We start from the raw sequence: 119,686 nt of genomic DNA, 5'->3' as shown, positions 1-119,686 counted from the left end.
CAAACCCGAATAAATTATATATATACATAATTTATTTTTATTTATTTATATAATATATAAAATATTTATTTTTTTTTTCTTAGATATTCATCCAATGGTATGGATTTTTAAAATCCACCGGATTCGGGTCCGGGTCCGGGTTCAAGTTTTAATTTGGTTTTCGGATTCGGGTTCGGATTTTTGAAAATCCGACCCAAACCCGACCCGTTGACATCCCTAATAGAGATGCAAACGGATCAAGGTTGGTGGAGCTCCACGGACCCGGTCCATTCCAAATAGGACGATAAGTGGGAAAAAAAATATAGAAAAATATAATTCATTCCGAAGCTATCCCAATCCACCAAGTAAATAAAGCAGGAGACAGAATTCACTAAAAATTCACTCCTGCCCTGATCTGTCCCGAATGGAGCAGTAAATGGGGATGAAAAAAAAGATTAAAATTTACCTGCTCCGAATTCATCCCAATCCGACAAAAAATGGAGTGGAAGATGGAAAACCCTCCCGCCCCCCGGATCCGCCTTGTTTGCATCCTTACTTGGGAACAAATGCTTTGTTCCGGAGGATAGGAGACGCAAAAATAAAAAAATAAATACTCCGAATTCGTCCCGATCCGACAAAAAATGGAGCGGAAGATGGAAAACCCTCCCGCCCCCCGGATCCGCCTTGTTTGCATCCCTACTTGGGAACAAATGCTTTGTTCCGGAGGATAGGAGACGAAAAAATAAAAAAATAAATAAATACATAACTTATATAGTTATGAATTATTTTGAATCGACTTTATTCAAATTTTCAAAATTTTAATTCTACTATCAAACCTCTTAACTTGTTTGATTTGTGTTAGACAATGATGATTTAACTTTAAAATTTATACAAATTCTTATTTTAATAAATTTATATTACGAGAATTGCACTGAATATACTAATATATTTGTAAAATAAATAATGTATTTAAATTTTGGAGTCAAAATATTATTGACGGACCCAAATCAAATAAATTAAAAGATTGGATAGTAAAATCAATTTTTTAAAAAATTAGATAACTAAATCAAAATGACACATAGTCCACATAAGTATTGTACGTCTTTAACAAAAAAAATAAAAAATATATAAAGCGTACCAGAACAATAGATTATTTTTTATTTGCTTACGTAATCATTAAAAATTTTGATTTTAGTATGCAATCTTTCAATCTGTTTGATTTTTTTTTTTATTTAACAGCTATTAGAATAACTAAATCAAAATGGCACATAGTCCACATAAGTTTTGTACGTTTTTACCCAAAAAATTAAAAAATATATAAAGCATACCAAAACAATGGATCATTTTTTATTTGCTTACGGAATCATTAAAAAATTTGATTTTAGTATGCAATCTTTCAATATGTTTGATTTTTTTTTTATTTAACAGCTATTAGAATACATAATTTAATATAATTATTTATATTTTAATAAATTTATCATTGGAAAAATTATATAAAATACACTAATTAAAACCTGTACAGAAAAATGATGCGTTTAAATTTTAAAGTTAAAGAGTCATTAACTAGTTCAAATTAAATAAATTGAGAGGTTGATAGTAAAATTAAATTTTGGAAGGTTAAATAGTCATATCAAAGTAGGTGATATGTGGGGTAAGTTTTATACTGTTTTATCAAAAAAAAAAAACTAAATTACAAAAAACTTCCTTATGATTTAGCACATGCCTCAATTATCCTTTGCATTTAAAAATTTATTAATTACTCTCGCACTTGCCACTATTTCCAATAGGTCCAAAATTTTAGAATAATTATTGAATTCATCTATAAAATTTTATAAACATAAATTATTTTACAACCCTATTTAGTTAACTAAATTTTGGACATATCGTTAATTAAAAAAGTGATGTTGCATTTTACCTGTTATCGCATCATCAATTATAATACTGCTACATTGTTTTCACATTCATGGCACATTGACATTTAGTAGGCTAAATTACGTTATAGAACTTGATTGTAATAATTTAAAAAATACGAGTTAGAAATTATAATAAATTAAATTGAGTTGTATGACTTGATTGCATTTAAATTTGTATTTTGAAAATTTATGTTTGAATATAACATATTAAAATACCTGTTATTGGGTTCAGATTTTTGGGTTCAGTTTCAAATTTGGGGTTTTTTTTTCTCGAGTTTGATTTTTGTTGTGGATTTGCAAAACTAATAGGGATGTTACTGGGTATGAATATTCGAAATTTTATCCGAACTCGAATTCGAATGGGGTGAATTTACCCAATGTGAAATGGATTTGGTTTTGGATACAGATATAAAAAATAAAAACCCAACGGATTTGGATTTGAGTATGGATTTTGTCTGTACCCGATCTGAACCCGAACCCGACCTAAACTCGAATTAATTTTGCATTATATATATATATATATATAGAGAGAGAGAGAGAGAGAGAGAGAGAGAGAGAGAGAGAGAGAGTTAGGTTGGCATACTATCAGTAGCACGGATGCCTCCATGCTACCAAGTTGTGTTCAATGATATGGCTTTCAAATCGACGATCGGCTCCGTTAGACTTGATCTACACTATTGAAAGTATTTGGAAACTAAATTTTATAATTTTTCGACATCATTTGGCTAGTGATCAAAAGGTCTCAAAAATGATAATTTTAATGGCCGATGTGATGCATTTGTGAATTTAACAGTGTAAAACAATCCAAATTTCATGAAATTTTTATAGAAAATTCTTTTCACTATTTAGAGTGAGATCAGTACCTTTGATCTTAAATTCAAGTCTTTTATCATCATTTTTTACGAGATTTTTATTTTCAGTCGTTCATTTTTAGACTACTCGTTTTAATGTAATATGTTTTGATATATGGTAAAGAGAAATAATCACTTCGAGTTCGGATTTTCAGGTTCAGTTTTGAACTTTTGTCGGATTCGAATTTGGATAAGGATTTTTAATCCGTTGAATTCGAGTTTTCAAATTTCGAATGTAGCCGGGTTTAGATTCGGGTTTTTAAAATCTACCCCGAATCTGACCCATTGACATCCCTAAAAACTAATGACTTCGGATTCGGGTTCACATTTCGATTTCGATAGTTGGGTTCGGATTCCATATTTAAAAATTCATCATGAATCTGACCTGTTGATGTCTCTAAAAAAATCTTGTAACTCAGCTCTTTCTATGCATGCACTAGTTCTAACCACTTGACAAGTTAGGACAAATTACCACCACATTTACCTAATCCCATAAATGGAAAAGGTTCATTGTGATTTGCCAGTTAGCTTATTGCTTCCACCCTTTCCTTTTCCATCTCCCTTTTCCATGCTGGTGGCTCTATCCTTGATAATGATAGGAGGAGTAATCACCAAATTTCCATTTTAGTTTGAGCTCTTGTGAAAAGATTATGTATAGAGAGAATAATTATCTACTAGTGTTGTGCCCGCGCTTTGTGACAGGTAGTAAATATTTCAGAAAAATTGAGATATATAAGCTAGATTATCATGCTTTCGAAAGTACAAAAGTTTTGGTATTTTTAAGTCGTTTTTGATGACCAGATATATGATTCAGCGATCGGCTTCGTTAAGCATGATTTATGCTATTAGAATCATTTAGAGACCAATTTTTATAATTTGTTTTACTTTATTTGCCTAGTAAATAAGAAATTTCGAAATGAATGGTTGAAATTTTTTTATAAAACATAATAATGGAAGACTTAAATTTCAAATCGACAATTAAAATAGTTACCATTGAACTTACAAACATTTTAGGATAATTACTTACCATCAAGAGCGAATATTTAGGTACAATTGAACTTACAAACATTTTAATATATAATGAAGGTAAGAAAAATTTTCTATTAAAATTTCAAATCGACAATAAAATCTTGATGGTAAGGATCGCAATAATTAATTTTAGGAAAAACTTCAAAAACCCCCCATGTAGTTTCATAGTTTCTCCTTTTGCCCCTCTGTGGTTTAAAATGTATCAATTTGGCCCCCCGTGGTTTCTTTTTTCTCTTTTTCTTATCAATTTCATTATTTTTTTTCTTAAATCAGTGATAAAGTTAATTTAAAGGGTACTAAAGTGAATATTTGATAAATCTAGATGGGTATCTGAAGTTTTTTGTATATAATTTAATGAAATATTAACGAAAAAACTATCGAAAAGATAAAAACGAAACCACAATGGGGCAATTTGATACATTTTAAACCACAGGGGGGTGAAGTGAAAATCTACGAAACCACAGGGGGGTTTTTGAAGTTTTTCCTTAATTTTATATTATGTAATATATATGTATAAATATTTGATGTTGTATTTTAATTTGTATTTTAAAAATTAGGTTTAATGTAATATGTTTTCATATGTGATAAAGAGAAATAATTATTTCGGGTTGGGATTCTTATTGAATCGGATGTCTCATTATTAAAAAATAATTTGAAAATATGGAGACATCTGTGTTTTCGATAACACAAAAGATGCAGTTAATATACATAATTCTTAAAAAGTTTATATTGAAAATATCGTAACCCAATATATTAAAAAAAATCCTATGAAATAGCCTTATATACATTACAAAAAAAATTTCTTAATTATCTTTTAAACTTTTATTATTTATAAAGTTAAATTATTGTAGTAACTTTATAAAAATTTAGTCAACTTAATAATTTAAGTAGCTATTATATAAATTAATTTTTTAACTAAAAATTAAAGTTGGAGGACTTAGTTTTAAATTGCCGAATAGGTGAGGATGTCTTTACCTTTTTAAAAATGAATGGAAAAATACATGCACTTGGTATATATTAACACTCTATACATGACAGCTTATATCATGTGACTAATATTTTAGTTAATATAAAAACTTAATTAAAAATATCTAATTTATAAAGCTAATAATTTAATGTTTAATAAATTAGATTTTAAAAGTTTTATTAAAAGATTTTAAGTATGCGGTATACGCTGATATATGCACTTCATGTAGATAATGCTTAATAGGGTATACTCATAATTTCAAAAAAGAGTGGAGAAATTTTTGTTTATACATAATGTATACTAATAATGCTTCATGCACTGCATAATAAATAAGATTATTGATAAATATTTAATAATAATTAGTACTATAAAATATTATATATAATATAATATTTCTAATTACATCTAATTAAACGATCCTTTACTCTCGGTATAGTTTTTAGTAGGAGATTGGATGATCTTCTGACCTCGATGTCGAGCCAAACACACCGGTGTCACCAATTTTCTCAACATCGCCAATTCGACCTCTAAGATCTAGATTCCGTCGTTAAAAAAAAAATGTATAAAACTTATTTGAACTATAAATCGTTTTGATTTAGCTGTATGATCTTTTAAAAATTTAATTTTAGTGCCTAATCTTTCAATTTGTTTGACATAAGTAATTTAATGATTGTTTGGATACAAAATAAGCTAATTGCTTATTTTAGTAAATGTATAATGGGTCCGGCTATGGTGCTTGTAAAAGCACCAAGCACTTGGTGCTTGTAAATTTTTTACCGTTAGATCTACGCCTTTGATCATTTTCACCCGTTAGATTATACTATTCAATCAATCACCCACTCAACTCTAGAGAGCCCACATCATCCTAACCACACATTTCTTAATCCAAGGGCTAACCGCACATCTCTTAATCCGAGGGTCGAAAACTTACAAGCACCAATGACTTGGTACTTTTAAAAGCATAGGAGCTCAATTCAATGTATAATTATGCAAATTGCATAAAATATATTAATGAAATCCATAAAAATGTTTGCTTATTTTTAAAAACTCGAACCCGAACCCGACTCCAAACCCGAAATTCAAATCCGAACCCGAATACGTCGGATTTTAAAAATACTTATCCAAACTCGACCCAACCAAACATTCAAAACCCGAACTTGAGACCAACCCCGAAACAATAATTTCTCTTTTCGATATTTCAAAATATATTAAATTACATCTAAAATTTTAAAATATAGATTCAAATATAATATTACATATATATATATATATATCTATATATATATATATATAGAGAGAGAGAGAGAGAGAGAGAGCGCTAGGCTAGTATACTATCGGCAGCACGGAGATCTCCGTGCTACAAAGTTGTTTTCAATGATGCAGCTTCCAAATCGACGATCCGCTCCGTTAGACTTGATCTACACTATTGAAAGTATTTGGAAACTAAATTTTATAAATTTTCGGTATCATTTACCTATCAAACGAGTAGTCTAAAATGAACGGCTGAAAATGATTGCTATCTTCTCTAAATAAAAAAAAAAATTTATAAAATTTATTAGATTTGGTTGTTTCTTTACACGTTAATTCAAAACGTATCACATTTATCATTAAAATTATCAATTTTGAGACAGTTTGATCACTAGCCAAATGATGTCGAAAAATTATAAAATTTAGTTCCCAAATAGTTTTAATAATGTAAATCAAGTCTAACGGAGCCTATCCTCGATTTGGAAGTCGCATTATTGAAATAACTGGTAACAGGAGGTCTCCGTGCTATCGATATATATCAGCCTAACTATATATATATTATTATATATACTCTCTCTCTCTCTCTCTCTCTCTCTCTCTCTCTCTCTCTCTCTCTATATATATATATATATATATATATATATATATATATATATATATATATAATGTCAAATATATTTGGGTTCGAGTCGTATTCCGGTCGGATTCGGGTCGGGAACAATCAAAATTCATATTCGAATCCAAATCTATCGAATTTTTATTTTTGATATCTATATCCGAAATTAGATCGATTTAGTATTAGATAAATTCATTATGTACTTCAGATTCAAATAAAATTTTGAATACGACCCTAAACTCTAATTCACGTACACCACCTTTTGCGTGCGTTCGCGGTAAAATGCGGGGTGAGAATATCACATCATCAGGCATGCTTTGCACGTGAGTACGCAAAATTTTCGCTGTTATTTAATGTTTTATAAAAATATGTAAGGAGCCCCCCCAACTATAGAATATTGTGAAATAGACATCTCAACTTTTGTTTTTTATTATTATTATTAATATGATTTGAGTGAATCAAAGCAGAGATTTTATTGTTATTAAGTAAATAAAATTTTAACATTCACTGTTCAGTAAAAATTATATCTTACTAGCTAAAATAATTCAACTAAAAATTCAAAATTTAATTAATAAAAAAAATTAAAGTTGAGGGAATTTTTCAAAATGGTGTATAATACATTTTTTTTTTTTTGCCTATTAAATAGATAAAAATATATGACCGCCACCCCAACTATAGGCCATTTTAAATAGCGTCGCCGATTTTAACTCTTATTTTAAAAAGATTGAGTCCTCCGTAATTTTTAATTTTTAGAATCAAATTATCCTAACTAATGAAAATTTTGTAAAAATATGTAATTCTATTAGCCATTAACAATAAATAAATTATTCTAGATTTTATATGCTAAAAGATAATATAAATTAGGAAAAACTTTAAAAAACCCCGTAGAAACTTCAAAAAACCCCCTATAGTTTCGCATTTTTTCACTTTAGTACCATATGGTTTAAAGTGTAACAATTTGCTGCCCTAAGATTTCATTTTTACCTCGGATAAACCCGTCTTGTTCGGGTTCGGATTCGGATAATATTTCGGATATCCATACCCATTGACATCCCTAGTACGAGTCGAGTTCAGATGCAAATCGGGTATTAGTCAAAATTCATATTCGAATTCATATCCGTCAGATTCTTATTTTTGATATTCATTGTCACGCCCCGGATGTCTCGTTTCCCGGGCACGCCGACAAATCCGCCGTATACAAAGGAATTTCCCCTGTATACGATGCGTCAAAGTACTTGTAGAAATACAATACTACAAACAGTAGTATAGAGCTGCCCAAAAATAAGCTAAATATCTGAGTTTCATATACATAGCTAGAATCCAAAATACAAAGCTACTCGCACTGGCGAGTTAAACAACTATGTACATAAACTCCAAAACAAAACTACCTGCAGTAGGGGAAAGCCTCTAGCTCTGACTGTCGGGTAGGGCTCTAGCTCGCAACGCCCTTGCCTCGATCCTGATCGGCAGAAGATACAGCAGCCGGCACATGTGGCTCTGCAAAACATAAGTAACAACTGGGCGTGAGAACTACTGTAAAAACAAGTAGTCCTCAGTGGGTACCGCCCAAAACGACATCGGTCACCCACTAAGTCTACAGAAGGGAGCAAGAATAAAAGGAAAAGCAGGAAGTACACTCTACCGCTATCAACCACTACACTATCATACTCTACACTAACCAACTATAGAAAATGTCAAATCGGACCCAATCCAAATCGGGACTGTAAGCATACCCGTCCCCGGGATTGTGAATACACCCGTCCCTGCCCCGTTGCGACTATCGGGCTCTATCCACTCTAACTGGTCCGTGGAGAGTAAGTCCAACTGGCATGAGCGACACCAACGCGAAAGCACAAAGCTTGACTCCGGAGTGGCACTCGTGGGCGCTACCCAACCGAGTATGCAGCGTATCTCTGTCGAGCTCAAACAGGCTCTGAAAAGCCAAAGTCAAGAAACCGACTCTAAGCTGTTCTAACAACCAACAGGTAACGTGCCCTCGGCACAATCTGACGCCAAAAAGGCGATACGAGTCCACCATCAACTCTGACGGCACCCAACAGTCCGAAATAACCTGAATGACCCGGTAAAAATCCACTCGGCGAACCAGCACGAGTGTATATATATACTAAACTACCTGGAGTACTCGTCTCGAAGAAACTGCGACAGTACAATTTTCTAACGGCTCCTAGAGCTAAATCAGGTAGTTAAAACTGGTGACAGGTTCAAATCGCAGGTTTTCTCCTAATTCAATTTCCAAGTCCAACATGTATAATCTATTTAATTTATAAAAAACATGCTCCAAAATTCAGATTTCACAATCTACATATAGTCCATGAATTTGAGCTAAAAATTAATTACCGAAATCAAGATCTATACATGTCGACCAATAAGAACTTAGGAGTAAAGCCGATGTAACCCACCTCAAAAGCTAAATCCAGGCAGCGAACGAAGCCTCGAACCAGGACAACCTCTGCTGGATCAACTGGGGACCTCCAAGTCCGGTGGACGAGCTAACGCCAAGCTAAACAATTAAGGATCCTCGATTCAGTCCAGAAATTCACAGCAGCTGAGTAGGAACGGGATTCGACCGAGCTAACCTTCACCAAATCTGGCAAGTGGGGGCTTCGTGGATTCTTCTTGAAGTCCCGAATCCAACGAACCAAGCCTCGTCGCGATCTGACGTTCCTACGCCGAGAACGAGCTGAAATACGAACAGTCGACGGCGGATTTCAGCAAAACAGCTACTAACCGAGTAGAAATAGTAATACTTGCCCAAAATCCAGGAAAGACGCCGAATCACCCACCTCGACAGCGTCGAACCTCGGCGCGACGTCAAGAACAGTGAAGACGCTCCCTCGCCCGGCCTCCTCGCAAAGCTCCGGCAGCAAGCGCGCTCGAACGGCTCGCGGCGCGACGTCGGCGACGGAATCCCCAACCGGACTCTCCACCAACACCTAGAGAGAGAGAGGAGAAGAAGAAGATGGAGAAGAGCAGGAAGTACTCTCTCTCACTCTCTCTCTCTGCTCGGACACTTAAAAGGAGAGGGGAGGTGAGGGAGATACAAACGAGGTGAGATTTTACCGTTTTAGCCCTTTACCTACTCCCTTGTACCGGTACACGGGCTCCTGTACCGGTACAAGAGCCAACCCGAGAGCAGCTAAATCTGTGCGCGTAGCTTGTACCGGTACAGAAAACCCTTGTACCGGTACAGCAAGCATTCCCCGCGCTGGTTGTACCGGTACAGCATTACTGCTTGTACCGGTACAGGCAAGCAGGAAAATCTGCTTTTTCGCAGATTCCTTCGCTGAATGCTGCCCTCGCGTCGCACGGAGTCCGTTTTGCGTCTATTTGACGCCAACCGGATTCAGACTTGTCCGACACTCTCCAGAGCTGTCGACAAGCCCCACAGCCCAAACACCAGGGATCTCACATTCATATTTGAATCCATATCCATTTAACATTAGATATATCCGCTTTATTCGAATTCGGATTCGAATAAAATTTCGAGCATTGTATCTGTCCGCATCCTAGCAACATATCACTTCCCACCTCCCAACTTTTGGGTGAAATAATTAGTCCTTGGTTCACAGCGATCTAAGTCGAGGGATCTTCATGCAAATTTTCCTACTCCTTAAATATTTGCGAAACACCCCCCCTTTTCTCCTCTCTCTCTTCTCTCTTCTCCTCTCTTCTTCTTCTTCCTCTTCCTCCTCCCCCTCCTCGTCCCCGCGCACGTTAGGCCCCTCCCCACGGCGCACGTTAGCCCCGTCAATCCCCCCTCTCCCGCCTACCTCCTCCTCCTCCTCCTCCTCCTCCTCTTCCCCCCTCTCCCCCGTTCCCCGATTCCCCAGCGCGCGCCGCGTCGACCCGAAACCCTAATCCGGGGTCGCTGGAACCCTAGATAAGGGTAGAATCGGATCGAGACCCGATCCTCTCCCCGCGGAGGGAGATGAGGTATCGCCGCTACAGGGTACTAGAACAGCTGTACGGCGCCACGGAGAGAATCCCCGAAGCGGAGGCATGTAAAGAGGCCCTCTCTCCTTTCCCTCTCCTCCCCTTAAGATTACCTGCTCCGATCGATTCGTTGCTGCAGTGATTAGATTCGTCTTAGTTTGCAATTTGGTCGATTTTGTGGTTTCTTGTTTTTGTAGCTGGATTTGGTTAATTAATATGGGCAATTAGGGTTCATTTGAGCGATTTGCGTGCTAACAGTTCGCTTCTTTATGCGTCTTGTGCTGCGGTTATTGCTCGTTTAGGGTTTCTGGATCGAACTTCTTGTTGCATTGTGAGAAATGGTTTACTTTGGACCGATTTGTGATTAGCACATCTGCGATTAACGATCCTATTCTTTTGTGGGTGTCGTGTAATACTGATTAGGTTGATTTGCTGGTTCTTGAAATAACTGCAGGATATGATTCTGTAATGCAACAAACTAGGGTTTGCTTGAGCTATTAGATTGTAAAGTGATTACAATTTTTTTTGAGTTTCTTGAAGATTAAATTTCTCCATACAAGTCTTTAATAGCTATAACTGATGCGAATTTTAACTTGCTTTATAGATAACACCAGTTCTTCAAGGGGTTTATCGCATCCAAGGACCTGTTGACGAGTGCGATGATGAACTTCAGAGTGTGAATTTGGTAAGAGAGATTCTTATGAGACAGTAATCGATTTGACATCAAACCTTGCTGTATCCGTGAGCGAAATGTCTGTATTTTTCTATTATCCATGTCATCTAATTAATTTACTTTCCTCTCACTTGCATTTGTTTTGTTGATTTAGTTGAGAGTCACAAATGCTAAGACTTCATTTGCCATGTATAAAATGTGCAGCATAATAACAACTCTTTTACCGCACATCCATGTATATGTACAAAGCTACTATTCTGTTTTGGGTGAATACAAAACCTTAAAGTGCGTGAACGTTAATTGGAACCTTAGACAGGTTATTTTTGACTTTTGTGTACTCATCTTCAATAGGGCAATTTTTCAGTTGACGAAAGACCTGAATCCAGTGCATGCAACGTGTGCTCTGCTCCTTGTTCATCGTGTTTGCACACAAACCAATCATTGCCTTTCATGGAATCGAAGATGGAATGTGATCCTTCCGGAAGCACTTCTGGGAGGAAAGAAGGGGATAGCTGCTCTTCCAATGGTGCCAGTGAGGCTGTTGATAAAAGCAAAGCATGTGATGACAACCGATACGCATGTGCCGAAACAAGTAATCTGTTAAGTTCAACTTCAAGTCGGGACTTTTCCCCAGAAAATACCGGTATGAAAGCAGCATCTAAAGAGCCAGTTCCGTGTGACCCTGAGAGATCCACAAAGAATGAGGGATCATCAATGGCCGGAGAAGTGGAAGCAATCATTGTTGGCGGGCAAAATTGCACAGCTTCTCCGATGAATGAAGTTAATGAAGCAGATAACAAAAATCCAAGTTTGGTTTCTTTGGAAACTTCTGATGCTTGCTTGGGGACCGAAAATGCCAAGGACAATAATGTGCCATCAGATGAAGTTAACAAGCGCAGCTTCTCAAATGAGCAATGTGAAAAGAACCCCAATTTGGCGGAGGATTCTAAGATGGAGGTGTTGGATGTGCGACAGAAGACAACCTCAGAGAGTGAAAACTCTGAAGAAATTGAGGATGATGTAAGTTCTTGTCCTTGCGCTTGAAAGATTTTTAACACTATGGGTTAAATTATTATTTTAATTATATTTCAGTCATACCAGCTGCTTTTCTTACAACTAGTTCTTGTTTGAGCGTAGCTTTTAGAACAACTTCTGCAACCCTAAAAGCAGAGGCTTTTAGAAAGCAGGTCTTCTGCTGACAAGTACCTGTGTAGCTTGTGCGTCCTTTTTCATCTCGAACCACCTTTAGTAGTGTTGGCAACAAGAGAAGTCTAGAGCTTTTGTTGTAGCAATAAACTGAAATGAGATTCTGACCCCAAGAGAAGAAGCTGCTTCAATTTAGAGTTTCTGATTTTGTTGGAAGCTGTTGGGGGCATTTCAATATATGTATTCTTCTTATAGCACTGCTCAAACTTACACTTTACAGCAGTGTCAGAGAGACCTCAAAAAGTCTTGGTAGAAGCTAACGTGAACTTTGGAACTTTAAAATCACAAGCTCCAATTTGAAGTTTTTGCTTCTGCTGTGGCAATAGGCTGCTGTGTGATTTGAATGTAAATGCTGCCATTGCTTCTTTCAACAGTTCTAATCAAATAACACTTTTACAGAAGCTTTAGGTGGCCTAAACACATTCTTACTATGTTTGATTACTCTGTAATATTGGCTTAATCTGCTTTAATTTTTCTTTCATGTCTCAACAGGTTAAAGTATGTGACATTTGCGGGGATGCAGGTCAGGAAGAGCTACTTGCTTTTTGCAGTAGATGTACTGATGGTGCAGAGCACATGTAAGCTTCCTCTGTTTAAGCTTGTTCGTTCTTCTGATAGTTTATAATGCCATTATCTTTTTAATACATGATTAATTTTTTGCTTTAAATTAGTTACTGTATGCGGGTAATGTTGGATGAAGTTCCAGAAGGCGATTGGTTATGTGAAGAATGCCAACTTAAGGAGGAAGCTGAAAAACAAAATTTAGACTCAGAAGCACCTTCCTTTGGTGCAAAAGATGAGGAAATTGAGAGCACCGTTGACCCAAAAATTTTGCTTAATGAAACAAAGGAAACCAATCCAGATTCAAAAGGATCAAGCGAAGTGCTTCAAAGTGCTGATATTTCCACTAAAAGGAATGAAGAGAACATAGAGGTTCCTTCACTGAGTAGGCAAAGTAGTCCTAGGAAGGGAACCGGATCATTTAATGACAGTTCATTAAGTAACTTGGATGCGGAAAAAGCAAAGCAAGAGAGCGCACAGCATCTTGGTCGAGCACTAACATCTTCAGCTTCTAATTTACCCAGAATTCAACCACCACTAGCACGAGGTATTTTCCTTGCCTTGAAATTCTTATTCTGATCGCGGTAGTAATTTGCAATTAATCATGATGCTATCCTTAGAATCAGAAAAATAAATTATTTTGATTTGGTTTGCCACAGGATCTCTATCGAAGTCGATCTCTTTCAACAACTCAAAAGTAGCAAAGGTCAAGCAGCTAATCGATGATGTTCCTCCTAAGCAAAAGAATGCCAAAGAGGCCGCTTCCAATAGCACAAGAAAAGAGGGTCTCAACAAAACAATCACCAAGTCCTCATCATTTAAAACGACAAACAGTGAGTCACTGAATAAAACGAAGCCCCTCAATCCGTTGTGGGCTGAGGTGAGAAGTGTGAAGGAGGTAAAAGAAAGAATATTAACGAGCATGAAAAGTACTTCTTTACAGCAACCCTCTGCAATTCCTTCTCCTAGGGCTGGTTCGAGCGCTCCTCCCCCAAAGGCAGATTCTGAGATTGTTCAGCATGATACAAAAGGAAACAATATACCTAAGTCAAGTAATATTGGCAACAGTCGAGGGTCAGACAATGCAAACACTATAGGTAATCAACCCTTCTCCATTATTTTTTCTTAACAGTGTTAACTTTTCATTTACATACTGTGCCTGGCAATTGTCAAAAAAACGTACTTATCACTCTGTGCTTTTATCAGGAAGCAATGAAATGCACAAATCAAATTTATTAAAAGCTTCTGGAGTTGCATTATCAAATGGTTTATCCAAACCTTCAGATCAAAAAACTGGCCAGCTCGTCTCTAAGGACAAATTTTTTACTTCTGGGCCTATTGATAAACCTTTGGGTTCTAATCGTGCATCACGGTGTCAAAAGTGTAATGAAGCTGGCCACACCACTCAATTTTGCGCAGTTGACAAGCTCCGTATGTCCGCCCTAAAGCCTCTGGCTGACCGTACTCTATCCCTAAAGGAGAGGAGTGGCAAAGGAATTAAAACGAAAGATCTAGTGGAAGTGGCAAGTTTGAAACCTAGAACTCAGGTCACTATGAGATCACCGGAACGAAATGCGAAAGTTTCAACATTGAATTTAGATCAGAATTTTGAATCTACTAGGAACTTGGTTGAGTTGAAAGAGAAGTTGGAAGTCTTGTCGAATCAAGCTTCTGTACTTACCAACCAATTAAGAGCTTCAGTAATTCCAGAGCTTGACTACATATGGCAGTATGTTATGTTTCCTTCTCTGCTGTGATTGATTGTCTGATGTTATAATTTTGAGGCTTTTACATCTAATACCCCTGCAAAATTATCTATTTTACATTCGTTTCCCTGCCAAATCTGAATCTTTCTTTGTGCCCTTCAATTTTTTTTTTTTTTTTTTTTTTTATCCTACATGTAAACCTCATACATAGAAGGATGGATGCCCCTCTTTAAAAAGCTTTTTCTAATACCGAGCAAACTTCCCAAGTGAACTGGCTTATTCCCCAACTTAGTATAAGTGTATTTTCACTGAGAAACCATACTTTGGATGCCCATATGGCCATATATGTAAATTCAGATTTTACTGTGGTATGTGAATGATGATTTTATTGGGGTATACATGTGAAGCCGCTTCCATTTAAGATGTCTTGTTTTGTAATTCATACTTGTTCTATTTCAGTGGGGATTTTGAGCTTCTGAGAATAGCAAGGCCTCCTGAGCTTTGTGATGGTATTCAAGCTCATGCATCATCCTGTGCGTCACTGAAAGTGCTTGAAGCAGTGACACATTTTAAGTCCAAAATCCAGCTGGAAGAAGTTCCTCGTCGAAGTTCATGGCCCCCACAATTTCAAGAAAATGGTCCTAGAGAAGATAACATCGCTCTTTTTTTCTTCGCAAAAGATATTGAAAGGTTTAATTTGTCCATCATTTTGTTTTTTTTTTTTCTTTCTTTATATATATATAGAGAGAGAGAGAGCTAGGCTGGTATACTATCGGAAGCACAGAGGTCTCCGTGCTACCAAATTGTTTTCAATGATGCAGCTTTCAAATCGACGATCGGCTCCGTTAGACTTGATCTACACTATTGAAAATATTTAGAAATTAAATTTTATAATTTTTCGACATCATTTACCTATCAAACAAGTAGTCTAAAAATGAACGGCTGAAAATAAAAATCTCATAAAAAATGATGATAAAAGACTTGAATTTAAGATCAGAGATACTAATCTTACTTTAAATAGTGAAAAGAATTTTTTATAAAAATTTCATCAGATTTGGATTGTTTTACACCGTTAAATTCACAAACGCATCACATCTACTATTAAAATTGTCAATTTTGAGTCCTTTTGATCACTAGCCAAATGATGTCGAAAAATTATGAAATTTAGTTTCCAAATACTTTTAATAGTGTAGATCAAGTTTAACAGAGCCAATCGTCGATTTGGAAGCCGCATCATTGAAAACAACTTGGTAGCACGGAGGTCTCCATGCTACCGATAGTATACCAGCCTAGCTCATATATATATATATATATATATATATATATATATATATATATAGTAGGGCTACTATACTCTTATGAGTATAGAGCTTTTTGCATTCACAAGTCATTTTCGATGATGGAGCTTTCAAATTGACGATCCATGCCCTTTAAATATGATTTAGAGCATTTGAAATACTTAGAAATCGAATTCATAATTTTTGAATTTACAATAAAGTCCATCAAATGGGTATAAAATTAACGGTCAAAATCGAGCAATGCCTTAAAAATTAGGATAGATTTTAAATTCAAGATTGAAATTATTGATCTTGATTTATATAGTGAATAGAATTTTCTATTAAAAATTCAATCAATTCCGATTCTTCTATACCGTTAACGTTGGAATCGCTCCATGCCGGCCGTTAAAAATGTCAATTTTGAGGCTCTTTGATCGTAAGTTATATGATGTCAAAAAATTGTGAAATTCGGTTTCTAGAATGTTTAAATGTTTAAAATTATGTTTAACGGCATGGATCGTCGATTTGTAAGTTCTATCATTGCAAACAACTTGTGAGTACGTAGACGATCGTATTCATAATAGTATAGTAGCCGGACTCTCTCTCTCTTTCTCTCTCTCTCTCTCTCTATATATATATATGCTTTCAGTCCTTTCCCCTGACTAGCTTTTCCGTATATTTGCAGTTATGAAAGGAACTATAGCAAGCTTGTCGATAGTATGGTTAATAACGACTTTTCCCTCAAAGGGAGAATCGATACAGTTGAGCTTCTTATATATCCTTCCACTCTGTTGCCTGAAAACTCTCAAAGTAAGTAACAATCTTCTTTTAATGCATTTCTAGGAGCACGAATTTATTCTGATGTAATCAATGCTTTAAGATCCCTGGCAATCTAATGCTATCTAAAGTAGCTTTCATGTAATTTCACATTAACTGATTTTGTGTAATTGGAGATTAAGGATTTATTTTAGAAAGTAAACATCATCTCAGGAGGCCATAACTCAAAAGCCAGCAAAAAAAGATAGCCTGAAGGGTATTTAGTGTTACACAAATTGCAGCGTAATACAAACTTCCTATTCGGGTGGTTGACCAGAATAAATATAATTGGGTTGTCGTTCATCAACAATGAATGCTAACCTGTCAAAATGGAAGGTAATTGGTGCCCATATAGTAAATATAATTAGTCCCAAGTCAGAAATATTTTCCCGGTGTCTTATTGAGGTAGCAACTAGTAAGTGGTTAGCTGCTTAATGCCGGTAAATATGAGGTTCAGTCACTTGTATGGCTGACACTTGAGAGGCCTTTAAACTAAATATCACCGATTGCCTGGTCAATTGGCTTGAGGACTGAAAGGGATAAACAGGAACAAAAAACAAAGGAGAACAAAAATAAAAGAAGAAAGCTGACTCCATTACTTGATGTCCCTCATCGAAATCTGCACAAGCATTTTATTTATGGATGCTTGATTTTACCTTTTTTTTACTTATTTTTCCAGGGTGGAACAAACTATCTTTCCTCTGGGGTGTATTTCGAAGTCGGAGGGAAAACTGCTTACAGGAGAGGCCGGATTTGCGGCTAAAGCCATGTGAATCCAACTTGAACAAGGATCTCATGGATATTGATCTAGTTTCTGCCTCTATTTCTTCTTCTGGTGTTCCCACATCCCAAGACTTGAATAATTGCGAAAAAATACATGCCGCAGTAGATATTGCAAACATCCCTTTTTCAGAAATAGTGCATAGGATCTGTCATCAGAAAAGCACTTCTCCTCAGGCTGCTGTTGATAATAAGGAAGTAAGGAGGACTAATGATAAGTCAGAAGAAGAGCAGGTTTCATTTTCATTTCCTGAAAGTGGCTTGTCAAAGAACACAAGTGAGCATCCCAATATTCTTGTCTCTAATCCTGCAACAAACACTCAGATTAACCCTGATAGGCTATCAGGAGTGAAGTACGATTCCTGGCAGGTAATATTTCTTTTATTTATTTTCTTTAAACAATTTATTGCTTCTTGAAACGATTGCATTATAGTTGATGCACATCTTATGTTTATTCAACTGGTATCAATTATTCCAATCAATGTGTCGGAGACAATATGACACAAGTATTTGATGGAAGTATCAAATTGCGTGGGCTTTTGTCTGAAAATGACTCTTCCAGGGAGTTCCCAGAGAGAGTTGCGTACAACATTATATTTCTATTTGCTTATTGATGTTGTTGCGGTTTTAGGTTCATGTGCACCGTTAAGACTTTACACACAACCAATTTTTTGCAGAACAACATCAGCTATAATTCAGATGGGGAAAATGATATAGGAAATGCACTTCATGTTCATGGTGATGCGCAGATGGATTCTAAAGATAGAAAGCTGGCAAATTACAAAGTTCCCTCGATATCACATCTTGGAGAAGGTAGTTATGTCTTTTTTTAGTTTGGGCTTAAGACTTTGGCTTTGTTTGGATATGATTTTCTTTTATCTTTTCATTTTTCTGTTTCACTCAAATCCTATGCGCAATTGAATGCACTGGTAAATAGGATTCTCTATTCATGCTATTGTTTAATTTGCTTGCAAACTAAAGCTTTTACAAAACATTGAAAGAAACTAAAAAAAGGCAAACCTAACTAGTTTTTGTTGCCAAAAGAATCACGTACATATGCGAATAATCCGCCATCTACCAGTACATTAAGTGGCATCGAGGAAGAGAAAAAAGCAAAGGAATAACATAATTATAACAAAACGAGGCCTTAGCATTATTTCATACTTCATGGGTTTCTGCTTATCATTGTCCAACTTGCTTAAGATACAGGTTGTGCAAACATAACTGAGGACAAAATTGGACAGGAGAGTTTGAAGAGGAGCCAGGTTTTTTCGGATGACCACCTTGAAGATCCAATGGATATAGATCTTCCAAGTGGCGGCCTAAGGGCCCTCAGGAAGCGCAACTCAAGCTCCTTGGAAATTTTCTCACATTCACCATGTGCTGATTTAAAAAACAATGGTAAACTAATGCATTGGGAAGAGGACGCCAACTTTGTATCTCCTGAGGGCCAAAGAGAGCACAAGAAGGTGAAACTCGATCTTAACCCTAACCCTGGAGGAGATATCCTTGATGGTAAATTCTCATCAAAGGTGCACCCATTGTCATCATCGTTGGTGGATAATAATAATATCGATAGTGAAAGAATACCCGAGAGTTCAACGAGTGCTGGAAGGTACTTCTTTCCGGTAGATTTAGATTTAGGTCCTTCAAGGACCGCAAAGCAGGAACCGATCGACATCCTTTCTTCTTCAGATGATGAAGAGGCGCGAGAAGAGCGTGATGCCCCAGATCTTGAGCTAGCTTTGTGGGACGCAAAGAAATCGCCCAAAAAGGATACCTCGTCCTTTTCTTTTAAACTTGCTGAGAAGAGAAAACAAGATAGGCCGCCCTCTCTTGCGGCGGAGGACGGGAACGACACCACGGCTTCTCTTTCTCTCTCTCTTGGTTTCCCTGTCTCAGAGAAGGCACAAGCTGCTAATAATAAAGCCACAGCTAAAAGCGAAAATCTCTTGCCTGATAAAGCTGTAGTTGGCTCCTCTTTCTTTCTGTTTAATGGCTTGCGAGATACCTGACGAAGACTGATATATAGATTGCCTCATTTATCTGATGGTCGGAGAGAATCAATGGCCACGGGAGATGGTGCTGCTCACCAGACATAAATTTATACAAACTTTCTTTCACTCTTTCAACTTTCTTTGTCCACTTACTGTTCTCAGAGTTCAGAGGTGCCACATTTTTGTACATTACAAGAACACTCGCACCAGTTTAACACAGTGGAGTCATCGGTGGGTACATTTTCTGTAAGTCATTATATCATGCATCCAAATGTTCATCATGCATTATATTATACTCGCTGCGTGCTAATTGCTTATATTGTCTCGTTATAGGTTCGATTGAGCTAAAACTGATTCGCTTTGAGTAGATACCAAGAAGCCTATTCCTTGACTCGGGATATCTTCTCGTGATCGAAAGTGATTATTTAACTTCCATAGCTGATGGGCTGCATGAATTCGATTGACAGTTCTTGTATTTGATATCAGCTTTTCTGAGAAGCTACTTTTTCAATGGCCCGTGCCCCACAACAGGAATCATCTAGCTAAAGAGTCTCTCTGGGGAAATAATCCGGGAAGCTGTTTGCACCATTTTTTGTCGTGCAGATTGAGTTGCTGCGTGTAACATTTGGCAATCTCATGTCGAATTCTAAGGGCATGTAATCTGGCGGATGTCTTTCAAGTTGCACAGAAATATGCGATGAAAGGTGCTGCCTGTTTTGCGGGATTTCTCGGTCTCTGCTACTCCAAATGTTGATTCTCTCTTGACATTCTCCCCATGTAATCCATCCTGTTGTAGATATAGAGGAAACACTTATGTAAAGACCGATTCCAAGTAGAATATATTGCTCTACTGCGAATGAGGTCTCCGTATGTTACTACCTACATCGGCGACTGGAGGGGCGGCTTCACGCTAACAAATCTGTGCCAAGAAAATGTGTTGGGTGTCTGTACTTTTGTACAAATTATCGCAATGTATGTGCATGGATACTGAGCTCTGCGAGGCCCTGTATCCGTCTCATCTTTAAGATTAGGCACCGCCTCTTGGAGATATGTTTAGTTTCTTCTTAAGCTTTTGTACATTAATATGATAATATGATTTACGAGCAGATGCAATTTTCTACCTGATTCCTTTAGGATTTTTTTTTTTTTTTCTTGGATTGATTTTTTTACCTTTTCCTTCTCTTTTGTTGCAGTAGTATATGTATCATCTTTTCAGTCGTAGTGCAATTTGTTCCCATGGGAATGATAAGAGTTAATTTTAATATAACTCGATCAAAAAACTTTTGACAATTAAAACCGAACTGATTCACCAATTTAAGGTTGAGCTGGCAGCTTGAATGATTCTTCTACAAACAGAAAAAGGAAAAGAAAAGAACTTTTCCAAATTGGGAAACTCCATTGAGGGATTATAACATGAGAGAGAGAGAGAGAGAGAGAGAGAGAGAGAGAGAGAGAGAGAGAGCAGCAGATCACGGTGATACAGAGAGCCGAGACAAGACATTTACAAATCTAAAAGGAGAAATGGCTTCTGCAGCTCTCTACATGCTCGTCTCCACCTCGGAGTCCACCTCTACGGGATCCTTCGCCGCCGTGCTGTTTCCCCCCCTCAAGCGAGAGGAGACGTTGTCGATGGCGGAATTCAGCTGCCGTATCTTCTCGTTCAGCGTCTGACGAGTCTTCTATTTTCAGAGTCAAACAAAAAGAGAGGAAAATGAAAAATGAAACGGAACATTACGAAAGCCTTAACTTGTAATAATATGATCGGAGTAACAAATGTGATTACGGTGGTTTCTTTAGGACGCAGTACCTCGAGACCCTCGTCGTAGTAGTAGATGGGCCTCTTGGCTCTCCGGAACCCATTATCGTCTTCACTCAACAACGATCTCCGAATCTTAAAAAAGAAAAAAGGAAAGTGGATGAGTAAAGGTAGAATTCTCAAAAAAAAAAAAAAAAAAAAGTGAACTGTTTTCCGATATGTCTTTCGCATAATGTTGTACAGAAAAATGTTGACCAGATATAAGAATAAGAATTATCTGTTATTCTTGAATGGAGTACAAACAGACCGAACGATAGCTCTGTAGAAGGAAAAATAATGACCTGTGGGGCGAAGACGTAAGCTAACGTTCCGAAGATCGCTCCTCCTAAGACGAAGCCAGCGAGGAAATCACCACCTCCGCCTCTGGAACCATCTCTGCATATAAATAAGCATTAGACGTCCAGAAAGTCAAGAAGCGCACAAGATGGATAATAAGTGCTATCTGATTAAGGCGCCGAAAAAGTGCCATTATCTTTAGAAAATGCAATATATCGGAGAATATTACTCAAAAAAAGATCTGATGCAAGGGTACCACAGAATCCGATGACGACCTATTGGTCTAATTATTAATACTAATAGATTCATGGCATGCATATCTGACCAAACAGACGTTAAATTGTGTCGCCTAATGGCTTGGAACTAAATCTCACTGCCAATAATAATTAACATTGAAGAGAGAAAGAAATAAATCTTATCCAGCAATAAGGCAAGCATCAAGAAATGTTAAATATTATAATCTTAGAATTGGAAATGACCAAATCTGAATGTGGTAAAGATTAGTCTAGACAAGTTATCAACAGCATCATAACTTAGAGAAGCAATATCTGTAGTCTATACCATTATAAAAAATCAGCATAATCATGATTTAAAAAAGAAATAGAAGAAACGACTCTGTTTACGGCATCCAAGCAAAGAGAAACTAATAAGCAAGCAATCATTAAGAAAAGTAACTTCAATCATGTGTCACTTAGCTATACTGATAACTGAACCATATTGATAACTGAATCTTTACTTGTTTCTTCTTCTTCTTTTTTTTCCCCAAAGAGGTCACAAAATTCTCCTAGTACTTCAAGTACAAAGAGTACTTGAAATAAAAAAAAACTTAAGAAAAGTGTAGCCAGTTGATTGATACATCATGTTAACTTTAAATGGACCGTAAAGAGTAGAGAACTCCGAGCCGTTCTTTTCAGTATATAAGAACATGTGCTGAAAAAGGGACACAATGATTCCATAGAATCAAATAATAGTTAGCAATCAGACAGACTAACAAGTCTCTGCATGCGCGTGAGCCTGTCGTTACATATACTCATATAGTACTACAACTGGGAAAAGAACGAAGACTCGGTTTAAGATGGAAATGGCTTCAAACTAACAATTTAGTAAGGGGGCGTTTGGATTGCTGTAATTGTAGTTGGTTGAAAATCAAGCTTGGTGTTCGGTTGAAAATCAAGTTTGGTGAGAGTAAAATTATCGGTCTTGCCATCAACTAGCATAATGCCGGAGAGATCCCCTGTTTATTTATGGACTAGGTTTTGGATCTTTTTACGAAAGATGACATCGAGCCATTTCTAAGAAAATTTGTTTTTGAGAATTTAAGCCCACGGCTTCCTACGAGATCTTCACAGTGCCTTCGTGATGGATGACAAGACAAATATTTTTACTCTTAATAAATTTGATTTACAGCCAAATGACAACTTCATCAATTCAAATATCCCCTAACCAGAAGTAGGACTTCATAAGCAAGAGATCTAACAAGAAATGTTGTGCCCCTACCTGTACTCAGCACAGACGGACAAGTTTCGACGGCCATCCATCTGCTTTGACTTCTGGCGAATGGCTAATTGAGATGGAAATGCACCTGATTCTTTAGTCTTGCCTGGATGAACATTGTAGTTCTTAGAACGAGCTCCGCCTAAACCAAAAAAAGGAGGATGCAAGTGCCATAGTTAGAGATTTGAATTTTGCAGTTCCAACTTTTCTGCAACAGTTGCTATCTTAGTCAGAACGAGAAAAAAGAAACAACGAAAGAGGCGGTCATCTGAATCCCTTCATACAGAAAATCAAATAGCAATTTAGCCTTTCAAGAAAAGGAATAGGTAAGTTATTCAGCTCAGCCAAAAATGTTATATTGGTTTACTGTTCTATTCCATAATCAAATTTGGAAGTTCGTAATACTTTCTCTTTGAGTTCGTTTTCCCTAATGGTGTATGAAGCTTCTTAACATTGTAACTATAAATTGAGGAAATCACAACTTCAAGTTAAAAGTTTCCATCATGCCAAATCAATGCATAATCCGAACCCTGCGATACTGATAACAAAAGTAAATAATGCACACAGGTTTATAAGTAGGGATTCTGTTAAATCCCAATGTCACTCCCATTTTTTCTAATGGCAAATTACCCAAGTCGTAATTAATTAAAAGTTCAGAAGAAAATATCAAAATGTCAAGAGTTCACACATCCATTTCAGAATGGGCTGTAGTTGATGTAAGCCTGTAAGTCTTCAGCTACGATCTATGCAAGAAACTCCGAAGTCTTTAAACTAGATAGCAGCTATGATACGGAAGAAAAATTGACAGATCAACAAAACAGTTATGATGCCTTTTCTTTTGGGAATGTAATATATCATAGCATAACCACACTCAAGTAGACACTGTCTCAACACCGTGCCACTATGACATAGTTCAAGCCTCTTACCTCCACAACCTACTTCAGGGTTCTTTTAAGCTGATTTTTTACATGATACTCTTCGTAGAATGATATCCCCATATTTCTAAAATTCCACAAACAGAGTACTGCTTTCGAAACCAACCAGCACTTTTGATATCAGAACATAAACATATAATTAGCTACAGACTACTTGAATTTTCCCTTTGACAATTTAGTTGGTCGAAGGACAAGAAATCAGCAATAGATTTAAATTGAGAATGTCAAAGCCAACATCGAACTCGTAAGTTCACAATTTTTGGATCAATAAGAGGAAGAAGAAACCTGGCGAAGTGTAATCCACAAGGATTCGAGCCCTAGATTAGAAAATAAATCATGAAAAGAGAGTATTGCGAGCTCATCGGTGAGAAAGGGAGCAGTCGAGGAAGAAGCAATCGAGAAATGACTACAGATGAATACTGATTTATCTACCGTCGTACACATGCAATCGGATTGATAGATTCCACAATCAATCGATCCATGCATCAAATCAGGTTCAAAAAACCGTACAAAGACATCAATCCGATCCTTACATCAAGAAGAAGATGAAGATGAACCCTAGAGAGGCGGAATCCGCACGGATTCGAGTCTCCAAACCCTAAACTTCGAACTGAACCATACAAAGAAGGAGAATCGGGAGCTCACCAGAGAGGAACAGGGCGGCCGAGGAAGCAGCAATCAAGAAATGACTACTACTCATCATCTAACGCTACATGCATACAATCGGATTGAGAAATTCCACAACCAACTCACCTCCATACATAAATCAGATCCAAAAAACGCACAAAAACACATGAATCCGATCCTTGCATCAAGAAGAAGAGGGAGGAAACTCCTAACTAGGCGGAATCCGCACCGTTCCAAGCCCCGAAACCCTAAATTTCGAACTGAATCGTACAAACAGGGGGGATCGAGAGCTCACCGGGGACGAAGAGGGTGGCTGAGCACGCCGCGATCGCCATTTCTCGGAGCCGCGAAACGCAGAGAGAGAGAGAGAGAGAGAGAGAGAGAGAGAGGAGGGGGTGAAGAGTGAGACGTGGTAGATTATCTCGCCATTAAATAGGTCTTCGGTGAGACGAATTTACCCCTGAAGTTGGGGTAATTAACGGCGGTTACTTGTTGATTGGAGGGTAATTAGGGGTAAATCATAGGGGTGAAATTGGTATTTGGAGGCGGCGATGAATCCCGAGGGAGGTAGCTTCGGTTTATCCGTTTGGTGCGGTCTATGGGATGGTACTGCGTGAACCGAGTCCACCACATCATCTGCACAAAAACCAATAAACTTGCAACACGTCATTATTAAAAACAAAAAAAAACTTCAAATACAACTTCACACTTTCTTACTTTAGTACATGTGGTCTAAAATGTATCAATTTAGTATCTTATGGTTTTATTTTTATTTTTTAATTATAGATTTCACTAATTTTTTTTATTAAATTAGTGACAAAATTAAAACTAAATTATACTAGAGTGAATATTCGATAAACCTATGAGCGGTATATGAAGTTTTTTTGTATATAATTTATCAAAATATTAATGAAAAAGCTGACGAGAAGATAAAAATAAAACAAAATGACACTGACTTGGTACATTTTAAATCAGAATGTATTAAAGTGAGAAAGTGCAAAACCACAGGGGTGGTATTTAAAATTTACTTTTTTTTTTATTTTTACTCCCCAACTTTTAAAAAAATCTATAATTTTGTCCCCCTTAAAATTCTAAAAATATATTCAGGATGGTAAGGTGTTAATGGAAAAGACAAAATCATCAAATTATCCTTATTTTTTTATAAAAATAAAATTATTTTTAAATATTTTTTTATTATTTTGAAAGATATTTTCGGTATAAATTATAAAAAATGACAGAATAATAATAAAATCCTAACTGAGGGGGCAAAATATAATAAATTAAAATATTGAGGGGTAAACTATAAGTTTTGAAAGTTTGGAAAGAAAAGTAAAAAAATTAAGTATTTATAAACAAAATTTCTATAATTTAATTTTTTTTTTACAATTTTTATTATAATTTGCAGTATTTTGAATGACATGGACTTAATTGAAATAAAAATTAAGATTATCAATCTAACCGTAAGCTAAAGAAAAAACAGTTCGTGACCAAAATGAAAAATCAAAAACAGATAGGAACTACTCGTGCAATCATCGCTTCTATTTTTAATTGTTGTTAATTTTTAATCTTTAGTTTTTATTTTTATTAAATTTATACAGTTAAAAATACCGCTAAATCTAATATAAATTGTGAAATAGCAAAATTTGTTATTTACTTGATGTAGCAAATATTAGTTGACGTTCATTTAATATGACAATTTGTGAAGTGTTAAACTATATTTTTTTAATGAGACTTAGAGGGGGGCCAAAATGCAGAAAAATTTTATATAAATATTTATTTTTTTTCATTTTCCCTTTCCAGTGTTAAAAAATTTATATTTTACTTATTTGAAACTTCAAATTAATAGATCTAGCCCCCTTTTTTTTGTCATTATTCGGTTATTTTTTATAATTTATACTAAAAAATATTTCTAAAAATAATAAAAATGTATTATTTTTTTATAGAACAAATAAGAATAATTTAGTTATTTTGCCTTCTTCATTAATGTGGTAATTTTTTAAAAATATTTCTAAAATATTAAGAGAACAAAATATAGTTTTTTAAAATAAAAGGTGAAATTGAAAAAGTTGGTATTTACAGAAAATTTTCAATATTTTATTATTTGGCTAAAAAAAAAATTTCATCATAGAATAAGTATTTTTTTGAAAAAAGGTTATCCTCAAAATTCATGAAAAAAAAAGTAATGTTTTATTTTTCAATTTTTTTCCCAAAAAAAAAGAGCTGCTTTTCATCCTTATTGTTTTTAAAAAAACAGTTTTTTGCGCTTTTTAGAAAAAAAGGATAAACTTCAAATACCAACCACCGGTTTCGCACTTTCTCGTTTTAGTATTCTGTAGTTTGAAATATATCAAGTTAGTGTCATGTGGTTTTATTTTTATCTTTTCGTCAGCTTTTTCGTTAATATTTCGTTAAATTATACACAAAAAACTTCAAATACACTATCTAGATTTATCGAATATTCACTTCAATACCCTTTAGTTTTAACATTGTCACTAATTTAACGAAAAAAATTAGTGGAATCAATAATAAAAAGATAAAAATGAAACTATAAGACACTACATTGATGTACTTTAAACCACAGGGTACTAAAGTGAGAAAGTGTGAAACCACGTGGATGGTATTTGAAATTTGTCTTTTTTTAATCAACAGGCATTTATTTATATATATTTTTACACTAAAGTACAAGAACTAAGTCAGAATTTGGTGATAGTACAAGGACTATATGTACATTTTGCCTTCGAAAGTCCAAACAAATGCTGCTGAGCAGTTACACTCGGCACGTTATTCCGCGGTCGCCGGCGATTCTGCGGGCGCACTTACAGGGAATCTCGACCGTCCACTGTCAAGGGATGATGAATGTACGGTGGATCCGTTGGGTCCGTATGCGGGACAATCCGGAGGATCGCACTGTCTCCACGTCCTCTCATGCCACGTGCCTCGTCGCGGTGTCCGCTGTTTTTGAAACGCGCTCTACAGCGACGGCCCTTTTGGTAAATTCAAACTGTACCCCGATGTATTCTCCTTCATACACGTAAGGCGATGGAATGGTGCTTGCGCTTACAATTTGGGGTACGTTTTTGGTACGCGTACCCCACCTTTTTTGAAAAATCGTATAAAGTGCGATTTTTGGGGGCAAAATTTGTTGTTTAGTGCTTGTGCTATGCCCTTATTGTGATTTGGTCCTTTTATATTTGAATCTCTAAATTCTCTAAGTATTTTATTCTAATTTATAACCATTGAAAGGGTTATTTCGAAAAGGGAACATAGAGGTAACTAGGGGTCCTCATATTTTTCCGGAGTCCCCCTAGTTTTCTCGTCTCTCATTGTCACCCTCTTCGTTTTCACCCACCTGGAGAGCAGAGTAGCATAGGGACTGAAATGAGCTTCGAAATAGTACAGGGGCTATCCAAACAATTTATTTTATTTTATTTTATTTTTATTTTATTTTAGCATCGTCCCTCTCATTTTCGCCCCTACAATCCGAACACCACCATCACCGCCTTTTCCGTTTTCGTCGCCTCGCAGATCCGCGTCTCCTCCTCTCTCTCTCTCTCTCTCTCTCTCTCTCTCGCGCCCCAAACCCTAGAAACCCTTCTCCTTCTCCGTTCGCGAGCGCGGATCCACCCCCTTTTCCCCCTCCCTCTCGTCCAATCCTTCGTTCTCGGGCTCGCGGGAGCTAGGGTTTCCTCCGCAGGGGCCTCGCGCGCCCGCACGCCCGCGCGCGATGGCGACGAGGCGTAGTAGGGTGCTGGAGAACTGGGAGCGGCTCGTGCGGGCGACGCTGCAGCGGGAGCAGCTCCGCAGCGCCGGCCAGGGCCTCGCCGGCGCCGGAGCCGGTGGCGCTGGGCTCGCCAGCGCCGTCCCTCCGTCTCTCGTCAAGACCACCAATATCGAGCAGATCCTTCAAGCCGCCGACGACATCGCTGATGAGGACCCCAATGTCGCCAGAATCCGTGAGTTCTTCGTTCTTCTGAAGCTAATTTTGTTAATTTTGATGTGGATTATCATCCTGATCTTGTGTTGATTCGGGTTTGTCCTATTTCACATCGGCTTATTTCTTGTACTTGGTTATTCACTTATGGTTTTGATATGTAGTATGTGAGCAAGCATATACGATGGCACAAAATCTGGACCCACACAGTGAGGGTAGAGGTGTTCTACAGTTCAAAACTGGTCTAATGTCTGTAATCAAGGTATGACATGCTTCTTATGGAAGTTTACTTCAACTTTTGTTAAATTATTTGTTTTCCGACTTTTACTGTTAATCTCCTTTTTGGAACTAGATTTATCTTCCCATTTCTCATATTAACGGTGAATATATATTTCGCAGCAAAAACTTGCGAAAAAAGATGGAGCTGTAATTGATCGTCAGCGTGATATTGAGAGATTGTGGAACTTCTACTTAACCTATAAGAGGCGTCATCGGATTGATGAATTGCAACGGGAGCAGCAGAGATGGAGGGAGTCAGGAACTTTTAGTACAAATCTTGGAGAGTATGTATTACTATAACATGATATCAGCCAGATTCAATTACCTTTTGTTCTTACTTGATGTAGAAAGTATACAAAAACTTACTTTAATATTTAGCACTGGTGTATGTTATTTCATCTTCTGCTCTAACATAAGGGATTTTTCTGCTGTTTTTCCAACTAAAGCTATTCTTTCTTGCATTTTTTTTTTTTCACTCTGAATTGCTTTTTTGATGTCCCACTTCATGCTGGTTACTCGACGACTTTGTTGATAAGTGCTCTCACGGTACAGTGACTTCTATACAGACTCTTGCCTTGCCGTGCTGTGTGTCTGTGCTCATATTCTGGCTAAAGGTAGAGGACGGGACCAGTCCTCCCCCCCCCCCCCCCATCAGGCGTCACTAGCATTCATCACCAGTGTTTTTATCGGATTTTTCTCCCCTCCTATCGAGCTTCGCTAGCATTCATCACTCAAATTTTCAATTTTAGTGGTTCGCTCGCCAGTTGTGATTGCTTATGTCTTTAATTAGATCCTTTTGGGAGTAGATTGGTGAAAAGAAGGTGAGGGAAAAAGAAACATCAAAAGTCTCACCAGTTTTGGTATAGCATCATTTAGCTGTACTTCCTTAATCGTTGGAATTATTGATAGCACCTCTAGCATGTGCAATTCCCTTCGTAAAACCAAGCTTTGGACCACTTTGTAAATAGTGTTGCTGTGTCGCTGGCGCCTTAAGGACATGAAATAAGGATCCATAGTTCTATTATGTATAAAGTTGAGCTACATCTTCTTATGCCTCTGCATAGTCTTCAAAAATCAGGTGCAATTATCTCTTTAAGATTGTGGCAATGTGGCTCTGTCCTTTTCTGCTATCTAGTGCTCTTAGGCCTGCATGCCTATTTGGTTTGTGATTTCCTTGTTTTTGTGATAAGCGCCTTCTATTGAACTAGCTTTGTTAAGCCCATCTTTTATGGATAGAGTGCACAAATTAACCAAAACATGCAGGTTTTCTGCTTGCTTAGAATATGGATATCCTAGTGAAAATAGGAGAAACCACTAGAAAGGACAATCTTCATGGCTATGATATTAAGTGAATCCCTCATTCTCATTGGCAGCCTGTCTTAAGAAATGAAATATAACTGAAACCATAGTCAAAATAGTATATTTTTTGTTCTCTTGGTGTAAACTAGTCTTATGACTATTTCGCATGCCCTGATTCTGAGTGAAATGAGTTTTAAAATTATACCCAGAGGTGAAGTTTGCTTACATAGCTGGAGTTGGCCTTAGTAGAGTTTGCATAAGGTGGCTACTACATTTGTAATATTGCTATATTCTAATATTCTTGATTTTAGGCAATACTGTCTGATGTTTAAACAAAAGACAATTAACCAGTTAGCAATGCCACTTGGGATTTTTGGGGAAGAATTTCCAGTTGTTCCTATCGTAAAGCATTTTTTTTAATGAAGTGATTGCTCTCTAGGCGATTTTGGTGTAGTGAAATTATATGTGCAAAATTGTTACCATTGCACAAAGCATTGCCCTATGTATATATTCCATAGTTACCTTTGTTCTCTTCCTTGCACTATTTCATTATTGTTGTTGTTGACTCACCTAATTTGTGTGTTTTTAATTCTGAAATAGGATGGAATCGAGAATGATAGAAATGAAAAAGGTTTTTGCCACTTTACGGGCCTTACTTGATGTTCTAGAGGTTCTTGTTGGAGATTCAGCTACGGATGAACTGAGTAGACAAATTATGGAGGAGGTAACCTTTGTGATAACAAATCTTCTCACTGAATATTTTGTACTTGTTATCTTCGCATTTATAAGCACAAGGGATTTTTCCAATCTAGATATGGTGTGATGTTTTCTTCAAGTATTCATTTTTCAACTTTCACTAGAATTATTAGGATTCAGCAATTTACCCACTTTCTTTGATCTGATGTAAGATTTGAGTCCTCTGTGCAACGTGCACATTCTTGATGCGGTCTTATGTATTGAACTTGATATTCTTTCTTCTTCTTCTTCTTCTTGTTTTCTAACAGGTAAAGAGGATTAAAATATCTGATGGGACCTTGAGAGGAGAACTAACGCCTTACAATATCATACCTCTTGATGCACCTTCTGTAACCAATGTTGTTGGTTTCTTTCCAGAAGTAAGTTTGCTTCTCACTAACTGACCTATTGTTGAAGTACAGTACTTCAACATCTATTAGCATTAGGGATGCAACTTATGGACCTTTGAGATATGGAGTAATTGATATTTTGGGCTCCGGTTACCCGGTATTTATTCACTGTCTTAGGAAAAGGAGAACTTGCTGAATGAACAACTCTGATATTAAGTAAGATACTAATTTGACTGATTGTGCCAGTGCTAAAACTAGCTTTGCGACCCTAACCATAGAACTGATATATTATCTCTGTTGCTTTTTCTTTTTTCGTTGAAGACACTGAGTTTCATTTGATTATCCTGAGATTACCTTTCTCAAGCTGACCAATTTATTTTATTTTCCTTATATGTTTGCACTTTGCACAAATGGTTGCTTCATACAAATAATTTTTTTGACATAACTAATGTAGGTGATGCAAGCGTGGAAACTTTGTGCTTCTCTTTAATTGAAGGCTGTTGTTTCTTTTGTTGGAAATGATGCATATGGATGCAACCGTGTAGTTTGTAGTTTGAACATCGAAAAGTTATGAAACTCAGATAACTTAAATTTACTATCTACCATTCCAAGATGAGAACCAATCATTGCCGAAGTCATGCAATAATGTTTAGCAAGAAAAATCCCCCGAAAGTTTCAACATTTCAGAAATAAAACTGTGAAAACATTCCACCAGTAGACAAACTCGTGACTTCTCTATCGTTCACTGTTTCAGAACCAAAGCAACGCGAAGAAGCTGCCTAAATTAATGGCCAATTATTTCCTAGATTCGGTTTTCTATGTTGGATAGTTTTAGGACTTAATCGTGTTCTTTAGTTTAGGCAAATTTGTGTAGAATGAAATGTACTATTTAGTATTTAACAGTGGTGTTACTTGTAAAAGAGAATTGCTGATTTACATTCAATTCTTGTGGGGAATAAATTCTTTGGTTTGTCACATGCACATAGGATTACTGTATACGACCACGGAAGTAGTCTAGTGGTGGAAAAGGGGACTTGTAGACAGATCAAAACAGGTGTTGCTGATTACTTCATAGAGCCTCCTTCTAGAAGAGCAAATAGATCCAAATATGAACATAATCCCATTAAATCACTTCTAACTTGAGTAGTTCTCTTAGAAGAGTTGTAATTAAATCCTATATCCGTTATATACTGTATTCTGTTAGTCCATTAAATCATCAGTTAGATTTTCTGCGGCTGTATTATGTGTTGAATGTTGGTGGCTTGGGTTCCTTTTAGAAATGATCTTTTCTATGCCGTTGTGTAGCACAGTTGGTGTGGACATGCCCCTACTCGAATTTTATGCCAACATTGCCTTGCACCTTTGCCTTGTTTGGAGTCTGTTGGAACGTTTTTCTTTTAAATCCTTTTCCTCACTCGTATTTCATATCATTCTTAAATAACATTCTCTACTCTCCTTTGCTTCTGTACATAAAGCACCCCTTTTGTGATTTTCCTGCGGGAACTTTGAAATTCTATCAATTTCATATTTTAGGTGTATGTGAGTGTTTGACTAAACCGCCATGATTAGATGAAAAAATATTGTTTAATCGTGAAAAATACCTCTGTTCATTTCATAATAATTGTGTTTAATTGTGATTCATCAGGTAAGAGCTGCGATATCTGCAATTGGTTATACCGCAGACCTTCCTCGACTTCCTGCTAATTCCGGAGCTCCACAATTGAGAAAATTGGATATGTTTGACCTTCTGGAGTTTGTTTTTGGCTTCCAGGTTTATACTTGCTTAACTGCCGGTGCTTTGTTTGTTCTTTTGTAATTTTTATTGAGGAAAGCTCTTATTGATCAATTTACGTCAAATAATTCATGTTGTATTTATCATTTGCTGTCTAATCTAGTGTAAGTTGTAAAAGAAAGGTGGGCCTTTTAATAATATGTAACAGAGAACAGAAGCATGAAGCCAAAGAGATGAAAGTAAGCAATGTCAACTTGTCATATTTTTGCTATGGAATAATGGCCTGTCGGGCTCAGCTTATACTTCTGCATGAGGGCTAACTGGGTGACGCCATTAAGCAGAACTGAACACCTAATTGCTTTTTGACTATATTATGCTAGGAGCTTCGTTCTTAATCTTCAAATAGAAGCTCAAAGTGAGATCTTTTCCTTTTGGTCTTGGCTTCAAGCTAGCACTCTATGATTTTTGTTGACCAAGATCCCAGTTTTGGCTTCAGCTGAGCTGAACACGTGACAAAGAAAATATTGTTAGGACTATCTGTACTTTCATTCTTATTATTGTGCTATTTGTCTTTTATCTGCTGGAGGTGGGCTTCTTTTTCTTTTTTCTCTCTATCTCTACCCATCTCTAGCCAAAATCCACTAACACAGGCATATTCTAGCCAAAATCCACTAACACAGGCATATTCTTATGAAGATCTACCTGCTTGAAATTTTTAGACGTGAGTTGGTTTATTTACTCCTGTTCTAACTTGAACTAGTTCATATGCGTGCATACAAGACTGAAGCTTTGATATACATAATTGTGTATACTATCTTAGTTTTCCTTTTCGAAATTTAGGTCGGGTCTATGAACATTGTCTGTGTTAACTGCAACAGTAGACTGACATTGATGCTTTGGTCAACTCAACTCAATATGCCTCTATTCTGGTGCGAATAGGCTCTAATATAAAATGTGATAAAGGAATAGAGTAGGATCTATATATCCATTTTTCTAGGTGTATCCTCTTTTTGCTACTTTTATGTTTAGTAGATTATATGCAGTAATTAAAACGAATGTAAAATATGATTTCTCTGAGATCCTTTGTGTTGCTTTCGATGAGGTTTGCTTATAAATGTTCATTTTAATTTCTATTTTCCTTTTCCTTCAAAATACTCATGTTTTGTTTCTATCCAGGAAGATAATGTTCGGAATCAGCGTGAAAATGTTGTAATGACCATAGCGAATGCTCAGGCTAGGCTTGGCTTACTTGATGGAGTGGAGCCGGTTAGTTATTCTGTCAATTGATCTAACAAACTTGCCTTTTGGATTTTCTCTCATGCACCAGCTCATGCATGTCCAGTTGTATGCTGAGTGGGAGTAGAATATGTTATTGTTTTTTTTCTTTTTGAAATTTTTTTGAACCCTCAATGTTAATGGGTTCTTTGTCTTTATCTTGACAGGAGAAAGGCTAGTTAGTCCTTCCATTTGTAGCCCGTTAGTCGGATATATATCTAAGCTCTCTATATATAGCTACCTGTCCATGCTTCTGCTATCATCTTACAATCTACATCCTAGTGGATGTACTGCATGACCTTTGGGTTATTCTTTGGTTCAATTTTGTTTTCAGTAGACGGAACGGAATCAATACTGTATATTATTGATGTTAGCAAGTTAATTATGACAGTAGCTATGGTTTTTGCTAGTTATTTGCAAGCTTAGGGTCCGCTATTATGGAAAACTAGATTTGTACCCATGTGATGTACGCGCTTGTTTGTAATGATTTAATTATGCTATTTTACATGCAATTAAAGAAAATTAAGAGATTATTTCATTATTGATTCAAAGGTAGAAATATAGAAAATAATAAATACTCAAGATATTATGGAGCTGAAAAAAGATAATTGCACAAAAAGAAAACAAAAAGAGAGTTATTTTTTGGAGGAGAATCGTAAAAAGAACAGGAGAAATTTACCTTCATAGCCAAAGAAAACTGTCCTTTTTCCTATGTTAAAAATGTCCTTTTTGGCAATTTGTATAACGATATTCGAAATCTGTCCAGAGTTCATATATTTGTAACTGAAATCTAGTCTATGTAGCGATAGAATACTAAAGTCATTTGATCCAAATAAATTTATCTTATTTAAATCACACTTTTATCTTATTCAGTATATCTTTATAATTTTATTTACTCTCATTTAATTTAGAGTTGGACTGGTTCAACATTTAATTTTTTTTAAGGAGGTTTCCTGTAAGATGATGATGTGGCTTCGCAAAATTGCTCGATATTCTTCAGTTTTATATATTATTATTATTATTATTATTATTATTATAATATTGATATAGTGATATTGATTGATATATTGATATTGATATTGATATTGATACATTGATTCAATTTATTATGGATTGATGTCCCTTGCAATAGAGTTAGTCTTGTGAGGAGGTATGATAACTAGAGATTGATAAGAGAAAAGTTGGTCCACATAATATTTTTTGGCTTTGGCAGAAAACTGGGAGTTTGATCTTTTTATAGAGGAGAAACATAACAATAGATCAGGAGAATATCAGAGCCTGGTTTACTTGCACTCACTTGATATCTGGCATTTTGTCAATTTAATTGTTCTTCTGGTCAAGCTTCATTTGGAAAGTCATGGAAGCTTCATTATTGAAGTCATGCAAGGATGATCCCATATGACTAACCTTTCTTGCAAAGCCAACCAAGTATAATAACCCGGTGAATCATTTGGCATCATATTGATATACAATCAGATATTGGCCGTGAAGTTATTGATAGGACAATCTGAAGGCAGTGCATTTTTTTTTTTCCTGGATGCTGTTTTTTTAATTGTTTTGTTGAATGCAGAAAATCGATGAGAAGGCTGTAGCTGAAGTCTTTGACAAAGTACTTGACAACTATAAAAGATGGTGCAAATATCTAGGCATTCGTGTTGTATGGAACAGGTAATTGATTTTGTCTTTTTTGAATTATTAAGTCTTTCTTAGATTTTACTATTATGACATTTGTGAAGCTTCAATGCAGCACAGCAGCACTTAATAAAAGCAGGAAACTCATATTTCTCTCTCTCTACTTTCTAATTTGGGGTGAGGCTGCTAATGTTCGCTTTCTTCCTGAGTGCATTTGCTACATATTTCATCACGTGAGTTTTTTAAATCACTTTAAGCAATTTTGCATTATCATCTAGATACATATTTAGTTTCCTATGTAGTAACATTATTTTTACATACGCAAATGTATGTATATACAAACATATACATTGATCTTCCATCCTATTCATTGAACTTACTGAAGGTACATTTCACAGATGGCAAAGGAATTGGATGCAATATTGGATTCATCTGAAGCCAGTCCAGCTAACAGCTGTACTAGTAGTAATGGTTCTGTATCATATCTGAAGGAAATTATTTCTCCTATTTATAAGACTATGGCAGCGGTAGGTACAATTATTAGTCGTACTGTATGACTTTTAGTTTCTTGAATTCATCATCTGAATATGTTTGGGAAATTCTCTGTTGATTAATTGAAATGCTAAACGATATCTAATGCGACTTAAAATTATTATAATGTGCTGAAGGAATTAGAGCTAATTGTAAGTTTTCAAATTAGAGGAAAGATATATTTCAATATTTGAATTGGATTTTTGTTTTTACCTCAACTGTAATGCTTCTTTGTATAAGTTGTAACACAATGATATCTTTTGCATTGCTTACTCTGGCAATGTGCTGCTCTCTTGAATAAAAAAAAAATGTTTACCCTTTTGTTGTGATATGAAGTTTGTTCTTCTGACTTGTTTCATCTTGTTGCATTCATTATTGATTAATCTGCCTGATTTTAATTTTCAGGAAGCTGCTAACAATAATAATGGCCAAGCTGCTCACTCTGCCTGGCGGAATTATGATGATTTTAACGAATACTTCTGGTTTTTTCCATTTCTTTTGGTGCTGAATCTTCTTTTTCAGTGCTTCAGAACCATAAGCTTACTTATTTTGTGCTGTGTAATTTCAGGTCACCTTCTTGCTTCCAGCTGAAATGGCCGCCTCAGAAGGATTCCCTGTTTCTGCGTGAGCCAAAAGGGAGGATTAGGGTAAATCGGAAACCTACTTAGGGTGTCAAAATTTTATTTGAAGTATCAAACAAGTTACGTAATATGTTGTTTTAAATGCCCAAAACCACCAGCATAGGAACATTACAAGCCAGGCCTGTTTGGGAATATGGCTATAACATACAATCCATAGCACTAACTATGCTTTTCAAAGAAAAAAAAAAGAATTGCTCACTAGCTTGCCCAGTCTTCTTCCAATGTTCTAAAAAAGTAGTATGCGGTATGTGTGTGGCTCACTCACTGCATAATGCGTACGTGGCATACCATCGCCTCTGCGGGCCCATATGTGTTTTAGTTATTACAGTATTAAATTATATGTAACCATAATAAACTTATTAGTATGCCTTTTGAAAGTAGGAATAAATAGATGGATTATTATAAATTGACTATAATTGTATGAGAAATAATAATTTCTCCATAAAACTGTCTCCTACAATCTTTTATGTTTATCCGCCAAGTCAACGTTTTTGAAAATCTAGCAATGCCCTCTCTGAACCCAATAACCAGTTACAAGTTCTAAATTCAATTCGTAGAAAAAACAGCATATTTGACACTCGTCGCATATATAGGCAGACTCATTTTTCTTGCAGATAGGGGTTGTGTGCATAAATATGTGGCCTCATTTTCCTGCATTTGTGGGCTGTCTGCATAATGAGCTGCATATACAGTAAGCAGTAGGATTGCGCATCTGGTTCACTTATGTGGCCAGATATGAGGCCGCTTAGACCGATTTGTAGAACACTTTGTCCTTCTTTCTTGTCCTATGGACAGCTTACGATTTCTTACTGTTTTGTGTAGTCTATCTCAGCCCCCTTTTTTTGTTTCTTTGTCACCTGTTGTTTCATAATTCTTTCCGGTGGCGTACGCTTATCAAAGGTACCATTGGCTTTCAGGATAGGGATAATATGTAAATATAAGTTAAAATATTTCTCTATAGGCACCCCATGGTGCGCGCATAAGCTAGCTACTATCATGCTTTTTAAACAGTCATATGTAAATTTACGTTTTATGCCTACGATTACTTACTAAAGTGCTTAAATGTCAGGTATATAAGGTTGATTATATGTAATTGATTGTTTTTGTACATAGAATATTATTGTTAAATAAGTTTTTTGAAATTTTGGCATGTATATGGCCATGATGTCCTATAATATATATAAGCAGGTTATCAGAAGTTTTTTGTAGTATTTATTGTTTTTGATTCTTCTAATGTTTTCTTGTAAGCTATCACTTTTTTTTGGGGGTCTAATTTATTACATATTGTTTTATCTTGTACGAACTGCATATGCACCTGCCGACTGTCTGTTTTCAGACTATTTTCTCTTTATGTGTTGCTCTGCTGCTAATTGTATGGGCAAAACCCTTGGTTAATTCATTCTCCCTGGTTTAATGAGCGCTGTTGATAGGGTTTCCTGTGTTCGTTCAGAAGTCTAGTATAGCTTCTTCTGCTGATTACCCCTATTTATATCATTATATTCGTACCCTATTGTCAGATTTAGGTCAGAATTCAAAATATCTCCAGACCAAATAAAAGCTGCGAGTATAAGTTGCTTGTATGCTTGCTTGTGCACGGAGTTGTGAACAATATTTTATTTTACCATGAAATGGAATGGCTGATTCCATGATTTTTTGTCTTTTTTTTAATGAGGTATAACTGGCTATTTTATCTATTACGGAATCTACCATCGATCAATTCCCTTTTCATTTGGGAGTATTGAAAATAGCCATCATTCTAATCTGAGTTTCATCTTATTTCCTCAAAAACACATGTCAGAGTCGGGGGCATCCCAATCGGATTGAATGGGATGACAGTTTCACAATTCAAATCTGTAAAACGAAAATTTTGATAATTTCACACATCACAGTATGTTAGGCTTACTAATTCCTTAAGGCAGCGTTTGGTTAGGGGATAGGGATAGGGATAGGCCCTTATCCCCCCTTTATACCCAAACGCTAATTTTTTACCCGAGAATAGTAGTTCTCGGTTATCCCCACCAACACCTCCATTTTCTATATAAAACTACCTAATATTTTTCTTATCCCCGGGAACAACCCAATTTTCATCCAAACGCTATTTTTCTTATCCCCATACTTGTACCTATCCCTGTAATAGCTAGTTCTTGCTTATATCCGAACCAAACGGTACCTTAAGGGATTTGTCTAAAAGATTTGCGATATAACTCGGCAAACTCATTTGCGTGCTCGTGTAGACTAAGGAATCTTTCTGACCAACTATTTCTTTTATCCTGATCAATTTTGGGCAAGGACAACTGGACAAGGAAAAGTACAAAATGTGATGTGGTATGGAAGCTTTTTGAGAAAAACAGTGTGTGTGGTAAAATTAAATGAGGAACCGTGTGTTGATGAGGCCTGTCTTTCATTAATTCAAATTTTTGTCCTTCTCCATTAATTCTTGTGAGTTTCTTTGATGTTCTTCTTGTCTTACAGAAGAGTCATTGAAAGAGACCTTGTTATCTAGTAAGTATCAATGTGAGTCTCAGGGCTACCTATATTTGCCGTGGTTTGGAATGACACCAAAGTTTAGAACAATGGCATAAAGTTAATGATTGGTTGTTGTATTTGTTGCATTTTCATATGTGATGTGTCATATCTGATTATTGTAAGTATTTAGGAAAGCGGTTGTTAATTATGCATCCTACTCTGAGGAATTTTTCCTATCTGTCAAAGAATTTGTTTGTGTGTGTGTAATATATGTCTCTACTCTGTTATTCCATAGGGACCAGTTTTTATGCTTTGTTTTGCTAACTTGTTTTCTCATTGTGATATTCAGACATCAAAATGCAGCTTTGTTGAGCACCGAACATATTTGCATTTGTACCGGAGTTTTCACCGGTTGTGGATTTTTCTACTTCTCATGTTCCAGGCCAGTTGCTGTAGTTTACTGATTTCGTCTTAGTGAATTTTGCTTGGTCAAATTGTGATTTTATGTGGCCTGTTTGCTTGGTTATGCAGGGGTTGACAATTGTAGCTTTTCACAATGGAAAGATCAACTTGAATACCTTCAAAATCATACTTTGCACTGCGCCAGCCTTTTTTATTCTGAACTTTATAGAGAGTATGTCGCTTTATGCTAAACTAGTATTTTGATCTCTCTTATTTTGAGATCTATATGCGGATCTAGCTAACATACTGCTAGGGTTGCTTGTTCACTTTGACTTTGCTTCGTTAATATTTGGGCTATTGATTCTCGTATAGGCTGCTTGGATGTTCTGCTTTTGTATGGTGCTTATAGGATGACCAGACGTTTTGCAATCTCTAGGCTGTTTATTAGGCTTTTTTGGTTCGGATTGGCTTCGGCAGCCATGACTTATCTGTACTTGTGAGTATGTAATGTTGTGGTAACCATATATATTTATTTGTGTAATTTATGCGCTGAATCACATTATTCTTGTTAAATCTGAGGCAGGAAGGTTTTGGATGAAAGAAAGCAATCAGATTCATTTTATTTTCGGATATACATTCTTGTTCTCGGTGTCTATGCGGCTATTCGCGTGACATTTGCACTAATAGTGAAGATTCCAGCTTGCCATACTGTTTCAGATATTACGGATCCATGGTCCTTCTTTCAGTTTTTCAAGTGGATATATCAAGTAAGCATTTTTACTGTTATACCATAATTATGGTTTATTTACATATTCTTGGTTTACTCTCTTGTTTGCTTAATTTCTTCACCCCCCTCACCCCCCCTCAAATTAGGAGCGGTATTTTGTTGGGCGTGGCCTTTTTGAGAAGACAAGTGATTATGCCAGGTTTATAACTTTCTTTTTGTTCATTCTATTAGACTTGTATTTGCATGATCAGACCTGATGTTTTCTCTATAACTAGTAATTTATTTATGCCATGAAACATGGAGACATAGTTGTTGCCCACCTTCTTTATCTGCCATCTCTGGCACATGATAACTCACTTATGCTGTCTACCATAATAACACTTTTGTAGGTCTGAAAGTACTGTACTAAAACATAGTAGAATTTGTGACATTAAGTGAATCCGGAATACAATCATTTCACAACTGTATCTAGAACTGACTTTTGGCACATGCATTTTAAGAATCTTAGAGCACCCATTTTTCTACCTAAATTGAGTGTCTTGTCCCAAGACATGCCAAAAATGGGGCTCGTACATCACCACCTGGATGTTAATAATTGAGCTGGTGGTGAGTTCCTTTCAAATAATCTAGGCAAGCAGGGGGATTGCCATTTAAATTGTTAGTTTGCTGACTAGTGGAGTTATGTTGTTTATTTCCTGTTGGCAAAGCTGAAATGGTCATAGTTATTGATGTGGCAAGCAGTTTAAACTCAAGGGCTGTTGATTTTAGTTATACTTTTATTTTTTCTGGGTATGCAACTTGGAATCCATTGTTTGCTTTTTCAGTGATTAAAAAAGCGCGCCTTAGGCGCGCGCCTAGATGCCTAGGCGCTAGGCTCAATGGCCAGCGCCTAGGCAGCCCCTAGGCGGGCGCCATTGCCTAGGCGCGCGCCTAGGGCAAGGCGCAAGGCGCAAGAAAGGCGCGCCTAATATATGTTTGATCCTACCGGGTTTGGATCTAAAAATATATGCTTTAATGGGTTTGGATCCTATATTTATTGGTCTAATGGGTTTAAAACATGTAAAATAAACCCAAAACCAATCTAATCTAAAGTTCTAAACCCTAAACTTGTATCCGCTCCATCTCTCTCTCGCCGAGTCCGCCCCCTCTCCTCTCGCTGAGTCCGTTCCCTCTCTCTCTCTCCCTCTCTCCGCTCGGACCGATTGTGTCTCCTGCTCGTCCATCACCTCCGGTTGCCTCTGGCTATCCCTCTCTGCTTCTTCAACTCAACTTGCCTCTCCCTCTATATTAAGGCGCGCTTTTTTAATCACTGCTTTCACATGATCATGATGCTTTTTTAATGATTTTTGGCTTGAAACTTTAAACTTTTATGCATATTACTTTTTATGATCTTGTGCTTATAATTATATGATTTTCACATCAAAATTTCCTATATGTTTGTGAATACCTTTATGTTGGCCTTTATTTGGAGATAAAAAAGGTAATTTGTTCTTTACTTTTATCTATGTTATTTTCTTTTTCAAAATTATCATATATGTTGTTTGGCTTGTTTTCTTTTCTTAATTTTTTTCCTTTTGGAAACGTGATTATTTGGGTAATTATAGAATATTTATTGTGATAATATGATTTTATAGAGTATATTTAATGCTACTTAATAATTGTTAGAAAGTATAGTAAGACACTTCTTGGTTATTTACTTATTTCAAAATTCTATGAAAGTGTGCGCTTGACCTCTCTCGGGCGCGCGCCTGCGCCTTGCGCCTAGTCTCCAACAGCCCTTTGCGCCTAGGCTCCAACAGCCCTTTGCGCCTAGATGCGCCTTGGGCTTTTTTAAATACTGTGCTTTTTCTGCTACATGTATTTATTGTAAAGCTGTGGCAGACACAACTTGTTTTGTGTAATTGGACAAGGTGTGCTGAGTTGCTCGTGATCTACATTTTCTTTTATGACTGGTACCAACACTAACAACAGGAGCATGATCCATGACCTATAATTATAACTACAAGAGGTTGTGTTGCAGATGTGATTCTTAAAAAACCTAAATATATTATAGTGATCATCGTCATGAGCATTCTTGCAGCTATAATATTATAATGATAGTGACATATGGACTGGTGATTCTTCTCTATGTGCATTCACCGGCCCTTTTCAAGAGCTTACATGTTTTTCTTATGGGCGTGCAGATATGTCATATTTTGGTTGGTGATATTAGCCTGCAAGTTTACTTTTGCTTACTTCCTCCAGGTGACTATGTTTTCCCTTTTATTCAGATTTTCTGTTGCTGGCAAACTGTTATTCAGTTTTTTCCAAAAGTTTTGCTAGTTATTTCCTGTTCTTCATGTTCAATATCTTAACTTTGTAGCTTATTATATTTGTTATTGATTTTCGTCCTTGCAGATTAAGCCATTAGTTGGGCCAACAAATATAATTGTTGAACTTCATGATTTGCAGTACTCCTGGCATGATCTTGTGTCGAAGGGTCAGTAGACATTTATGGTGCTAAGTTTATCTTGTAGTTATTGTTTTTCCTATCTACAATTAATTTGAAATAACTGAATGTGATTATCATGTCTCAACAAAAAACAATTGTAGGCAATAAATAACTTTAGGGCTTTTTTTGCATTTAGACCCCTGGCAAATTTTTATTTTAAAAATAGCCCTGTCAAAATTTAATTTGCAAAAATGGCCCTGGGCCTGCCACGCAGGTGCCACGTCAGTGCCACGCGGGCAGGGCCGGGCTCATGTGTTAAGTTGAACACGGTGAACCATTCACCGTGTTCAAACACGGTGAATGGTTCACCGTGTTTAGTACGTATTTTTTATATATTGAAAAGAGGAATAAGGAATAGGGATGTCAATAGGTATGGATATCCGAAATATTATCCGAATTCAAACCCGAATAAATTATATATATATATATATACATAATTTATTTTTGTTTATTTATACAATATATAAAATATTTAATAATTTTTATTCCTTAGATCTTCATCCAACCCAGCGGGTTTTAAAAATCTATACTGTTGGATGAAGATCTAAGTAATAAAAATTATTAAATATTTTATATATTGTATAAATAAACAAAAATAAATTACGTATATATATATAATTTATTCGGGTTTGGATTCGGATAATATTTCGGATATCCATATCTATTGACATCCCTACTCCTTATTCCACTTTTCAATACACAAAAAGTACGTACTAAACACGGTGAACCATTCACCGTGTTTAGACACGGTGAATGATTCACTGTGTTCAACTTAATACCCTGGCCCCAGCCCTGCCCGCGTGGCGCTGACGTGGCGCCTGCGTGGCAGGGACAGGGCCATTTTTGCAATTTTAATTTTGATAGGGCTATTTTTAAAATAAAAATTGCTCAGGGGGCTATATGCAAAAAAAGCCCATAACTTTAACATTTACTTGGTTCTTGAATTGTGATTCAAAGTTTGTGTTTGACTCATTGGAAGGAAAGTAAACTCAGGTGCTGCTAAAACAGACACGTGAGAATTTCCCCTGTTTATACATACTTGTTGTCTCTAAGTTTTTAAAAATACAGTCCCCCTCCTGCTGCTTCTCCTGCCATGTAACAATATGGGGTGCCACTAACCTGTTGGCTGTTGCAGTAAGTGGCCTGGATGATAGTGAGACTTGAGTATTTTTCCCTGTTTTAAACTTCTCCTTGAGAAGAGAATGGTAACTTTCTTGAGCTGAGAGGTTGGATTTTTTATTTTTTTTAGATTGATCTGTAGATCTTAGCGCCGTAAATATTCTTTGGCCAGACATGTTAGAATGAACTTGAGGGAGTGGTGGTTTGGCGTTTATTATATGCTTGGAGACTCGGAGTCCTGAGATCCTGAATAGGCATTCTAAGTATGGATTAATTCATCTAGCAGATGTTATCGTGTCGTTTTTGTTGTCGTGTAGGAGGAAATTAATGGCACTGAACTTCATTACTCCAGTGCAATTTGCACGCACAATAATTGTTTTCCGCAAGGGCCAATCCTTTTTGCAGGACATCTTACCAGTATCATGAAATTATTGGCTTGCTATCCCCTTGGTTTGAAGATTGAGTCCTGTCGTGCCTTTAAACCATATGAATCATCGATGGGGATGCATGGCTGAAGACAAATCAATCTGCAATCAAATGCAGACATTTTTCTGTTCTCTTTCAAATATGTACCACTAAGCATCTCATGCAGTACCAGGGCATGCTATAACATCCATATCTTTGATGGATTGGGAGAGTTGAGGGGGTGCATGGTTTGAAAATTGGAGTGGCCGTTATCATGGTGCTGGCACAGGAATTTTGTCAGCTACTGGGTTCAAAGTTGGAAGGCTTGAACTGTCATCTATTTTGCTCAAGTCTCAATCTTCGCCCGCTACTGCTTGCTTATAGAAATGCATCACAATGCGGCTGTTATTAGAGCCCATGTCGTCATCATGATCCTTGTAATAGCCTCCTGTTATTTCTTTATCAAATTCAACCAACTCAATCCAATGCAGCCTTTATTCCTTGTGGAACTTTAGAATATATCAAAGCCTCTGAACTAACCAATGGATATTTTTATTTCGTCCTCTCCACATTCACCATTTCCTGCCATGATGTAGTATTTGCAGTTCTACTGGAGCTTCGTCCTCTACATATTTGGCATTTCCTACCATCATGTACTATTTGCACTTCCACAGGACTCTGTTCCCCTTAACCATCTATTCTTGTTGTGCCTATTCTTTGAATTGATGCTATGTTGACATCCATGTGTGCCACCGGCAGTAAAACAACTACCAATTCCATAAGAAAATCAATTTAGTAAATATTTTATTTATTTTTCTCAACTTTCTTAATTCTTACATGTTTTTATATTTTATCTATCGTTAGATTTAAGGATTAATGTGCCGTGACACGGGGTTGTGCTGCAAACTTGCTGACATGGTAAGGCACGGTGCGTGCTGTGTAGTGTCGTGCCTTGCCGGTAACAAAAAAAAAAAACTGTCTGCCGATACATAATGGCATAAAATATTTATTTCTCTAGCATCTATATGTTTTAATTGCTTATTATATTTCTATATCAAATCTTTTGAACTTTATTGAGATAATTACTTACTAATTTCAAAGAAAAAAAGGGTTTTGATTCGTGCCTTCGGCACGGGGGTCATATCATTCCGATATTTGATTGGCACGGAACGATACGGTGGGTACGTCCCGTGTTGATGGGTACTTAAACCTTAGATTATAATTCACATCATATTTACATCAAATTGTGCATGGAGGTGAAATTGGAGTGCCTTTGCCCCCGATTTATACAGAACGTCTGATTATATTGTCCAATATCTGATTGGAGAAATAAGTACCTGTGAATAATAGAATTGTTTAAGTGGGAGTATAGGAATAGATAAGACTGCTTTCAATCCTCTAGTTGCTCGTTCAGAACAATGGGAATCTTTTGATTATTTGGTGGTAATGCAGAGAGAACCACAAGGATTTGTTGATTGACACGGGCATGGCTTTTCCATCAACCTTGGATTTATGATGAACAGATTGTGGAGGCATGGGTGATTGTTGCTAACATGAGGCCAGACCTAAGACTGAAAATTTTAATGTGTATTCAAGCCCCGGCCTGATCCAAATGGACTCAGTGAGGCTGAGTTGGGCCTGCACCAGATTTAGGTATCAAAATCCCAAGTGGGCTGAGTCAACCAAAGAAGCCAAAAAAGCCAGTTCCGGACTAGATTTTCATGGGCGTCAATATCAGAGACCTGGTGCAGTCCTATGAATTGGGCTGAGCCTTGATCCGGCTAGTCATAAACTGGGCCCTGCAGGCTGGGTGGGTTGGGTTAGGTTTGCTCAGGTCTATGTATTGGTTGGTCTCGACCATGAACTTGATTTCATGCATATTACCCCTCATGTTAGGTCTGCTTGTCGTGAAGATCTTTATGCACATTTTTGAAACTGATTTCAGGCTCCTTGAGTCTATTCTGAGTGATAAAGCACCCAGAAAATATATATATATAATACTATATATACTATATATATATATATATATTCTTTATTTTTTTTTTTTTGTTTTATTTCCTTTGAAGAACTGTTGCTGCAAAATCTTATTTAAGTGCAGAACTGTCATACTGCATGGCACCAAAGCTCTTAAATTTTGAAAAATAGATGTGTTTTCTCTGCTTGCTAAGTCATTTGTACATTTAACTGTTGCTTGCTTATTTGGATTGAATTATAGTTTTAAAGCTTTTTACCCTAAACTTTTTTTTTTTTTTTTCAGTATTCGATCTCACCGTTTTTAATATATTTTTTCTTTTCATATTCACATATTTATTGCATGCTTTGCCTTCTATATTTTGGCTTACTTTAAATTGTACATAACTTAACTGTATCATGTGTTTAATGTTTTTATTGTCAGCCTCTTATAATTCTTGTCTTAGGTGGCTTGTATTTTACTCAAAACACATTTTATGCTCAGAACTTTATTTTGTTAGTGAAAACAGTGTTTATTCCCTCTGTTTTTAATATATTTTTTCTTCTGATATTTATATAACTAAATGCATGTTTTGGCTGTCTATATATAGCTTTTAAATTGTATGTACCTCATATTTGCTGTTGTTGATTTACTTATTACCTGCTGTCATCCATTAATTATACAATCTGATATAGAATAGAGTAACTTTTATTAGTCCGTAACTTTTCAGATAATTTTAGAGAAGTCCACAACTTTTGTCTATTCATATAAGCCCCGAGTCTTGACTTGTTCTTTCAAAAATGTCCCTGTTGAATATCTTCCAGCAAAATTTAATTGTATCCTGTTACAACTTCTGATTTTTATCCACTTAGTAAAGTTTTATCCTTTAAATTTGAGATGCATATAAATTTTAAGAATAGAATGTTGTTTGAGGATGGATAAGACTGTAATAAATGAATGTGCATGTGATGTTACAATAATAAATTTACAAAATTAGAGACAAAAAGTTAAGAATGTTAATGAAATATTCTTTTATTTCTCTGAAAGATGCTGCGCAGGGATTTCTTTGAAAGAAATAATCAAAACTTAGGGATATACGAATAGATAGAAAAGTTGGGGCTTTTAAAATGTGGCAATTGCTTATATACCTCTGCAAAGTTCCAAACTTCCTTATTTACCCCCCTATAAAAAAACACCCTTTTAATGTTCCAAGTTCTTTCAAATATGCCCTTAAAGTTAAATGCCCTTAAAGTTAAATTCTGTTAGCGAATTGTTAGAAACAACCGTTATCTTTGTGAAATTACTATTTTACCCTTTCAAATATATCATTCTACTGTCACCAACTTTTTTTATTTGCCCTTAAGTTAGGGTAACAAAAGTATTTTGACTTTTTGACCTTTCAACTGTCGCCAGCTTTTCTTATTTGCCCTTAGTTAGGGGCAAAAGAGGTATTTTCCCTTCTTTTTAACCCTGGTAGAAATTTAACCCTAGTTTAATCCGAAATGGATTAACGGATACTAACAGTAGGGTTATTTTTAAATAACAGAGAAATACACGAGGGGTATATTTGAAACAAAAAAAAGTTGGTGTATACAAGATATTTCAAAAGCTTTGAGAGGTATATAGGTAATTATCAATTTTAAAATTACCTTAAAAAATTTAGGTATTTAATGAGAATTGCTCTGTAAAATATCCTGGTTGTGCTATTTTCAAGTCTGGTAAGCTCTTATGTGCGCTTTGGAAACTTTCTTTTATCTTAGAATTTCATGGCACTATAATTTCCGTGTTTGCCCCTTCATTCTTGAAATGCATGTTCCCTAGATCTGCCTATGAGCATTTGTCTTTGTTCCTTTGATGATTGTGAGATTGTGAGACATTCGAAGGATGTTCGGGTTCTATTGTGATTGCATTTGACCTTAGTGCTTTGTACTGAATACAGAAATATACAACCTGCTCGTTTTTGTTCATTTTTCTCCTCTAGCACATTGTGATTTTTAACACTTGGATTGGTTATCGGCAATTATTGTGCTATGCTATTAGCACTGGTTTTTTGCAAAAAAAGCCAGATACTAACTAATTTTTCTTTTATTTTCTTTAGGCAACAAAAATGCTTTGACTATTCTTAGTTTATGGGCGCCAGTCTTGGCTGTGAGTCCTCTCTAGTAGTTATACTCCTCAGGAGCTTATTAAGAGTTTATCTTTCGTCAAATATCTTTTTTTACCAGTGTTTATTGCCTTCTTAGATTTACCTTATGGATATCCTCATTTGGTACACTCTTTTATCTGCTATTGTTGGTGGCTGGATGGGTGCAAGAGCTCGCCTTGGGGAGGTAATTATTTTTTATTTAGAGTATTTTTAGTGGGTGATTATAACGGAGCATTTCCTTTATTCCTCTGTGCTCTTTGCTGTGCTGATTTATGGCAGATAAGATCGCTTGAAATGCTTCATAGACGTTTTGAGACCTTTCCAGAAGCTTTTACGAAGAATCTTGTATCTCCTCGAGCAAGCGGGTAATTCACTCTAATTATCTTTTTGCCGCATGAAGGGTTGAAGATGGGTGAGATATTAACCATGAGATGCAACTACTATATCTGAGTGTAACCAGATATTTGTGTTTGCTTGAATATGGAGTTTGAATGGTTTGGGTATATTACACCAATTGTCCCTCTAATCCAAGGTTTTAAGTGCACGTCGGCACGGGTCATATCCACCGTGCCGTACCGTGCCAACAAGATACCGGCCCGATACAGACCCCGTGCTGATGGCATAGCTCAAAACACTCAAATTTTTAAATTAGTAAGTAATTTCCTCAATAAAGTTCAAAAGATGTGATAAAAAGATATAATAAATAGTTAGAATATTTTGTTGCTAAAAAAATAAATATTTCATACTATTATATGTCGGTACACAAGAATTTTTTTGACCGGCACGCATCGGCACGGCTCGGCGCGCACCGTGCCAGCAAGTTTCCGGCACGACCCCGTGCCACGGCACTTAAATCCTTGCTCTAATCAATTGCTCATGTTTCACTCTGTTCCCCAAAGCTAGTTTTGTAGCATTAAGGGACTCGAAACTTTTAAAACCTTGGAATCTTGGTCCAATAGTTTGCTTTCATAGCCTGGAGACACGGAAATCTAACATCGTATGCAAAATAATTGTTTCCCAAGCGTTTTAGTTACTGTTTTTAAAAACAATAATGCACAATTACCATACTAACTAAGATTTATGAAGACCTTCGAAGGATTTAGTCTTGGAAATCGAGGAGATTTTTGATGCCCATGAATAACTAAAGACATTCGGATTATCGGCTTGGGATGCCATGTCAGATGACCATATGTCAAGGCAACAGAAGCGGATGGCTGGACAATTATCATAACATTTTAAAAGTCTAAGTCTCCTAATGCAGCGAATCAAAGTTCAGGGACTAGAATGAAGCTCAAGTAATTGTTTAGTGGCTAACTGTGAAGATTAGCCGAATAGGACCCATATAATAGTTTTAAAATGAAATACAGTTTAACAGCGGTTACCTTTCTATTTTCTAAGTCACATTTATTTGTTATGTGGATTGCTTTTGTGATACTGTAATTTTAGTAATGATGGATCTATTTTGATTTCAGTGAGCAATATGGTATAAATAATGCCCTATTCATATCTATGCTGATTTGAGGCTAACGCTTTAGACTTTCTTACTAGTTACCTGAATAATATCCTTTTCCATATTTAGTGTTCACCTTGGTGAATGGCTTCTATTATAGTTATCTCTTGAGGGTGAAAACCAGTATGATAGTATCTGACCATATTCGTATCTGATTCTGAACTTTGTTATATAAATATTCTTTTGATGCTGTAACATTAGTAATGATGGGATCTATTTCTGGAAATGAGCGATACAGTATATCTAATGCCCCATCCATGTCTATGGTAATTCAAAGCAAATGGTTCTGACATTCTTACTAGCTACCCAAATAATATCGTCGTCAGTAATCACTGTCTACTGCGGAGAATGGCTTTCCATTATAAGTATCTCCTAGGGGTGAAAACCAGTGTGATAATATCTGGCCATATTCTGATCTGAATCTAGTTGGAATCGGATTTGGTTGGTGAAGTAGTCTATTCAATGTGGATTGAGTAATGGATTCAGTCAGCAACTCTCTGTCTCTCTCTCTTTTTCTTTTGAATCTGTATTAGAATTTGGATTTGCTCAATAAAACTTGAATATAGACTCGAGTATCCACTATATGTACATTTTCAGATCCAGATGCATATACGGATATCAAGCATACATAGACACATAATATACATACAGTTGATATATGCATGCACTCTCTCTCTCTCTCTCTCTCTCTCTCTCTCTCTCTCGTGGTTCATTTGTGTGTGTCGTGCAACTTTCTTTCTCTTCACACATGCCAGATTTGTGTCTGCCCTGATTTCTGAACGGTATATGTCTGTGGTTCGATTTGAATTCATATTCAACTGAAGATCTCTGCATATTCATGTCCGTGTTATTCAAATATGGTTGCAAAATTTGGCATCTGGTTAATATCCACATCTGGATTCGTATCCACATGTAAAATATGGATAGAAATATTATACTTCCCAGCATCCAATCCACATTCAACAGTTCAACTGTTTTCACACCCATGCACCATTATGATTTCATGTTTCACCTCATGTTGCATTTTTACGCTATTTTGAATTACTAATTGATTTTATTATCTTATTGCAGGATTCCGTTGAGCAGACAAGTACCTCAGGTTAATAATATTTGATACTTGACATATTATTACTGTAGTTTCCTCCTTTCCTTTTTAGTTCTCCTGTCAACATATAGTAGTGTTAGTTTACATTTCGTGTAATGCTTTCGCTGGAGCTATGCTGTTCTCTTGTTTTTTTTTTTAATTTTTAGTAGTGGCTTCTTACTCTTCGTTTGAAGTTCTGTTAGTATTGGAGTTCCCTACCTTATTTCATGTTCATGTTTAGAATTCTTATCTTTGGAACTAATAATTAATCTTGTTTAGAAGATGACTTTGAGTCTTCAAACTGCCGAGTTTGCTCAAGCATTACATATCACGGACACTTCTATAAGCCTCACGTATCCGTGTCGGACACGTGCATGTCCGTGTCGGACACGTGCGTGTCCGATGTGGACACTCCTTGTACGCACGTTCAATGACGATCCAAAGCGCATACAACTAAAAAAAAATGTATATACATATTTTTATTATACTTTTTCTATGCATATATAATGTAAGATGATAAATATTTTAGCTTTTTGATGAATGCGTACAATTTATTTTGACAATATAAATAAATTATGTATGGTGGAGAATTTCTTTTCTTAAAATATATGAACTATCAATGAAAATTTTACTTACTTCCATTCGTATGAAAAATATAACAATATTTTACCAAAATTAATATTTTATATATAATAAAAATATATTATTATATTAATAATATTATATTTTATTAGCGGTGTCCATGCCGTGTCTGTGTCCTAATTTTTTAAAAGCTGTTGAGTCGCAGTGTCTGAGTCGTGTCGTGGCCCGTGTTAGTGTCCGTGATGTCTAGCTCAAGCATGATCTAAGGATTGAAATCAAATGACAGCTTAGTTACAATTTTGACTGTAAAATTGTTTGATATCCTAGATTAGAAGTGCAAGTGTTTCCAAGTTTTTTAGCAAATTTTGGTTGCATAAAATTAATTGACTTTGAGCAAATCATATGAACTGCACGACCATTACTACAGTAATGTGCTTTCACAATATTTTGGTCTTCTTGTTGCAGGTGTTAGTCAAATCATGTAACTGAGAAAGTTTTGGAAATTTTTGACATTATAACTGCTCACTCTTTCGCTGCATATTAGCTGTTTGCATATTTCTTCTTTCCCTGCCATTCTCTGTATTGAACATATTTGCCCCTTGGAATAAGATACTTTTGGCGGGAATAATCCTTGAATTTTCATTCTCCATACGTGAAAAGTTTGAAGTATACTCTTGTTCTCGCAATATCTGACCTGCAATAAATTTTTTCTGAAGAACTGAATTTTGGGTGCTTTTGAATCAGGAAGCTCAAGATACGAACAAGATATATGCAGCAAAATTTTCTCCATTCTGGAATGAGATTATCAAGAGCTTGCGCGAAGAGGACTACATTAGTAATCGGTATGCATGTGATTGTCTCAGGGTTTGAGGCGTGGGCCTCAGACACACCTTGTGATATTTACGTGTAATGGGTTTAGAGTTTGGGTTTTTAGGTCTTGGGTTTTTTCAATATATTCTAAAATATTAAGGAATTGAAAAAAATTCTAATTTGAACGCTCTCTTTCCTTTTTCTCTTGGTCATTCTCTCTTCCACCCTCCAATGGGAGCAAGCAATAGCCTCAAGAAGAAAGAAGCAGCAGCAAGCACTTTTAAGTTGAAAGTTGAAATAATTTTTTTTCTTTTTAGTTTGAGAACATTTATATATGTGATTTCTTTACTTTTTTATGGTTGCTTTGTTTTTGTACAGCTATTTTGAAAATTTTTAACGTAAAACATCCATTTAAACTAGGCTTGTTAAGAGTGTTTTATTTCTATTAGATATGCGCCTCACCTTCTTAAGACGCGCACCTCGTGCCTAGTCTCCAGAAGGCCTTTGCGCCTTTTCAAACACTGGATTATCTACATGTATTATGGAAACTTTATACCTTTCGTTTGTAATTGGTCAAGTTGGTATATTTGTGCCGTGAAATGTAGTAATGATAAATTTGAATGCCACTCACAGGGAAATGGATTTGCTTGTTATACCAAGTAACTGTGGCAGCTTGAGGCTAGTCCAATGGCCTTTGTTCCTTCTAACTAGTAAGGTATATAGCAACAAACACTGGAAGCAATTATACTTGATAAGAATGAGGATTTCGAGTGGATAAATGGATGTTGATTTTGTTGCTGATCCCTGATTTTATTTTTGCAGATCTTGTTGGCAATTGACTTGGCTTTGGATTGCAAAGATTCACAAGCCGACTTGTGGAATCGAATAGCAAAGGATGAGTACATGGTCTACGCTGTTAAGGAATGTTACTATAGTGTCGAAAGAATTCTATACTCTCTAGTTGAAGGGGAAGGAAGAGCTTGGTAAGATCTATTGGATATATGCGACATATTAGTTCAGTAGTAACTGTTTTTTCTCCACCCCCTTTAAGTTTACAATTGATTTTTAATTATGGTCAGTTGGCCAAAGATTTATACATGTAGACATGTTTACAGGGTTGAAAGACTATTCCGCATGCTCAATAACAGCATTTCAGAGGGTTCACTTGTATTAACTATAAACCTCGAAAAGTTGCAGCTTGTAGTATCAAGATTTACTGCCTTGACCGGGTTACTGGTAAGTCTTAATTTTATGGAAGTCTAGGCTACTTTATTTTTTTCTTAATGCTTATAAATTATAATATTTTTAGCATGTTTCTGCTAAATTTCAAACTGGGTTTTCGTGCCCAATACTCCGATACCACCTAGTTTTTCAAAGGACCTTGTGCATAACATGTTGTTATTTTAGTAGTAGTTGCTTTTGTTGTTGCTGCTGAATGTAACGATACTAAATTAATGGTCTTACATATTACTCAAAGTTTTTAATTAATTAAATAGTTACAAATTTTGTGCTCTTTATTATCCAATTTTTAGACCTGTTTAGCATTCATTGCTTTATTGTGAGATTTTGTTTATTTGTACTAACAAATATTTTCAGATAAGAGATGAGACTCCTGAGCGTGTGAGAGGAGCTGCAGAAGCTGTCTATGACTTATATTATGTTATTACACATAATTTACTGACATCAAATTTTAGGTATTGAAGAGCGTACTTTGTTCTGGCGTAAGGGTTAGCATTGTCAACATACGCCTAATTTCAGGCATTATACTTTTTTTCTGCTTTTCAGGGAGGAGTTTGATACATTGTTGGCTAGAGCAAGGAATAGAGGCCGTCTTTTCTCTACAATCTTCTGGCCCAATGATCCCGAATTAGTATGCTTCTTCATAATTGCTGGGTGGGAAGTTTGTTCACTTTCTGCTTCCTCTTATATATCATATTGACACTTGTTAATTGCTTTTACAGAAGGAGCAGGTTAAACGCCTACATTTACTTTTGACTGTTAAGGACTCTGCTGCAAATATTCCCAAGAACTTAGAAGCTTGTAGGAGATTGCAATTTTTTACCAATTCTTTATTCATGAAAATGCCTGCTGCAAAGCCTGTCTCTGAGATGATGCCTTTCTGGTACTTGCTAATCCTTTACGATTTCTTGGAAGTTCAAATACTTGTACGCAAAATTTTAATGTGAAATGCTTCTTTGTAGTGTTTTTACCCCGTACTACAGTGAGACTGTACTGTATAGTTCCTCAGAGATAAGGTCTGAAAATGAGGATGGAATTTCCATCCTTTTCTATCTCCAGAAAATCTTTCCAGGTAACGTCTGTTAATTGTTAATGGTGCTTTTCATTATTTATAATAAATATAGTATTGTTTGTGCACCACTTTCTTTCATTTTAATGCTGAAATCAGCTATAGAATCTTAAAAAATGAAAGATTAGTCTTAGGTACCTGTGATGTCTGAAGAGGGCTTTTTTTTTCCCAATCAATCTTTACTCTCATGTAAGAAATAAAGGGGAAAGGTTGTGAAGCAAGGATTTAAGTACCAGTCAGCATGAGGCCATGCCTACTTCCTGTCCTCCGCCAATGGGTGCCATTGACACAATACTTGTGTAGCCGACACAATTTGGCATGAAGAAAAGTTATATTATTCGGCAACTGTATACTTTAGTTGCTCTAATATATATATGGAATTATGTTACTATATTATCGATACTACCAAGTGCTTGGTGCTATCGAGTTTTCGGGTTGGATGAAAGGATGTGCGGTTAGAATAATAGTGGTTTCCAGTTAGGATGATAGTGGTCTCCTAGCCTGAGTGGGTGGTTGGCCGAATAGTATAATCTAATGGGTGGAAATGATCAAAGGGTAGATCTAACGACAGAAAACTCGATAATACCAAGAGCTTGGTACTATCGATAGTGTAGTAGCTGGACTCTCTCTCTCTCTCTCTCTCTCTCTCTATATATATATATATATATATATATATATATATATATAGAACTAGGCCGGAATACTATCAATAGCACCAAACTATTGGTGCTATTGATTTTTTAGCCCTTGGATTGAGAAATGGGCGGTTAGGATGATGTGGGCCCCCTAGGGTTAAGTGAGTGGTTGGTTGAATAATATAATCTAACGGGTAAAAATAATCATAGGGTTAAATCTAACGGTAGAAAACTCGATAGCACAAAATCCTTTGTGCTNTATATATATATATATATATATATATATATATATATATATATTATCAATCCTTTTATACTCTACTAATGGATTACCTCCTAATTTTGTAGGAGGGTTTTGAGTTGTTCCATTGGCACGAAGGTCTTATTGTGCTGATACCTTGTCGGCACACTACTGTGCCAATGGGAACTTAAATCCTTGATCTAGACTGTTGCAAGCCATCCATTTTCATGAATGATGTTAATTTTTTTTTCCATATTTTATTATGTGCTTTAACAAGTCAAGGTATATCTTTCATCTGGGTTATAATTAGCTGATTAATTCTTTGAACAGATGAATGGGCAAATTTCTTGGAACGAATTAACCTTGATGAGTCATCAGCAGATGAGATCCAGGATAATTCCAATGATGCCTTGGAACTACGCTTTTGGGTATCCTATCGCGGCCAGACCTTAGCAAGGACAGGTTAGTGTATTCCATCACCTTTTAATTCATCTACTCTTTCAGTTGTATCAATCTTGTTTGACAGGTGGGCAAGAATACTTGTTTGCTACATTTTAATTAAATTATTTATTCTGCTTAAGTAGGAGTTTACTGGTTTGCTTTACGAATTAAGTTTCTTATTGTTATGTTCAATAATTTCTGTCATTTATTTGATAACTGTCTTTTGTATCGAAACAGTACGTGGTATGATGTACTATAGAAGGGCCCTTATATTACAAAGCTATCTGGAAAGGAGATCTCTTGGAGGTATATTTTGGTTACAGTCAAATTATTGCTTAAATATTTAAGTTTACTCTATTGATAGCTGTGTCTTTTTCCATCCAAACTTCCAGGTCTTGAGGATGGTTATTCTCATGCTGATTATAGAAATATCCAAGGATATGAATTATCTTCTGATGCACGCGCTCAAGCAGATCTTAAGTTTACCTATGTTGTATCATGCCAAATATATGGACAGCAGAAGCATAAGAAGGCTCCAGAGGCAGCTGATATTGCTCTTTTGATGCAGAGGTCTGTTTGGTTATTTATTCAGTAAAAAGATGTGTGATCATAAATTTTGAACTTCTTACTCTGTGCAGCTTTTTCCTCTGTGAGCATATGCTAGCTTTATTTGCTAAATGCCTTTTGTACTTCAAGTTTTGAGTACAGGTTGATTTTGATTTTGATTTTTTTTTTTTTTTTTTTGGGTTTTAGTCCCTATATCCTAGAACATAAACATTTTTTTACCATTCTTCTGCCGTATAAGAGTGATATTTTATTTTATTTTCTTGTTGTGCTATGCAGGAATGAGGCACTTCGTGTTGCTTTCATACACGAGGAAGAAACTGTATCTAGTGATGGCAAACCATTAAAAGAATACTACTCAAAGCTATTGAAAGCTGATGTTCATGGAAAGGATCAGGTTGGTGCTGTTTTGGAAATTTATTCTGTCAATATTTAATATAAATTTTCTTGTTTGCCGCTGATCTTTGTTGGATCGTGCCAACTCCAGTAATTTAATACGATCTAGTTTCAACCCTCGATATTTGTCATATTTTAAACTTTATAACGCATCAAATTAAATATCTAATTTAGTAGTAATTGAATGTTAATTCATGCACTCTTGATGATAGTTTACTTTGTTGGTTTCCTCTAGTTTATCTGGTTCAATGTAGCATCTAGCCATATAGGATTTGTGGAACGTCTTAAGTGTTTTTGTTCCTTGGCTGTCAGTTATATAAAAATTTTGAGCTAATCAAACAAACACACAGTAAAAAGTCGTTTGTTTTTAACATGCTATTTTGCTCCAATTTGTATCGACTTTAGTTTTTTTTTTTTTTTTGATGAATAAATAATATTTGGCTGTAAACCATAGATGTTTGGTACTGAGGTGAATGCTCAAAGATCAATGTCCCTAGAAGGTAGACTAGAACTTGCAAACCCAACAAAAGGTGTAAATTTATAATTTAGCTAATTAAATTGTTAAAAGAGGAACACAGTTTTAGTATATAAGCCAACAGGAGTGATAAAATTGTCAAGTGTCAACAATGAAACTTAAGTTCCCATTTATTGAAACCAGAAACATGTTCCTTAAGTGTATATCATGGTAGTCATTGGCAACTTCATCAAATGGCCAATAATTCCCTCCCTCCAACGCCCGCCCCCCCCCGGCCGTTTGCAATACTTGTCCTGCTGTTGGATGGTTTGATCAGAATAGTCTTCTAATTCAACTGGGGTGTTGTAATCACTGCTTTTGAAATTTTCTCTTCTGCTATTTTAATCGCTATTTCATTTTCTTTCTACATGTTTTTTCTTTTTCTTTTCCATTTATATAGGAAATATATTCTATTAAGCTTCCTGGAAACCCTAAGCTTGGAGAAGGGAAACCTGAGAATCAAAACCATGCTATAATTTTCACCCGTGGTGATGCTGTACAGACTATCGACATGAATCAGGTTACTTTTCATGTCTTTTTCTTAATGTTCTCTGTTTGAATTGTTCAAATGATTTTGTGCTTCCACATTGTCATATATGAAAACATTCTTGTCCATGTACAGTAACATTTTAAATTATTTTCTTCATCGATATATATATTGATATGCCTATACAATGATACTAGATTTATGCTTATTAAGTTTAACACAGGTTACAAGTATATTGTATTTATACTACAAAGTAAATGTGTTCTGCAGGACGACTTTAACTTTGTTATGTGAAGTCTTTTGTTTCTATTTTTACTTGCTTGTGGATCTCTACTACACTCCATCCTGAAATTCTTTCTTTTAGTTGGCTTTTTGTATATTTTGTGCTGGTTGTATATATAATTTTCAATCTTTTTTGTATCTTTTTCCTGTCTTATAGGACAACTACCTTGAGGAGGCAATGAAAATGAGAAATTTACTTGATGAATTTCGGGCAAATCATGGCCTTCGACCTCCTACTATTCTTGGTGTCCGTGAGCATGTCTTTACCGGAAGGTTATCCCTCGTATATTGAGAGTTTTCGTTAAATCTTGAGTTTTGTTTTGTTTCTTTAAACAATTTGTTCTTCTTTTTCTCAATTTCTTTTTTTCTGTTTGTAGTGTTTCATCTTTAGCTTGGTTTATGTCGAATCAAGAAACTAGCTTTGTTACCTTGGGACAACGTGTTCTGGCATATCCCCTGAAGTGAGTCATTTTTTAATCTCTGGATCCTCTAATAATCAGCAGCATAATTTCTATGTGGTTTCATGTCATGATAATCAATCAATGTTTGCTGTTCTTTTTACAGGGTTCGTATGCATTATGGGCATCCCGATGTTTTCGATAGGATATTCCACATAACAAGAGGTGGTGTAAGCAAAGCATCTCGTGTTATCAATATAAGTGAAGACATATATGCAGGTACTATGAAAGTGGTGTGGTAATGCTCTATGATGATTGTTTTTGTCATTTACGCTGCATAATCTTAGTCATTTCATTGGAAGGTTGCTATGTTCTCAACAAAATATTTGGGGCGTTAGGTAATTGTCGTACTTGGTGGTCAAGGTTTGAGAAGTATTTTATCAGAAATAAGATAGCTAGTGTGTGCCAGATGATCTAAATGGTTATCATGTATGCTAAAAGGAAATAATATCATGTATGCAACTATATTGCAGTGTAACCATTTTGCTGGCAACATAAAATAGTGAAAAGCTGAGGAATTGAGTTTTGTAAGTCATAGATAATCAGGGGTAAACTTGTTAGTACAACTACAATAGCATCAACTGTGCCCACAGTTCTAACTATTTACTTTGATTGGTCTCATGCAAAATTAAAAAAAAGGGTAGTATTGTTAAATATATGTTAGCGCTATGGCACAAGTATGCTTAAATTTGAAAATTTTGCAGGATTCAATTCGACATTGCGGCAAGGAAATATCACACACCATGAATATATTCAGGTTTTCTTTATTTGGATTTTTTTTGTAAAATTTTTTGAGTATCTATGTGCAAGATTTAATGCAGATGTTACCCTTTTTTTTAATTTGAAGGTTGGAAAAGGCAGAGATGTAGGTTTGAACCAGATTGCTCTTTTTGAAGGGAAAGTGGCTGGTGGCAATGGAGAGCAAGTCCTAAGTCGAGACGTATATCGTCTTGGGCATCTTTTTGACTTCTTTAGAATGTTATCCTTCTTCTTCACTACTGTTGGTTATTATGTGTGCACAATGGTAATACTCAGCCACACCCCCTCCCTTTCTTTGTGTATGTGTACATGTGTACATGTGTCTGTGTGATTGTAGTTATTGGATAACTTATGATTAATGAATTCATATGCAGATGACTGTTCTTACTGTGTACATCTTCTTATATGGACGGGTATACCTGGTAAGCCTTCATGGTATTTCAGTAGGACGTTGTTAGTCTTACTCAAAATTTGTATTTATATAGTGATTGTCAAGAACCTGCTGATGAAGATTAATCTCAGTTTTGAACAACTGTTGTGTTATTTTGCCTATCAATGTAAACTTCTGATGTTTTCGAATTTCCAGGCGCTCTCTGGAATCGACTCAGCAATAGCTCGCAAAGCAAGATTGCTGGGAAACACTGCACTTGATGCTGCTTTGAATGCTCAATTTTTGGTTCAGATTGGTATTTTTACAGCTGTACCAATGATAATTGGTTTCATACTGGAACAAGGACTAATGCAGGTTTGCTCCTCTATTTTCTATATTAAACCTAATAACCATTCCTTTCTCGAGAAGTGTGCTTTCTTTAACTTATCCTTCACTGATGATCTTTTGTGGAAATTTTCTCCTTCAGTAAATTTGAACTGAGTAATTAGCCCCTGTAATATCTATAGGTTGGTGGAATTTTACCCATATATAAAAACAATTGTCAATTTCTCATAGTTCCATTTGGGTACCATATTCCTTTTCATGTATGCTGAGATTCAATAGTTTCTTCTTTTAACTGTATTCACGTAAAACCCTAATCTTTTCTTTACTACCATGAAAATCTCCAAGGTTCCTTGCAGAGCTCCCTTACCACCACTTTCTGAATTCTTTATATATACATATATATATATATATATATATATATATGTATATATATATATATATGTATGTATGTATGTATAGAGTCTGGCTTGTGTGCCTATAGAAGCACGGTGGCCTCTGTGCTATTAAACCGTTTCCGATGATTGGAGATCTGAATCGACGATCGATTCCGTTAAACATCTAGACTATTGGAAATGCTTCTAAAACAAAATTTGTGATTTTTCAGTATCATTTACCAAGCGATTAGATGGGCGTAAAATCAATGGTTGAAAATAAAAATCTTACAAAAAGTGATGATATGACAAGAAAATTTTAGATGAAAGATAAAAAATTTTACATAGGATAAAAAAATTTTCTATCAAAATTTCATGTGATTTGGATATTTCTACATCATTAACTTGCAAATGGCTCATCTCGACCAATAAATTGTTATTTTTGTGCCCCTTCGAACTGCGGGTAAATGATATCGAAAAATGGGAAATTTATTTTCTAAGTACTTCAAATACTCTAGATAAAGTCTAATAGTGTCTATCGTCGATTCGGAAGCCCCATCATTGAAAACGACTTGATAGCACAAACGCCTTCATCTTTTTAAAAGCACTCTAGCCTTGCTCTCTCTCTCTCTCTCTCTCTCTCTGTGTGTGTGTGTGTGTGTGTGTGTGTGTGTATCATCGCTTTGGAAGTCTCATCATCGAAAACGATTTGATAGCACGGATGTCTACGTCCTTCTAAATGCGCTTCAGTCTTGCTCTCTCTCTCTCTATATATATATGTGTGTGCGTATGTGTATATATGTATATATGTAGAGAGAGAGAGTCTGGCTACTATACTATTATGAGCAAGATTGTTTTCGTACTTATTAGTCGTTTTCAATGATAGAGCTTCCGAATCGTTAATCTATACTGTTAAATATAATTAGCATTTGAACATTCTAAAAACAAAATTTCATAATATTTTGACATCATATACCTTATGATCAAAAGGCCTCAAGCATTGACAATTTTAATGGCCTTTATGGGGCGATTCCTTTTTTAACGATGTCGAAGAATCGGAATCAGTTGAAATTTTGGTGAAAAATTTTATTCACTATTTAGATCAAGATCAATTACTCCGATCTTGAATTCAACAATCCAATCATCTATTTTAGAAGGTCATTTGATTTTGATCGTTTACTTTATACCTGCTTGATGGACTTAATTGTAAATTTGAAAAATTATGAATTTTGGTTTTTAGATACTTCAAATGCTCTAGATCATATTTAACGGTATAGATCGTCGAATCGGAAGGTCCATCATAAAAATTGACTTATGAGCCGAAGGCCCCTGTGCTCATAAGAGTGTGTATATATGTGTGTGTATATATATATGTATGCATAGTTTCCTTTAATATTTCCTATTGTCATTTTATTGATTTGTAAAGTTGTCTGTTCGTATATGTTAGCTGGTAAAATTCTGCCAAAACCATTTTTATATGTTATTCTCACTGATTTATTCATATAGCAGCTCTTGTTCGGTGGTCAACTTCCACTGTGGGCCATTTGGTTATTAGGTGCTAAATGCAAAAATGCATTTTCCGGATTGTATAGTGGTTGTCAAATATGTGTATCTTTTATCTAAATTCTCTCATGAACAAGATTAATGTGATGGACAAACACTTATCGAATTCTCTCACATATTATTAGCTTGTGCTACGTCTTTATTTGTGTATTTCTTTAATGTACTCTGCACTTTGGAACAGGTTTATTTATTCAAATATTCTTTCTTATCCTTTTCTGAACTTGTGGTTCTTTTCTAACAATGTTGGTTACTAACCAACCTCTGAATATGCTTTATTATGTCCTATGCAGGCTGTTTTTAGTTTTGTTACCATGCAGCTCCAGCTGTGCTCTGTCTTCTTTACATTCTCTCTTGGAACCAGAACTCATTATTTTGGGAGAACAATCCTCCATGGTGGTGCTAAAGTATGTGAATATTATGAGTAAAGATGATTAAAATTTCATCATTTCTTATTCATGCATGTTTATGTAACATAGTTCATACACATTTGCAGTATCGAGCTACTGGCAGAGGGTTTGTTGTTCGTCACATTCCATTTGCAGAAAATTATCGACTTTACTCCAGAAGCCACTTTGTTAAAGCGTAAGATTGAATACTGTTTAAAAATTTTGACTAGTTTTCTACTTTTCTTTTGAATTACTCCTTTGGGCTTGCCTCTTAAGAAACTTTTATTTTTGCAGTTTTGAGGTTACAATCCTCCTCATTGTTTACATAGCATATGGTTACACCGATGGTGGTGCATCTACGTTTATCCTCGTCACTATCAGTAGTTGGTTTCTGGTCATATCATGGCTTTTCGCACCATACATTTTTAACCCCTCTGGGTTTGAGTGGCAGAAGTAAGTCTGTTGGTAAAAGTACACATTTTTTCATCAAACTTCTCAAATGGATTACCGGTTGACTTCTTGTTAAAGCTCTCAAGGTAGCTAAGTACAGTATGGGACTATGGGCATGCTAACTACTTGCATACTGCAGGACATTTTGCTAGATACCCCATGATTAAGTGTTGACTTAAAAGGGTGGATAATTTGACATATTTTGGGTAAAGAAAAGTTATTACCGATTATCAGTCTGCTGCAAATCTCAGTCTTAATTTGTGATCAGTAGACAAGGTTGTTGAAGGGATCAGGCAATCACAGGCGGATGGACCCTAAAATCTATATCTATTACCTATAGGCAGAAGCCCTATAACTCAGGCAGCAAGCTTTTAAATCATATTATTGAAGGAGGACAAATATTAACACCTTACTTTTCTATCATAAGTAAAATTAACAAATGTGATTATACTAATTTTTGGGAGGACCGTGTTCTATTCTGTTATGTCTTATATGACCTTTAAATTCTGAAACCACCTTACTAAAGGGTGTTCGATTAGGGTTTAAAGATTGCTCAGTATGATCGTTATAACAGCAAATTAGACAGCTAGTTCCTAGGCTCTTCAGCGAGGATCAACGCCTAGTGCAGTGCTTCTAGCAGTAGTCAAAAGCAGATGATATTGGTCATGACTGTATAAACTTTTATAGCACCTTTAAAGCACTGCACTTTTAGCTCTGTTGTTTGCATATACTATTGTTATTGACTATTGGTATTGACATTCTCTCTTTTTTCTTTTTTTGATTTGATGTGCAATCACAAGGACTGTTGATGATTATGATAACTGGACTAGTTGGCTTTTCTATAAAGGCGGTGTTGGTGTTAAAGGAGAACAGAGTTGGGAATCGTGGTGGGATGAGGAGCAGGTGAGAATCTATATTTCCGTATGTTGAAGTGCATGATGTCTTTCTCGTTTGTTTGTCTCATTATCAGTGCTTGTACGAGGTGAACTTGATTATTGCCCGCATAGTATTGCACCTCTGCATGAATTTTTTGCTTCTTGGTTATTTCATTTTGTTGTTGGATAAAAAATTTTGATAAATGGTTTTTTGGCTGAAGATAATTTCAATGACGGCAGAAATGGTTATGAATCTACTTTCACCTTCATTTTGAAATTTTGGGTTAGCGCAACGAGGACGCATAAGAAAGGTCTTTCAATTTACATCTAACTCCATTCTGCTTGAAGTCATCTTCTTTGGTGATATATTGCTATTAAGTGGGTTATCCTATCTTTTTCTCATTGTTTGCACCCAAGAATTATTATAATCATTCTGTATTGTTCCTCCCCCTCAGGTTCTTGTTCTTTTTCTAGTTAAATCACCAAAGAAATAATGTTTTGTTATATATTCGTAATTGTTATGTGTTCTTTTACAGGGAGTAACAAATCATTATTTATCTTGAACAAAAGGAAAAAGTTTAAATTAAGTCAAATGCATTACCTTTTCTGTTCTTCTTACATTGGTATGCATATTTGCAGGCTCATATCCATACGTGGAGGGGACGCATCCTGGAGACGATCTTGTCCTTACGGTTTTTAATATTTCAGTATGGCATTGTATACAAGCTACATCTTACTGGACATAATACTTCCCTTGGAGTAAGTCATCTTTATATTCATTAAATAAAAAATTCTCAATGACCTGCAATATATTTATTTAGGTTATCAAAAATTATATATTTTTGCTTTTTATATTTGTACATAACAACTCTATATTGTTCTCAGACAAATTAACATTTTTTTCTTTTCTCTGCAGCTTTATGGTTTCTCGTGGATTGTCCTCCTTGTCATTGTACTGGTATTCAAGGTTTGTTATCTTTGATTATTTCCCACCTTTCCCTCTTTGTGCTCCAATTATTCCTGCAAACAAAAAAAAAAAAAATAAAAAAATCCTTGATATTTTTTTCCCACTTCTTTTTGCTAATCATCTCTGTTTAACATGATGTTGCAGGTTTTCACCTTCACCCCTGGAAAGATCCATGTTCAGCTTACTATACGGTTTATTCAGGGTGCAACAGCCATAGGGTCCATTGTCTTTATCATCCTTGCTGTCATATTCACTGCGTTGACAATTGCCGATTTATTTGCTAGTGTTCTGGGTTTTATTGCAACTGGATGGGCTGTGTTGTCTGTAAGTTCCTCATTTTTATTCCTTAGTTGTTTCATGTTATCGATAGCTTAAACATTTAATTGCAAACTTTTAACTTGAAACATAATTGAGGAAAGCTAAACCTGCTTGCCATTAATCTGCTCATTTTTGTCCAACTGCCTCCTGTTTATTTTGATAGCCTCAACAATCCCGTAACAACTAAGATATTATAATTCTTATCAGAATTTTGATTCTTTTTCTGATGTATTTATTGTCGTTAAGTGGTAATGCACGATGTTTCTTATTGCGCACTCTATCACATTTCTACAAAACTTAGTCATTACCTAAAACTGCCTGTGTGTTCTCTGTCTGTGACTTTTTCTTTTTCACTATGATAGCAAGCTTGTCATTGAGTTTCTTTCTGATGCAACATTCTTATTAATGTAGTGAAGCATCTCATAACTATAGTTTCTTTGTGTAAACCTTAATTATTCTCATATGAGACAAGGCTTTTACATATCATGTCATCTTGATTTCAGTTGGTCCTATATCTAGGCTCACATTCAGTTTTCTATTACGGATATAAAAAAATATCTATCACATTCTGAACAGTGGGGGTGGAAATGTCCTATTAACTGGACTGACCACAAAACTTCTGTCCTGAACTGGTTTTAACTGGTTCTGTCAAACTTAAAAACCGGCCCCGAAACCGGTTTTATGGAGAACTAGTTTTGCGGTTTAGTTTATCATTGACGACAGCAGCGAAGAGAGGGCGATGGTGAAGATCTAAGAGAGAGACTTTGAGAGGTGGCACTAGAGTGCCGGTAGGCGGCTGCAAGCTAGGGTGGAAGTGAGTGGGGGAAGCTGCAGAGTGTTTAGGGTGACAGTAGAAGTGGGAGCGGATAGCTTGAGAGGGTTTGGTGGGAGAGCTGCCAGTGGAGAAACAGGGTGAGTCAAGGGAGAAGACGTGAGAGGTGTGCAATTTTGAAAAGTGAGAGGCTCCTTGAAAAGTGAAAAGTGAAAACTGGAACCGAACAGGATCCAAACTGGATCTGAAAAAAAAAAAACAAAAAAGAAAAGCTGTTTTATCGGTTTGGTTCCGGTTCTGTTCAGGTTGGTATTTGGTTTTTTTTTCAGTTCACACGAACACCCCTACTGAGCAGGTCATTTATTGATGTTTATATGTACTTAGCACCCTGTTGTACTAGTATTTTCTTAACTATGCTTTAATGACTGATCTCGAGTTCCTGTATGTATTGTATGTATCATATACTAAACATGTTCTCGTTTGTTGTGTTTAATATTCCTGTTATTGAACATAATAGCCTCTCTTTTCTCTTACCCTAATGCAATCTCCAACAGACCTCATTCATATTTATCACTTTTTTTGTGCAACTCGAAGCTAACTTTCCTATTTACCCCAAAAAAAAAAAAAACATTTCTACAATCTTAACAGATAGCAATCACATGGAGAAGCGTGGTGAAACGGCTGGGCCTGTGGGACTCGCTACGCGAGATTGCTCGTCTGTATGACGCGGGAATGGGCATACTTATCTTCATCCCAGTGGCGGTGCTCTCGTGGTTCCCTTTCGTGTCCACCTTCCAGTCCCGCCTTCTGTTCAACCAAGCATTCAGCCGTGGGCTGGAGATCTCCCTCATCCTCGCAGGGAACAAAGCGAACGTCCAATCGTGAAGCGCCGCTTCCAGAAGCAACTTGTTTTCCGTGTGGTTCAATTATTTGTGCAGCTTGTAAGAGGTAGAGAGAGGACCCGACACATCCGTGGTTGATACCGGGCCTTTTTGTTGTATCCTGGGTGTTTATCGTTTCTTCTTCGCTAATTGAATTAGTTTTAAGCACAATGCGTTGTCTACATTATTGAAGTTGTTTCTCATCACAATCGGTACCTAATGCTTGTAGCTGAGGTTGTAAATATGTAATGTCGATGTTATTATTTTTGACTCTTTGCAAGATTTAGTGAGAAGCAAATGATCCGATTAAATGTTTTGGGGAGCTTTCATTTGTTGGTTAATGTTTTTTGGCCCTTTTGTTTTTGTTTGATAGAATTGAGTGTTGCTTATGATTGTTCTTTATGTTGACTAACTCGAGCTTAGATTTATATGATTTATGCATCGAAAAAAAAAAAAAACAACACTTTTAATACTATTAACAATACATCGATGTTGTTATCATACCAATTTGAAATATTGTGGTTGTACCGAGACGAACAGTGGCCTGTTTAGTCAGTGGCAATAGCGTAATTCTATCCTGGAATGTGGTCGAAGGAACGAAGTTATTATTTTTCAACTACTATGAATATAATGAAGTTTTTATTTGGGTGTTGTTGTTTATATATGAAATAATAATGTAGGATTTGTCTACCGAGTAATGCTTAGTAATAAAGAGTCCAAAAAAAAGAGAGATTTTTGAATGATAATAACAGTATGATATCTGCATATTGAGATGATGTGGGAAAGAAAGGTTTATTCTTGTATGTTTGTGCGTACTAGAATAGACCAACTAGATTGTTTTTTATTGATTCCATTAACTACGGTATATGAAATTAAACCCCTCCAAAAATTCCCTACATTTTAAGTTGTAATGTAGCCAAAATAATCAATTTGATTTGTTTTAGTTCTATAGTTGGAGCTGCTTATCGAGGCCCACATGCTACATTTCTCTCTCTTCAAATGCAATACGTGGAGAAAGTAATTCTATAATCTTACCAATCCACTCATCTCATAAACAAAAAATAAAAAATTTTTACTGTTTTGCATACGAAATGTTAAGATTAGAAAATGTAGCTTCTAACTGCGTGGGAGCAACCAAATATAATTTTTGTACTTGCAATACTCTCAACTACATACCTCAAACGAGTTAAATGCAAGTGTATATGCTGCATTTTCAATTACATGCATCGATCTCTATTGGTATTGTATTTATAACTACATGCAACAAAACAACCCTTTATTAAAGCAATTTAGGCCTAGCAAACAAATTTTTTGAGGAAACCATATTAGCAAGTGTATATTTAGTACCAAGCACATTATTGGTGGAGGATTTGTGCCTTAAAATTGAATAGGCCAACCACAAGCCTAATCTTAGCATAACTTGCCCCTAATTTAGGAGCAAACACAATAAAGCCCCACTAAAGATTAACCAATTAAGGATAAATCAAACTGAAAATAACTCAATGACAACTCCATTCCCTAGGCATTCTCCTTTAATTTCCTCATCTCAACCACCATATATACATACATAAACCTCCCCCTCTCAAAACCAACTCAATCCAATTCATTTCAATTGAATCCATTCCAATCTACATTCCTTTTATTTCAAATGTAGGAGACTCCTACTGGGTCATCAACATGAGCATGTCATGCTTAACATGTAATGTGATGTCGAGGGGCGGCGAATCGGACTTGGATTGCGACCCTTACAAAAGCCCGCGAACCGTGCGGTGCTGCGGGATCAAACGGAGTTGGTCGGACGAACTACCGCCACCCCCCTACTCGCAATTACGTGAAGGGTCTATCGAATTGGCACGATACAGCAAGGGGAAGGGGAATAAGCATCGAAAGATAGAGAGAGTCGATAGCCCCACGTCGAGGGACGCCGAGGGCGGGCCTCGGTTGATGCGAAGCGGCGGGGTTCGAAGGGATTGGAGCTTCGAGGATCTACGCAACCGCGAGGCGGTCCCGAAGAGGATGTAGAGAGTGAGAGAAATGCTGAAATGGTACTTGGTCATTTGAAATGCATGTATGTATTGGATTGTATTATTGAACTTACATTAAGATTTCAATTTGTAGTACTATGACTTGATCATTAATTCTCTTTAATTTCAATATGATGACAAGTAAAAAAAAAAAAAAGTTGGATTTGAGGCACATTGATAGAGAAAAAGAATAAATAAATGTAAATTTGATTCGATCTAATCCGACCTCATTTGATTTGAAATGTATCGGATCTCCTAATTGGAAGGCGATCTTAAAGTACTTGATCATTTGATATGTATATATGTATTGGATTGTTTTAATGAACTTATATTAAGATTTCGATTTATTTGTGCTATGAGTTGATCAATTATCTCTTTAATTTCGTGATGAGGTGTGTAAAAGTTATTTGAAATGAGAATTTTGTTGTGTAATTGAAAAGTAGGAGTTTGGTTTCCGTTCCTTGAAAATCTTGTTTTTTCCTTAATTTGATAAGATAATATATTTCACATACGAGGTGTTTCATCTTATTCTGATAAAAAATAATTTAAAGGCCGAATATGCTATTCCATTCGAGAAATTTAATTATAGTTTATTCTAGCCCCAAATCATAATAGAAAATTTTGATATCAAATATGATATTATTGGATAACTTATTCCCATATTCAGATGAAGTATAAAATTATGTGAATAATAATAATGGGGTAAATGAAGAACCATTAATTTATGTTAAATATAAAAATATATAAACACCATTTTTTAATAGTTTAAGTTTTTAGAGTACAACAGTTGTTTCATATGGTATCAGAGTAGAGGGTCTTGAGTTCGAGTCAGGCGATCTCTTCTAATTCTTTTATGAGACACGCATGCGAGAGTTCGAACTTTATCCATGTGGGATTTCCGAAGCATGAAGAGTAATAATTGATTATATACACCATTACTACTTTTCATGTTCTTTAATTAAGTAGTGCTCCAACTTATCAAAAGATAACATATATGATAAAATGAGTAACACCATGTGAATTAATTAATAATGCATGAACATTAAACTTACTCACTCCAACATGCTAGTCCCATACATAAATGCTAATAATTAATTAGTGCTTTACATGCATGATGCATTGATGCATCTAATGTGAGACAAGATCTATATTATTACGCACCATTGGTAATATTAACTAAAATAACCTTTATAAACAGTGAAAATGACTTAAAACAAAATACAAATTTAAATATTCTATTTTTGATACACAATAAATTAAATTATTTCTTAATTTAAACAAAAGGGGTGGTGGCGCAGTTGGCTAGCGCGTAGGTCTCATAGCTTTGCAGAGTTATCCTGAGGTCGAGAGTTCGAGCCTCTCTCACCCCAAATTTTTTTCTTATTTTTTTGGGATAATTGTATACGGCTCCCTCCAAAAGTATCAAATAGCAATTATATCCTTATTAAACTTAAGTTATTAAATTATCCCTCTAAAAGTCTTTCGGTCTGCAAATATATCTTTTGTTATTAAAATTTAGATAATCATGACCTAAAAAGCTACCTATAAGTAGTTAAGGAGTAAAATAATCTTCTTACTCATTATATATATAATTTGTATTCCAATGTTGAGTACCGTAATTTTTCTCACCCTCTCACTTTTATCTGTGGTAACGGTGAGACCTATCGTGGCGACGACGTCGAAGGCGAGACTTTCGATCGCAGTAAAAATAAGATATGCTGCACATGCTGCGGCGAAGTTGGTGAGGGAGAGATAAAAAAGATAGTTTTTTGTAGCGCCAAATTTGTAAAAGTAAACTAGTCAGTTTATGCACTCAACCAGGTGTATTAAACAGTAGAGACGTATATGAATGAACTAGAACTTTTGAAGGGATATATTTGTAAACCAAAGAATTTTCGAAGAGATAAATTTGATCATTTAATTTTTGTAAGAATTTATCTATTATTTGATAATTTTACATGGACCTGTATAAAATTAGCCCTTATTTTTTTACGGCACCTCTAAATTCTCCAAAATAATAAAAAAAATAGTTTAGATAACCCTATTAATAATTATCTTTTTTAAACCAAAGTTACTAATAATTATTTTTATATTTTTTAAGCCCCAAAAAAAGTTTAGACAACCTAAATATTTATTTTCTATGGCCTCTAAATTCTCTACAAAAGTATCAAATAGCAATTATATCCTTATTAAACTTAAGTTATTAAATTTATCCCTCTAAAAGTTCTTCAGTTTGCAAATATATCTTTTGTTATTAAAATTTAGATAATCATGAGTTAAAAAAGCTACCTACAAGTAGTTAAGGAGTAAAACAATCTTTTTACCCTTATATATATAATTTGTACTCCAATATTGAGTACCTTAATTTTTCTCATCCTCTCCTCTTTATCTATGGTAATGGCGAGACCTATTGCGACGGCGACGTCAAAGTCGAAGGCAAGGCTTTCGGTCGCGGTAAAAATGAGGTGCGCTGCACATGCTACAGTGAAGTTGGTGATAGAAAGAAAAAAAAAGATAGTTTTTAATTTGTAGCGCCAAATTTGTAAAAGTAAATTAGTAAATTTACACACTCACTATTAAAGAACTAACGGTGAATCAAACAGTAGGGACATATATGAATGAACTTGAACTTTTGGAAGGATATATTCATAAACCAAAGAATTTTCGAAGGGATAAATTTGATCATTTAATTTTTGTAGGAATTTATCTATTATTTGATATTTTTACATGAGCTTGTATGAAATTAACCCTTATTTTTTTATGGCACCTCTAAATTCTCCAAAATAATAATAATAAAAGTTTAGATAACCCTATTAATAATTATCTTTTTTAAACCAAAGTTATTAATAATTATCTTTACCTTTTTTAAGCCTAAAAAAAAGTTTAGACAACCCAAATATTTATTTTCTATGACCTCTAAATTCTCCACAAAAGAAAAGTTTGTACAACCCTGTTGATAATAATTTTTTTTCACCAAAAATAAGAAAACAAAAGTTTAGATAACACTCTTAATAATTATATTTTTTTTAACTAAAGTTCCTATTAATAATTATATTTTTTAAAATCAAAGTTCCTATTAATAATTATCTTTATCGTTTTTAAGCCAGAAAAAAAATGTTTAGACAACTCTAATATTTATTTTCTATGACGTCTAATTTCTCCACAAAAGAAAAGCTCGTATAATTATCTTTTTTCCAAAAAAAGGATTTTCCATTTTTTTTAAGAAATTGGTAACAATTAAATTAGAAGAATTTGCAGCTTGAGGTTGAGGATTAAATTCTCCAAGAAAAATATTTAAACAAATAAAAAAAGGGTTTAGTTAGCTCAAGTATTTATTTTCTATGGCCTCTAATTAAATTCTCTGCAAAAGAAAAGTGTAGATGACTGTATGAAGTTATACGACCTAATAATTATCTTTTGTAACCTAAAATATTTGGACAATACTATTAAGGATCGATCTAGGGGTCACCTATTCTAGAATTACTCTATTTCTAGCATCTTTAACCCTTTTAATTTCTTAAGTCTCATTAAAATGTTTAGCCCTATTATACTTGATATATAGGATTTAAAGCTGGGCTATAACATTTTAGGCTAGTGAAGTAGACCCAACAAGTTAAGATGTTTAATGTTTTTTTTTCCTCCTAGAGAAATTGCTTCTAATATCTAAATAGTTAAGCAAAAATACGGCTTGAAGTTGAGGATTCATAAACCTATTAATAACCTCTAAATTTTCCAAAATGCAGCTTAAGATTTAGGATTAATTGTAACGAACCGACCCGCCAGCAATAATAACTTATTGGGCCCAAATCACCGGATCAAAATGTTTAAGTCTAGTTATTATTACTAACGTTAGGCCTCATATAAACTGATCGGAATCAGTATTCCATTCGATGTGGGACTATTGGGGCGTTACAATATTCATATATAAATCTATTAATAGTTTTCTTTTATACCAAATAATGTTTATTTAATCTGATTAATTATTTTCTTTCTATAGAAATTTCCTAACAAATAAAAGATTAGGCAAAAGATGCAGGTTGAGGTTGAGGATTCATAGCCCTACATATTAATGGCTTTTCTTTTTTTTTAAAAAAAATAGACGGCCCAAATTTAATTATATGGCTTCAAACCTAAACACAGTTAAACACTTATAGAGGGTGTTTTGAGAGTTAAATGAGGAAATGCATTTTGTTGTGGAATTAATGCTCTTTGGTGTTCTCTCCTACCAGTAATACCTCATCTTTTTTATCTAACCCCATAGAAAAATAAATAGGAAACCCAGACCAAAAAGAAGGTTCTTCAAATATATATGACAATATTTAGACACTGCACCTGAATTAGGACAAAAAAACCAAAAAAGAGAATTTGATATTATCTGAAGTTCTTTTATATATATATATTTTAGTTTCTTAAGTATATTGTTTAATTGTGGATATCTGAAAATAAAAAGAAATATTACTGAAGATTAAAATATCATGAAAATTATGTTTAATTTTTGTCCAGTTATATACACTTTATTGAAAACTAAGTACAGTTACACTTAATTTTATCCGTCTTGTTGTGCGCTTGCAGTAAAATTTGTGTTTATATTTTTGGTGCCCCAAGACAAACAACAATTAATGACTCCTTGTTGCTGGCCTCTAAATTATATCTAACAGTATGGATCATTGATTCAGATCATCTAGCATCATTAGAGCACAAGTATCAAATCATTATTTTACTTAGAGCCTTGGAAGGTATCTTAGGATACTGTTGATGCATGATGAGTTGGTATTGTATACATTATAGTCTATAGGTATTTTTTCATTTATTATTAGTTCTAAGAGTTGCTAGCTGCTTTGCCGGGTATCATGATTCAAATTTGGAAAGTTAAATAAATTATTTATGCTGACTTATTAATAATATTTTGATCTCCCCCCTCTCCTCGTTCCTGTGCGTGCATGTGGCCATATGTGATGGTAGCATAATTAAGAGAAGTTTAAGTAAGTCAACTTCTATTAACGGCCTAATTTCATTAACTTAACCTTGGCGACTTCACCTTACCAACAATTAAAATATTGTCTTATTTCGAAACAAAATTTATCTTGTACCATTTGTCTTAAGTAGGATTAAGGAAGAAGGATTTGATTTGTATTACTGCAAGGAAAACACCATTCATGGTAAGCACATCTAAAACCATGCATGTTCAATTGTAGCTATCATAAATTAGTACTGTTCAACCTAATCTCCTTCTACTGCGTGTACATGTGAAACACCTTTTTTGGATTTCAATCCATAGAAGCAATACCAAAACCTCGAACGCCGCCGAGATTAATATTCAATTAAACGAAGGTCATGATCTTCCACTAAAGAAGGTCATAGGTTAATTAATCAGGACATTGAAAACATATTCTTTCCAAAGTCTCTCCTTTTGTTTGAACTATGGTGTAGTAAATTAATATAGTAAGAAACTCTTGTTGTTTTAAATCATGAAATTACTATGGTTTGTTAAAAAATTGGTCCTGAATTATAGTGATCAAAGCATGTGGTCATTTGATGGTTGTACTCTTCAAGCAAACTAACATAGAGCTAGAATTGATCAAAGGTGATTGATTGATTGTTCTAGATCAACATTAGGAAAGTAACTAGGAATTGACACAAAGTACATAGATGTGGAAGTAACATTTCCTTCTTTATACCCATATGATGCAATGACAATGAAGCTTTAGGTTAGACCACAACATATTCTGCTGAGAGTAGGTAAGGGGTTGTTCCTTATAGGTCCATAGTTTACCTACTAAATATCATGCAATCCCTTGTGGGACAAGGTTTTATGTGTTGAGAAAGCAATATTAAACCTATCTTTCATCTCAAAGTGAGCTACAGTGATGATGATGATGGTGTGTATAAATGAGGAGATCAAGTCCATTTGAAAATACTGAGGAAATTAAACCAAGTGGTCAAACCCTTGATGTAAGCAATGATACTTGAACCATGAGTAAATATACACATGACATGTGGTCATAGAAAAGCTATATATCTTGCATGGAGAATGCTATTCTGTGGTTTGTTTTATCTTTCAGGTGGCATGACATGTAATCACTTTAATTTTCATTTGGTATCTAGCTATATATGGACTAAATATGCATGTAATAATAACAATATATATAAATTGATTCGATCAAAATTTTCCCTTTCAAAGCTAAAATCTCTCTCTCTCTCTCTCTCTCTCTCTCTCTCTTTCTCTCTCTCTCTTTCTCTCTCTCTCTCTCTCTCTCTCCCTCTCTCTCTATATATATATATAATTATATTATATTTATATATATATATATATTATATATATATAGGACGATGAACAACACTCTTAATTTAAAAAGGGTTAGACCTGTACGATGAGGGCCTGTGCATATTTAATTCTCACACAAGATTTGTATAGCATGTTGAATTATTATTACAGGTGAATTGTAACAAAATTCAGATATTTTATTAAATAAACTTCAAATAGGAAAAAATTATCACAAGCAAAACAAATGTACGACACAGTCAAGACTAACTATTTAATCCATTAAATATAATTTAGAGTATTTAGACATTTTCCAAATCGAATTTTATGATTTTTTTTTATACGATCAAAAAATCTCAAAATTGACAATTTCTACGGTCGATATATATAGGGTGTTTTCTAATTTAATAGTGTAAAAGATTAGAATTTGTTGAATTTTTAATAAAATTTTTTTATTTACTATCTAAATCAAGATCAATAACACTAATCTTTAATTGAAGATAATAATCTCTTATTTTTAAGAGTCATTTGATTTTGACTATTTATTTTATATCTGCTTGATAAACCTAATAAAAATTTTAGAGTTTATAAAATTTGATTTTCAAATACTTTAAATATTCTAAATTATATTTAACAGTACATAAATTATTGATTCAGAAATTCTATTATTAAAAATGACTTACGAGTGCGAAGGTCTATGTAGCTATTAGAGTATTGTATCTCTACCCAGCTTGTTTAATGACACTGCCAATTAAACCAGTAATTAGTATTAAATATTAAAGTAATCCCTCCAATTAGAAAGCAAAGCACTGTTCACACATAAAGACAAACACACAAGCCAATGCACACAAATATTGTGTAACAGAGAGAGAGAGAGAGAGAGAGAGAGAGAGAGAGAGAGAGAATATTGTGTAACACACACAGGAGAGAGAGAGAGAGAGAGAGAGAGAGAGAGAGAGAGAGAGATGGCTTATGGTTTGGGGGGCTAAGGCTGTTAGGTTTAATTTGCAAACAGTCAATGGCTTGTGGTTTAAGCAATGAGTCCACCTAATGACTAACTAATTATATGACTTATGTTCCAAAATACCCCCCCAACAAAAAAGAAAAAAAACACAAATCAATAATAATTTATCCCCACACTTCATGTGTTTATATATTTTCTGATCTTCCACTTTTGCATTATAACAAAAAAAAAAAAAGAAGAAAAAGAAGTACCAAACAAGTTCCCCAACTCATTGGATAGACACATATATAAAAAATATATAGTTAAAACTTTTCCTAACTGTTCCCCTTTTAACAGGTGCATATGGTGATGACTTGTCCCTTATCAAAGGTCAAACTCTTACATACTCCTCATCAAACACACAAGTTAAGGGCCTAAGGCTTCTAGTTCCAGGAACAGGGTCTTTGTCACCTTCTATTTCCACTTGCATAAGCCATCTCCAACTCCAACTAACTAATAATCAAATAATATACCGTTTACGTTATCAAATGTTTCAGCTACCCAATCCTACCCCTTATTAACATCTTCTGATGTGGACACTAAAACTAAATATATATATGTTCAATTCTCATCAAGCAAGTAACCTTGATTTGAAAGAGCACTTCATGTTTTTTTTTTTTTTTTTTTTTTTTTTTTTTTTTTTTTGATTAAACAGGGATATACCCTATTTTAGAGCACTTCATGTTGTATATATAAATCTAAGCTCTTATATATGCACCAAATAAAGAATATGACATTTTCTTTACCCATTTTTGACTTCTAGGCCCCACATATTACCAACCACAATAGTATCTATAGCAATGTAAATCATGTAGTAACTACTAATACATTGTCACTTGTACGTATAAGCAGAGGATCGTATTACTACCAACTTTACTCGTAGTTGAAGAGTAAAAGAACAAGAAGTGAATCGAAAAATCACTTTTCTTTGGTTTTTTTGAATATCTATATATGGCCTATATATATATACATAGCAACAAATAGCGTAACAGTGCCATAAATTTAGTAGAAATTTCTATGATCAACTTTACTAGTAGCTGAAAAAAATATAAAAAAGAACAACAACAAGTCAAACAATTAACCATAAACAAGTAACCATGAGATGAAAGAACTAAAAAAGTAATTTATTCCATATGAAAATCATTACATGGGATGTCCTTCAAAAGAAGACAAAGAAAAAGAAAAAGAAAAAGAAAAAGAAAATACTCATACAAGTGTACTTGATCTTTTTTCTTTTTGTACATAACTAAAATTATCTCCTTCACAACAACTAACTAATGACTAACTTTGAATTAATTCTTAAATGTATAACAAATCAATCCATGAATACAATTTTTTTCTTCTTTTTGCTGCTTCCTATGGAGAAATATTTAATGGCTCCCCTCCGCGCTCAACGGCGTGTTCAGCCACGACATCTGCCTGCGGAATAAGAGATCGTATCGTAAATATATACACGCATGCATGTTTCAATGGCTAAACACCTAACCTGTCGATGAAAAATATATAGTACTAACAAAATAGAAATTAAAGTATCAATGAAGTTGCTTACTCTAGAATGTCTTTCAAGCCAAGATCAATGTTCAGGTCATCGAGATTGAGGCTCTCCCATCCGTCGAAGGGAGCCGAGGTCGGGGAATTGATCGATCCGTCGTTCGCGTTGATCGGGTCGGCATGGGGGCAGTTCTCTGGGGAAGCTGAGACCAGTGAAGGTGTAGAGTTTGAAGTAGGTAGTGAGCAAAGATTAGTGTTAGTACTTGCGGCGTTACTCTCCAATCCAAGCTCACTTGAGCTACAACCCTCCATCGGAGCGGCGACTGCGTCGTCGCCGCCGCCGTCAATATTGATAGGCTTTGTTTCCATGCAACCTTGGAAGTTGTGAAGAGAGTTCATCAGCTCTAGGTTCGATAAGCTCGAAGATGCCGTGATCGCGCTCTGGAGGCCAAGAGAGCTGCCGAGAATCCCCTCGTATTGGCTTCTGAATTGGAGGAGATCACTTAACTGCTTGTTCCTCAAAGAGGTTGATGATGATGAGCCCAAGAGACTAAGCAAGTCCATGTTTGGAGCACTTGTTGCAGTATTGTTAGTTAAGACTTGGAGAAGGCTCTGCAGCACCTGCAGCTTCGCTAGGTTTGCGGCATCAGCTTGAAGTCTAAGAGCATTAATATCCCAGTGGCTTCTTAGGTTGTTTCCGAGGTTGGCCACCGTGAGCAAGTTGGGAAGGCTCGCGAGTAGATTAAGATCAGCCCTAGGCCTGTGCGTGACCGGGTCGATCCCCATGTTGAGGAGCTTCTTTCTGAGGTGCGTGTTCCAGTAGTTCTTGATCTCGTTATCAGTTCGTCCTGGCAGCCTCGTCGCGATCGATGACCACCTTCGAATACAAAACTATCAGTTAGTTCTTATTGAAAGTTAAGGAGAAGATTTTTAGAAACAAAAAACTTTTAGAATGGTTCTAGCCTAGCTTCTCGAACAACTTCTCCACTCTAACTAGAAAGGAGAAGCTCTTAGAAGGTCAGGGAAGTTGAAATATGTTTTTAAGTTGTAAAAGTAGAAACTCTAATTTAAAACTTCTGCATCTGTTGCAAGAAATCAATACTGTTGAAACGTATAGCTCTACTTGAGTTACATTTTTGCTGATTGGTATATGCTTTGGAAGCTAACAAGATCAAAAGTTGACAGGGATAATGGAGTGTGTATATATATATACATACTTGTTTCCGAGGACCGAGTGTAAGTGGATGATGAGCTTCTCTTCGTCCTCGGAGAACCTCCCCCTCTTGATGTCAGGGCGGAGGTAGTTCGTCCACCGGAGGCGGCAGCTCTTGCCACACCTGTTGAGGCCCGCGAGCTTAGGCAGCCGTCGCCGTTCTGCTGAATGTAGTCCGTGAGCAACTTATCCTCCTCCGGCGTCCACGGCCCCTTCTTTAGCCCGACATCGTCGCAGCACGGCGCCCTCCCCATCGATCCCTTCCTACCTCCTGCAAGAGCCATAACAATTCACTTGCATTGTTAGGGTCAATTAATAACAACTCCAAATGCTTCTCCACTGTTGTAGAAAAGAAAAAGTTGGTTTTGGGAGTTGGTTAATTTGTTTAACAAACCTTGGGCTGTGTTTGAATTGTGAAGAGTGTTGTTGCGGAAGGGAAAAGAAACTAAAGGGGTGTTGGAGAGTTTGGATTTGGTTCTTGGCCCTTGTGTTGTTAGGGTTTTATAGGGTGTGGGGCTAAGAATAAAAAATAGTTAAAAGCAAAGTTATTGAGTAAGGGAGACGCAGCCACTTAATTATGACTACAAAATAAAGTCCTTTCCAAGTACTAATATGCCCTTTAATTAGTGTTGACACAAATGCATGACACTGACCTACTTTATATAATCTTTGGATATTTAGCTTAATCGAGGCTTTTGAACAGGAGCGAAGGGGCCCCAATACAAGTCACGTTTGCATGTATTCTTCATGCAAAAATATATTTATATTTTTGACTTGTAATACTGGGGAGTAGTTGCTTATCCACCTGCACATTTAGAATACTACTACATACTTGATTCTTGCAACTTTTAAATTATATATAAATAAATATTTATAACTAGTCTGTATAGCTACAAATGACTATTTTGCCCTTCGCCAGATTAGTAGCGTTTTCCCCCTATATATGTAATGGTTTCTATTATTTGATCGAGATTAATTTCTCGATCTGCATACTCTGATTCTATTCTTTTAGCCAAATTCTCGATCACAAACTAGTTACGAAAACGATGAAGAGGACAAGGACAAGGACGGAAAAGTCTCTGAGATAGAAGGGAAGGGTTATTTTGGAAACTTAAGACATATACTGTAGATATATAGTAATTAGAACATGATCTTGTATGATTGACACGTTATCAAAGAGGGCAGAGGAGGATTAGGTGTGGACTATTGCCACGCAACAATAAGAGGGGGTTAGGGTATGAGCACATGGGGATTAATATCCCCCCCAACAAGAAGCAAGGAAGGAACAACTTGCCCCCTCCTTGTATGGCACATTCTAGGGCCTAGGGCTAGGGTTAGGGTTAGGGTTAGGGTTAGGGTTAGGGCATGCAAAATCTCAGATGGTGGGTGTCCACGTGGACCCTATTTCTCCTCCCATTGGCCCAAGTGGCTAAAACAATATATGTGAACTCTTTTTTTTTTCTTTTTTTTTCTTTTTTTTTTTCTACATTAACATATAAACTCACATGGGGTTGACTTGTGCTTATATTGATCATAACCAAGTAATATTTAGACGAGACAATATTGCAACGTTTCTGGGTTTTGCGTGCCCACAGGATCTTGGCTGTGTGTGTTATATATGTATCTTATTATACTCATAAAAACATGTTAAGAGGTCAAATAAGAATGGCCATTATATCTTAATTAGAAACACTAATTAAATTCTCTCTCTCTCTCTCTCTCTCTCTCTCTCTCTCTCTCTCTCTCTCTCTATATATATATATATATATATATATAATTTTGGTGGACCTTATGTTGTACTTTCCATTTCCGAATCATATGTTTCTCTATGGAGGTATTAATTATGTTGGCTAGATCATGTGGTCCTAAACCATAGGAATACATATGCAACTTAATTGTACCTTTCTAATAAAATTTGAACAACGAAAAAGAAAGGGAAATGTCCTATTTATTGTACATATAGTGAAAAATGCATTTATCGTACAGTGACACATACTTTCGATCGTAGAGGAAAACGAAATCTAGCAAAAAAAAAGTAACTAAAGTTTTGGTAAAAACGAAATATAGCTATTTTGACTTAACTATCCATCTTTTTGAAATTTTGATTTTGCTGTCCAATCTTTCAATCTGTTTGATTTAAGACGGTCAAGAGCACTTTGATTTTAAAATTTGAATATATTATCTATTTTTACATATTTAATTAGTGTACTTTATATAATTCTCACAACTATAAATTTAGTAAAATAAGTAATTAGCTTAAATTTTGAAGTCAAAGTATCGTTGACTGACTTAAACTAGGTAAATTAAAAGGTTGAGTAATAAATCAAACTTTTGAAAGATGGGATAGCCAAAATTAATGGTCTGTAGATCAGATAAATTCAGGATATTTTTACCTAAAATTGTTTAATTTTCTATACTTTGTTGTCAAATTAGTGCAGTAATTTTTTCAGATTTTGTTGATCTTATATATTTGCTTTTAATCTTATAAAAGATCAGGTAGGTCTTTGTCAAACCTAGTTCATCGACATGACTCTGATATATATGACGTTAAAACGCTTGGACCATCTCTAAAGCTCAGAACTGTTGGTAGAAAAACTCTTATATATTATGTACAATATTAAACCTATATATATTCTTACTTTTAAAGATATGGAAAATTATAATATTTGTAGCAATGTCTAATTAAATGGGATATTATCTAATATACCTCTCAAAACCTTTGAAATACTTATATATTTTTACTTTTTTTTTGTTTCAAATATATCTTTCATATATTTTTTCGTTATTCAAAAATAATTTCGGTATTAGTATCCGTTAAGTCATCAAAGTTAAAAAAATCAAAATATCTCTTTTGTCCCTAACTTAAGAACAAATAAAAAAAGTTGGTAACAGTAGAAGGGTAAATTTGAAAAGGTAAATGGTCAAAATACTTTTTTTGCCCCTAACTTAAGCAAATAAGAAAAGTTGATGACAGTAGAAGTATTTATTTAAAATAATAAAATGATAATTTTACAGAGATAACGGCTGTCCCTAACAGTTTCCTAACAAAATTTAAATTTAGTAGCATATTTGCAATAATTTAAAATATTAAAAAAAATATCTTTAATATTAACCTTCTAAAAAGAATAAATAAGAAAGTCAAGAAATTTTCATACGTACATAAACAACTATCCCTTAAAAGATAATGTAGGAATGTATATATGTAGCTGTGTTGGAATCTGTTCACAATAAAAGGCCTGCTAATTAATAATGAACAGGTAGGGGGAGTCCCGCTGGGATACTATCGATAGCACCAAGAATTTGATGCGCTATCGAGTTTTCCATCGTTAAATTTAACCCTTTAATTATTTTTACCCGTTAGATTATACTATTCAACCAACCACTACTTAGCCCTAGGGGGCCCACATCATCCTAACCCTAAGGGTACTACTGGGTGGTATAGATGATAGCCCAAAGTGTAGAGAATTTCAAAATTACTATCCAATTTAAATTTTATGCATGTGATTCACAGTTTTCATGGACTAATTAATAGAAGCCACTACAAATTTTCACTTAAAGTGCCACAACAACAATTCAGGATTAATTAATTCCTCATTATCACAACATATTTTTGGCTTTTTACCAAAATAACAATTCATGTAAACCATGATATATATACATCTCTAATAACAAATAACTTCTAGTGATTTAAGTTAATTTATATGACAGAGAACATACATGTATATATACTAATCAAAACTATGTTTTGCATGTTCATATGTGACATTCACAGCATCACTATCACCTTTATATAGTAGATACAGTTACAACTAATGCTGTTATGGTTTGGTGAGTTAACAAGATTTTTAGATATGTGACCACCAAATACATTAGTTTACCCAAAAAATAAAGCAACCTATTTGGCTATGACCAAGTAATTTGTTTTCTCACTCATATTCTTCATGTTGCTTTTATGCAAGATCATTCAAAAGCCCAATATTCGTTACGCCACGCGCCATGCACCTAGTGAAAGTTTCAAGTATATCTCGCTTGATTATCATCATGCACCTTCGTCATTATAATTATAATTATTATTGCAATCACGAAGATCACGAACACCTTTTGAATTTTTTTTTAAATTTTTTTTTTCTCTGGGGAACAAGGAAGAAGCCCTTGTACTGTTCCCTATTCTTAGTGATTGGTTAAGCTCCCCTCAACTAACAAATAGTATATAATGTGTTGTAGGCAAACAACCTCCCTAGTGTTTGTGCTTAGTGGGCCATACCCACATTTGGAATAGTAAAAAAATAGTTACATTCAAAGTGATTATTGAATGATAATTACAGTTTCATTCACAGTGATTTTTGAACGATAATTTCTTAAGATCTTATCTTAGAATTATTTAATGGCCTCTTTATTGATCAAGTACTACAATATACAATTTCTCATGTTGGGGAGCTTAGATCATGCATGAACACACTTTCATAAACTTCATTATATATATAAGTTAACAATCAAACAATTGAATGGAGAAAATCACCAAAATCACCTTCTTAATGCTAATGTCGTCCTATTTGTTATTATAAACTTCATTTTCATAAGATCTGTAAGAATCATTGGATGATATCATGATTTCTAAATCATTGTTTTACCAAGAGATATTTGAATATAAATATATAAATATATAGTAAACTAATTTTGAAAGCATCTAAATATCTACACAAGAGATAGAGAGGCAAAATGCTAGATCATTTCAGGGATTTTAAAAAAAAAAAAATTGTTGCAGGATACTAGCTATTGCATGAGAACATTTTTGTTGAAAAATTATACACATAAATGGCTTGGACTTATTTAGCTATTTATAATTTATTCATAGTTACTTTTATTTATTTATTTATTCATAGTTACTTTTATTTAGTAGCAAAAGAAAAGGTGGTAGAGTGGTATCAAGTTTCGATCTTATGTTTCTTATAACTTTTTGCATGTATCGTCACCCTTCATCATACAAATTGACAAAGTAAAATCGTAGAAAGTAAAATAGAGAGAGAATTTGCAAAATTCTTTTTATAATATATTCTAGAACGCATAATCTAACAAGATTATAATAATCCCAACTTTACTAAATGGGATTACCAAAATAGAATAGAGTTAAAAGCCTTATGGCTTAATAATTCGAAACATATATATCTAACATAAGGTTTTATTTCTTTGTTCTTCTCATGGGATGAAGATATATTGCTAGTAATTAATGTTAATTATTAGGGCTAATTAATTTTTACCCTGCAAAAGTTGTGAAATATATATCATAATTAATGTCCTTCGAAGTTGTTATTATCATGTCTCCCCTTGTAAATACATAAATTAGATGTCACAATTTCCCTTAATGCATCTATATATCATTAAACCTTTTAGCTGAGGATTTCATATGAGTAAATAAAAATTTTAAAAATAAAAAAATGAAAAATATCACATGGTGAATGTTAAGATTTGGACCCGTGACATTACGAAACTGAGTGGCATCGGGCTAGTACCAATACCATATCATCTAAACGAACGATCTAATGAAAAAAGTGTTGAAATAATATTCAGAATTATTTGTGCAAACTCGTTGCTTATGAGTATGCAACTACCATATTCTTGATCAAACTTAGTCTTATTTCTATGACTGATGCATTTCTTGATCTTCTTTTACTTCTTTTCTTGTTATATTGACTTTTCCATGTTATTTTTGCATCTTTGTGCAATGAAAATGTCTAATAGAAGAAATGATCACACCAACTTTAGCTTCAACTTTATATGCCAAGAAAGAAATAGGCAAATTTAATTAGTTCCTCAAAAAGCTGTCACTGAAATAGAGAGGATTGTTCCTTCACATTTTGTAAATTCCCATGCATACCTAGATTTTGAGACATATCAGTAACTCAGTTTTCTTCTCTACATTTTTTTATAATTTGAATTCTTCCTCGTCTCTTTTGCTTTCTTCTTTTGCCTTTTCCTATATATATATATATATATATATATAGAGAGAGAGAGAGAGAGAGAGAGAGAGAGAGAGAGATCTAGAGAGAGAGAGAGAGAGAGAGAGAGAGTCCGGCTACTATGCTATTAATAGCACGAAGCACTTGGTGCTACCAATTAGTTTTCCGCCGTTAGATCTACACTTTTGATCATTTTTACCCATTAGATCATACTATTCAACCAACCACCCACTCAACTCTAGGGGGTCCACATCATCCTAATCGCACATCTCTTGATCCAATGGCCAAAAACTTGGTAGCGCAAATGACTTTGCTATTAATAGCATAGTAGTCTAGTTCTATATATATATATATATATATATATATATATAGAATTAGGCTACTATACTATCTATAGTACCGGAGCTCCGATACTATATATAGTCTTGTTTTCGTTCTTAGGGTGTTCAAATTAACGATCTACACCGTTAAATATGATTTAGGGTATATAAAGTTCTTAGGAATAAAATTTTAGTTTTTTTCGACATCATTTACTTAGTACATAAATTATGTCAAAATGGACGGTGAAAATTGAATAATCTTTAAAATTTTAGTATAGGACTTTTAAATTCAAGATAAAAAATCTTAACCTTAATCTAGATAGTTTAAAGTATTTTCTATCAAAATTTGAAGAAATTTAAATTCTTCTACACCGTTAAACTCCAAACTCACCATAGTAGCCATTGAAAATTGACAATTTTGAAATGGTTTGATTATAAAGTAAACTATGTCGAAAAAATATAAAATTTTATTTCTAAAAACTTTAAATACTCTAGATCAGTTTTAACGACGTGGATCGTTGATTTGAACACCCTAAATAAAAAACGATACTATAGTATCGAAGCCCCGGTACCGTAAATAGTATAGGAGACTAGCTCTATATATATATATATATATATATATAGAGTCCGGCTACTATGCTATTAATAGCACGAAGGACTTGGTGCTACCAAGTTTTCCGCCGTTGGATCTACCTTTTGGATCATTTTCATCCGTTAGATCATACTATTCAACCAACCACCCACCCACTCAACCCTAGGGGGGCCCACATCATCCTAACCACACATCTCTTAATGCAATGGCCAAAAACTTGATAGCACCAATGACTTGGTGCTATTAATAGCATAGTAGCCTAGTTCTCTCTCTCTCTCTCTCTCTCTCTATATATATATAGAACTATATAGGCTAATATACTATTAATAGCACCAAGTCATTGGTGCTATCAAATTTTTGGCCGTTGGATTAAAAGATGTGCGGTTAGGATGATGTGGGTCTCCTAAGGTTGAGTGGGTGGTTGGTTGAATAGTATGATCTAACGGGTGAAAATGATCAAAAGGGTAGATCTAACGGCGGAAAACTTGATAGCACCAAATACTTCGTGCTATTAATAGCTAGCATAGTAGCTGAACTCTCTCTATATATATATCTATATATCATTCTCCTGGAAACACGGTAGTGGTTAGAGTGATCAATTAATTATCAACAGTAGAGCTTCTTTGACTACTGTTTAAATTTAACTAGTTTGACACGAGAATAATCAATCTCTTGATTAAAATACGAGAGTCAAATCTCTTTTACTCCAATTCTCGCAAAAAAAAAACTTTGTTAGGCAATAGTTGGTCGAGAATTGCTGGTACTAATAGTACTATTCTCTTGAAGAAAACAATAAAAGAAAGAAAGAAAAAAAAAAGAAGATGTTTCACATAATCTAGTCTCTCATAGAAAGAACGATCGATTCACGTTCAAACCATGCATTGTATGTCATAACTAAAAAGTTTATAATACGAACACGTCGTTAATTCCTCAACCAAATTATATATTTGTGGCACATCAAAACTACGATTAACCATAAACAACTTGCATGGTACTGGTCTACAAACAATTCATAAACAACATATTCTTAAGCTTAATTGTGCTCTAATTGGGATTAAGTACATAAATAGATTTGTTTTATTAGAGTACTATTATGTGAATTGATAGTGGTGGATTAGTTTAATTGGTCAATGTGTACTTTTTGTTGAAATTAACTAATTAATGTTTGGTGTACATGATCCTTCCTCTACCCTTCCTATATATATATTACCTCACCTCTTACACACTGAGTTTCAATAACTGTTCCTTATTTTATCTCATGTGGAATTTTCAACAACTTTATTAATTTGCTTCTCAAACTTTGCAAGCTCCAAAAAAATGACTTGCATGGACTATTAGTCACAGAGACACTTTTTTTTCTTTTTTATTTGTTATTTTTCAATACACAACTTGATCTATCTTTCTCTGCATACAACGCATTTGTACATGTTATTTCGCATTAGAAAATTATACAACTACCAACATATATACAATGTATGTGGACAATACCATATATTGTTTCAAACATGTTGTGGTAAATCTTTTATTCAATTGACTCGCTTAAAACCATGATATACGGGATTAGTACGAAAGTGATAGTAATTACTATGTTAATTAATTTAGTACATTGAGTACTATTATCATTGCAAATAGATTAATTTAGTTCCTAGTATGTAATTAGTAAATGATAGCATCTCAATTATACATCAGTAAGATTAATATGCTGAGCACAATTTAATATGTGAGACAATTCAAATGTATGTTTAGTTATAATATGGGATTGCATTATAATTAACAAGAAAGTAATTAACATCAGATTTACTTAAATTAATGTGCTCAGATATACGCGCACACGACTCGGCCTGATCAGTTCGAATTTCGCTATATGTATCTATCTTTAATTTCTCTGATAGCTTAAACTTGTGAAGTAAATTACGCACAATAGAAGCAACATAAATTGTGAACATCAAACTTTTCAAACTCGATATGTATAGCAGGAGCTCATCAACTCTCTCTCTCTCTCTCTCTCTCTCTCTCTCTCTTTTATATATATATATATATAGAGAGAGAGAGAGAGAGAGAGAGAGAGTGAGGCTACTATGCTATCGGAAGCACGGAGCCTTCCGTGCTTCCAGCTCGTTTTCGATGTTGCGACTTTCGAATCGTCGATCGACTCCGTTAAACTTGATCTAGAGTATTTGAAATATCTAGAAAATAAATTTTATAATTTTACGACATCATTTGCCTAGTGAACGAAGGGGCTCAAAATCAACGGCTGAAAATAAAAATCTTACAAAATGTAATAATATGACATTAAAATTTTAAATCAAAGATATTGATCTTGTTTTATATAGTATAAAAAATTTTCTATCAAAATTTCACGTGATTTGGATATTTCTACACCGTTAAACTTGCAAACGGCTCACTACGGTCATTGAAATTTGTTGATTTTGAGCCCATTCGATCACTAGGCAATTGATGTCGAAAAATAATAAAATTTATTTTCTAGGTACTCCAAATACTCTAGATCAAGTTTAACGGAGCCGATCGACGATTCGAAAGTCGCAACATCGAAAACGAGCTGGAAGCACGGAAGGCTCCGTGCTTCCGATAGCATAGTAGCCTGCTCTCTGCTCGCTCGTCTCGTCATTTCTCTCTCTATATCATATATATATAATATATTATTATATATATATATGGGTCCGGCTACTATACTATTATGAGTACGATCGTCTCGTACTATAAGTTGTTTTTGATGATAGAGCTTCCGAATCGACGATCCACACCGTTAAATATTATTTGCACCATTTAAACTTTTTAGGAATCAAATTTTATAAATTTTCGACATCATTAACCTTACGATCAAGAGGTCACAAATTTGACAATTTTTAACGGCCGGTATGGGATACTTGCTAGTTTAACGGTGTAAAAGAATCGGAATTTGTTGAATTTTTTATAGAAAATCCTATTCACTACATAGATAAAGATCAATAACTCTGATCTTGAATTGAAGGATCCGATCATCCTTTTTTATGACGTCGTTCGATTTTGACCGTTCATTTTATGCCCACTTGATGGACTTTATTATGATTTCAAAAATTTACGAAATTTATTTTATAAAAGTTTCAAATACTCTAGATCATATTTAACGGAGTGGATCGTCGATTCAGAAGCTCCATCATTGAAAACAACTTATGAGTACGAGGGCTCCAATACTCATAATAGTATAATAGCCACGGCCTATATATATTGTATTTGAAGAGAATATGAAACAAAATGAAAAATATGCTGGTTTCAAATAAATAAAGGTACTCTTCTTTGTGTTCTTGTATATATATATATATATATATATACAATTAAGAACTTAATTTAAAATGGCAAATCGAATATTAGAAGAGATCATGAAACAAAAAAAGGAAACAATAAAGAACTTATAAATTGATCTTAGAAGATAATATGAAACAAAAAAAGAAAAAAATAAAATAAAAAAACAATAATCGCCGTTGCCGGGGATCGAACCCGGGTCGTCCGCGTGACAGGCGGAAATACTCACCACTATACTACAACGACTTTGTTTAATAAATTGTTCATTTATGATATATATAATTAAATATATTATATTAAATGCAACTAGTTCAAACTTAGAGATCAAATTATTTGGAATATAATGCTTTTCCTCTTAATATTAGAGAGGAAATGACAACTAGTTAAAACTTGTATTTTTGATAGTAATAAACCATTTATTATGTGTAGAAAATAGAGTTGTTTGGCGTGAAATAGTGCATAATAAAGTTGCTAAATATTCTTCTTGAATATCAAATTGGAAACAACTAGAGAACTATTAAAGTTTTGATTTCACAATCTAATGTTTCAATTCATTTAAATTGAGTCAGACTTAGTGATTCTGCATATCACGCGTTGTCAAAGAAGTTATACAATATATATAGTTGTTCCTTTTTTTTTTTTGTTTTTTCCCCTTTCTTTTTTCGAATTGAAGTATGCATGCACATAGTCATTTGGATTTAAACAAGACATAGGCCCAAGTTCATGTTAAGGCATCCATGTAAGACCCATTGATATTCTACTCAAATTGTGGGTTTTTGAAGATGTGGGCTTTAATTACCAAGCTAATACTAATTCTAATGATTTACTAAAGCTATCCAAAATACCCGGTATTCTATACCTAACACCAATCCTACCTGGACCCAATAAAAAAGGAATAGTACATTGGTAAAAAATAAATTACGTACCCAGTAAAGTTTTAGGTACTTTATACCCATATCTAACTTGGATCCAATCCGAATCCGACCTTTTAATGGGTAGGGTTCGAAATAGTTTTCAAATCCAAATTCAGATCAAGACTCCGTGAAATATCCGATAGTAAATAAAAAAGATTCGAAGTTGAAGGATCAATTTCAATTACACTTATAAATGAGTGGTCTCTTGTATTTTCATCATAGTGAAACCCTATCAGCTCTGTTTACTGTTTTTCTTTGTTTATTTTTTTTTTCTTTTTATTTTTTTAACCCTAGTCACTCTGTTTACTATTTGAATTGAATATTCCTCTCCAAATAGGTGTATTGGAGTTAAAGAAAAGAGTAAAAAAAAAAGTAAAAAAAAAAAGAAATCTCAGTATATACTGCTTAATGATGCCATTTTGTACTTTTTAATAAGTTACTCAAGTAACTAACTAAAATTTTCATCAAAAAATGAAAAATAAATAGTAAAATTCATTACTAATTGACAAATATTGTACTAATGCTCATCCTCCATGTAAATTTATTTTTAGTCCATTATGCTCGTTTCCATTTTGTTCATTTTTCAAACATTTTGAGAAAAGAAGTACTGTTCTAATTAAATATATGAAAATAGAAGTGTTTTGTTCCCTGTGTGGACCAGTTTTAATTTGGATCCAAATGATCGACCAAATAATGTGGGTTAGGGGCTAAAATGATTGAACCGGACCGGTCGGGCTCGATCAAGCAGAAAAAATCTCGGACCTCAATCTAATTAATTTTCAAAACCGTCCCGATCCAATAAAATTGAGTTAGTTCAAATTAAATCTAAATATAAACCATTATATTTGATTTACAGAATCTAAAATTCTTATATGACAAAAATCATGAACTGTGAAAACCAACTTGTTATAAAACAAACAATATATATATAGTTCTTTCTCACGCTATTGATCTTAATTTGAATACTTGATGATGAAAAGAGAATAAATTTTTTTAAAATTTAGAAAGAATTTTGTACAAGCTATGCATCATTTAATAAATTTGGTTTGGATGTTACACCATTTTAATTTATATTGCAAAAAAGAATTTTTTGGCACTTAAATGGAAGGTCAAACTAAGTGCCCAATCAACATAAGTACTTCACCTACTATTTTTTTTTTCCTTTGCATGTTAAGCCATATCCAATTCCAACTTAATTGCTATATATAGTTAGCAATTAATTAAACTAATTTTGATGATGTATGGTACGTATAAATATATATATATAGTCACTTCTTATCAAGCAATTAAGTAACCTTGATTTAAAAGAACCTAAATAAACTAAACCTACTAAATGTTTCTTAACTCTTTTTGGACCACTTAATCATACACATAAAAAAATAATAATCATATTGGTTATCTGAAAGAAGCTACTTTCACCAATTTTACTATTAAGTATTAACCAATTTACATATATATCACGCATATATAAATCGAATTTTGCAACTCAATACCTCTTGAAACCGAGAGGGTAATTAGAACTGGATCTGATACCATGATATATACCTAAAATATTAAATATAATAGGATAGTACGCGCGTTTTGTCTTGACATTTTATACCCAATTTTCTCCATTAATATGTACTGCAAAATGAAAATTGAAGCTCGTAATTTTTTCACGAGTAAGTATGTATGATTTTCTTGCAAAGAAGGATAAATTAGACAATACATAGTTTTCATTATACACAGGATCATCTTAAATACCAGATAAGAAACAAGACTTGTATGGTACAATATTTAATTACTGTACAAGCATTATATATGTATGACTGAGTTTTTTTTTTATTACACATAAATATGGTCATGGCTACTATACATGACTTAGTTTTCTATTACATTCAAAATATATGACTGATGTGACTTAATTAGTTTTCTATCACATATAAATATATATATATTGACTACTATTGCTCACATCATCTGATGACTATCTTTGAATATTATTGAATGCGTTACAATTCTAATGACTACAATTTCTCCTGCTTTTTCTATTGCCGAGTGGCTCGATCCCTGTTGCGCCTTACTATGTGTTCAACCATGAAATTTGCCTACAATGTACAAAGAGCATGTTGTTAATAAGCATGATAACATTTGTAGCTATAATTTAAGTAATTAAATATTAACTAATACGAAAAAACAACTGTTATCTTTTAAAAACTTAACCTGGTGCATAATGGTGTTAAATATTTTTATATTTAACACTCTCACCTCATGTCTAGGTTGGAAAACTCTCCGTAAGGCCCATATATAACGTAAACTTGAATTAAATAGGAGGAAATTAATAATGTTACGAGTCTGGCGTGACTCGAACTCAGTATTTCCTACTAAAAGTTTAATCTGGTAAAGAACGGTGTTTAAATATTTTTATGTTTAACATTAAAAATAGTATTAATGAAGTTAACTTCTTACTTTAGCACATCTTTCCAGCCAAGATCAGTGTTTAGATCATCTAGATTGAGGCTCTCCCACCCATCGAACGGAGCCGAGGTCGGGGATTCACCGATCGATCCATCGCTCGAGTTGATCGGGTTAACTCCACCGCAGCTTGCAGGCGAAGCCGAAACCAATGAAGGTGTAAAATTTGAAGCAAGTGGCGTGTAGAGATCCATGTTAGTAGCACTTGCACCATTGTTACTCCCTAACCCTACTTGACCGCTTGAGCTAGAACCCTCGACGGGCACGGTCGCGACCGCGCCATCTCCATTGAGGAAACTGTTGAGAGGGTTCATGAATGCTAAACCCGACAGGTTCGAATTCGAGTTGAGCATGATCCCCTCATATTGTTTGTTGCACAAAGAGGTTTGTGGTGAACCCATGAGAGCACTTATCAAGTCCAAGTTTGGAGTAGTAGTAGGTGTAGTAGTTGCACCACTAGTTAAGACATGTAGAAGGCCCTGCAACAGCTGGAGCTTGGCTAGGTTTGCAGCATCAGCTTGAAGCTTAAGAGCATTGTCGAAATGGCTACGTAGGTTTCCGATATTGTTCGCGGCGAGGAGCAAGCTGGGAATGCTCGCAAAGAGATTCAGGTCGGTCCGCGGCTTGTGAGTCACCGGGTCGATGCCTATGTTAAGGAGCTTCTTCCTCATGTGCGTGTTCCAGAAGTTCTTGATCTCGTTATCGGTTCTTCCAGGTAATCGAGCAGCGATCGACGACCACCTTTGAGAATAAAACTTCAATTATTTAGCTTTACATTAGTTTATAACAATGAAATTAGTAATAATTGAATCTATTGCTGAGTTTTACTTAGGTTGCTAAACTTCATTTCGTTGTAATTATTGATGATGTAACAATAACTAATTTAACAGCTGTGTTTAAGTTCCTAAAAATGATATAGCAACTTATAAGTTATAATAGACTCAGCGTGATCATATGGTCATGTCGGTTGAATCAATTAGTCATCGTATTATTAACATGGCTTTTACAGAAGATGGTGTGATAAGGAAAATGACAGTTATATATATATATATTCGAAAACTAAATATTAAAGTTTGATTATTTGTAGCAAATTAAAGCTCAGTGAGCCTAAAAAAAGAAAAACTGTGGTATCTTCACCTACAACTAGTGTAATATATATATATATATATATAAAAGAAATGGAAAGGAAAGCTAGGAAAGATGATAATGGGTAATATATGAGGAATTATATAAAAATACCGTTTTCTATAAAAGTTTAAGTTATCATAGAACAGTATTTTTAATATTTATATTTAACACTTTCTTCCACATCTGGACTCGAGACTTTTTTGATAAGTTGAATACGTAAACTTAAATTAAATGAAAGAAAATTAAATAAGACTAGGGACCTGCAGGACTTGAATTCAGAACTTCCTATTATGATATCATGACGAATTTTATGAAATAATTATTATTTTCTCCAAAAATTTAAACCAGCAGAAAGAGTATATATATATATATATATATATATATATATATATATATATATTTTGTTGAATATAAATATCAAAAATATTATTCTGTAGTAGCTTAAGTTTTTAGAGAAAACAATTATTTCATATAATTCGTCACGGTACAGATTACAAGTACATACTTGTTTCCAAGGAGAGAGTGCAAGTTGATGATGAGCTTCTCTTCCTCCTTGGAGAACTTCCCTCTCTTGATACCAGGCCGGAGGTAGTTGGTCCAGCGGAGACGGCAGCTCTTCCCGCAGCGATTGAGGCCAGCCAGCTTCGGCACCCGCCGCCAGCTCCCGTTCCCGTGCTTCTCGACGCACTCCTTGAGCAGCCTGTCCTCCTCCGGCGTCCACGGCCCCTTCTTCAGGCCTGCTTCGGCATTGCAGCACGGCGCCCTCCCCATTCCTATATATATTCTCCTTATCCCTGCATGCATGCAACAACATCTATATATAAGAAGTTGTATATGTATATATAGCATTTTAATGAATCAGGGTTAGGGTTTGGGTGTTGGGGTGTGAACAAATATTGTGTGACCAACCTTTTGTGGATGTTGAAGTAGGATAGATTTTGGTTAGTTGTGGACCTTGTGGTGCTAGGGTTTTTATACAGGTTTTGCTCACGTTGAGATTTTTTTTTTTTTTGGAAAAAAGAAAAAATGGATTAAATTAACAAAGTCTTCTTGTTTATGAATTAACAAGACAGAGTCTTTTCTATACATGTTTTTTTAAGTACATTTGAAGAAGCTTCGAAGAAAAGAATTAGTTAAGGGCTGCTACAAATAAAAGCAGGGTTTCGTATGTACAAGAGACACGTACGTATAGCGAAATAAAAATAAAAACTAGGGTTAATGGGCGGTAAAAGAAATTATTTTTGGGCAAACTTCAAATACCACCCCTGTGGTTTCGCACTTTCTCACTTTAGTACCCTATGACTTAAAATGTATCAATTTAGGTTTCGTTTGGAATTACAGGGAGATTATGTTATGTACGGTGAGAAAGTACGTTGGAAAAATACTTTGTTTGTTTCCGTACGTAATATTATGTTCCGCATATCGCGATGAGTTAGTTACTATATATTTTCTACGATTCCACCGGAGAACGCAGAAATATATCCCTATATGATTTTTCCTCAACTCCGTTTTATCTAATAACATTAGATAGGCCTCAATACCAAACAAGCCTTAATACCCTATGGTTTTATTTTTCTTTTTTTGTCAGCTTTTTTGTTAATATTTTATTAAATTATATACAAAATACTTCAGATACCCACATAGGTTTATTGAATATTCTCTTTAGTAGGCTTTAGTTTTAACTTTGTCACTGATTTAACGAAGAAAAAATTAGCGGAATGGATTATAAAATGAGAAAAATAAAATCACATGGCACTAATCTGATACATTTTGAAGCATAGGGTACTAAATTAAGAAAGTGTGAAATCACAGAGATGGTATTTGAAGTTTGTCCTTATTTGAAAAAATTTTAAATACCACCTCTATGGTTTTCGCACCTGGCTAAGATGAACATCCTGTAATACTGCTAAATACTCTTATCATTTTCTATTTTTTACTGAAAATTAAAAGGGTTAGTAAAACCCTAGCCACTCCGGAATAGATATTACAATTAATCGTTTTTGCTTGTAGATCGAGTTAGCATTTTTTTCTATTGCAAAAAAGAGTACTTTAGGTGTGCAACCTAAAGTGAGTTGTAATCCTACAACACTCTTATCCAAAAGTCTTTTTTTTCTTTAATTACTAGTTTTAACACTCCCTTTTATTTTTTGACTAATTAATAACAACTCCACCACCGAAGGGCTAAACTTTTTATTATTTTTAACACTAAATATAAGAGAATTAATTAATTATTTTAAATTCTAGAAGAGAGGATTACAATACTATATATAATCCTCTTTGGGTTGTAAACTTAGCATATCTCAAACAAAGGGAATAAATAAAATTACTCTAGCTAGAATTTTTAGATAAGGGGTTGTGGAGATTACACATTATATATATATAGAGAGAGAGAGAGAGAGAGAGAGAGAGGGAGAGAGATTGAGCATAACAATTACTTTCTCTAAGGTTAATAATAATTTAAATCAAGCACAATATATCCATCTAGGATCAAACCCCATTGGGCATGCACTTAATTAGTAATCTAAATTTTAAAAACTACAAATTAAATTAACTTGAAAAAAATGGAAATTATTTAAGATTTTTAGTTTTTAAATCAGCTATCCGATTCAAAATTTTCATTCAACAAAAGATACGTTGTTCTCTTCTTCTGTGATGTATGTAGATTGAAAATTGAGATAAAATAAAAAAAAATTGATTCACCGGTCCACGATCAATGTGGCAGACCAAGTCCATGCAATAATTATAATGTGTTAAATCGCCACGTAGAATCTTAGCCACCGTACATTGGCCGTACATTTGTCGGGCCCATGGGTAACTACTCATAAGTGGTTAGGATAAACTAAATCAAATCCGATATTGGATTCGATCTGCGAATATGAACGTCAAAATTTAATATTTGATATATATTTATATTCAAATTTATTTTTGAAAAAAATAAAAAATATTTGAACGAAAATTAATGTGATTTTTAAAAAAATTCAACTCTTTTCACTTCTAAAAAGGATAAGAAAGATGGGAGATAATACATATTGCATAGGGATAAAGTAGTATTCTATCATATTTTCATTTATTTTACTATAGATTTTATATTAAAATTATATTTATATTAATTAAAATATTAAATTTTATTGTATAAAATAATAAAATATAGATATACGAAGTTCGAAAACAAGGAGGAATCTTCAATTGCATTATTCATTTTATTCGCACTAATTTTAGTTCATATTTATATATATACATATTAGCATATATATAATATATATTATCTCAATAATATTCAAATACAAATCCAACTTATATATAAATTTAAATCCGTTTTAAACAGATATAATAATAAAAATTTAACATTCAACACGTATTTGCATCCGGATTAGCAACTGAAGTAATGTATGGATACGGATTCTGCGGATATGATTTTGTCAAAAATTTGCGCGTTACATCCCTACCTACTCGTCCTTCCATTGGTCCAAATAGCTAGATAGCTAGCTTACACCACATGAACTCTAGCTTGTGAACATGGGTTGACTTTTTGAATCCAACTAGTTTTTTTTAAAAAAAAAATTTGGATAATTTAAAAGGAGTGTTCGATTCATTAAAGAACATAAAAATAATATTTGGTCTACAATCGAAGATTGATTGTAATCCTATATAATGCCTTGTCTATTGATCGAATATTTTTGTGTACTAGTTTTTTCACTGTTATTTGTTAATGAAAAACTAAAAAAGTTAATTTTTTATTAAAAAAACTAGTTAGTTAATTTTAAGGCTAAATTACATAAAATTTTCTTATCAAAACCTGATTTTTCACTTTTCCCCCATGTCATTTAAAACCCTACACTTTGTCCTCTTGTAAAATAAAAAATATTTACAGGGAGTGTGGTGTGTACTGTGATGATAAAATGACCATTTTGCCCCCTGTCATTTTTGTCTTCTCCCTCATCTTCCTCAACAGCAGTCTCGATCGGCCGCGATTCACGCCTCGATCGAACGCGGTTTCTCCGCGGTTCACGCCTCATCTTTCTCCTGCACCCTCGCCGCCCCTCGATTTCGGCGATAGTAGGGTGGAAATCGGGGTGGGGGTAGATGGAGAGGTGAGTAACGACAACGAGGGCGAATGCGAGGCGGCAGAGGAGGGCGAAAGGATGTTTGTGGGCCCGGACCGGGATGTGTGCGAGGGCGAGAGTGGAGGAGGGCGAGGCGGCGAGGCCGATGAAGGCGGAGGAAGGCGAAGCAACAGGGAAGAGGACGGGGGGGTATTTTGGGCATAAAAAAATATTTTATAATGGAACCCTAACGGATCACTAATGGTAGGAGGCGAAGTGCACATTTTTCATTTTACAAGGGGACAAAGTGTAGGGTTTTTAAATGACAGGGGGGAAAGTGAAAAATCGCGTTTTGACAGGAAAATTTTCTATAATTTAGCCTAATTTTAGACATGCTTGGATGAGCAGTTATTAGAGTTTGAACTATGCTAGGCTCCTAACATTATTAATTTATTTCCATTTAATTTAAGTTCACGTCATAGGTCTTGCAAAAAAAATTTGAACCCAGACATGATGGAGAGTATTAAATATAAAAATTTACATAAACACCGTTCTTTAAACGTTTAAGCTTTTAAGTAAAACGATTATTTCACATGATAGCCTAGTTCTAGTCTTATTAATTACTTTTATTTAATTCAAATTCACATAAAAAAAAGTCTCCTCCTTGTAGTTATAGGCTTAGCTTGCATTTCCCTTTCTCAAAAAGATTTCCATATCACTAGGTAAAGACCTTATGTTCTTTGGGATAATAATTATACCAAAAAGACCGACCGTCCCTAGAGCAAGTGGCAAAAGGTTTGGTGGTTAGTACACAAGGTCCCAAGTTTGAATTCTAGTTAATTCACATTTCCAGCTAAGTTTATTTCTAAATGAAATAAACGAAGCGGGTAGCGTGCTACCTATCTCTCTAAAAAAACAATAATTACACCAAAAAGTAAAAAATAAAAAAAAAAAAGGAGAAGAAAAAAGGTAAGGGGGTAACAATATATATACAGGGAGAGAGAGAAAGAATAAGAACATCTCCTGCGCTTTTAAAAGTACGAGAGTTTTCGCACTTATAAGTTATTTTTTATGAGAGGACATCCAAATTGACGATTGGCTCCGTTAAGTATGATCTACGTTATTAAAACTATTTAGAAATTAAATTTTATAATTTTTTGATATCATTTATCAAGTGATCAAAGGATCTCAAAAATGACTATTTTAACGGCCGATGTAGTACGTTTGTAAGTTCAACGGTATAAAAGAATTCGAATTATATGAAACTTTAATAGAAAATTCTACTTAATATCAAGAGAAAGAATAATACTTTCAATTTAAAATTAGAATATTTTATCATTATTTTTTATGATATTTTTATTTTCAGTCATTTATTTTGAGATTACTCATTCACTAAAAAAATAAAATTAAAAAATTATGAAATTTGATTTCTAGATAGTTTTAACCGTGTAAATTATGTTTAACGGAACCATCCCATTATCAAAAATAACTTACAAGTACGGAGGTTTATGTGCTTTCGAAAGCATAGGAGCCTAGCTAGCTCTCTCTTTCTCTCTCTCTCTCTCTATATATATATATAGAGTAGGGCTACTATACTCTTATGAGTATTGGGCCATTCGTACTCATAAATTGTTTTCGATGATGGGGCTTCCGAATCGACGATCCACTCCGTTAAATATGATATAGAGTATTTGAAACTTCTAAAAAATAAATTTCGTAATTTTTTGAAATCATTATAAAGTCTATCAAACGGACATAAAATGAACGGTCAAAATCGAATGACGTCCTAAAAATGGATGATCGGATTCTTCAATTTAAGATCGGACTTATTGATCTTTATCTAGGTAGTGAATAGAATTTTCTATCAAAAATTCAACCTATTTCAATTCTTTTATACCGTTAAACTAGCAAGTATCCCATACCGACAGTTAAAATTGTCAATTTTTTGAGCTTTTGATCGTAAGGTACATGCTGTCGAAAAATTATGAAATTTGATTTCTAGAAGTTTTAAATGCTCTAGATAATGTTTAACGGTATGGATCGTCGATTCGGAAGCTCTATCATCAAAAATAATTTATGACTACGAGGACGATCGTACTCGTAAGAGTATTATAGCCGGACTCTAAATATATATATATATATATATATATATATATATATATAATAAAATAATATATATAATATATATATATATGTTAGAGCTACTATGATATCGGAAGCATAGAGGATCCGTGTTTCTGATTTTTAGCTCTTGAATCAGCCTTTTTAATCATTTCTAACATTTGAATTATACTATTACCCTTATGGGGACCATTCTACTTAACTTAGAAAGGACCGCAATCATCCAGAACCGTACAATTATTGATTCAAGGGTCAAAAAAATCGAAAGCATCAAAGTTCTCTAATACTTCTAAAGTGAGCATATAAGCTCTAACAATAAATTATATATATATATATATATATATATATATATAACATCTCAATAAATTTAATTGTGATTGGGAGGTCATATTATCAAGTTTGGAATAGGAAGTGTTAAATATAAAAAATATTTAAACACCATTCTCTAACAACTTAAGAGTACAATAGTTGTTTCATATTACAGCATAGGAAGTACAAACTTAATCCTTCCTAACTTGAAACCGCATTGCGGCTCAACTCCTCTCTCTCTCTCTCTCTCTCTCTCTCTCTCTCTCTCTCTCTCTCTCTCTCCGTGCATGTATGTGTGTGTGCGTGCGTATATATGTGCGTGTGCGCATGCATGATGCATGAGTGGGTTAATGTATTTGGAAAGAATTGAGCTAGAACACCACAAAAAATATATATATGAAGCGAGGCCTGGTACTGATAAGAGGCCATTCAAATTGACGAACAATACAATCAAAACATGAACTATATATCAAACAAGAACTTAAGCGTACATTGAAGTTTTTTGCAAACGACAAGCCGAACTTTAGGATTTTTCCAATGTGTCTACCTAATTGTCAAATAATCTTTGTGGCAGCAATGACAAAATCGATTTCTATTAATTGAACAAAATAAGCATCATTTAGAATGAATAAGTGATGGGATAAGCGCCTTTTTTCCCCTAAAAAAGAATAATTAATGCATTAAACTTTATCACTTTGGCTATCATATGCACCAAAATATCCCCCAAAACAATACTAATTAGTTTTCTTCTTCAGTTTAATGTGATGCAAGGTTTAATTTTAGTGATTAATATAATTACCATTAAACAATTCTTCAAGTCGATTCAAAGTGATCGTGTGGACTTAACAAATTAGTGATTGATTTTATGGTGACTTTTTAAATTCATGTTCACGCCATTGTCATCATTAACGTGTAGTACTAGTTAGTTATTAAGGTATGAAATATATATATATATATATATATATATATATATATATATATATATATATATATATATATATATAGTTATAATTAATTTAACATGTTTCAAACCATAATTAGTAATGTTTAGTTGTTGTAATTGTTCCCTAGGAATTAAACTAAGTAATCTTTTTGCGTGTTTTCATGCTCACAACATCACCATTACCATCACCTTAATTATTAATTTTTATCATCTAGTTTAGAAACCGTTACAAGTAATGCAGTTATGGTTGGTGGATTGGCAACATATTATAATTAATCACAATGAAGCAACCAAGGACAACCAATCAAAATGTGCCCAAAAATTAAACAACTAAAATGCAAATTTCATTGCTAAAGGGCTCAGAACCAAGAGATACGTTCCACATTATACATATACGCAAGTGTAGAGTTTTTATTTTGTATCCGATATAAGACTATTTCTTTCAATATTCTTCGTGACACGTACATGTTGGGCTTTACGGTCATGTAACAAGGACCCAACATATAAAATCTAAGTTTTAATCCGCAACTAATACGTGGTGCAAACACAACTCATATATATATACTAGGCGCGACTAGCATGCGGCACAAGCAACTTCATGTGTTAGACGCAAATAAAACACGATTAATGGACTAATTAGATATTAGTTAACGAGTGCTATAACCAAGTTTTTTTTTTTTTTCAAAAGCTTAAGCTTGTTAGACACAATTCACATACTGTTTGTTCTTAACATTTTCCCCAACACATGTTAGGTTTTACTATTATGGGGCAAGAACACAATACAATCAGACGAAATCTTCATATTGGTCGGCGGTACAAACAACTTCACGTGCTAGCTAGACACAGCTAGAACTTGTGATTACTGAATCGACTAGAAATTAGTTAGGAAGTGTTAACAAAATCTCCAAAAGCCTAAGCTTTTAGTTGGAGAGTTCCATATTATGTACAGATAGGGATGGCAATTCAGCTTGCTGTTTTCGAGCCAGCTTGTGTTCGGCTCTAAATGAGCTCGAGATCGAATCATTCGTTTAGTAAACAAGTTGATTACGAGTTGATCTTTCAGCTTGTTTAATAAATGAGCCAAACACAAGCTGGGGTCAGCTCGCTCATGTTCGGCTTAATAACAGTTCGAATACATATATTTCAAATGTTTATAATTTATATTTATATATATTTATATATAAATAATTATATATATATAATTTGATTTTTAGCAAAAAAATATAAAACCAAGCTTAATTATAAAAAAATTCATTTATATGTAAAATTTCAACCATTAGATCAAAGTCTAATGGGTAAGATTTTGTAAATTTATTTTATATATATATCCAATCTAATCCATTTAACGTATTATTCGTTTGTCAGCTCGTGTTCGGCTCGTTTATTAATGAGAAATAAACGAGTTAAAGACAAGCTGAATTTTTCAGCTCGATACTTTAACGAGCCAGCTCGTGTTCGGCTTGTTGACACCCCTATGTACAGATCAAGTTTTCATTTTGTACATTAATATCCTATTGCTAAGTTTGCAATCTCGCTAGCTGTTCTTTATTTTATCTTTAGAATATGTTAAATAATACGAAATAACTATTATTCTCTAAAAGCTTAAAAGAGAAATGGTCTTTTAAATATTTTATATTGGATAAACTTTAAAAAACACCCCTGTTGTTTCGCACTTTCTCACTTTAGTACCATGTGGTTTAAAGTGTATCAAGTTAGTGTCCTATATATGGTTTCATTTTTATCTTTTCGTCAGCTTCTCCGTTAATATTTCGTTAAATTATAAACAAAAAATTTTAGATACCACATGTAGGTTTATCGAATATTCACTTTAGTACCCTTTATTTTTAATTTTGTCAATGATTTAATAAAAAAAATTAGTAGAATTAATAATAAAAAAATAAAAATAAAACCACAAGACACTAAATTGATACACTTTAAACCATAGGTACTAAAATGAGAAAGTGTGAAACCACATGGGTGGAATTTGAAGTTTTTCCTTTTATATTTAGCACTCCCACTCACGTATGGACTCGAAACTTTTCTCTAAGCCCTGACGTGGATTTGAATTAAATGAGAGAAATTAATAATACTAGGATTTGGGCTCGAGGCTTTTCGTTACACTACAACAGAATTAGGTTATAGGGACACATGTTTGGGACACTTTTGAGTAAATGTCTTATTTATGCTAAAACTTAAAAAAACATCTACTTATGCCTAAATATAAAGCCCAATCCAACAAAAAATAAAAGATTACTCTACTCAACCCACCACACCCAGTCCATTTGACCCGATTACAAACAGAAAAGAAAAAAAGAAAGAAAAATCAATTACCATCTTTTCTTCTCTCTTCACTCAATCCACTGAAATTCTAGACGAAGAGCCTTTCCTGTTGTCCTCCTCCGCCACCGCAGCTAACGAGATAGAGTTTCGGCGGCTGCTAAATGCTTAAATAAGTGTTGGTAAATTAGTAGCACTCTTTTAGGTTATAGCGACACTCTTTAACTGTCACTATATACCTAGCGACCCCACATATAGCAACACTTTTTAAAAGTGTCGGTAATTTTAGCTAGCAGCACTTTTTTGACATGTACCTACATTTAAAAGTGTCGCTATAGATCGTTTTTGTTGTAGTGTTAGATTCATGACTATGTTAAATAATACGAAATAATTATTATTCTGTAAATATTTAAGCTGATAAGGAATGGTGTTTTAAATATTGTTATATTTCAGATATATAGCAATAGATTTTGCTCTAAAAAATATACCAACAAAAAAAAAAATCAATTTATATATCATACATACAAATGGCCAAGTTAATTTGCTTTCTCAATGCCAAGAGGATTTACGCAGCTCATCCCTTCATCATCATCTCGTCATAACGATCACTATCTCTATCTCGAAAGAATTTGATTTTTTTTTTATTTCTTTTTAATGAAGCAACCTTTCTAATATTAATTCCACAGAATAATTATATATTTGGTGATTAGTTATACTTCCCTAACTAACGTATACTTCAATAAATAATGGCTATTGGTATTTCGTGTGAATTATTTTGAAAAAAAGTGTTGAACATCACTAAGACTTGTTATTTTGGATTTCCTTTTAATTTATTAAACAAATATATGGGTAATTAATTTTGAAAAAAAGTGTTGAACATCACTAAGACTTGTTATTTTGGATTTCTTTTTAATTTATTAAACAAATATATGGGTAATTAATATGATATCAGAGTCAGTATTGAGCTGCTTTGCTGTTAAAAAGGTCACGGATTTATGGTTAAATTTTTATTCTTCACTCATTTTGCCACCTTTTTTGCCAATGCACGTAGTATTGTTCACCTGACCCCTCATCCATCATATGAGAAATATTTACTTAAGATTTATTTGAAATTACTTTCTATTAGATTGATCTTTTAAATTATAACATGTAAAGAGAATCTTAAGAATTTGTAATCTATTAGAGCTTAGATCATGCACCCACTTTCACATGCGCAAATTAAGGTAAGAGCTTGAATCCTAATTGGGTGTGAGAATGGATATGATTCATTAATGATATATAAGATGCATTATTCATTAGTGATGATGAATGAATGAATTAATTAAGAATTAGCTCCACTATTGATTAGATCAAGTTACATTGATTGCTTAAACTAGTTTAATTTGCTAGTGTCATCCAACATGCTACTATATGCTTAATTTGATAGATTGTATGTAAAAACAATAGTTTAAACTAAATATATATCAATGCTCGGAATTATAAACAGAATAAAATAATTTACTGAGCGTTATAGAAAAAAAAATTCTTGATTAATGTGCGAAAGTGAGAAGTTCGGCTTTAATAAGAACGTCACCAACCGAGCTTGGGCAATCTGGTTTCTACTCCTGTCTCAGAAACTCTTTTGTATGGTATGAAATAGATAGTAATTCTTCACTAGAATACATGTAAAAAGATGATAGAACTAATACATCTAAATTAACTTTCCATCAACGTCTGATTTAGGTTTAATAATATAGTTAGGATTTGGTTAGTATAAGTAGCTTTTAGAGTTGATTATTAATATAAATTGATCAGAAATAAACCAAAATTAAGCTAAAAATACAAGAATGAAGGTTTAAATAGCTAAATTTGGGTTTCAAACTCGACCGTAACGGTTTTGCAGTTTGACGAGTAGACCCTGAAAAGTGTTTTTCAAATTGAAATTGCACGCTGAAAACAGGCACCCGAGCGAAAAGGCATAGAGCCGAGCTTGGCTCCTTTCCAGAAACTCTAATGCTAAATTAATCGTATCGGTAAAGTTTGCTTTTCACTTAGTAAATAATTACAATCAACAATCCCTATCTTATGCTTGTTCCCTTACTTCACTCTTTCTACAAGGGAGGGAGACAAATCAATCTCTTGTTGAAGTGTTTACGCTACAAGCTTTTGACTTAATAAACCAGTTAATTAATTTGGCATAAAAAAAAATTAAACTAAAGTTATGTAATTAATTAATTATTTCCTTGACCACTCTAACAAAGATATACAAATTCTGGTCGGAGTAGTTGGATAAGAATTGGTTGTGATTTGGCCTCTCGCACGTGGACGAACGAGTCACGCACGTGCGCATCCACGCATTGCTTTAACATAATCAAATGATATCTAAGTTTGTTCATTACACATGCGCTTATGTAATAACTCAACCTAATCATTTGCTTAATTAAGCATCTCGATCTAGACACTTTGGTCTTTAAATTGTAATTTATTATAATTTCCGGTTTAAATTTTTGTAAATTGATGTTGTAATTTAATGTGGCCAATTCAACGTTAGAGTCTCTGAAAAAACGCGGCTCAATCAAGTTGAGTTGGAAATTCCGTTTAGTTTAGTAACTTTTTCAATTGGCGCGAGTGATTTTTAAATGCTCATAATTTTTCGCTCGATAATTCAATTTCAGCGTGCAACTCCAATTCGGAAAATATTTTTTGAAATCTACGCGTCGAATGGTGAAACTATTCCGGTCGAGTTTTGGACTCAAATTCAATTATTTCAATCTCCATTTTTACATATTTAGATTATTTCCAAAAAGTTTTGTATTTTTTATATTTTAAGTCCGATTATTTATTTCAAAACTATTACAAATTTATAAAATAGAAAATTATAAATTGACCTGCACCGGGTCCGGCACTGATTAGATTGGCCTGTACTGTTCGATCGGGTCAGAGGGCCTTGCTAAGCCACTGGCCCGTAGGAATGCAAAACAGAACAGATCTGGGGGCGGGAGCGGTTCCCCACCTACTGCTTTGTTATTTTTTTGTGGGAGGGGGAGGGGAAGAGGTGTCGGAATGGATTAGAGGCGGATTAATTTTAATCCTATTTTTGGCCTCCATTTGGGGCGGATTAGGACGGGAGCAAGTTTTTGATGGATTTTTGGCGGATACGGATCAAAGAAGGAAAAGGATTTTTCGCCTCATGCTCTATTTACTTAGCAAATTATGACAAATTTGAAGCAAGTTACATTTTTATTTTTTTTTATTTCTATTTACGGGCTCATTTGGGACGATTACGAATCAGAATCAGGGCGAAAGCTCCACCAACCTGAATCCATCTGTATCTCTACTAGTCTGTTAAGCGGGGCGATGGATGGTGGGCCACAGGTTTGAAAAATCGGGCCCAGCACAGCACGGCCTAAATTGGGAGATTTGCTGGGCCAGGCCGGCCGGCCTCCCTCATTTCAAGCCAGATAAATGTAAGCAGTACCAGCACGGCACGACCCACATTAAATCATTCACACAATAAATCTATAAATTGTTTTTCCAATTTAGATACACCAAACTTGGGAGTACTTGAATACCTCATTCATTCCCACAATCTTTTGTTACAAATATGAGTTACTCTAATTCACATCTTTTACCACAAATATATGGACAATGAAAACCAACATCTCCACTTGAAATTCACCATCAAACAAAGTCCATGACATGGCATGTGTTGTTCTACATTCTCCTTTTTTAAAAATTTCTCCAACACAACATATGAAATCCTCGACGATTTAATATATAATATAGTTTCGAAGTATCAGAGGATCAATCCTTGCGGAGCCGACGGAGGTTTAGACGAATCCTCGCCAGTCGCGACCGTCGCGTTCTTCGAGACCCCGCCCTCCTCGGCCACGACTTTCTCCTTCGTCTTCGACCCCACGTCGCTCGCGGCCTTCGCGACCTTGTTGAAGGCACCGGTCACCCACGCCGCGCTGGTCAAGACGTACCTGTTGCTCATGATTGCGGAGCCCGCCGTGCTCACCTTCTGCTCGGCGGCGGCGAGCGCCGATTTAGTCTTTTCGGAAACCTGGAACTTCTGGTCCATCTCCTTCACCTTCTCGTTCACGAGCAAAGTCCCCGTGCTGATTTTCTCGCTCAACCCGATCTTCTTATCGAAGGAAGCCACTTTCGCGGTGGCGGTGGAGGTGAGCTGGTGCTTGTCGTCAAAGGCTTTCGCTCTGGAGACGGCGTCCTTGCCGAGGACGAAACCCTTGGCAAGCATGCTCGCGACCACGTCTTCGGCTTTTTGAACAGCTGTTTCGGCACCACTCGACGGCTTAGAGTTCTGTGGCTGCCGAAAAGGCGAAAGAGCATGAAAGTAAATGACCGGTCGCGAACAAGGGGAGAATAGATTGGATCAGTAATTGTACCAAGGGTGGAGCAGAGGCCGTGGGAGGTAGCTTGTAATCTGGGGCCGGTGTGATGATGACGGAGAGATCAACTATCGTCGCGCCCTGTAACACCCGAGAAAAAAGGAAATCTGAACTAAAAATTCACAAAAATTGCGGAGAGATTGAAATCATCAATTTAGATAGCTTTTAAAGCCTTGTTTGCTAAACGCTTGACTTCTGGTTCTCGGTGAAGCAGCCGAGGTAGACATGCACTCAACATTGCCAACCCAAGAGAATCAGAAGTAAACTCACCGAAAGAAGAAGAGCCGTCTCTGCACCTTGAGAATCTTTAAAAGTGACATACGCAATCTGCGACCACTCATCGGCACTGCAGGAGAAAGCATATGGAAAACTCAAAAGAGCAAGCCTTTTATGAGGGAATAAGAAGAAACAAAATGTGGCGAGCACAAAGCTACAAACCTTTGCATCTCTACGTGTTCGATATCCCCCGAAAAGGAAAAGAACTCCTTAATATCTTGCTCGGAAGCACTGAGGGAGACATTGCCGACCTTCACCGTCTTCACCTGCAAACGCCAACTCATTGAGTTTTCTCATTTGAAAAGTCCATTACAACTCTAATCAAATACATAGTAAGAATTAGCTAAGGTTACCATGAATTACAGTCTGCCCTCTTTCAGATGCTCTTCCCTATTTTTTTCCCTTTCAAACTAGATTCTCTAGCATGCTTTTCAAGTTACCATTCTTAATATGTAGTAGCGAATCGATAAGGAGATGGATCTAGAAGAAAGGGCGGTGGATGCAAAGCGCGAAAGTCCGCTAACATCGAACTGCCAATATCGAGTTAAATACAAAGGAGAAGGGCGAATGGGAGTATGGAAGCTTATGGACATTTTAGGTGCTTAGATGAGATTATCCGACATAAAAGCCAAAAACAACAACAACAATGGTCTAAGATATTGCAAGGAGAGAATAGTGATAAATAGAAGATACAAATGACATTATTTTGGACACTTCGAAGAGACAAATCAAATTTACGCTATATGATTTATAACAAGACACAGAAAGCTTCGACTGGAAAATTCTCCTTAGGCAGAAAAAATGAATAATTTCTTAAATACTAGAAAACCATAAGAACACAGACAATCCATTAATAGGTAATTTTGATTTTACACATCATGTTCCATGAACCATATCTTCTATAACAGCTTATCTAGAAGCACTCAAGATTCAAAAGACGAATGTTTTGCAAACAGAAAATTTACAGCTACTGGCGACTGCGGAAAGCCAAAATGAGTTCTTGCTTCTAGCTGCATTAGGAAGTTATTGGGATGGTTCAAATAAGAAACTCTCTGAGGTTGGTCAAACAAACCAACTTACAATGAGCTTGTACAGGTCATAAAAAAAATAATAATAATAAATAATTGAAACCTCATTTTGCTTGATCCTCAGACCGACAGTGTGGGAAAAGACACTGATCAAACGATTTTTAGCTAAATTGCACTTTCAATCATCAAGCCCTACAGTAAAATTTTACTTTGACAGAATGGTGACGTGTTGCTGATATGGCAGCGATGCAACAGTACTGTGATCGATGACCTAGTAATGATAAAATATGATATCACTGCTAAATCAGTGACGCATTATCATTTAGCAAAAGAAGTTAAGTTGTGAGACTTGATTGCAACAACGTAGAATGTTCGAGCCAGAAACTGCAACAAATTAAAGTTTGAAGGCCAAATTATGATTAAGCCAATGAGTTTTATAGAACATAACAAATCATGGGGAAAAGAAGCAGTTTTGGACTCAGATTGCTCCACTAATGACCAGTTTAAGTCAACTCCAGCTATCATTCTCTATTTCCATCCTCTCAACAACACCAAATAACTGAAAACAATTCTCTTTCTCAGTTCTTTTTGTCAAACTAGATCAGAAATTTTTTTTTTCTTTGTTTTCTTTTTTAACTATCCGGTAATCAATTATCAACCTGGAAGTTTAGGGGAATAGTTGCAATTTAACCAAAAAGATCAACAATAATAGCCACTGTTATATACCAAAAATCAAGTTTAGAATCCATCAGATGCAGTATTTTTGATGCAAAATCGAATCAAGTAGAGATTAGAGGAGAAAATTATGCCCAAAAAACTCAATTTGGAAACCGTATTTCGAAAGAAACGGGGGATCTGAGAGATCGGAGGGGCACTCACCGACATTGAATCCAATTGTTCACTGAGATCGAGATCGAGATCGAGATCGAGATCGCGCTCTCGGATGCGTTCAAAACCCTAAACCTAACCCTAAATCGCACGAAATCGAAAACCCTAATTGCGAAGAAGAAGAAGAGGAGGAGAAGGGCTCGTTTCTATGCGACCGTTTCGCACGTCCCGTCAATACCGACACCCACGTTCGGTTCGCGGAATCCGATCAGGGCGTCCGTACGGGGAATCTCTATGCGGGCGAGAGATCCGCCGTCGATTGTGGTTTTAACGGTCGATGTGGTTTTGATCGTACATTAATGAGTAGGGAGCGGGTGGAGTGCTGGTGACGTGGGAATCGTGCGGGGCACGTGCGAAAGCGCGTGCTTCGATGCGTTGGGACCTCAAAGAAGCTTCCATTTGCTGTAAATATTATTACTTAAAAATTTTAGGGTAAAATCCAAATACCCCTCGTGGTTTCACACTTACTTACTTTAATATTTTATAATTTAAAGTGTATCAAGTTAGTCCCAATAATTTTATATTTTCTCACTTTAGTATCCTATGGTTTAAAGTGTATCAAGTTAGTACCATATGGTTTTAATTTTTCCTTTTTATTATCTATTTCAGTAATTTTTTTCGTTTTTTTCCTTTTTATTATCTATTTCAGTAATTTTTTTCGTTAAATCAGTGATACAGTTAAAATTAAAGGATACTACAGTGAATATTCGATAAATCTAGGTAGGGTATCTGAAGTTTTTTGTATATAATTTAACAAAATATTAACGGAGGAAAAAAAATCAGTGACAAAGTTAAAACTAAAAAGAACTAAAGTAAATATTCAATAAACTTAAGCAGGATATCTAAAGTTTTTTTTGTACATAATTTAATAAAACATTAACAGAGAAGCCGACGAAAAGAAAAAAAAATAGAACTACATGGTACTAAATTGATGCACTTTAAACCACAGGATACTAAAGTAAGAAAGTGCGAAACCATATGATTCTAAATTGATACATTTTAAATAACAGGATACTAAAGTGAAAAAATACAAAACCACAAGAGTGGTATTTAAAGTTTTTTCAAAATTGTATCTTAAAGGCAACTTTTTTTACTTTAAATAAATTCGATCAAATCCAATGAATAAACAAGGCTCGGTTTAATAATTTTTAATTATAAATTATATCTAAATAATAAAAAAAGTACATTACAAAATTATATTACGACCTCCCAAATGTGTCACAAAAAAACAAAAATAGATGGGACAATTTGTAATATAACACTGCTCTATCTACCGTCCATCATATAAATCACACGGATTTTAAAGTTAGGCAAACGACGGTTAAGCCAGTATCGCGTTGGGCGCGCCTGTTTTCTATTTAAATCTGACAACCTAATATTAATTCTTCCACTTCAAAATTTGGGCCCATCATTTATCTTTGCGAGCTTGATTAGCATATTTTATATAATTCACTCGACAATAAACCTATTAAGAAATAAGTTTTCTACGTTTTGTGATGGAAGTATCAGCCAATAGCTTGAATCAAATAGATTGAAAAATTATGTATTAAAATCAAAAGCTTTGGAGATTGGATAGTCAGATCAAAATAGTTCATAGCTCAGATAAATTTTATATATTTTTATCTCAAAAATATATTTATACATAGCTTCTCCTAGTAATGTTTCTCAAACAGAACTTTGCCAAACAGGACAACACCATTGAGATTTGGGTTATATTCTAAACAAGGCACAACTAGGTTCACTAGTATAGTGATTTAATCATAAGCAAAAGAGAACATTTATTAAGTCACTAAGATCTCATATTGTTGTACTGTGATATCTTTTATGCTACATCATCACTAGTGCATATAAATAAAGCAGTGAATCTCATTACACATCTATGGACAGTAACCAAATGAACAGATACTTATACAACAGTGACAAATCTTGGGCTGTGGAAGCAACAGATAAATCCACATTGTAATCAATACTAATAGGGATAAAAATACAACCTAGAATAATAATGGGCATAGATAATAATGTTGCCGCTCCAGGGTCGAAGAATTGAGGATTGATGAGGGTAAAGAATGCGTGATTGATAACGGCGTCTCAAAGATCGGAGAGGAATTTACCGCTGACGAAGTCGATCACTTTGGTAACGGCATGGTCTAATGCCGCGGTGACCGCGATTAGGTTCTGCAGGAACTCCTCGGCGGTCGGCTTCTCCCCGTCGACAATGTCGGTTACGGCTTTGATGAAGATTGCGGGGACTGAGAGTAAGTTGGCGACGTAGGCCACTGCTGCTCCCTGGAAAAAGACAAGATGGCATGAGAATAATTTGACTTTAATTCAAATACAGATCAAAATTTAGAAATGTGGAATCCAAAGGAAACAGCAAGGATTTAAGTGCCGTGGCACGGGATAGTGCCGGAAACTTACCGGCACGGTACGGCACGGTGCGTGCCGAGTCGTGCCGGTCAAAAAAAATTCTTGTGTGCCGATGCATAATAGCATGAAATATTTATTTTCTTTAGCAACAAAATATTCTAACTATTTATTATGTCTTTTTATCACATCTTTTGAATTTATTGAGAAAATTACCAACTAATTTAAAGAATAGAGGGTTTTAAGCTGTGCCATCTGCACGGAGTCTATATCGTGCCGATATCTTATTAACACGGTACGACACGGTGGATACGGCCCGTGCCGACGGGCACTTAAAACCTTGAGAAACAGGCAAAATGCACACTTTGTGATTTGGTGACTGTGGAGGGAAAAACAACGCATTTTCACACGATCAAAATGCATTTGCGTTTAAAGACGCTTGCGATAGGGCACTAGGGATGGGGAAAGTGATGTGTTTCTACATGATAAAAGGCGAAACTTCGCAAATCGCAGATAAAGAAAGGAAGAATTACAGGCTTCAAAATCTCTATATGAATGGCATATGCTGCAAACCATAAATATGGACCAAAAGAATGACAGCTATGAGGAAAATAAAGATTACAAGATTTTAATTATTCTTTTTTCTTCTAAAGGCTTAAAATGCAAACAACATGAGGATGATTAATTTAAGTAGACTCAAACAAGAAAATTCTCTTTTCATTTTCAGAACAATTCAATGATGAGAACATCTGAAGTTTCTCAACGGCACTACTTCGCAGAGGCAAGTGGGCTTATACCTATTGACATGCCGTGATTCTCAGTTCTCTTACCAGATCTAATTATCATAAAATGGAAAAAAGGAAAAAACAAAGAATATTTTGCCTGCATTGTTGTCTCCATTTCCTGAAATATTGCTTTTGCTCGGTTATGAAAAATGTGAAAGAGGAATTAAAAAACAAAAAAGTTTACCTCCATGTCCTTAATAGTAGCATCATTTGCCTGAATCGCTGCCTCATCTTGTGGGGACATATCCAAAGAATCACCGGTAGACAATTTGCCCAACTGTGGTAATACAGAGAAGTTAGCAATTTGTTAAAAAAAAAAAATCTAAATGAAAACAAAAATCACATTTTCAAGTAAAAATAAAATAGATGGCTTTTAAATCTTTCTCATTAAAACAGCATCTTTACAAATTCAAAATAAATGAATAAGCCGACAACGTAGATATGGAATGAACAAAAAGGGCAATTTCAAACAATTCAGTTAAAATTTGGCAATCACATGCTCGGCAGTTTGGAAAATAATAATCCCTCTAAAATATGCCAAAATCAAATCATCTTCTGCCAGATAATTCTGAAACCTATTCACTTATTTCTTATTTGACCGATTGCAATATTATATGTGAGACCCCAAGGTAGTCCAATATATAAAATATAATATGGCTAAAACTCTTAATCCGGCTACAGCATTTTTGGACGGTGGCTAGGCCCAAGACGTTAAAAGAGTTAAGTGTGCTAGAATTAGAATAGTCCTAGGATAGGTGACTCCCTGGGAAGTGGTGTGTCATATTATAATTTTTAATATGCCACTGACAAGCTAGTAAAATATATCAATCTTAATTTATTCTTAACTATTTTCATTCAAATCTCATAACATGCATAATTTGTGAAGGATACATATATCTACCTGTAAATCTTCAGTATTCATAGAACATTGTATGTTGCAGAGTGTAAATTACCTTCAAGTTGAGTTCTTTTAGAAGATTAGGAGTGGAGAAGGTTGGTCGAGCTCCAATTCCATACAGGTCAAAAACCTGCATCAGCATCATCACAAGTTAAGACTTAAAACGAGAAATTCACACAGTATTCATCTTTTGCCATGTTGATCAGCCATAAGGATAGTTAAATCCTACAGGTTAAACAGAAACACAATAGTAATTATAAAAAACCTATAAACAGAAACACAATAGTACTCAAAAGGACCAATATCTGGTATTTTTATAGTCCAACATTGGGTATGCATGTGGAAGCTCCATAAGAATATAGGATAATGAAACTTGAACTATAACTGGTTAATCTTTTCAGTTGGGATATAGGATCATGAAACTTGAAGAATAACTTACTAAACATTCTGGTGAAGGGCCAAAAGTAACTTGTTAATCTTTTCTACAACAAAATCATTACCTATTTCTCATAAAATTGGTCCTTGTTATAGTTTTGTTTTCCCCCCTTCAAGTTTCAAACAATTCAAGAAATGACTGAGATTTTTAGGATCTCCTGCTCCTAACTCTAGCTTTGATATCGATAGATGGATTTAACGTCTCTATTGGACGCCTTTCTACTCCAAGGAGGGACCTCCTCTTCTAACTTACCCTAAGCTAGATGTCGTTAAAACAAACTCACTTCAATTGACCATTCCTTACAAAAGAGAAGAGCCTCTTATTTATAGGCTTAAAATCATTATAATATGCTAATATGATAAGGAAACTAAATAAAAATAGGATAAAATAAAAGATATTCTTTATCTAGTATATATCTTAAATGAAATATCTTTCCTAGACTAATATGTAAATAATTCCAATCCAATAAGAAAAAGACTGTAAATACACATCGGACTAGGATCCAAGAGTGATCATAACAAAGATTCACTTCCGAGCCATTAATCCCAGAACAGAGAGAAATAGACTTGACGAATGATGATTAAACACTGCATCCTTAAAGATCATTATAATTGAGGATAATTTAATAGAGTGCAAATATGTAAATATATAAAATGAAGACAAATAGACTCTGATAAACAACTGGAAACATAAGAAACTACAAGGCTCGCAGGCCAAGTATATCAATGCATTATAATTTCGTGAGGAAAATAGATACCAATAATACAGTCCCTAAATTGTAATGAAATAAAATAAGTAATTAAGAAAAAAAAACTCACAGGTATTGGTATCCTTCTGTCATGGAAAGCAACATCAGATGCAATGTAGACATCACCTACACACGCTCCTTTGGCCTGAAATATCAAGAATTGAACTTGTCAAATAGTTGTATCAATCAAAATATAAAGTATTGATAGATAGAATCACATCGAGGATCTATACACACTAAACAGTAATGCTCTACAAAAAAAAGTCGAAGAAATAGGGACACATATACCATTTGTTGCACTAATCTAGTGATTCTCAACTTATGAATATGGTAGTCATTGATATCATAGAATTTGAATGGCATATTAGCAACAAAGGATTCCAGATGATGATAAAATATACAACAGGTAGTGATAAGGAATAATCAGACCTTAAAGCCACCAGCAGTGCCTGCGTTAATGATAAGGTCCGGCTTGAATGCTTGGACGGAAGCATATGTCACGAGAGATGCTGAAACTGTACCAACACTGTCGACTCCTGGAAGTGCAGATGCTTAATGAGAACTTTTAGGGAAACCATTACAATTAGCATACACAAAAATGCACTTCACATGTCATAAAACTATAAACATGGCTGACAGTATGAAAGAACAAAATAATTAAACAACGCCAATGACAATTATAACAATGTTATAACGCCACTAACAGGAATATAATTCAACCAAGTAATCTTACCAAGAACGGAATCTTTCCCTGGCCATACCAGATTGATGTAGAGGTCTTTGTATTTACCATGATATCTGACCCATGGGACACCTTTGGGAAATCTGTTTATTTATCAAGTAGTGGAAGGAGTTAGATAACAGAACTAATGATAAATATATAAGTTAAACAATCATAATTGGACCTAAACAAGACAAATGTAAGAACCTTCATAAGTTAGAAGAATAACATATAAGAATGACACCAAAATAGCTTTCTGAAATGCATGTAGAAAACAACAGTTGGATATAGACAATTTATTGTGTTTGGCAAATAAGGATAAGAAAAATGCATCTGCCAGATCCTAGAACCCTAGGACATGCTATATAATTCAAATCGGCTTACATCACTGGCATTCGTCAATACCAAGCTGAATATTGTATGCATTGTTAATGCTTTTCTTCTTTAGGTACTTATAAACTAAAGGCTTGTTTGGCCTGGCTGGAGATTCTGCAAAAGTGTCGGTTAAGAGAAGGTGTTGAAATAAGATAAAGCAACTTCATATTACAATACACGGCAGCTAGCCAAAAGCTAGCTTCAGAAGCTTCAAATTGGACTTTCGACTTGCACAGCCCAAAAGCTCATGTTGGCTTCAAGTTGTAGCCATAAGCTTTAGACTCCTTTGTTTTTTTCCACACATCTAGCTTTTGCTTCTCGAGTAGAATCTTGTTCTCTAGCATGATCAGAGTAAGATTTGAAATTTGTATAGGCAAAATTTACAATTTTGAATCACTTGCCAACAAGATAGTTCATGTTATACACCATCGGCCATCGGCCCATTGCAAAACAGCTCAAATGGACTGATACAATGTCAAATAATTCAATGCAATATCAAAGTTAGAGATCTAAATTCCTATTCTTTCCCAATTAACCAAAATATCAAACACAACGCAGGCACCATTCCTCAACACCCGACCCAAACCCTAATTTCCACCAAACAAACAACAAAAACAACAAAGCAAGACACACTCACAGGGATTGACCGGTGTCTTCGGTGAGCCGGAACTTGTTGACCAACGGGAGCGCCTCCGTCTGCATCGCTACCAATCAAAGCACCACGATTCAGTCACAAACCCTTCCTCTACAAACCAAAGATCCCTAAAAAACCCTAGAAACCCTAGAACAAACACAGAGGTCAACAGGTTTTCGCACTACCTATGACGATGAGGACGGTGGAGATAGGTCGATCCCCTCTTACCGCGACGTCGCCGCCGCCGCCCTTATCCGCGGCGGTGGCGGCGACCTCCTCCGCCGCCGCTGCCGCTGCAGCCGCCTCCTCCACCGCCGCCTCCGCCTCCTCGACCACCGCCCCCTCCTCCACCGCCGCTGCCGCCTCCGCCGCCGCGCCGGAGATCTCCACGGGAGGGGCCATGGGCGACTCCTCAAAACCCTAATTCCCCTTCTCTCTCTCTCTCTCTCTCTCAGAGAAGCGCCTCGTCTCGTCTCTTCTCTCCCGAAGGAGAAGGAGCGAGCGGTGTGGTTAATCGCGGAGACGTACGAGGTGAACTTACCCCCAGGAGAAGTGACACGTGTAAGCAATAGAGCGGAGGCGAACGAAATGGACGGTTGAGATGGGTCAACGGAGCGGTAACGATTTACCATACTTTACTCCGCGATTGAGTGTATCCGCGGTTGGTGATTGGTCGAAACTTATTCGCGTGCACCGTTTCTATTGGTTGTGTAAACACCATGAATATTGAATAGTCCCTGTTTCACACTTCAATATTTTAGCTACTATTTTTTATATTTTGGGTAAACTTTAAATATCACTCCTGCGGCTTCGCACTTTTTCACTTTAATATTTTAGAATTTAAAGTGTATTAATTTAGTATTCTATGATTTTATTTTCTTTTTTTATCGGCCCCTTCGTTAATTTTTCGTTAAATCATATACAGAAAACTTCAGATACCCATCTATAGTTTATCGAATATTTACTTTAGTACCCTTTAGTTTTAACTTTGTCACTGATTTAACGAAAAAAATTAGCGGGGGATAATAGAAAGAGAAAAATAAAACAACAAGGTAAGAAAGTAATATACATTTTAAACCACAGAATACTAAAGTGAGAAAGTGCGAAACCATAGTGATGGTATTTGATGTTTTTACTTAAATTTTTATATATAAAAATTATGGTTTGATCAGCTAAGAAGCAAGCATGGTAATTTAATTAGCATAAATTTCAAATTATCCCCTTGTGGTTTATCTCCTGTTCACTTTGTCACTCTGTAGTCGAAAAGTTGCACTTTCCCCCTTGTGATTTAGGGGCTGTTTGGTTTGACGTAAAACTGCGAAAAAAAGTTTTCAGCGAAAAAAAGTTTTTTGTGAAAAATTTATTTTACGATTTTTAGTATTTGGTTTATAGGAAAAGAAAACTAATTTTCAGTTATAGTTGTTTGGTTGAATGGTTGAAAAGAACAAGTATATTTTATTATTATTATTATTATGTATTCTATATATTATTTATTTATAATTTATATTAATTATTAGGCTATATATATATATATATATATATATATATATATATAATTTATGAATAGTTAAATAATATAATATATTAAAATTATATAAATTAAATATGATAAATTGATAAGTATTTAATATAATATATGTAATAATCTGCATATATACTATATAAAAATATATAATTTTATAAATAAAAATATAAAATTATTTTTCTTTATAGTTGTTTAGTTGAAAGAAAAAAAATAAAAATTTATAAATAAAAATTATTGTATATATTTTTCTTATTATATATATATATTATATATAATAATTATCATATTACATATATTAGTATTATAATTATATTTATAAATCAAATATGTTAAAATATATTATATATTTATTAAAGTATGTAATATAATATATAATAGTATATATTTAATACTATAAAATAAATTATTATGTATTTATAAATAATATTTATATTATAAAATATTATATAATAAATATATTTATATTAAAATAAAATATTTTTTAAAAAATATATATATATATAAATATATATATTATTATATATATTCTATATAAAAAAAAAAAGAAGGGGGAGAGAGAGAGGTCCCCCCTCCCCGTCCCAAACGCCGCGATTTTTGGGCGTTTGCGTAAAACGAGCGGAAAACGAAAACGCCCTTTTCCTCACTGTTCGTAAAAAAAAATTTTAGAGAAAAATTTTTTACAGCCAAACAAATGCAGGATTTTTAGTTTTCCCCCGAAAATTTTTTTTCAAGGTCGTTTTACGACGAAATAAACGCACCCTTAGCTTATTTTCACTTTGTCATCCTGAGATTTGGAAAGTTATATTTAAGTACTATTATTTACCATAAATTTTTTTTTTTACTTTGTTATCGTGTGATTTTCTAAAAAAATGACATAAAACTTTTCGATGAAAGAAATTTTAAACCATAGAGGATAAGATGCAACTGTTTGAACTACAGGATGGCAAAGTAAAAAAATATATAAAACTACATGAAGGTAATTTGAAGAATTGAAGTTTATCATTTAATTTCACAAAATTATCCGCAAGAATAGTTACTTTCTAGTTCAAATAGTTTCTTTT

The 119,686-nt window shown here is 34.7% G+C and overlaps 6 protein-coding genes, 2 non-coding genes and 1 pseudogene across 14 annotated transcripts; 3 read left to right on the top strand and 6 right to left on the bottom strand.

Moving 5' to 3' along the window:
- Window positions 10,406–20,706, top strand: LOC109726943. 5 transcript variants are annotated; one of them, XM_020256767.1, is made up of 13 exons: window positions 10,406–10,621; window positions 11,162–11,242; window positions 11,582–12,250; window positions 12,929–13,014; window positions 13,108–13,544; window positions 13,657–14,094; window positions 14,204–14,726; window positions 15,163–15,393; window positions 16,666–16,790; window positions 17,476–17,945; window positions 18,254–18,389; window positions 18,780–19,804; window positions 19,907–20,706. In XM_020256767.1, exons 1-12 carry the CDS (start codon window positions 10,553–10,555, stop codon window positions 19,589–19,591), a joined length of 4,077 nt encoding a protein of 1,358 aa, XP_020112356.1. In that variant the 5' UTR covers window positions 10,406–10,552; the 3' UTR covers window positions 19,592–19,804; window positions 19,907–20,706. The 5 variants fall into 5 exon arrangements, with proteins under 5 accessions (XP_020112356.1, XP_020112355.1, XP_020112357.1 ...); XM_020256766.1 differs by having other exon boundaries at window positions 18,780–19,819; XM_020256768.1 differs by having other exon boundaries at window positions 10,407–10,621; window positions 18,786–19,819.
- On the bottom strand, window positions 20,855–25,124 carry LOC109726944. Its single transcript, XM_020256771.1, has 5 exons — window positions 25,017–25,124; window positions 23,163–23,301; window positions 21,671–21,764; window positions 21,381–21,464; window positions 20,855–21,252 (listed from the first exon to the last, which is right to left on the bottom strand). Exons 1-5 carry the CDS (start codon window positions 25,054–25,056, stop codon window positions 21,112–21,114), a joined length of 498 nt encoding a protein of 165 aa, XP_020112360.1. The 5' UTR covers window positions 25,057–25,124; the 3' UTR covers window positions 20,855–21,111.
- LOC109727259 (callose synthase 10) lies at window positions 28,189–67,543 on the top strand. The gene is made up of 51 exons (XM_020257299.1): window positions 28,189–28,674; window positions 28,817–28,914; window positions 29,052–29,215; window positions 30,831–30,954; window positions 31,235–31,345; window positions 32,961–33,086; window positions 34,224–34,313; window positions 35,893–35,990; window positions 36,070–36,187; window positions 36,353–36,481; window positions 36,891–36,967; window positions 37,054–37,132; window positions 39,942–40,034; window positions 40,124–40,226; window positions 40,367–40,490; window positions 40,578–40,761; window positions 40,868–40,920; window positions 42,905–42,965; window positions 43,119–43,200; window positions 48,786–48,835; window positions 48,931–49,017; window positions 49,113–49,198; window positions 51,415–51,442; window positions 52,754–52,851; window positions 53,453–53,534; window positions 53,642–53,802; window positions 53,935–54,055; window positions 54,416–54,513; window positions 54,605–54,689; window positions 54,781–54,941; window positions 55,021–55,130; window positions 56,334–56,465; window positions 56,682–56,750; window positions 56,837–57,014; window positions 57,288–57,405; window positions 58,319–58,438; window positions 58,845–58,960; window positions 59,065–59,148; window positions 59,252–59,364; window positions 59,850–59,902; window positions 59,993–60,169; window positions 60,279–60,326; window positions 60,491–60,649; window positions 62,844–62,957; window positions 63,047–63,135; window positions 63,234–63,392; window positions 64,190–64,292; window positions 64,904–65,023; window positions 65,181–65,231; window positions 65,376–65,555; window positions 66,970–67,543. Exons 1-51 carry the CDS (start codon window positions 28,446–28,448, stop codon window positions 67,204–67,206), a joined length of 5,730 nt encoding a protein of 1,909 aa, XP_020112888.1. The 5' UTR covers window positions 28,189–28,445; the 3' UTR covers window positions 67,207–67,543.
- On the top strand, window positions 70,510–70,596 carry TRNAM-CAU. Its single transcript is given in 2 exon segments — window positions 70,510–70,547; window positions 70,561–70,596. It is a non-coding gene; the product is annotated as a tRNA-Met (tRNA).
- LOC109727258 lies at window positions 77,835–79,665 on the bottom strand (annotated as a pseudogene).
- TRNAD-GUC lies at window positions 89,542–89,613 on the bottom strand. The gene has a single exon. It is a non-coding gene; the product is annotated as a tRNA-Asp (tRNA).
- On the bottom strand, window positions 91,994–94,781 carry LOC109727410 (transcription factor MYB39-like). The gene is made up of 4 exons (XM_020257534.1): window positions 94,773–94,781; window positions 94,369–94,657; window positions 92,730–93,476; window positions 91,994–92,368 (listed from the first exon to the last, which is right to left on the bottom strand). The coding sequence occupies exons 2-4, from the start codon at window positions 94,632–94,634 to the stop codon at window positions 92,344–92,346; spliced, it is 1,038 nt and encodes a 345-aa protein (XP_020113123.1). The 5' UTR covers window positions 94,635–94,657; window positions 94,773–94,781; the 3' UTR covers window positions 91,994–92,343.
- LOC109727574 (binding partner of ACD11 1-like) lies at window positions 107,080–110,285 on the bottom strand. Of its 3 annotated transcripts, XM_020257723.1 has the most exons (6): window positions 110,131–110,285; window positions 108,577–108,753; window positions 108,386–108,489; window positions 108,218–108,293; window positions 107,945–108,028; window positions 107,080–107,865 (listed from the first exon to the last, which is right to left on the bottom strand). In XM_020257723.1, exons 2-6 carry the CDS (start codon window positions 108,577–108,579, stop codon window positions 107,332–107,334), a joined length of 801 nt encoding a protein of 266 aa, XP_020113312.1. In that variant the 5' UTR covers window positions 108,580–108,753; window positions 110,131–110,285; the 3' UTR covers window positions 107,080–107,331. The 3 variants fall into 3 exon arrangements, with proteins under 3 accessions (XP_020113312.1, XP_020113311.1, XP_020113310.1); XM_020257722.1 differs by lacking the exon at window positions 108,577–108,753 and having other exon boundaries at window positions 110,131–110,284; XM_020257721.1 differs by lacking the exons at window positions 108,577–108,753; window positions 110,131–110,285 and having other exon boundaries at window positions 108,386–108,507.
- LOC109727586 (5'-methylthioadenosine/S-adenosylhomocysteine nucleosidase 2-like) lies at window positions 111,901–117,561 on the bottom strand. Its single transcript, XM_020257743.1, has 8 exons — window positions 117,286–117,561; window positions 117,104–117,170; window positions 116,104–116,195; window positions 115,800–115,906; window positions 115,441–115,515; window positions 114,242–114,316; window positions 113,473–113,565; window positions 111,901–112,425 (listed from the first exon to the last, which is right to left on the bottom strand). Exons 1-8 carry the CDS (start codon window positions 117,500–117,502, stop codon window positions 112,228–112,230), a joined length of 924 nt encoding a protein of 307 aa, XP_020113332.1. The 5' UTR covers window positions 117,503–117,561; the 3' UTR covers window positions 111,901–112,227.

The sequence above is a fragment of the Ananas comosus genome, linkage group 22 (assembly GCF_001540865.1).
Source record: "Ananas comosus cultivar F153 linkage group 22, ASM154086v1, whole genome shotgun sequence".
In the NCBI taxonomy this organism is placed as follows: Eukaryota; Viridiplantae; Streptophyta; class Magnoliopsida; order Poales; family Bromeliaceae; genus Ananas; species Ananas comosus.
The sequence above is the reverse complement of the archived record's forward strand: the minus strand, read 5'-3'. Positions and strand labels throughout refer to the sequence as shown.

Coding starts and splice junctions, on each gene's coding strand:
- LOC109726943 (XM_020256767.1), top strand. CDS start 10,553: ATGAGGTATCGCCGCTACAGGGTACTAGAACAGCTGTACGGCGCCACG. Junction 11,243..11,581: donor AACTTCAGAGTGTGAATTTG/GTAAGAGAGATT, acceptor CATCTTCAATAG/GGCAATTTTTCAGTTGACGA. Junction 13,015..13,107: donor ACTGATGGTGCAGAGCACAT/GTAAGCTTCCTC, acceptor GCTTTAAATTAG/TTACTGTATGCGGGTAATGT.
- LOC109726944 (XM_020256771.1), bottom strand. CDS start 25,056: ATGGCGATCGCGGCGTGCTCAGCCACCCTCTTCGTCCCCG. Junction 23,302..25,016: donor AGCCACCCTCTTCGTCCCCG/GTGAGCTCTCGA, acceptor TTTTTGGTTTAG/GCGGAGCTCGTTCTAAGAAC. Junction 21,765..23,162: donor TCCGTCTGTGCTGAGTACAG/GTAGGGGCACAA, acceptor ATTTATATGCAG/AGATGGTTCCAGAGGCGGAG.
- LOC109727259 (XM_020257299.1), top strand. CDS start 28,446: ATGGCGACGAGGCGTAGTAGGGTGCTGGAGAACTGGGAGCGGCTCGTG. Junction 34,314..35,892: donor TACTTGATGGAGTGGAGCCG/GTTAGTTATTCT, acceptor TGTTGAATGCAG/AAAATCGATGAGAAGGCTGT. Junction 52,852..53,452: donor GAGGACTACATTAGTAATCG/GTATGCATGTGA, acceptor TGCCACTCACAG/GGAAATGGATTTGCTTGTTA.
- LOC109727410 (XM_020257534.1), bottom strand. CDS start 94,634: ATGGGGAGGGCGCCGTGCTGCAATGCCGAAGCAGGCCTGAAGAAGGGG. Junction 93,477..94,368: donor CACTCTCTCCTTGGAAACAA/GTATGTACTTGT, acceptor TTATTCTCAAAG/GTGGTCGTCGATCGCTGCTC. Junction 92,369..92,729: donor GGCTGGAAAGATGTGCTAAA/GTAAGAAGTTAA, acceptor TGTACATTGTAG/GCAAATTTCATGGTTGAACA.
- LOC109727574 (XM_020257721.1), bottom strand. CDS start 108,507: ATGAGTTGGCGTTTGCAGGTGAAGACGGTGAAGGTCGGCAATGTCTCC. Junction 108,294..108,385: donor GAACACGTAGAGATGCAAAG/GTTTGTAGCTTT, acceptor TTTCTCCTGCAG/TGCCGATGAGTGGTCGCAGA. Junction 107,866..107,944: donor CGGCCTCTGCTCCACCCTTG/GTACAATTACTG, acceptor CCTTTTCGGCAG/CCACAGAACTCTAAGCCGTC.
- LOC109727586 (XM_020257743.1), bottom strand. CDS start 117,502: ATGGCCCCTCCCGTGGAGATCTCCGGCGCGGCGGCGGAGGCGGCAGCG. Junction 116,196..117,103: donor GAAGACACCGGTCAATCCCT/GTGAGTGTGTCT, acceptor ATAAATAAACAG/ATTTCCCAAAGGTGTCCCAT. Junction 114,317..115,440: donor ACAGAAGGATACCAATACCT/GTGAGTTTTTTT, acceptor ATGCTGATGCAG/GTTTTTGACCTGTATGGAAT.